We start from the raw sequence: 113932 nt of genomic DNA, 5'->3' as shown, positions 1-113932 counted from the left end.
AACGTAAGGGGCACACATTTCTTTATTTAGCTGTAGTGAATCAACAGAATCCAATTTATTTACACAGTATAGTTTGAAGACGACTTTATTTGCAAATAGTACCATGCAAGGCCCTTCAGATTGCAGTTTTGTTTAACATATTGGATTAGCCTCTGAACTAAATGACCAGGTTTAATTTTCAGTAATAATATGAGTGTTTTCTGGGCACTTAAGCATAAGGAGAAGCAACAGTTGTAAGCAGGACTTTTAATCAAAGAACACTTTGTTCTCTGTCCAGCGCAGAATATTGCTGCTTTGGTCTGGTGCCACAATGATACACAGAACTGGTTCTGTGATTTCATCTAATAGAAAATGATTGGAGTACTGGTGGAGTCAATGCACTATAAATGCAAGAGTTGTTAACTGGCCTAACCAGCCAGTTAATTAGACAAGAACTCAGAGAGGTCTCAAGGAATGATCCGATTTACCAACATTCCTTTCACGTCTTACTTTAATCCTGGCTGCTTATTAGACTTCGGACAAGACTACACCTCCACCAGCAGCATTTGTATTCCCAGCTTGTACAGTGCTCATGTGATTAACAGTGAATGAAACTGTATTAAAGATTTTCTTTAATGGCATGATCGTAGGGGCACATTCTAGGGTTCAGGCAGGAGATGCAACATTCTATAACACAGAGCTTATCTTTTGTTTCCTAACTTGTGCTATTACCATCTCAATTTGGCCCATCATTCCTTATGTCTCTCAAATCTCTTCTGCCTTCCACCCTATCACAGATCTTCCCTTTGTGCTTTCCACTCCACCCCACCCCCCTCCCCCTTTCAGGGCCCCAGCACTTCCTTAAGAATCTGTTACATTTCGAACTATTGCCAGTTCTGACGAAGGGTCATTGACCTGAAACGTTAACTCTGTTTCTCTCTCCACAGATGCTGCCTGACCCGCTGAGATTGCCAGCATTTTCTGCTATTAAGAACTAGTCGGTTTATTAGCAAAAGGTTTAACAATCACACTACACATTACCAGTTCATCCACCAGGCTCACAATCACCTGCCTCATCGTGGATCCCCTGAACCCAACTGGCTGGGGTTTTATTGAGTCTTGTGAACATCACGTAACTGGCTAAACCACTCCCAACTCAACATCTCTACAACTATTTTTGATTGAACATACAAGTGCCCCCTTATTAAAGGGGCACTAAACTAACAAAATTAATCAAATTAAGCTTTTAACATTCAAGAATCAAATTAAAATTTGGTTGCCGGGGGGTACAAACCTGTGATCATACTCACAGGTGCATACATTACACCAGGCTTTACCGAGCAGAGTATCCACAGCAAGCACACCGGTCAGTAGGCTATTGGAATCCTACGTACATCACAGGACATCGATTTGCATAGATTAACGAAGCTCCCGCCTGATTCAGGTGGAGCAGGAATGGGGCGAATAAATCCCGCAGCTCCATTTTAGCTTCCTTTAATGCACAGGTCCCACTGGGCACAGGGAGTTAAAATCAGCCCAGTGGTGTCAACTGCCTCACTCTTTATGGCATCATCCAAGCCCCTTGTGTCTGTTACAGTCCCACAACACAGTGTGCTGACATGGATTGAGAACTGGTTGGCAGACAGGAAGCAAAGAGTAGGAGTAAATGGCCACTTTTCAGAATGGCAGGCAGTGACTAGTGGGGTACCGCAAGGTTCTGTGCTGGGGCCCCAGCTGTTTACATTGTACATTAATGATTTAGACGAGGGGATTAAATGCAGTATCTCCAAATTTGCGGATGACACCAAGTTGGGTGGCAGTGTGAGCTGCGAGGAGGATGCTATGAGGCTGCAGTGACTTGGATAGGTTAGGTGAGTGGGCAAATGCATGGCAGCTGAAGTATAATGTGGATAAATGTGAGGTTATCCACTTTGGTTGTAAAAACAGAGAGACAGACTATTATCTGAATGGTGACAGATTAGGAAAAGGGGAGGGGCAACGAGACCTGGGTGTCATGGTACATCAGTCATTGAAGGTTGGCATGCAGGTACAGCAGGCGGTTAAGAAAGCAAATGGCATGTTGGCCTTCATAGCGAGGGGATTTGAGTACAGAGGCACTCCTTGGATGAAATTATCAGCTTGTAGCTTCTCTTGGTATCCATTATTCTCTATGAAGCTGAATGGTATTTTTTTAATTGACATACACAAATTATTTTCACGTAACATTATCCTCTGATATCCTTTGTGATGTTGCACCATTTACATCAGCACATAGAATCCTAGGGTATTACAACACAGGAAGAGGCCACTTGGCAGATTAATCCCACTGGCCAAGTTTCCATTGAGAAAGAGAAGACTCATAAAACAGTGATAGGTCAGCAAATGAAATGCGCGTCAATACAGGGTTCCTCGTCCGTGACATCGACATAATGATCAAAACCTCTGCATGTGCATTATTGTATATCAATGGCGTGGAGTGCACTGGCCACAGGTGTCTGAAAAAGATTCAAAAGTAAATCAAGCCACACCCATGAACTCCCCAATCATGAACTTCATGGTAAACAATATTTAAAAAGAGACCATTTTAAGGCTGTAATAAATGTACAAGGAGAGGAACTGGATTGGAAAAGGGAGACTTAGAAAAGTATCTGGGAGTAAATGGTTGATTCATCACTTTCAATATCTGGGCAATGTGGTGAAGCAATTGTAAAAGCAAATGGTGTGCTGGTAAATATAGACAGAAGAGTGACGGACATATATAAAATGTTAAATGCCAGCACTGCATGAGGTAGAAAAAGCCATAAGACAGCTTATGAAGAACAAGGCTATGGGAGTGGACGGAATCCCTGCTGAGGCACTGAAGTATGGCGGAGAGGCATTGTTGGTGCGAATACATGACCTCATCTCTCTCATCTGGAGGGAGGAGAGTATGCCGGGAGATGTCAGAGATGCAGTCATCGTGACCATCTTTAAAAAAGGGGGACAAATCCGACTGCGGCAACTACAGAGGAGTCTCCCTGCTATCAGCCGCTGGGAAAGTCGTTGCTAGAGTCCTCCTCAACCATCTTCTCCCCGTGGCCAAGGAGCTGTTCCCGGAGGCACAACGGACATGATTTTTGCAGCGCGACAGCTGCAGGAAAAATGCAGGGAACAGCATCAGCCCTTATACATGGCCTTCTTCGACCTTACAAAGGCCTTTGACACTGTCAACTGCGAGGGTCTATGGAGTGTCCTCCTCTGTTTCGGATGCCCCCAAAAGTTCGTCAACATCCTCCGCCTGCTCCACAACAACATGCAGGCCGGGATCCTTACCAACGGATCCATTACAGACTCAATCGACGTCCGGACAGGGTTCAAACACGGCTGAGTCATCGCCCCAACCCTCTTCTCAATCTTCCTCGCTGCCATGCTCCACCTCACAATCAACAAGCTCCCTGCTGGAGTGGAACTAAACTACAGAACCAGTGGGAACCTGTTCAACCTTTGCCGTCTCCAGGCCAGGTCCAAGACCACCCCAACCTCTGTCGTCGGGCTACAGTACGCGGACAAAGCCTGTGTCTGCACACATACAGAGGCTGAACTCCAGGATATAGTCAACGTATTTACTGAGGCATACGAAAACATGGGCCTTACGCTAAACATCCGTAAGACAAAGGTCTTCCACCAGTCTGTCCTCGCCGCACAGCACTGCCCCCCAGTCATCAAGATCCACGGCGCAGCCCTGGACAACGTGGATCATTTCCCATTCCTCGGGAGCCTCTTATCAACACGAGCAGACATTGACGACGAGATTCAACACCGCTTCCAGTGCGCCAGTGCAGCCTTCGGTCGCCTGAGGAAATGAGTGTTCGCAGACCAGTCCTTCAAATCTGCCACCAAGGTATACAGGGCTGTAGTAATACCCACCCTCCTGTATGGCTCAGAGACATGGACCATGTACAGTAGACACCTCAAGTCACTGGAGAAATACCACCAACGATGTCTCCTCAAGATCCTACAAATCCCCTGGGAGGACAGACGCACCAACATTACCAACATCCCCAGCATTGAAGCACTGACCACACTTGATCAGCTCCACTGGGCAGGCCACATAGTTCGCATGCCAGACACGAGACTCCCAAAGCAAGCGCTCTACTCGGAACTCCTTCACGGCAAATAAGCCAAAGGTGGGCAGTGGAAACGTTACAAGGACACCCTCAAAGCCTCCATGATAAAGTGCAACATCCCCACTGACACCTGGGAGTCCCTGGCCAAAGACCGCCCTAAGTGGAGGAAGTGCATCCAGAAGGGCGTTGAACACCTCGAGTCTCATCACCGAAAGAATGCAGAAACCAAGTGCAGGCAGTGGAAAGAGCATGCGGCAAACCTGTCCCACCCTCCCTTACCTTCAACGACTATCTGTCCCACCTGTGACAGGGACTGTGGCTCTTGTATTGGACTGTTCAGCCACCTAAGGACTCGTTTTAAGAGTGGAAGCAAGTGTTATGTATGTAAACATTGTAACTGTGTAAGACTTGCCACCAGAGGGTGCAATTGTTGGAGGCTCAAGGGTCACTTGCACACCTCGTGCAAGGGAGTATAAAAGATTGTCTGCCATGCTGCTGAGGCACTCTGGAGTTGTATTAAAGAGACTAGGGTCACATCAGTTTTAGCTCACAGTACTCAGTCTTGTGGAGTTCTTCCATACTTAGCAATTGGTGACGAGTAACAGATTATGAACTTTCACACGGTCATGGCTGCCGTTGATATTTTAGAGAGATTTGTAGAGGGTGATGATCGAGAAGCCTTCGTTGAGCGTCTCGACCAGTACTTCGTGGCCAACGAGCTGGATGGGGACGATAAAGCGATCAAGCGCAGGACGATTCTCCTCACCGTGTGTGGGTCCACAATATACGGCCTCATCAAGAATCTGCTAGGGCCGGAGAAACCAGCGGAGAAGACATATACAGAGTTGTGTATGCTGGTTCAGAACCACCACAACCCGAAGGAGAACGTCTTAAAGGCCAGGTATCGCTTCTACACGCACCACCGCTCCAAGGGCCAGAACGTGGCAAGTTATGTTGCCGACCTGAGACGCCTTGTGGGAACTTGCGAATTTGCTGGATTTTTGGGGGAAATGTGGGAATTTTTTTGCTTGGTATTGGCCATGAGGTCATTCTTCGCAAGCTGCTGTCCGCCGAATCCCTAGACCTGAGCAAGGCCATCACGATAGCCCAGGCATTCATATCCATGAGTGATAATACCAGACAGATATCTTCCCAGCATCGAAGCTCACCGGCAAGTACTGTGCATAAAATAAAGTCGCTAGCAGGCAGAACTGCATATGGCAAGGTCTACATGTCTGCAGCTGTAAGACCGAGGATGACTCAGAGTCCACCATCGGGCATGAATGCAAATCCAATAGCACCATGTTGGCGCTGCAGGGGTAATCATCGAGCCCATCAATGTCGATTCAAGCACTACGTGTGCAAAGGCTGCGAAACAATGGGGCACCTCCAGCGAATGTGCAAGAGTGCTGTGACTCACCACGTGGTAGAGTCGGCAGAGGATGATCGATTTGGCGCGAATCACGCAGAACAAACAAGAGAGGCAACTCAACCCGAGGAAGAAGTGTATGGGGTACTCACCTTCACCACCAAGAGCCCGCCTATTATGCTCAAAGTCAAATTGAATGGTATTCCAGTATCAATGAAGTTGGACACGGGCGCGTCAGTCAATTATGAGCCAGAAGACTTTTGAGAAACTGTGGGGCAACAAGGCACAAATGCCCAAACTGAGCCCGATTCAGACAAAGCTGCACACTTACACCAAAGAGCTCCTACCAGTCATTGGCACTGCGGCAGTTAAGTTATCGTATGATGGAGCTGTGCATGATTTATCAGTGTGTATTGTACCAGGCAATGGCCCAATGCTATTCGGCAGAAGCTGACTGGAAAAGATTCAATGGAACTGGGACGACGTCAAAGCACTATCTTCAGTGGATGATGCCTCATGTGCCCAAATGCTGAGCAAGTTTCCGTTGTTATTTGAACCAGGCATCGGCAACTTAACAGGCGCCAAGGTGCAGATCCATCTAGTCCCCGATGCAAGACCCGTTCATCACAAGGCTCGAGCGGTTCCATATATGATGAGGGAGAAAGTCGAGATCGAACTGGACAGACTTCAACGGGAACGAATCATATCACCAGTCGAGTTCAGCGAGTGAGCCAGTCCGATTGTTCCGGTGTTGAAAAGCGATGGCATGGTCAGTATCTGCAGAGACTACAAGGTAACGATCAACCAAGTCTCGTTACAAGACCAGTACCCGCTACCCAAGGCAGATGACCTGTTCGCAATGTTAGCGGGGAGGGAAGTCATTCACCAAGTTGGTGCTAACCTCCGCCTACATGACACAAGAGCTGGCTGAATCTTCGAAAAGACTGCCGTGCATCAACACGCACAAAGGACTATTTATATACCACAGGTGCCATTTTGGGATTCGCTCGGCTGCTGCCATCTTCCAGAAAAACATGGAGAGTCTGCTGAAATCAGTTCCGCGCACCGTTGTGTTTCAAGACAACATCCTGATCACTGGTCGTGACACCACCGAACATCTGCACAATCTGGAAGAGGTTCTAAGTCAAGTAGACAGAGTGGGACTCAGGCTGAAACGCTCCAAGTGTGTTTTCCTGGCTCCAGAGGTCAAATTTTTGGGGAGAAAGATTGCGGCAGATGGCATCAGACCCACGGACTCAAAGACAGAGACCATCAAGAATGCACCCAGACCACAGAATGTGACGGAGCTGCATTCGTTCCTGGGACTCCTCAGCTATTCTGGTAACTTTCTACCCGGGTTAAGCACTTTGCTGGAACCGTTGCACATGTTGCTACGTAAGGGTGATGACTAAGTTTGGGGTAAATCTCAAGAGATAGCCTTTGAGAATGCCAGAAACCTACTTTGTTCTAATAAGTTACTTGTATGACCCGTGTAAACGATTAGTGCTAGCTCATGATGCATCTTCGTACAGGGTCGGCTGTGTGTTATAGCAAACCAATGTATCGGGCAAACCTCAACCGGTGGCATATGCGTCTAGAAGTCTGTCTAAGTCTGAAAGAGCCTACAGTATCGTCGGGAAAGAGGCATCAGCATGTGTATATGGGGTTAAGAAAATGCACCAATACCTATTTGGACTTCAGTTTGAGCTTGAAACCGACCACAAACCGCTCATTTTGCTGTTTTCAGAAAGCAAAGGTATAAACACCAATGCTTCATCCCGCATCCAAAGATGGGCACTAACATTGTCCACCTATAACTATGTTATCCACCACAGACCTGTGCTGATGTCCTCAGTTGGCTACCATTGCCCACTACCGGGGTGGAAATGGCGCAGCCCGCAGACTTGCTTCTGGTCATGGAAGCTTTTGAAAGTGAGAGGTCACCCGTCACTGCTCGCCAGATCAGGACCTGGACCAGCCAGGATCCTGTACTATCACTTGTAAAAAGTTGCCTCTTCAATGGGAACTGGTCGGCGGTTCCCGGGGAAATGCAAGATGAAATTAAGCCATTTCACTGACGCAAAGGTGAAATGTCCATCCAGTTGGATTGTCTCTTATGGGGTAATCGCGTGGTTTTGCCAAAACAAGGCGGGGGAATGTTTATACGCAACCTACACAATATCACCCAGGCATAGTCATGATGAAGGCTATAACCAGGTCACATGTTTGGTGGCCTGGCATTGACTCGGACTTGGAGTCATGCGTACACCAGTGCAACACGTGCTCACAATTGAGCAATGCACCAAGGGAGGTTCCATTGAGTCTGTGGTCATGGCCCTCCAAACCGTGGTCCAGGATCCACGTAGATTTTGCTGGCCCCTTTCTCGGAAAGATGTTTTTAGTTGTAGTGGACACTTACTCCAAATGGATTGAATGCATAATGATGTCATCCAGCACATCCACTGCCACCATTGAAAGCCTCCAGGCTATGTTCGCCACCCATGGCTTGCCCGACGTCCTTGTCAGTGACAATGGACCACGTTTCACCAGCTCAGAATTCAACAAGTTTATGACCCGCAATGGCATCAAGCCTGTTAGGTCTGCCCCGTTTAAGCCCGCATCCAACGGTCAAGCGGAACGGGCAGTCCAAACTATCGAGCAGAGCTTGAAACGTGTGACGGAAGGCTCCTTGCAAACCCACTTATCTTGGGTTCTGCTCAGCTACCAGCCGCGACCCCACTCTCTCACTGGGGTTCCCCTGCAGAATTGTTAATGAAGAGAGCACTCATAACCAGGCTCTTCCTAGTCCACCCGGATCTAAATGATCATGTGGAAACCCGGCGTCACCGGCAAAACATGTACCAGATCGCGCGACTTTATCATGTGACATTGATGTTAATGACCCTGTGATTGTCCTTAATTACAGTCATGGTCCTAAATGGGCCGCTGGCACTATCTTAGCCAAGGCGGGGAACAGAGTGTTTATAGTCAAACTATTGAATGGACAAACGTGCACAAAGCATTTGGATCAGACCAAACTGTGGTTCACCGACAACCAGGAACAACCTGAAGAGGACATCACCATCATCGATCCACCAGCACACACCCAACCAGCAATTGACCTTGCTGTCAATCAAGAGGACGAACCTACCACTCCCAACAGTCCTGTCAGACCAGTCGTGCCGCAGTGCAGCAATGGTCTGACCAACTCACCCATGCCAGAGTTTGAACTCAGACAATCAACCAGGGAGCGTAGGGCCCCGGATCATCTCAACTTGTAAATAATTTGTATCAAAGACTTTTGGGGGCGGGGGGTGGGGGGGAGAGGCAGGAGTGTTGTAATGTATGTAAACATTGTAACTGTGTAAGACTTGCCACCAGAGGGCGCAACTGTTGGAGGCCCAACGGTCACCTGCACACCTAGTGCAAGAGAGTATAAAAGGTTGTCTGCCATGCTGCTTAGGCACTCTGGAGTTGTATTAAACAGATTAAGGTCACATCAGTTTTAGCTCACAGTACACAGTCTTGTGGAGTTCTTCCATAGTTAATAGCAAGTCTTCCTCGATTCCAAGGGACTGTCTATGATGAAGATGATACAAAATGTTAAATGATATAGATAGGGTTTCCACTCCGCTGCTCACCAGTCCCTGGGCAAAACATTGTGGTTGTTCAGTGCAGAAATGGAAAGTCCCAGCCAGGACAAACTGGAATTATTAATCAAGAAAGCAGGACCAAAGCACATGAACTTAAATTAGGGAGAAGCAGTTTGAAACAGATTTTAGGAAGAACTTTACTCAAAGAATGATAAAAGTTTGGAACGCAGTGCCAAGTAAAGAAACTGGAAAAACAATTAGGGATATTGAAATTGAGACTTAATACTATGGTGGGAGAATTAAGGTACTGGAGGGATGAGTTTCAGAAATTTTTCTGGTCCTTGACTTTCTTATGTTTTTATCTCACTTTGAATTTCTGATGAGTCCTTGAACATGAGTCTTCATCCCACCTAAACATCCATAAGACAATGGTCCTCCACCAGCCTATCCTCGCCGCACAGCACTGCCCCCCAGTCATCAAGATCCACGGTGCAGCCCTCAACAATGTAGACCATTTGCCATACCTCTGGAGCCACTTATCAACAAAAGCAGACATTGATGTGGAGATTCAACACCCATCCAGTGCGCCAGTGCAACCTTCGGCCACCTGAGGAAAAGGGTGTTCGAAGACCAGATCCTCAAATCTACCACCAAGTTCATGGTCTACAGGGCTGTAGTAATACCCGCCCTCCTGTATGGATCAGAGGCATGGACCATGTACAGTAGGCACCTCAAGTCGCTGGAGATATATCATCAACGATGTCTCTGCAAGATTCTACAAATCCCCTGGGAGGACAGACGCACCAACATCAGCGTCCTCGTCCACGCTAACATCCCCAGTATTGAAGCACTGACCACACTCGATCAGCTTCGCTGGGCAGGCCACATAGTTCGCATGCCAGACACGAAACTCCCAAAGCAAATGCTCTATATGGAGCTCCTTCATGGCAAATGAGCCAAAGGTGGGCAGCGGGAACATTACAAGGACACCCTCAAAGCCTCCCTGATAAAGTGTGACATCCCCACTGACACCTGGGAGTCCCTGGCCAAAGACTGCCGTAAGTGGAGAAAGTGCATCCGAGAGGGCGCTGAGCACTTCGAGCCTCAACGCCGAGAGCGTGCAGAAATCCAGCGCAGGCAGCGGAAAGAGCGTGCGGCAAACCAGTCCCACCCACCCCTTCCCAAAACGACTATCTGTCCCACCTGTGACAGAGTCTGTGGCTCTCGTATTAGACTGTTCAGCCACCAAAGAACACACTTCAGGAGTGGAAGCAAGTCTTCCTCGATTCCGAGGGACTGCCTTTGATGATCCCACTACACCTCACACTTTCACCATCCTTGTTCCTTCGAGCTTCACTGGCTCCCTGTGCCCCGTGCCAATTTCAAAATTATTGTTCTTGCTTTCAAATCTTGCCATGCCTCCCCCTGCTCCACTTTAGTGATCTTCTCCTGTCGTATATCCCTGCCTGCTCCTTCTGTTTCTCTAACACCAGACATTTTGCATGCATTTTAATGTCGCTCATGTGGAATCAGCTAGCGTAAATAGTTATTTCCACTATGCGCTTATCACTATGTTTGTAGCATTCACTCTCAGATGGTTTTAATCGGCTTCTCAGACCCTTGAGGTGCACATGTTTAGAATTCTTGAACATTAAATAGCAACACCCAGAAGACAATCGGAGGTGATCTTCAACAATTGCAGACCCCTGAAAAACCGTGCCCTCGAACTCTTTGTTCTAACTACTGCTCCACCTCCAACTTTTTTCAAATTCATTTTCAGGATGTGGACGTCACTGGCAAGGCCAACAATTGTTACCCATTTGTAGTTGGCCTGAGAAGATGATGGTGGACCATCTTTTTGAGTTTCTGCAAACAATCTTGACACAACTGTGGCTTTCTAGGCCACTTCAGAGGGCAGTTAGGAGTTAACCACTCCAAGGTCTTTGAACGTGTTGTTGCTTCCCATGCTCATCTCTCCTACAACTCTCTGTGAAATTCCCTCCAATCATGTTTCCATCCCTGCACCAGTACCGACCCAACCCTAACCACAGCCACAAATAACATTGTCTATGATTGATTGTGGTGCATATCCCTCCTCATCCTCCTCAACTTCTCTGCAGTCTTCGACACGATCGATTACATCATCGCCCTCCAACGTCTCTTTTATGCAACTGCATGGGACTGCCCTGCTTGGTTCCAGTCTTACCGATCTAATCATAACCAAAAGCATCTCAAGTAGTCACCTTTCTTCACCATCAACTCAGCAGTCCCCCGAGGATCACTCAGTATCCCCTGAGGATCACTCATTGTCCCCCTCCTCCTTCTCATCTACATGCTGTTCTTTGGTGACGTCGTTTGCAGACAGGGATTCTACATGTACAGATGACACCCAATTCTATCACTTCACCACCTCTCTCGGCCCCTCCACTGCCTCCGTACTGTCATTTTGCTTGTCCGATATCCAGTCCTGGATAAGTCATAACTTCTTCCAGCTAAACATTGGGAAGATTGATCCAGTTGAGTGTATGAAATGATACAATGAATTCTGTACTGTGAGCCAGTGACTAGGTGTAACCTGGTCTTTAATGGCTTCCAGAGGTGAAGATACAAAGGTGAAGTTCAGGATATATACTGGGCCCAGCACGAATGTGCCTATGACGCTAGGACCTCCGACGGTAGTGCCCCCTGATGGTGCGCAGATCTTATGTACATACATGACATCATTCCCCCCACACACAGTTATTGGCACGTCCATATTACAAGTTCAGATGGTCCGGAGCCCTTTGCTCCCTGGTTGACTGTCTCAGTACAAACCCAGTGCTTTCTGAATCTCTCACGACTTGGGGCTGGGCGTTGACCACAGTGGGTTCTTCTGATGGCTGGACGTGAGTTGGTTGGTTGTCTAAGCTCGCAGTGTCTTCTTCTGGCAAGTGATACTTAAAGGGTTGATGGTGGATAGCCAATGGCAAACAGTTAAAGATCACATGGATGAACTTCAACAATTGTACATCCCTGTCTGGAGTAACAACAAAACGGGGAAGGTGGCTCAACCGTGGCTAACAAGGGAAATTAAGGATAGTGTTAAATCCAAGGAAGAGGCATATAAATTGGCCAGAAAAAGCAGCAAACCTGAAGACTGGGAGAAATTTAGAATTCAGCAGAGGAGGACAAAGGGTTTAATTAGGAGGGGGAAAATAGAGTATGAGAAGAAACTTGTTGGGAACATAAAAACTGACTGCAAAAGCTTCTATAGATATGTAAAGAGAAAAAGATTAGTGAAGACAAATGTAGGTCCCTTGCAGTCAAATTCAAGTGAATTTATAATGGGGAACAAAGAAATGGTGGACCAGTTAAACAAATACTTTGGTTCTGTCTTCACAAATAATCTTCCGGAAATACTAAGGGACCGAGGGTCTAGTGAGAAGGAGGAACTGAAGGAAATCCTTATTAGACGGGAAATTGCATTAGGGAAATTGATGGGATTGAAGGCCGATAAATCCCCAGGGCCTGATAGTCTGCATCCAAGAGTACTTAACGAAGTAGCCCTAGAAATAGTGGATGCATTGGTGATCATTTTCCAACAGTCTATCGACTCTGGATCGGTTCCTATGGACTGGAGGGTAGCTAATGTAACACTACTTTTTAAGAGGGAGGGAGAGAAAAAACAGGGAATTATGGACTAGTTAGCCTGACATCGGTGGTGGGGAAAATGTTGGAATCAATTATTAAAGATAATTAAAGCGCATTTGGAAAGCAGTGACAGGATCGGTCCAAGTCAGCTTGGACTTAAAAAAGGGAAATCATGCTTGACAAATCTTTTGAGGATGTAACTAGTAGAGTGGACAAGGGAGAACCAGTGGATGTGGTGTATTTGGACTTTCAAAAGGCTTTTGACAAGGTCCCACACAAGAGATTGGTGTGCACAATTAAAGCACATGGTATTGGGAGCCATGAGCTCATTGAATGGCGGTGCAGGCTAGAAGGGCCGAATGGCCTACTCCTGCACATATTTTCTATGTTTCTATGTTTCTATGTACTGACGTGGATAGAGAACTGGTTAGCAGACAGGAAGCAGAGAGTTGGGATAAATGAGTCTTTTTCAGAATGGCAGGCAGTGACTAGTGGGGTGCCGCAGGGCTCAGTGCTGGGACCCCAGCTATTTACAATATACATTAATGATTTGGATGAGGAAATTGAGTGTAATATCTCCAAGTTTGCACATGACACTAAGCTGGGTGGCGGTGTGAGCTGTGAGGAGGATGCTAAAAGGCTGCAGGGTGACTTGGACAGGTTAGGTGAGTGGCCAAACGAGTGGCAGATGCAATATAATGTGGATAAATGTGAGGTTATCCAATTTGGTGGCAAAAACACGAGGGCAGAATATTATCTGAATGGCAGCAGATTAGGAAAAGGGGAGGTGCGACGAGGCCTGGGTGTCATGGTACATCAGTCATTGAAAGTTGGCATGCAGGTACAGCAGGCGGTGAAGAAGGCAAATGGTATGTTGGCCTTCATAGCTAGAGGATTTAAGTATAGGAGCAGGGAGGTCTTACTGCAGTTGAACAGGGCCTTGGTGAGGCCTCATCTGGAATATTGTGTTCAGTTTTGGTCTCCTAATCTGAGGAAGGACGTTCTTGCTATTGAGGGAGTGCAGCGAAGATTCACCAGACTGATTCCCGGGATAGCAGAACTGACATATGACGAGAGACTGGATCGACTGGGCCTGTATTCACTGGAGTTTAGAAGGATGAGAGGGGATCTCATAGAAACATATAAAATTCTGACGGGACTGGCAGGAAGAATGTTCCCGATGTTGGGGAAGTTCAGAACCAGGGGACATAGTCTAAGGATAAGGGGTAAGCCATTTAGGACTGAGATGAGGAGAAACTTCTTCACTCGGAGAGTTGTTAACCTGTGGAATTCCCTACCGCAGAGAGTTGTTGATGCCAGTTCATTGGATATATTCAAGAGGGAGTTAGATATGGCCCTTACGGCTAAAGGGATCAAGGGGTAGGGAGAGAAAGCAGTAAAGGGGTATTGAGGTGAATTATCAGCAATGATCTTATTGAATGGTGGTGCAGGCACGAAGGGCCGAATGGCCTACTCCTGCACCTATTTTATATGTTTTTCCAACTGTTCCGGTTCGTCAGTGTGTCTTAGCTTGATTTGATCAATGTGTTTGCTGCACATCTGCCCATTCTTGAGCTTAACCATATACACCCGATTACCCTCTTTATCCATAACATTGCCCGGGAGCCACTTGGGCCCTTGACCATGGTTAAGTACATACACAGGGTCATTTACAGATATGTCGCGTGACACTGTGGCGCGGTCATGATATCACTGCTGGCTTTTACATCGGGTTTCGACATGATCGTTAAGGTCAGGATGGACCAGAGAGAGCCTGGTTTTGAGGCCTCTTTTCATCAATAGTTCCGCAGGCGGGACCCCGGTGAGCATGTGTGGCCTTATCCTGTAACTGAGCAGTATGCGTGATAGGCGTGTCTGCAAGGAACCGTGAGTTACGTGTTTCAGTCTCTGCTTGATGGTTTGAACTGCCCACTCTGCTTGACCATTGGACACGGGTTTGAACGGGGCTGACCTCACGTGTTTTATGCTGTTGCGTTTCATGAACTCTTGAAGCTCCAGACACGTGAAACACGGTCCGTTGTCGCTGACAACGATGTCTAGCTGACCATGTGTGGCAAACATGGCTCTCAGGTTCTCAATGGTGGCAGTGCAAGTGCTGGATGACATGATCTCACATTCTATCCATTTGGAGTATGCGTTAGCCACCACAAAAAACATTTTACCGAGGAAGGGGCCCGCAAAGTCGATGTGGATTCTAGATCACGGTTTGGATGGCCATGACCACAGACTGAGCGGAGCTTCCTTTGGGGCATTACTCAACTGCATGCAAATGCTACACTGATGCACGCATGACTCTAAGTCCGGGTCAATGCCAGTTCTCCAAACATGGGACCTGGCGATGGCCTTCATCATGACAATACCAGGCTGCGTACATTATAACTCCTGTACAAATCTCGCCCTGCCTTTCTTGGGCATTACAACACGATTACCCCACAGTAAACAGTCGGACTGGATGGAAAGCTCACCTTTGCAATGGCTGTACGGTTTGGTTTCATCACCCATTTCTTTGGGGATGGTCAACCAGTCCCCGTTAAGAACACAACGTTTTACAATCGATAGGGTCGGATCCTGGCTGGTCCAGGTCTTAACTTGTTGAGCAGTGACAGACGACCCTTCACTCTCAAAGGCATCCATGACCATGAGTAGCTCTGCGGGCATTGACGTTTCCACCACCAGTGTGGGCAAGGGTAACCGGCTCAATGCATCAGCGCAGTTGTCGGTGCCTGGTCTATGGCGAATGACATAATCATAGACAGATAATGTCAGCGCCCACCTCTGGATGCGGGACGATGCATTGGTATTGATACCTTTGTGTTCCGAGAACAACGATATAAGCGGCTTGTGATCGGTTTCCAGCTCGAAGCGAAGCCCAAACAGGTACCGGTGCATTTTTTTTTACCCCATAAACACATGCTAAAGTTTCTTTCTCTACCATGCCATAGGCTCTTTCCGCCTTGGACAGGCTTCGAGACGCGTATGCAACTGGTTGTAGTTTGCCTGACTCATTGGCTTGCTGGAGTACGCAGCCGACCCCATAGGACGACGCATCACAGGTCAAAACTAGACGCTTGCATGGGTCATACCGTAGCAGTAGCTTGTGGGAACACAGCAGATTTCTAGCCTTCTCAAAGGCTCTGTCTTGAAGTTCACCCCACACTCAGTCGTCTCCGTTCCTGAGCAGCTTGTGCAAAGGCTCTAATACTGTGCTCAATTTGGGTAAGAAGTTACCAAAGTAGTTGAGAAGACCCAGGAATGAACGCAGCTCTGTCACATTCAGGAGACTGGGCACATATTTGATGGCCTCTGTTTTCACGTCTGTAGGCCTGATTCTGTCTGCAGCAATCTTTCGTCCAAGGAATTCGTGGTGCCATGAAAACGCACTTCGAGCGTTTCAACTTGAGTCCCACTTTGTCCAGATGATGCAGAACCTCTTCCAGATTGTGCAGGTGCTCGGCGGTGTAGGATGTCGTCTTGGAATGCCACAGTCCTGGGGACGGATTTCAATAGGCTCTCCATGTTTCTCTGAAATATGGCTGCCGCCGAACGAATGCCAAAAGGGCACCTGTTATAAATAAACAGTCCTTTGTGCATGTTGAGGCACATAAGTTTCTTTGACAATTCAACCAGTTCCTGTGTCATGTAGGCCGACATTAGATCCAATTTGGTGAACGATTTTCCCCCGGCTAGCATTGCAAACAGGTCATCAGCTTTCGGTAGCGGGTACTGATCTTGTTTCAAAACTCGGTTGATTGTGACCTTGTAGTCTCCACAAATCCTGGCCGTGCCGTCGCTCTTTAACACCGGAACAATAGGACTGGCCAATTCATTAAATTCGACCGGTGAGATGACCCCCTCGTGTTGTAGCCTGTCCAATTCGAGCTCAATCTTTTCTCTCATCATGTGCGGGACCGCCCTGGCTTTGTGATGGATGGACCTTGTGTCTGGGCCTAGGTGAATCTGCACCTTGGCTCCCTTGAAGCTGCCAATTCCCTATTCAAATAGTGATGGAAATTTGCTCAGCACTTGAGCACACAAATCATCATCCGCTGATGATAAAGCTTTGATATCGTACCATTTCCATTTTATTTTCTCAAGCCAACTCCTGCCGAATAACGATGGGCCGTTGCCCAGGATAATCCATAACAGTAGATCATGAATCGCTCCCTCGTACGACACTCTTACTGCTGCACTACCGATCACTGGTATGAGCTCTTTGGTGTAGGTACGCAACTTCGCATTTATTGGACTCAGCTTGGGTCTCTCTACCTTGGTTTCCCACAGCTTTTCGAAAGTTTGACCGGCGAGCTGCCAACGTGAATCTTGCTGCTCATCGGCAGCTCATAGTTTGGGAGGGTGGCAAATCCAGTGGCACTGCTGTTTCTTAAAGAGAGCCTGCAGCTGGGTGACATTTTAGTGGTGGTTCATGAGAAGCGCATTGGTGTAAACTGAAGGGAGAATGTCGCCAGCCAGGAGGCACCCCATGTTTGCGATGATGCCTTGACAGTGCTGGTGAAACGACAGGAAGGAGGTCCTCTTTCCTTCTGAAGGCAGATGGCTGCAGCTCTGCAGGAAATCCATGTCTAGCCGTGTTGAGCAATGAGATGCAGATCACTATGCAGGAAGGACCTTGAAGTGGTGCATACCTAAGGAATACTCAAACTTGCAAAAAATATCCTGTACTCGTATTGGAACAACCATGCTTAGAATACTAAACTGTTGAAATTGCTAGTGTGCTAACAGAAAGGGAATGATAGCATAGTGGTAATGTTACTGGACTAGTAATTCAGAGGCCTGACCTAATAATGCAATTACAAGCATTCAAATCCCACCATGGTGTCTTAAATTCAGTTAATTATATAAATCTGGAATAAAAGGTTAGTATTAGTAATGAAGACCTTGAAACTACTGTGTTGTTGTAAAAACCCATCTGGTTCACTAATGTTCTTGAGGGAAGGAAATCTATTGTCCTTACCTGGTCTGGCCTATATGTGACTCCAGACCCACAGCAATGTGGTTGACTCTTAACTTTCCTCTGAAATGGCCTAGCAAGTCACTAAAGGGCAATTAGGATGAGCAATAAATGTGACCACATTTTGACAAAGCAGATCCCCCAGTAACAACACACAGATGCCCAACGATCCATGATCTGCAGTTTGAAAACTACTGATCTACATAGTTTGAAACAAAGCTTTGGACAGAAGATTGGGAAGTTTTTAAAAGTCAGCAAAGAATGACTATAAAAATTATTAAGAAAGGGAAGATAGACTATGAAAGTAAACTAGCACGAAATATAAAAACAGATAGTAAGAGTTTCTATAGGTATATAAAAAGGAAAAGAGTGGCTAAAGTAAATGTTGGTCCCTTGGAGGATGAGACTGGGGAATTAGTAATGGAGAACATGGAGATGGCAGAAACTCTGAACAAATATTTTGTATCAGTCTTTACGGTAGAGGACACCAATAATATCCCAACAGTGGATTGTCAAGGGGCTATGGGGGCGGGGGGGGGGGGGAGGACTTAACACAATCACAATCACTAAGGAGGTGGTACTCAGTAAGATAATGGGACTAAAGACAGATAAATCCCCTGGACCCGATGGCTTGCATCCTAGGATCTTAAGAGAAGTAGCAGCAGGGATAGTGGATGCCTTGGTTTTAATTAACCAAAATTCCCTGGATTCTGGGGAGGTCCCAGCAGATTGGAAAACTGCAAATGTAATGCCCCTATTTAAAAAAGGAGGCAGACAAAAAGCAAGAAACTATAGACCAGTTAGCCTAACATCTGTGGTTGGGAAAATGTTGGAGTCCATTATTAAAGAAGCAGTAACAGGACATTTGGAAAAGCATAATTCGTTCAGGTAGAGTCAGCATGGATTTATGAAGGGGAATTCATGTTTGAAAATTTGCTGGAATTCTTTGAGGATGTAACGAACAGGGTGGATAAAGGGGAACCAGTGGATGTGATGTATTTGGACTTCCAGAAGGCATTTGACAAGGTGCCACATAAAAGGTTACTGCACAAGGTAAAAGTTCACGGGGTTGGGGGTAATATATTAGCATGGATAGAGGGTTGATTAACTAACAGAAAACAGAGAGTCGGGATAAATGGTTCATTCTCGGGTTGGCAATCAGTAACTAGTGGGGTGCCGCAGGGATCAGTGCTGGGACCCCAACTATTTACAATCTATATTAATGACTTGGAAGAAAGGACCGAATGTAACATAGCCAAGTTTGCTGACGATACAAAGATGGGAGGAAAAGCAATGTGTGAGGAGGACACAAAAAATCTGCAAAAGGACATAGACAAGCTAAGTGAGTGGGCAAAAATTTGGCAAATGGAGTATAATGTTGGAAAGTGTGAGATCATGCACTTTGGCAGAAAAAAAATCAAAGAGCAAGTTATTATTTAAATGGCAAAAAATTACAAAGTGCTGCAGTACAGCGAGACCTGGGGGTCCTTGTGCATGAAACACAAAGGTTAGTATGCAGGTACAGCAATGTGATCAGGAAGGCCAATGGAATCTTGACCTTTATTGCAAAGGGGATGGAGTATAAAAGCAGGGAAGTCTTGCTACAGTTATACAGGATATTGGTGAGGCCAAACCTGGAATACTGCGTACAGTTTTGCTTTCCATATTTACGAAAGGATATACTTGCTTTGGAGGCAGTTCAGAGAAGGTTCACTAGGTTGAGTCTGGAGATGAAGGGGTTGAATTATGAGGAATGGTTGAGTAGGTTGGGCCTCTACTCATTGGAATTCAGAAGAATGAGAGGTGATCTTATTGAAAAGTATAAGATTATGAGGGGGCTTGACAAGGTGGATGCATAGAGGATGTTTCCACTGATAGGGAAGACTAGAACTATAGGGCATGATCTTAGAATAAGGGGCCGCCCATTTAAAACTGAGGAGGAATTTCTTCTCTCAGAGGGTTGTAAATCTGTGGAATTTGCTGCCTCAGGGAGCTGTGGAAGCTGGGACATTGAATACATCTAAGATAGGGATAAACAGTTTATTAACCGATAAGGGATTAGGAGGTTATGGGAGTGGGCAGGGAAGTGGACCTGAGTCCATGATCGGATCAGCCATGATCGTATTAAATGGCGGAGCAGGCTCGAGGGGCCGTATGGCCTACTCCTGCTCCTATTTCTTATGTTCTTATGTTCTTATGAAACCTTTAAAGTTAATTCAGGCAGGACCCATCAGTTTATCAGAGTACTTTGACCCCATGACATTACCTCGCAGTACAGGTTAATAATAAATAAGGGGATGAACAAAGTCCAAAAACCCAGGACTGAAAAACTCTGAGAAAAGCTTGAAATAACCAACAATTTGTAAATCCAACTTTTCAAGAAGGAAAGTTTTTAAAATTGGAGAAATACTAATTGAGGAAGCGTCAACAGTCAGAAAGGTAAATCATTTAAATCATTTTTGTCCATTCGAGAATGGGATTTTAAAACATCACTTGGTTGTAAGAAGAGTAGCTCACTGTCAACAGAGTCTGCTTTTCAACATTGTGTGATTTGCTATGGGAAAGGTTGCAATGTTTTTCTGTTGTATTTTTAAATGAAATTGTGCAAAAGTCCAATAATTATACGTGTGAAGAATTCCCCTGTGCAATATTGCCTGAAATTTCTGGAGGATTTCTCCACCGAGAGATCAGTAGAACCCACGGAGAAATGGCACAAATGGCTAAAAATTAACACTTACACCATTTCTCCAGGATGTTTTTATCCAACAAGACTGCTACTCCTTTGAATTTGCCTTATTTGAATCGATAGATTAATGGAAGTAATAATGACCCAGATTTTGCAGTAGGGATAACAGTGAGGTTATCAGCACTTACCGTCATTAAGGAGAAAATTGTACAGCAACTTCTGGTGTCTGCACATATGCAGTTAAACGTAGAAATCCAGTAGTTTCTGTCTGAATTATCCTGTTCCTCCACAAGCTTCGCTACACTGGTATCTCACCCAGAGAATCGACATGCAAACACAGGAAGTGCGCGAAGTTGCAATACTTACCTACTAGATACCCACTAGACATAACTGCAGGTGTTCCTCAGGGCAGTGTCCTCGGACCAACCATCTTCAGTTGCTTCATCAATGACTTTCCCTCCATCATAAGGTCAGAAGTGGGTATGTTCGCTGATGATTGCAGAGTGTTCAGTTCCATTCGCAACACCTCAGTGCCCATGTGCAGCAAGACCTGGACGACATTGAGGCTTGGGCTGATAAGTAGCAAGTAACATTCACGTCACACAAGTGCCAGGCAATGACGATCTCCAGCAAGCGAGAATGTAGCCACCACCTCTTGACATTCAATGGGATCACCATCGCCGAATACCCCACCATCAACATCCTGGGGGTCACCCTTGACCAGAAACTTAACTGGATCAGCCAAATAAATACAGTGGCTACAAGAGCAGGTCAGAGGCTAGGTATTCTGCAGAGAGTGACTCACCTCCTGATTCCCCAAAGCCTTTCCACGATCTACAAGGTATAAGTCAGGAGTGATGAGTGCAGCTCCAACAACACTCAAGAACCTTGACACCATCCAGGACAAAGCAGCCCATTTGATTGGCACCCCATCCACCACTTTAAGCATTCACTCCCTCCATCACTGGCACACCATGATTGTAGTGTGCTTCATCTACAAGATGCACTGCAGCAACTCGCCAATGCTTCTTCGACAATACCTCCCAAATCCTAGAGGGACAAGGGCAGCAGGTACATGGGAACATAACCACCTCCCAGTTCCCCTCCAAGTCACACACCATCCTGACGTGGAAATATATTGGTATTCATTCATCGTCACTGGGTCAAAACCCTGGAACTCCCTGGTTCTCACTGTGGGAGAACCCTCACCACACTGAGACCAGAGGTTCAAGAAGGCAGCTCACCACTACCTTCTCAAGGGCAACTTGGAATGGGCAATAAATGCCATCCTTGCCAACAATGCCCACATCCCAGGAATGAATTTTTTAAAAGGCAGAAAAAGCTAGGGTTTGTCCTTTCATGTGTAAGTGAATTTTTTAACAGCATGGTAAGTCTTAATTACTGTCAAACAACCTCACTGGTGCTGAAAATTTACTTTTACAAGTGTGGCGTTTCATGCCTTCAGAATTTACTTATTGTTGGAGATTTTAAAAATTAAGAATTTTAATATTTTTAACATTTTAATTCTGTCTCTTTATTTTTCTCTCATAGTCCCAACTTTCTTTCCCTCTCTTTATTTCACTTTCTGTATGTGATTTATCATTGAATTAAATATTCTAACTTACACTTCCTGCTTCAGGCTCAGTAAGGACACTTCAATCTGATTGGTTGAAGAGACACACATTTGCTTTCCCTGTTCACACAGGTCCCAGATCCCCTGTAGAGGGCGCCACGCTGAAATGGCTCTTTAATTACTAAAATTGCTGTGCTAAAGCAGTTATAAGCTAATGAATGGTGAGCACTGTTAGTGCGTCGCTGACTGCAAAATCCACATCAATGTTTCTACATCAACCTTATTATGAAATTCCATTTGAAAAATAGATCTTTGGAAGTAGTTTCGTATTGTCTGACAAAGGCATATTCAAACAACTCCAGAAAGAAAATCCCGCCCACGCCACCATTTGCGGCAGAAAGACTTTCCATCCACATCCAGGCAATTAAGTCAAATTCTAAAATGTTTCATTTCATGCAGATACGAACAACAGGCAGAAAAAAGTGTCAATTCAAAAACTCACAAAAGGAATGACTCTAACTTATGCTGGGCTGCCTCCAATGCCCTGGGTGTGACAGCATGAGAGTCAAAGCTCTGTGACTGGAGATACCAACACAGCATGCTGACAAAACCAAATCATTCGCATTCCAACACTGAGTGTTTTGCAGATTCCCTAAATCATTCTTGAGGGCTGGATTTGACTGAAATATTATAAGTTGCAAAATAGTTATGGAAAGACTTGAAATGCAGTCTCTGTTGAGCTCGATATTAAGAATCAGTAAACTATTTATTTTTTCAAATCAGTGTATGTTACACTATTATTTTTAACAGTCCTGGCTAGCCTTGAGGCCTATTTCAGGCTTCACGGGTGGAGCTAAACTATTTCTGCAGCTGACCCTAGATTAAGTAACAACTTTTGACACGGTTGTTAATAAAGCAGTCCCAAGGCGCAGGAGTCGAACTAACCAAGTAATAGATTCCATTCATTTTTATCCACGATAGAGGCACTATTTTGCTCGATATCCAGTTTTGGTTTTGCAAGTGATTAATATTAAAGTTACAGAGATAGTTTTCATACAACGGACAAAAAAAGAGGCTATTACGGATTATCTTTTGAAGGGGAAGGAGAGCAGGTTGCAGCACCAGTCGCAACTCCCAACAAAGAGGAGGAGGAGGAAGAGGAGTCAGGTATGTTTGAGCCTACCACAATTATGACAAAATGCAGACATCAAGAATTTAAACCCGTTGACATTAGGGAATGAGCAGAAGATTCAGATTTGTTAATCGTGTGAGCACTCAAAAAACAAATTTACATTTTATTTTTGGCACTCTCAATACTGACTGACTTGCATGTCAGTACAGCTGTGTGGTTCATTCATATTTTGGGTTGTTCCACATGAGGGTAAATTAATTCTGACTGAAAAGAAAGTGACCCGAGAATGTGACAGCACCAATACTATGAAATGACGAATCCTATTTCCTCATGATTTGTCCCCTAAATCTGGATGGCTGCAAAAAGTAAATTGTGCAGATTCAAAGATTACGACGATCAACACTTTGCATGCTGTACCTTATTTGCTGCAGAAATAGACATTGAATTCATACGGATTTTGAATAAATTTTTTACCTTATTTCATTTGGTTCAGAAAACAAACTTGTGTCTAAAACAAACTTTAGACACTATAATTGCAAAGGGGCTATGGCTCAGTAGGTCACACTTTTGCCTCGGAGTCTAAAGTTTGTGGGTTCAAGACCCACGCGAAAGGCTTCACCACAAAAATTCAGCTGACACTCCCGGTGCAGTGCTGGGTAAGTGCTGCACTGTCATTTTTTGGATGGGATGATAAACCGAGGCCCTGTCTGCTTAGGTGTGTGTTAATATTTGCAGGAGACCCCCAGATGGCCAGGGGTTGGCCCGGTTACTGAGAGGGAGCTAATTGCTGGCAGTTGTCCTGGTTACCGAGGGGGAACATTGGGTGAGGTGTGTTATTTCCTGAAGTCTCTCAGTCAGTGAGTGTTGGCCAGTCTTTGCATTTTTCATTTATTTCCTTCCAACAGATTTTGCATTTGTGCCTGTTCCTAAGTGACAGACACAAACAGGAGGCTGTAATTTGCCGAAAGGAGTCTTGCACCACCTGCACCATAGACTCATAGAAATTTACAGCACAGAAAGAGGCCATTCAGCCCATCGTGTCCACACCAGCCAACAAAGAGCTATCTAGCCTAATCCCACTTTCCAACTCATGGTCGGTAGCCTTGTAGGTTACGGCACTTCAATTGCACATCCAGGTATCATTTAAATATGGTGAGGGTTTCTGCCTCTACCACTCTTCAGGCAGTGAGTTCCAGACCCCCACAACCCTCTGTGTGAAGACATTTCCCCTCAAATCCCCTCTAAACCTTCTACAAATTACTTTAAATCTATGCCCCCTGGTTGTTGACCCTTCTGCTAAGGAAAATAGGTCCTTTCTATCCACTCTATCTAGGCCCCTCATCATTTTATACACCTCAATAAGGTCTCCCCTCGGCCTCTTCTGTTCCAAAGAAAACAGCCCCAGCCTATTCAATCTTCCCTTATCGCTAAAATTCTCCAGTCCAGGTAACATCCTCGTAAATCTCCTTTGTATCCTGTCTGGTACAATCACATTATTCCTGTAATATGGAAACCAGAACTGCACACAATACTCTAGCTGTGGCCTAATTAGTGTTTTATACAGTTCAAGCATAACCTCCCTGCTCTTGTATTCTATGCCTCAGCTAATAAAGGCAAGTATTCTGTATGCCTTCTTAACCACCTTATCTACCTGGCCTGCTGCCTTCAGGGATCTGTGGACAGACACTCCAAGATCCCTTTGTTCCTCTACAATTCTCAGTGTCCTATCATTTAATATGTATTCCCTTGCCTTGTTGGCCCTCTCCAAATGCATTACCTCTCACTTCTCTGGATTGAATTCCATTTGCCACTGTTCTGCCCACCTGACCAGTTCATTGATGTCTTCTTGCCGTATACAACTTTCTTCTTCATTATCATCCACACAGCCATTTTTTGTATCATCTGCAAACTTCTTAATCATACCCACTACATTCAAGTCTAAATCATTGATATATACCACAAAAAGCAAGGGACCTCTAGTACTGAGCCTTGAGGAACCCCACGAGAAACAACCTTCCAGTCATAAAAACACCCATCAACCATTACCTTTTGCTTCCTGCCTCTGAGCCAATTTTGGATCCAACTTGCCACTTTGTCTTGTATCCCATGGGCTTTTACTTTTGTGACCAGTCTTGCTAAAATCCATACACACACCATCAAACACACTACCCTCATCGACCCTCCTTGTTATCTCCTCAAAAAATTCAAACAAGTTAGCCAGATACGACCTTCCCTTAACAGATCCATGCTGACTGTCCTTGATTAATCCGTATCTTTCTAAATGAAGATTTATCCTGTCCCTCAGAATTTTTTCCAATAATTTTCCCACCACTGAGATTAGGCTGACTGGCCTGTAATTACTCGGTCTATCCCTTTCTCCCTTTTTAAACAATGGTACAACATTAGCAGTCCTCCAGTCCTCTGGCACCACACCTGTAGCCAGAGAGTATTTGAAAGTGATGGTCAGAACCTCTGCTATTTCTTCTCTTGCCTCTCTTAACAGCCTGGGATACATTTCATCCGGTTCTGGGGATTTATCCACTTTCAAAGTTGCTAAACCCCTTAATACTTCCTCTCTCATTATGTTCATTTCATCGAATATTTCACACTCCTCCTCCATGCTTGCAATGTCACATCGTCCCTCTCTTTTGTGAAAACAGACACAAAGTATTCATTAAGAACCATACCCACGGCTTCCGCCTCCACACACAGATTACCTCCCGCATGGCAGGACTGACATATGAAGAAAGACTGGATCGACTAGGCTTATATTCACTGGAATTTAGAAGAATGAGAGGGGATCTCATAGAAACATATAAAATTCTGATGGGACTGGATGGGTTAGATGCAGGAAGAATGTTCCCGATGTTGGGGAAGTCCAGAACCAGGGGTCACAGTCTAAGGGTAAGGGGTAAACCATTTAGGACCGAGATGAGGAGAAACTTCTTCACTCAGAGTTGTGAACCTGTGGAATTCTCTACCACAGAAAGTTGTTGAGGCCAGTTCGTTAGATATATTCAAAAGGGAGTTAGATGTGGCCCTTACGGCTAAAGGGATCAAGGGGTATGGAGAGAAAGCAGGAATGGGGTACTAAAATTGCAAAAATGATCAGCCATGGTCATATTGAATGGTGGTGCAGACTCAAAGGGCCAAATGGCCTACTCCTGCAATATATTTTTTTATGTTTCTATGTTACCTTTATGGTCTCTAATAGGCCCTACTCTTTCTTTAGTTATCCTTTTGCTCTAATAAAATATCTTTGGGTTTTCCTTGATTTTATTCGCAAACATTTTTTCATGCTCTCTCTTTGCTTTCCTAATTTCCTTTTTAATTTCAACCCTGCACTTTCTATACTCCTCTAGGGTTTCTGCAGTATTGAGCCCTCGGTATCTGTCATAAGCCTCCCTTTTTTTCTTTATCCTACCTTGTATCTAGGGGGTTCTAGATTTGTTAGTCCCACCCTTTTTCTTAAAGGGAACATACTTGCTCTGAACCCTCAAAATCTCCTCCTTGAATGTCTCCTACTGCTCCGACACTGATTTACCTTCAAGTAGCTGTTTCCAATCCACATCTCAGCTTAGTAAAATTGGCTTTTCCCCAATTGTGAACTTTTATTCCTGGTCCATCTTTGTCCTTTTCCATAACTGCCCTAAATCTAACTGAATTATGATCACTAGCACCAAAATGTTCTCCCACTGATACCACTTCCACCTGCCCAGCTTTATTCCCTAAAACTAAGTCCAGAACCACCCCCTCCCTTGTTGGGCTTGCTGCATACAGGCCTAAAAAAGTTCTCCTGAATGCATTATAGGAATTCTGCACCCTCTATACCTTTCACACTACCTTTTTCCCAGTTAATATTAGGGTAGTTGAAATCCTCTACTATTACTGCCTTATAGTTTTTGCACTTCTCAGAAATTTGCCTACATATTTGCCCTTCTATCTCCCTCTGACTGTTTGGGGGTCTATAGTGCACCCTTTTTGTTCTTCAATTCAACTCATATGGCCTCATTTGATGATCCTTCGAACATATCATCCCTCCTCACAGCTGTAATTGTTTCTTTAATCGATACTGCAACCCCCAATCCTTTTTTATCCCCTCTCTATCCTGTAGCCAGGAATGTTGAGCTGCCATACCTGTCTTCTTTCAGCCATGTCTCAGTAATAGCTATAATATCATACTCCCATGTGTTTGTGCTCTCTGCTCTTCTGTCTTATTCCCTAGGCTCCTTACATTGAAGTATATACCATTTTGCACTGCCAAATTCCCTGTTGTTTATTTTCTAGCCTTTGTTTTTTCTGCCTTCCAAACTCGCTTACTCATTTTCTGCCTTCCAATTCCAGCTTTTCTTCCCTCCCTTCTGAAACTGCTCCCAGATTCCCATCCCCCTGCCGAGCTAGTTTCAACCCTCCCTAACAGTGCTAACAAAACCTGCTGCGAGGATCTTAGTCCCGGCTCTGAAGTGAGAGATACAATCACAACCGGTGTGTGATGGGGGAAGGAGCTCGATATCTGCTTTGTACAGCGAGTGTGTTCACAAGTACATGAGGGAGAAAGGAAGAGAAGGTATAGAAGGTGACCTGATAATGGTCTTAAAAATTATGAATGTCTTCGATAGGGTAGACATTAAGGATGTTTCCACTTGTGGGGGAAACCAAAACTAAGGGCCATAAATATAAGATAGTCACCAATAAATCCAATAAAGAATTCAGGAGAAACTTCTTTACCCAGTGGTTAGAATGTGGAACTTGCTATCACAAGGAATAGTTGAGGCGAATAACACATGCATTTAAGGGGAAGCTAGATAAGCACGTGAGGGAGAAAGGAATAGAAGGATATGTTGCTAGGGTTGGATGAAATAAGTTGGGAAGAAGCTCATGTGGAGCATAAACACCAGTTGGGTCGAATGGCCTGTTTCTGTTCTGAAATTTCGATGTTAATTCTATGCATATTGGTTGCTCTTTGACCTTGTTTTATTTTTTCTCTAGCATGGAAGCATTGACGATCCCACCAGAACGTGCAGAAAGATGGTATTTAGCTCTCATGGCACCCAATGTAAAGGGCCCACAGTATGCCTGGCTTGATCCATCCAGACTCTACTGTAACCAACAGGTAAGTAGACTCAACAATATGTCATCTGTTACAACTAAACTAATAAATGCTACTGGCATTGTTCATTATAGCCAGTGCAATACAGTACAGCTGTGAGTATAACTGTCGCTCACCAGACATTTACCCTTTCCGAGTACAGAAAACGAACACTATTTAAATACTCAGGTAAAAGACACGTGCTTCAATTTATGTCCTATTTTGGGGGGGCACTATTACCTCGTTTTTAAAATAGTTACAGTTTAAAGGGGCACTGCTGTCTGGATAAAATAAGTTTAAATCACTCATGTTCAGGCCAGCATGAACTGGACGCAGAGAACGATCCCTGTGCTTGAACGGATAGGCCCGAGGCACACCGGATTTTAACCAGAGGCCTGAGCGGGGGAGCAGCGGTGGCTTCCCAGCCGGGCCGAACCTGCCAGGAGCCGGATCGAGGTTCGGAAGAGGCCCAGCTAAGTAAGTTTTAAATTTTAATAAAAAGGACCAGGAGGAGCAGGAATCGGCCTCCACATGGAAACGTTTGGCCTCCCTTGATGTGGGCTTTCCCCCATCCTCCACTAGGTCCAGAGTCCCCCCTCATTCCCCCCCACCCACCCCCCTTACCACTTACCTGAGTGCTGGGGACCATCCCCAGTGGTGGCCTCTTGCTGCCCAAATTCCCTCGCACTCACACTGCCTTTACCATCTGAATCATCTGAGAAATGATTTCTGTCAGGTTGTGAAATCCTTCTATTTTCTCCCCACTTCCCTCGGGCTCCTCAGACATCAATTGCAGCCAAGGCGGCAGACAGGAAAATTGCAGCCAAGCTTCACCAATTCACTGTGAATTAGTCACTAGAAGGCTCACAATAATAGGTTGGATATTAACATCTTTCTGATTTTCTTTCTCCCCAAGAGAAGACACCTGAGGCTAACTTTTCCAAACAACGTTATTTTAACGCCAGCGATATTTAAAATAAATGATGTACCATTGCCAAATAATGCCATTCCGAATATCGAGGGCTGGATTTTTGGCTCTGCTGATTGTGGGGCAGTAATGGCGACGGGACGTTAAAGTTTGCGCCCGGGAACAGTTTGCGCCTCAGTCAGCAAAATTCGTCAGCTGGGCCCCGAGTGTGGGGCGGAGCGCTAAGGGAGACGTGGCATGCCTCTCTTAGGGTATTAGGCAGGCTGAGCATGCGAACAACCCAAGCTAAACAGCCGGCCTCGGAGCGCTGTGAGAGAGGCCTGGGGAGAAGAAAAAAAACCCGGAGAAACCCACCAAAAACATTCCCAATAAATAACTCACGCCACCACAACATAAATTGCAAAAAAAAAAATAATCGCACTTACCTGAGGGCGTCATTACTGACCTCACTGCAGCCGCTACTGCTCGGACCTCCCACTTTCACAGGCGGTTCCAGCACGGACCTCTGCGGAGCGCTACAGATCGGGCGGGAGACAAAAATCAAGCCAGTGTCGCCACCAGGAGTGTTGCACACCGGCTCGCTTCTTCCGGGCGGTAATGCTCTACGCTCCGCCGAAACCAGCCCCGAAAACCCCGGCGGGGCGCTGGAAGCTGGCCAGCCGCCGGAAGAGCTTACCGCTGCCATTGCCGCCCATTTGGGCGAAAACAGAGGCAGCAACAAGGGGAAAGTCCAGCCCCTAGTAGGTCTGATCTCCAATCAACATTCGAGGGATGAACTTCCACAAGGTTTCTCCCAGTCCTTTGCTGTGACTTCGGCAGAGGAAAAATGGCGTTGATGCCATTTTCCGGGTTTCTAAAGCTCTTCTGTTGAAGTTGGGGCGGATGAGCGGGAGCACCCTGGTGGAAATTCATTCCTTTGAATTGTCAGTTAGATTCTGGTCTCCATCTGGTATCTACATATTAGTCATGATCTGATTGAATGGCAGAACAAGTTTAAGGGCTACATGTCCTACTCCTCTTCCTAATCTATCTACAGCAGAGCTATTGGAATGAAGAATAAGCTAACGTAAGTAAGTAAAATGTTCCATAAAAAGATACATTTTGATGTAATATTTGTTTTATGTCCTATACGGTGGTTTAAGCTTCATCTTTTATTCATTTTTAAGGCCTTAAAGGACTGCATTGAAGACTTGCTCCAGCCATTCTGCAATGACACCATAGACCTCGTAGCTGGGATTGATGCTATGGGCTTCATTCTAGGTATTTGTATAATATAGGGAGCGTAACAATTTGGCCTTTAAATATATTGCCTGGACAGGATTTTTTAAAAGTTATAACATCTTTCTATTGTTAAATTCAGTATTTTGTCTCAACATTAAGCTAGTAGAGCTGACACCAGGTTGGTTGCCATGGTAATTAGTTACTCAGAGCTTACTTATACAAGTTTCTGTTGCTTTGAAACAACGAGAAACCCTAAGATGGCATTGACCGATAAAGATGGTTCAACAAAGATTATTTTCATTCAATGATTGTAATGTATGCGCCTATGATATGCTCACAGGTTTGTGGGGCTGTTGCACTGTGAGTGGATTAGGCAGTCATGTGATGTTCACAAGACTCAATAAAACCCCAGTTAATTGAGTTCAGGTTCTCCATGATGAGGCGTGCAGTTGTGAACCTGGTGGATGAACTGGTAGGGTTCAGTTTGATTATTAAATCTTTGCTAATAAACCAGCTAGTTCTTTAGCAGAGAAGTCCTGCTACAACTGTACAGGGTATTGGTGAGGCCACATCTGGAGTACTGCATAGAATTTTGGTCTCCGAATTTAAGGAAGGATATACCTGCATTGGAGACTGTTCAGAGAAGGTTCACTAGGTTGATTCCGGAGATGAGGGGGTTGACTTATGAAGATAGGTTGAGTAGGTTGGGTCTATACACATTGGAGCTCAGAAGAATGAGAGGTGATTTTTTTGAAACATATAAGAGGGGGCTTGACAAGTTGGATGCAGAGAGGATATTTCCACTGATAGGAGATATTACAACTAGAGGACATAGTCTCAGAATAAGGGGCTGCCCATTTAAAACTGAGATGAGGAGGAATTTCTTCTCTGAGGGTCGGAAATCTATGGAATTTTCTGCCCCAGAGAGCTGTGGAGGCTGGGTCATTGAATATACTTAAGGTGGAAATGGACAGATTTTTGAGTGATAAGAGAGTTAAGGGTTATGGGGAGCGGGCAGGGAAGTGGAGTTGAGCCCAAGATCAGATCAGCCATGACCTTATTGAATGGCAGAGCAGGCTCGAGGGGCCAAATGGCCTACTCCTGCTCCTATTATGTTCTTATGTTTACAGCAAATGTGTGGGGGTGAATTCTTAAGCAAAGAAACCATGAAGCAAATACACTGCAATGATAAATAGCCATACTGAGTTCTCTTGTTTGCTCACATATTTAAGGGTAAACCCAATCTTGAAGCCCTAGAGATTGACAGTTTGGCAGGTCAAGCTCCCGATGTGAGAGACAGTACCAGCAGGCAGTAACAACATCCTTAGACCTACTAGCCTTGGAATAGCGTTGTTTGATAGTAGACCATATACTTAGAGAGACAGTAAGGTTGCATCTTTATCATTTTTCATAGAGAAACATGTGAAAGCTGTATTCGGTTCATTCATGGCCGTACTTATTGCCCTGAGGGCATTAAGGTCAACTGCATAGATTGGGATTGGAGTCACAGATAGGCCAGCCAGACCAGGTAAGGGTGCAGGATACCTATTCTGAAGGACATTAGTGAATCAGATGGGTTTTTGCAACAAACCACTTGCTTTCATCCAGTTCTGAAGAAAGGTCATCGACCTGAAACATTAACATCGTTTCTCCCTCCACCTGCTGTTTCCAACTTTTTCTGTTTATATTTCAGTAGCTTTCAGGGGCATTTGTTCCCACAAATTACCAGATTTATTGAACTGAAAAACACAACTTGTCATGATGGAATTTGAACTCAGGACCACTGGGCTCCAGTATCATAATCACTAGGCTACTATAATCCATATTCTATGATGTACACCCGTTTGTTGGTTTTAAGTCAACAACAACTTGCATTTATAGAGCACTTTCAACATAGTAAAATATCTCAAGGCAGTTCACAGGAGCATTATCAGTCAAAATTAGGAGATAGTTGAACAGGTGGCCAAAGGAGCGTCTTAAGGGAAGAGAGAAATGTAGAGAGGCGGAGAGGTTTGTATGGTTGGAGCCTGCTCTAGCCTAATGAGCCGAATTGAAAACCTTTGCTCAGACTCCTAGCCCACTTTGAGCCTGTTGTCCCCATAGGGGTGCGCTGAACACCTTGGGTGCATTGTAGACCTTAGACTGCCACGCTCAATTATCCAGAGAGTGAATTATATTCAATCACATTATCTAATTATAAGACTTCTATGTTATTTAAGCATCTATTATTGTGCCCAATTCATCAACTGCTGGTTAGAAATGCATTTCCATTAGCAAAACTCCAATTCATCAACGACACCATAACCCATTATGAGGTTAAATTAGTGCCATGGCCTCTTACAGAAAGCATTTCTGAAAGGCTATGTTAAATATTTGTTTGAATAAAGTTTGTCCTTATTCCTGTGGCTTAATCCTGATTTCTTTTTCCTTCTTTGAAAGAAGTTGGATTTAAAGATTTGTACCACGCTGGTATAACAAAGTTGCTGCATTTATTTGATGGAAACATATTAAAATTCTTTGAGGGTTTAGTCTCTTAGCCTAAGCTTAGTTGCTCAAAATTTCTATTTCTTTCAAATTCAATGTTATTATGAAATCAATTTAAATATATAGGAGTCATGTTCCAAATGTGTGCCAAGCATCACCTGATGCCAACACATATTGAAATGTTGTAGGTGCGCTGCCCGTGATTGGCCATCCATTCATTCTAATGGTGCGTAAATCGTGGGCAGTGCTGTGACCGGTGAACTTCGCATCACTATTGCAGGCTCATAGAATTTCCCCAAGAATCTTTGCCTTTTCCTGTTTCCATTAAATAATTCCACTTTCTTCAGCAATTACTTTCAAATTCTTGTCCGTTATTTATTGGCAAGAAGACAATTAAATTTGAAAAGTACGGTTGTCAAAGTTTTATAGGGAGTTGGATCTGAAGTTCATTCTGGGTAAATGATCTGCTTTGAGGAAAATTTGACCCTGACCTTCAAAAAGTTGTTTAAGTAATTATATCCGTCTCATCCTGTAATGTATTTGCTCCATGGGCTCTTTGCTTATGAATTCATAATAACACATTGCTATTAATAACTAGTTGGTTTATTAACAAAGGTTTAGCAATCACACTACACATTACCAGTTCATCCACTAGGCTCCCAACTGCATACCTCATCGTGGATGACCTAGACCCAACTGACTGGGGTTTTATTGAGTTTTGTGAACATCATGTGACTGGCTAAGCCACTCACAATGCAACAGCTCCACAACTCTTTTGGAGTAAACAATATTAAACATTAAATCGTGCCCCCCGATCCAACAGCTCCACAAACCTGTGAGCATACTCACAGGTGCATACATTACATGTCCTAACACTCAAAGGGTCATTTTACAAGGCTCCGTTCCCAGTGTGGAGCTTTGCTACATGGGAATGTGGATGAAAGATAGAGCTTTAGAACTATTGGGCTGATTGTATGACCCATACTCCTGTCAAACAGAGCTCCAATCTGGAGCAGAGTCCTGTAAAATTATCCCTTCAATATCAATGATTGTATCCCTCTGTGTGTTAGGAAAGCTACATGTCTCTGGGTTTCTGGAGTGCCCTAAACCCCTAATATGTTGAATGTGGAAGAATATACTGGCCATTTCTGGCTGATTGCTGGTAATCTCCTTCTTCTGATTGTTCAGCAGTAAATGCTCGACACCTGCTGGGGCTTAACTTGGATTGGAGGAGCCATGCCACACAAATAAAATTGGTATTTGAGGAAACTGTGCAATCACCTGCAACACAAACTGTAGTACTAGCTAGAACACAAACTGCAGTACTAGCTATGATTCAAATGGGAGTACCTAAATTCCAACAGTAATTTCAATTGCAATTTTAAATACTGTACTGTACTGGATTGTTCATAAAAGTACTCGGAACTCCCTGCCTAAACCTCTCCGCCTCGTTACCCCTCTTTCCTCCTTCGATGCTTCTTAAAACATACCTCTTTGACAAAGCTTTTGGTCACCTGCCCTAATTTCTCCTTATGCGGCTTGGTGTCAAATTTGTAAATTTCATAATATGCCGGTGAAGAGCCTTGGGATGTTTCACTAAAATAAAGGCGCTATATAAATACAAGTTGTTGTTGTTTGTTCGTTGAGCAGTGTGTCTCCCTGATGGCCAAAATGCACTATATATTGCAGTACCGAGCCATGAACTTTTACTCTTCACTTTTAGATTATTTTTTTCTGTTTCACCATTTCCCCATGAGATTATTCATCTCATAAACATGTTGATTCTTTTCTGGCAACAGTTCAACCGATAGCTGTTGTGTGACTTGAGGGAGCAAAGATAGGGTCTATGCCAGTGGACTGACAGGAGTGAGGGCAATCATTGTTTTGTTGGGAGCAATAGCTCTAGTCTTGCATATGGAGAATAGCCATTAGGACAGGACTGTGCCTCCGTGGGAGTTCATGCTGAGGAGGAATGAGGGCAGAATATTTGAGTAAAGTTTTTCCCAAACACTGCAGAGACCCAAATCTGCTATTTTGTGATTTTAGGAGCAGCTATAGCCTACCGTCTTGGAAAAGGGTTTCTAACAATCCGGAAAGAGGGACACCTCTGCGTAGAAACCAAGAGCAGGGCCTTCGTTGACTACACAGGTCGACAGAAAGTGTTGGAAATGCGCACTGATGTGGTTAAAACAGGTTGGTATTTAATGATACACAATTATTTTTCATTCTCAGGATGTGGGTGTTGCTGATAAGGCTGGCATTTATTGCCCATCTTTAGTTCCTTTAACTAAATGGCATGCTAGACCACTTCAGTGAGCAGTTTAAACTCAACCATGTTGGTATGGGACAGGAGTGACATATAGGTCAAACCAGTTTTTGACAATAGGTTTCTTTCCCTGAAGGAGATTAGTGAACCAGTTAAGTTTTTATGACAATTCAATAGCTTCAAGCCACCATTTTATTTCCAGAATTTTAAAAATGTTAAACTGAATTAAAATTCTCAAACTGAATTACGGGTCCATTGACATAACCACTGCACTACAGTACACACTACTCACATCATACTTGTTGTGTATGCATGCCTGTTTACTGTGTGATGTCTGTAACACTGTTATGCCACATTGAATATACCCTTATACTGTACACACCTTACCGGTACACCAGAGGGTGCTGCTGCTGGAGACTTAGGGGTTGTCTGCACACGGCAGGTAACCCAATATAAAAGGGAACTCACAGCTTGTTGTCGTCACTCAGGAGCTGCAAATAAAGGGCTACAGGTCTACACAGTTTAAGTATCATACCCTGCCTCATGGAGTCATTACGAAAGGTGCCTACATATGCCACAATACTGATATAATCAAGACACAATTACAACACAGGAAATCGGTCATGTTGTAATGTAGACCTCTCTGTTATATCCTAGATCAATTGGAGCCAAATGAAAGCAATGTCATACAGTTCAAGTGCAATGCTCTTCAGCTATTAAGGATGCAATCTAGAAGATCTCAAAGTGCTGAAGATTAACTATCACCAAATTGTAAATCACAGGTTGAATCATATTAATTTACAGCTCTAGCCAACAACAAAGCTTGGCCTAGAAATTCGCATTCTTTGCGCCTCCCGTTAGCACCTCCGGCAGGGCGCTAATGGGGCGCTACCAGCTTTGCGACCGGGCGCGGTGAGAGTACCGACGCCGGCGGTAACCTCTAGCGCCACGATCTCCTGCGCCCGGAGATCGTGACATCATCGTCCCGGTAGCACCCCAGACCCAAACTTCGGTTCCGTCCCCCGCAGAATCGCCGGGCGACAGCACCGATAGCTGCAGGAGGAGTTGTTTGGGATGCCAGGCGCTTCAGGAGCGCTGTTAAAAGGGGATGATGGTTGCTGTAATGTCTGTAGCTCCACACTGTGGATGCCTGTGTTACTGCAGCTAGTGCTGTTTCATAAAGAGCAGGTCACCTGACCAGCAGGTCAGAAGTTTCCAGAACCTGCGGCCATCTTACAGGTTGTGTGTTGTGTGCTCTCGGAAGATACCACAGTTGCGGAGAGGAAAAAAACGTGTCACCATGCCTAGCGTTCATTTTTCATGATTTTGTTGGGCCACGAGCGACCGGCCCTGCAATCTGCTCGAGCGCTTGGGGCTGATTGTGGTGGTTCGCGGTTGCGGTTGGCGACGAGGGACCTTTTCAATGCAGAGCCTGCAGCGGCGGCCCTTCCCTTTAAGGGAGGGAAGAAGCCTCCGTTCCCGGCAGCACTGCCCTTGACCCTGGGCAGCGCTGCACTGCTACCGTCCCACCTGCCGGCTTTAGTGCGCCAAGGGAAGTGGCTGCGCTTGATTCAACGCTCTGCTTCCTTCTTGGAGCGCTAAACCTGACGTTTAGTACGTACCACAAAAGTTATCGCCCCAGACGCGGCGTTGCGCAATCTCTCCCATTCAAAGCCACATAGCTCAGACTTTCGAGCAGCTGCTGATAAACCGACTGATTTAAGCAAAATCTGAAATACAATAAGAAGTCAGCCTTGGCTCATCTGATTTGCATGTTAAACTAAAACCCTTAAGAGTTAAATGCCTCAAAATAAGATGTGCGAAAGTGCGTTCATGAATTGGAGAGGGTACAGAGAAGAGCAACAAGAATGAAGTCAAGTGTGAAAGGGATGAGCTAACCTGCAAGGAAATGTTCGAGAGGATCAAACTCTCCTGGCTATAGAGAAGAAGGTGAAGGGGAACCTCTTCAGGATGAAATACCACAGAATATTAGAAAAAATTTGCATCTGCATAGCGACTTATTATATCCTCAGAAAAATGAATTACTTTTTCAGTTACACACAGCAAGATCCCACAAATAGGAAATGTGATGATTGACCAACTTGAACAAAATACGGCAGATGCTGGAACTCTGAAACAAGAACAGAAAATGCTGGAAGCACTTGACAGGCCAGGCAGCATCTGAGGAGGTAACAGACACGTTAAAGTTTCAGATATGGGGCGAGATTTTCCACTTTCTTTGCATGCATGACGCCCATTTAACTTCCATTTTAACGCTGAAATGATGTACAATGCCCAGATATCGCCCATTTAGCCACAAAATGGAAACTGACGCCCATTTTTCGGACACTTATCGCCAGCGTTACTTTCCCCATGTGTGTAACGCCGGGAAAAAATAATACCGCTCGGCCACTTTCTTTGGGCGGAATCATCAGAATGGGCGAAACCAAGGCCCATAATATCGCCCAGCGTTACTTTCCGTACGGAGTTAACGCCAAGATTCAATAATACCGACCCCCCCACTTTATTTTGTTGTAAAGTTCACGTTTGCCGAAACTAACACCCAGGAGATCGCTCAGCGTCACTTTCACCACCTTGCACACATCTCGCAATATCACTCGTCCAAAACACCGCTCAGAAAAAGTGGAACTGTTCTGAACGAATCACAGCGGTGTGGACGCTATGTTCTAAATCACATGTCGCATCATTTAAAAGGCTGCTCTGCTTCAACCTCGGGGGAGCTCGGATGTACTCTGGACGTTTTTGGAGGTGATATGAACATCTGAAAAAATATCTTTATCATACTGTGAACGATTGGAATTTAACAGGTGTCTTCGTCGGGATATTCATTCTTTGTGACCAATCGGTGGAAAACAGATAGCTATTGGAATGGGGCCTGTCCTTTCTCACCCTCTCTTGATGACCAATTACATGCTGCAGACTCGAGATGGCCGAAGGTACGCTCCACAGCATTACGTGCCCAGTGTAAGATGTGCCAGACTGATGAGGAGGACCAGACGTTAGACCTCCAGGGAGGAGCAGTCTTACCTCAACTTGCCCGACACCACCTGCCTTCAGAGACTGTGCTTCCATAAAGAGGTTATCACTGAGGTATGCCAGCTGATAAGGGGAGATCTGCAGCCTGCCAGCACCATCAGCACTGCACTGTCTGTCGAGATCAAACTCACCGTGGCACTGTCGTTCTACACGTCGGGTTCTTTTCAGGCCTCAGCTGGCGACATTTGCGGTCTGTCTCAGCATGCCACACATTGCTGCATTAGACAGGTCACTGAAGCCCTGTATGCACTCAGGATGGATTTTATCAGCTTCCCTATGACCAAGGGGGCTCAGACTGAGAGGGTTTTCGGATTCTTCAGAATTGCTAACTTCTCCAAGGTGCAGGGAGCAATAGACTGTATACACATCACGAAACGGGCACCTTTTCAGGATGCAGAGGTTTTCAGGAACGGCAAGGGATTCTACTCCCTGACTGCAACTTGTTGTCGACCACCAGAAAATTATTATGGCAGTGAATGCGAAATTTCCGGGCAGCATCCATGATGGCTCACATCCTGCGTGAGAGCGCTGTATCTGACTTGTTTAACAATCAGCCACAAGGTCAATGCTGGATGCTTGGTGACAAAGGATATGGCCTCGCCACCTGGCTGATGACCCCGCTGCGTGACACCCACACCGAAGCAGAGAGGCAATACAATGAAAGCCACAGAGCCACTCGCAATATCTTGGAGAAAACCATTAGAGCGCTTAAGCAACACTTTAGATGCCTGGACCACGCAGGAAGCGACCTCCAATACCACCCTGAGTAGGTAACTCAATTTGTGGTAGTGTTCTCCATGCTGCACAACTTGGCTATCAGGAGGGGACAAGACTTGCCTGAAGAGTCTGACAGTCCACCTCACCACAGAGAGGAAGAGGAGGACGAGGAGGCAGACGCTAACATTGGCCCAGACAATCAGGCTGATGCTGAAGACATGCCCCTGCCCCCCTGTAGACCGCAAGAAAGGGCACATGGTGGCAAGATAGCTGCAAGAGCCTTACGTCAGGAACTCATCAATGAGCACTTTGCCTGAAAGAACGTTGGTGATATTTATAAGGCTGACACACTGCTAGGTGTGCAGGTCATACATCAATGGTGGGCATCACCTTGGTGACAGTTAAAGTTTAAGTTGATTGAAGTTAGGTGTAATTAAGGAATCACCAGCGTGTAACAGTGCAGCTATCTGAGCCAATGCGCAATAAGGTTTAGTTAAATAAAAAAACATTTAAACTGAATATTTGTCTGACATCATAAGTATTTCTGTAAAAACCAACCCTTCTCCCCTCTCCTACCTCCCCCCCCCCCCCCCCCCGCTTCTCCTCCCCACCTCTACCCCTTCCCCTTCCCCTCCTGACTCCAAGCCACCTGGCCGAGGAGGTCCCCAGGTGATGCTTCATTGGGGGGAGGGGGGAGGTGACGGCTGAGGCACTGCTTGGACAGATATGGGAGAGGACGGTCCCGAGGTGGGAACATGCTCCGAGCCAGAAGCTTGATGTTGCTGCTGGCTCTCATGTGTCACTGGCAATGGGGGTGCGGCACCTTGGGGTGCAGTGCTGCGCTCCAGGACCACCGGGAGCCCTCTGCTACCAGTGTTCCTGGCTACCAGCTCCAGGGCCTCCTCCATCCCTTCCATGTTATATCTTATTTGTTGGACAAAAACTCGGTGCCAACTATATTCTTGGTGCTTAGTAGGTTTTTGCTGCTGGTGAACCTCCCTCATGCCTCCCATAACAGCCAAACAAGCAGACAGCCACACACGCTTTCAGTTCCTCTCACTCTGTCTCCTCTTTTGCGCATGTCATGATGACCCTTGACCTCCTGAATCGCGTGAATCGAGCGTTGTCATGCTGTTGCTAAGGACGGTGACACTTTATAGCAGAAGGTCAAAGAGATTTAACGCTAACGTCCATTTCATATCGCTCGCGGTAACGCCCAATTTAAAAAATGGAGACACGGGGCTTTGAGAATAGGTGACAAGCCGGCAATCTGAAAATCCATTTTTACCGCCCACGCCTGAAATACTGCCCATTTTTTGCGATCTGCACAAAAGTGTAAAATCTAGCCCATGGACCCTTCATCAAAATTAATTTGAACAAAATAAGAACTTGAACAGTTTATCTGAATTCTTTTTGGGTGGGGCTGCTTGACAATGAAATATTGGGCGCTTACTTCTATTCTTCAAATAGCATCGTGGGAGTATGAATTGACAGCCTGGTTGCTGCCACAAATGGTATTTTAACCATAGGTTGATACAAAAGACAAGTTATCATTCAGAGGGAACTGTTGTTAATCAACTTCTCTTAAATAGAGTGGCTTACCCTTATAATTGTCCATTTAAGTGATAACATTGATTAATAGAGTCTGCAACGTATTAGTACCTCCTGTACTGAATAAAGATCAAGCATATTGACCATGACATTTCATTTTAGCAAGGATTGTAAAATGTAAACACGATGTACAATACCTCTTGTGTGCTGGTTGCCTCTGTGGTGCTCTAGCTCACATGTCCATTTTTCCTTCTCTCTTTCTGACACTGATGGATGACTCATGTTGGGAAGAAGTGGTGCCACACTGTTGTGTATACAATAACTGTTAGACTGAGTACTGTTTAACTCCAAGAGCTATAACCTTGGCTCTGCTTTATTAAGGCCCAAAGTGATTAATATACAAAATGGCTGGCCTTTTATACTTGGGCTGCACACATGTACGTGCAGCACAATGGCCTCCAACAGTGATGCCATCTAGTGGCTAGTGATCCCAAAAGTATAAACATGACACACACAAAGGTAGAACCAGCCTATGAGTTACCTGTCCCAGCTGGGACATTGTGGGGGAAACACCAAGCAAAGAATAAGCACTTACTGTAATGTATGCACTTGTGAGTATGCTCACAGGTTTGTAGAGCTGTTGCATTGTGAGTGGCTTAGTCAGTCACATGATGTTTATAAGACTCGATAAAACCCCAGTCAGTTGAGTCTAGGTCATCCACGATGAGGTATGCAGTTGTGAGCCTAGTGGATGAACTGGTAATGTATAGTGTGATTGTTAAACTTTGTTAATAAACCAACTAGCTCTTAATAGCAAAGAACCCATGAAGCAAATACAATTACACTTACCCACAAGGGGAGATGGAAAATGAAAGGAAATGCCACTCTCAACTACTCTTGCACAGTTCCTACCAGCTAATTACAAAGCATCTTTGCAGAATGACTGCTAGTCTCAGTAGGGGATGGTGATTGCTGTGGGTCAGAGGCAAAAATACATACCCTTACCCAAAAAATGATTCGTAAATTATGATTTCAGGTTTACAAATCCTGCTGGTGGACCAGTGGATTGAGACTGGAGGCACGATGGAGGCTGCAATTGCACTCGTTGAACAACAAGGTGGAACTATAGCAGGTATAGAGAGAAATTAATATCACTTGATCATTGCCAGTAGCAAGCACCCATATTACACCATTCAACATTCTGCCAGCGTTATTCTGATGTTTTACTAGAACAACGAACACCACCGTCAGAAATGTAAGGGAGGGCCAGCTGGATCAACCTTGAAAGGCATGCTGAAAGGGATTGTTAAAAATATTCATTAAGCTTCCCCTCCCTGAAGGTCATGTAGATGTCCAATTATGGTCTGACACTGTGGCCAGAATTTTCCCCGAGGAGGCAGATTGGGCGCGGGGGCCTGATTTGAATGTGAGGCCTCGGATTCCCCCCCACAGCCAGCCAGCTTGAGAGGCTGGTGGCTGCGGGCACGTAGGTCTCAAAAGCGAGGGCTGGTCCAGGGGAGGGATCACTTGAAGAGGATTGACAATCAGCAGGGATCATGGATCGGGAGGGGAGATTGCATCGGCAGGGTCCGGGGATCGGGAGGGGAGAGTGCATCGGCAGGGGTCATGGATCGGGACAGGAAGGGGTCAACAATTGGCGGGAATTGGAGATTGGGGGGGAGCGAGAACATCGGCAGGGGTCGGGGATCGGCAGAGGTCGTGCATCGGGGGTGGGGGTGAGAGCAACGGCAGGGATCGGGGGTGGGGGCGAGAGCGACAGCAGAGGTCGGGGATCGGGGGTGGGGGTGAGAGCAACGGCAGAGGTCGTGGATCGGGAGTGGGGGTGAGAGCAACGGCAGGGATCGGGGGTGGGGGCGAGAGCAACGGCAGAGGTCGTGGATCGGGGGTGGGGGTGAGAGCAACGGCAGGGATCGGGGGTGGGGGCGAGAGCGACAGCAGAGGTCGGGGATCGGGGGTGGGGGTGAGAGCAACGGCAGAGGTCGGGGATCGGGGGTGGGGGCGAGAGCAACGGCAGAGATCGGGGGTGGGGGCGAGAGCGACAGCAGAGGTCGGGGATCGGGGGTGGGGGCGAGAGCGACAGCAGAGGTCGGGGATCGGGGGTGGGGGCGAGAGCAACGGTAGAGGTCGGGGATCGGGGGTGGGGGCGAGAGCGACAGCAGAGGTCGGGGATCGGGGGTGGGGGTGAGAGCAACGGCAGAGGTCGGGGATCGGGGGTGGGGGCGAGAGCGACAGCAGAGGTCGGGGATCGGGGGTGGGGGTGAGAGCGACAGCAGAGGTCGGGGATCGGGGGTGGGAGTGAGAGCAACGGTAGAGGTCGGGGATCGGGGGTGGGGGTGAGAGCAACGGCAGAGGTCGGGGATCGGGGGTGGGGGCGAGAGCAACGGTAGAGGTCGGGGTGAGGGCGAGAGCAACGGCAGAGGTCGGGGATCGGGAGGGGGGCGAGAGCAATTGGAATTACAATATTTAAATTGAGGTAATGCCCCCTGGGAGCGCCCCCGTCCCTCCTCTGGTAAAACGAGAAGTGGGTGGTTTGGAGGTGGGATCAGATCGGGAATCCCATTTTTAACACTTTAACTGGTCCCACACTCCAAACCTGTTATGTATGTAACGATGTAATACTTGCCACCAGGGGGCGCGATTGTTGGAGTCCTAATGGTCACCTGCAAACACGTGCAGGGCCAGTATAAAAGGTTGGCTGCCACGTTATTTAGGCACTCTGGAGTAGTAATAAAGAAGACCTAGGTCACAGTACTCAGCCTTGTGGAGTTCTTCTATACATAATAAAACCCACTTGTTTTTGAGGGGGAAATTCTTTCAGCTTCCCCAACTCCCATTTTCTTTCCAGTGCAATATCCAGTCCATCTTATTTTCGGTCTGGCTGTATTGTCATCACAATCTTCAGTTTCAAATCCAGTGCAGTCGTGTTTTTGGAAGATAATACCAATTTTGTACATCATTTAATGCAGAATGTGATATACAAGGCAACATAACACATATTGAATAAACAAAATATGACTTTTGAAATGCTCCCATACTGTTGCAGATTCCAGCATGTTATGGAAACAGTGATGGGAATATGGATATGGACACATAATTCCAAATATGGGACTGCTAGTACTCATGGACTCGATCAAAATGCGCACCACGATTCTTGGAGAATATCAGTAACCATCTTATAGTTGCTCATACTCACTGCTTATCTTAGGGCTTAGGAGTCAGTGAGTGACAATAAAAATGGAGAAGCAAAGGAAACAGCAGAAGAGGAAGAAAGAGAACCCTGAGAAGACAGTCTATATAATCTAAAGTCCTAACTCCTGCACACATCTTTGTGTCATCAGCAAACTTAAAAATTGTTCCTCCAATGCCTTCATCCAAATCTTTTACTAAGAAAGAAAGGCTTGTATTTATATAGCGCCTTTCACGACCGCCGGATGTTTCAAAATGCTTTACAGCCAATGACATACTTTTGGAGTGTAGTCACTGTTGTAATGTGGGAAACGCGGCAGCCAATTTGTGCACAAGCAAGCTCCCACAAACTGCAATGTGATAATGACCAGATAAACTGTTTTCTTTTGTTATGTTGATTGAGAGATAAATATTGGCCAGGACACTGGGGATAGCTCCTCTGCTCTTCTTTGAAATAGTGCCATGGGATCTTTTACGTCCACCTGAAAGAGCAGATGGGGCCTCGGTTTAACGTCTCATCTGAAAGGTGCTGAAGAGCAATAATATGGATCCCTACGAGACTCCACTAGTAACTGTACCTCGTGCAGACTGCTGACCAATTAATGATTATCTTCTTGAAGGGGAAGGCGATAAGTGGGATTTCTTTGAGTTAAATTGGTTCCAAGGTTACATACCTGACTGTGGAACTAGGACAACGCTCTGTGGCAAACGCTCTGAGCCAAGAGCCAGGCAGGTTCACAGTATACCACATCGACTGGTGATTGATGAACTGGTTAGCTTGGCTCATTAATATGACCTAGAGACATAGAACGATCACTGGGAACTGGGATTCATCCCGCTCAGCTTCAAATAACCCCACTAGCTAATGTGCTGCTGGGTAGGGTGCTCCTGACTGGACAAACAGCAGGAAGTTTACCAGCGTTCTGTTCGGGTAGGACACATGGCTTCAGCTGGCAAAACTCCAAAAGTACCCGGGGGGTCCTTATGTCTGGTCTCTTGTCAACTTGCACCTAAGCCTCTTGGACTTGAGGAAATGGAGACCCTATGGGAGAGAGTGTGCATTCCACACTGGGCCAAGAGAAACCCTAACTGTGTGGATTTCCAGGTAGCTTTATTTGGAGATACCGCAGCATGGCGATGGGTTTCTGCATGTCAGACACCTAGCTGTCCAAAACAAAAGAAACCAAGCACCCATGTAGAGATTTGCAAGAATGAGGATTCAGGCAAAAGAAATATAAGCCACATATCTGTTAAGTCCTGTCCCCTCAGTACAGATTCACACGAGGCATGTAGTGAAGTCAAGGTCACTCTGGACCTGCAACTTTATTTCACAGCTCTGGAATGCTGCACTTGCCTGAGACCTGTCCTTATATACCTGTCTCTTGCAAGTGCACCCCTGGTGGTAAGGTATGCTGGTGGTTACAGGTCATATCTTATTACAGTCATGTATAGCATGTTGGGATAGTTATATATAATAATGTAAGATACATGACAATATCCATACAGGCATTTCAACATTCTAGCTTTGCTTGACAGGAATGGAATTCTGGGTAGGGTAGTGTAGCCATTTCAGGAAATATTTGGATGATGTAATGGGGGAGGGGGAGGGAGAACTGCAGCCTCTTTCTGGCAGCGTGGATGGACCATATTGTCATTCTCCTCTGATTCTGGTTTGTGATGTTCGTTGGTTCCCTTTACAGGTATTGCTACAATCTGCATTGAGGACAGTGAAGGAGGAAAGCGAATTAAAGAGAAATACAAATGTTCAACCTGCGTCCCCGATCTCATGCAACCACAGTTTAACAATAAATACCTGGAGACGTTTAAAGCCTTTGAGGAAAAAAGTTCCAGTGGCTCATAATAAATCTGAGTGAAGCATCATTTGGCTCCTGAAGTCCTTTTTTTATTGATCTGCGCATGACAGATGTAATGCTTAGAAACTTAATTTCTAATGAGAGTCTAAATGGGGTCGAGGAACAGAGGAATCTCTGATTACAAATACACAAATCGCTAAAAGTTGCGACACAGGTGAGTAAGGCCATAAAAAGGCAAACCAAGCACTCGGGTTTATTTCTAGAGAGTTAGAATTGAAAAGTAGGGAAGTTGTGCTTAACCTATATCGAACCTTGGTTAGACCACACTTGGAGTACTGCGTACAGTTCTGATCGCCATATTATAAAAAGAATATAGAGGCACTGGCGAGGGTGCAGAGAGGATTTACAAGGATGCTACCATAAATGCGAGGGTATACATATCAGGAAAGGATGAACAGGCTGGGTCTTTTTTCTCTTGACCTAATAGAGGTCTTTAAAATGATGAAAGGTTTTGAAAGAGTGGATACAGAGAGAATGTTTCCACTTGTGGGGAAGAACATAACTAGAGGCCATCAATATAAGATAGTCACCAAGAAATCCAATAGGGAATTCAGAAGAAACCTCTTTACCCAAAGAGTGTTGAGAATGTGGAATTCGCTACCACAGGGAGTGTTTGAAGCGAATAGTATGGAAGCATTTAAGGGGAGACTAGACAAGCATATGAGGGACAAGGGAATAGAGGGTTATGTGGATAGACTTAGATGAGGAAAGACGGGGGGAGGAACTTGGGTGGAGCATAAATGCCGGCATGACCTGGTTAGGCCAAATAGCCTGTGTCTATGCTGTATATCCTACATAATGGAGAGATAGGAGTCAGTTTGAAAGTACAATATGTCAGACATACAAGGTGTACTTGTCTGTCTCCTCAGTGTTTCACTTACTTACACCATTCCTTAACTGAAAAGGCAGCTATCCAACCTGCTCATTGGCATTTGCCTCTGTGGCCCTTATGGTGGCATCACTAAATACCACGAGAGCGATAGAGGCAAATACCTCTGAAAAGAGCAGAATGATATAAGCCCTAGCTCAGGTTTCTGCCCATTTCCACTTAAGTGCAGTATTGTTGGAGATGTTAAACCGAGGCCCCATTTGCTTGCTCAGGTAAAATATCCCATGGCACTTCACGAATAGGGGTTTCTCCCAATATCCTGACCAATATTTCTCCTTCAGCCAAGAACACTAAAATCAGATTATCTGGCCGTTCATCCATTTGCTGTTTACAGAACCTTGATGTGCACAAATTATGCATGCGCAGCTATGCTAGGTCAACATACATCGGGCCACTTCTAACTTTAAATGTTTTCTTCACTTTAATTTATTTTTAAAAAGATGAACCTATGTCCCAGAATGCCACAGTTGCTTATATTTCTGCTGCGGACTGTGTTCTGTGTCATCATGTGAAATACCATTATGATACACGTTTGTGGTTATGGGATTGGCTCCAAGCATAGAAGGCAGCTAATCCAATGATAGCTCAAGAAATCCATGGAAAGGTTGGCCTCTGATAATGTTGATTTCTGAAGCTTGCATCTTTGACCTTTGAAAGGGCGGCTGATGACAGAACTATGCGTCTGTACTTTATGACATTTCCCTGAAGTAAAACCACCTTGAACTCAGCGTCAGAGAAACATTTGAGAACAATCCAGAGCTACTCATCCATCATTTTTTATTTTCTCCCTCCCTCTCTGCGGGGTGAAGCAGCGAGCTTTTGATCATTTTTCATCCCACAAGCCAGGAAAAATTCTTTTTAAGATACTACTTGAGATCCTACAGTGCTGTTTGTGGATTTACATGGTTTGAAGTCTTACCTCTTGCTGCTCCTGTTGCTGATCATGACTGGAAATGGAGCTCGTGTTCTCTCCCAGTTTATGCTGTCTGCTCTAAACCTATAACAGTTCACACTCTGTATAGGTCTCAGGCTTCAAAGTAGTTTCACTCTTGACTAGATGGCTTTTACAATAGTGAAAACAGCTTTATTGCAGGAACATTTATCATTCTACAGTAAAGTGAAAAAACTGGTGGACATAAAGCTGCAGAGTATAAAAAATATGATCACAATAATGAATATACATACACAGAAAATGATTTATCAACCATGATAACCACAAACATGGAGTTTTATCAATAGGTTTGCATTTGATACTGTGCAAGATTGTCATAGAACTAACCAGCGGCCTTTTTACCTCACTTTATCCCAAAGTTTTCATAGCTGGCTTAATGTGTTTTGGTTTTCATATGGATGGCTTGAATTCCCAAATGCTTACTCCTCTCACAACAGACAAACGCATCCAAATCTCAACATTAGTGATCTTCTCTTCTAAATACAAGGCATCTGCATGAAATTTCACTGGCCTTAACTCATTCTGAATGCATTTGTTACAGCTGTCATGCAGCGTGATTTCAACCTTTCTCGATCAGTGACACTTTTAAAACTGGTTGACTGAATTATCAATAATCATTCCTTATTTCTGCATTCTTTATTTCCATTTATTAATCTTCCTAAATGGACGGCAGATTAACAGTTGTATGACTGATGGATTTAAATGTGTAAATCAAAAAATAGGTGTGTGTAGATGTTTAACCCCTAAACTTATTTTAAGCAGGAGGAAGAATTTAGATACAAAATTGTACTGCAAATGTTCATTTTACAAAGAAAGGCTGTTTAGGTCACTCTGATGAAGTGATAACCCCCACTATGGGGGTAGATTTTACCTGTTGACGGGGGAGGGAGGTGGGGGAATGGGTAGAAATGGTTCGGCCGCCCATTCTATACCCCACCCCAATCATCCTTTCTATTGAGGTCAATGATGAGGAAAATCAGGCATGGTATATAAGGAGGGGAGAGCAGTTTTCTGACCCCACCAAAGGTTAAAATTTGCCCCCACGTAATAACAAGGATTTAATACATTTTTTGACATGAGCACAAATGAATAAAGTGAATCCCTTTCGTTAAAAATAATTCTACGCTGCGACAAGCAAGTTTTTTTATGTACAGTAGATTCAATTATAAGAAATGTTCTGTAGGTTTTCTCATAAGTATAGACACATGGGGCGTATTTTCCTCTGAATTTAATGTTAAAGAAGCATTATTTTATTAAACTGATATTATAAACCAAAGACATTTGAGTAACATAATAACTTTCCTCATAAAGTATCCCTTTAGATGGCTTGTTCCACTGTTTATCTAGAGCTAGGCATCAAATGGGATGGTACAGTGCCACTGTAAGAAGACATTCACACATCCTTAGGGCATCCTAAACACTTAACAACCAACACATTGCTTTTTTAAGTGTGCTCACCAATGTTATATCACCAAACATGACAGGCAATTTGGGTAAGTGAGGATTACAGGCCGGAGAACATGGCAGGTTGGGAGCAGGTTATTGCGGCAGCCAGATGAAGGAAGGGGATTGAAATACAACAAAAAATAACAACTAGCATTTATAGAGCACCTTTCATGGCCTGAGAACGTCTCAAAGTACTTCACAGCCAAAAAGGAGAAACGTACCTAAATAATCCCATGAAAAAAAAGTAAAGAAAAAACAACCCTGTTACTGAGTTGTGGTCCTAATTCGATCTGCACATCACTTTTCATTGCAAATGACAGAAATAAGGGTGTGAGATGTACGATGGAACAGAATGTGGAGAGCCATTGAGCAACCTTTGCTCTCCATTAATGCATAGAATGTTGGTGATGCTGACAATGGCGAGGTCCAGGCCACATGCTGTCCTGACTGCGGAGGAATGTATCTTCCTGACCAGCAGTATCAAGGGATGTAAAAGGGGACATTTTTTTGGGGAGGTGGTGGGGGCGGGAAGGGTGTCTGCACCCAGGCACACTGGCTCGCCTGGGCACAGAAAACATCGGAATATGAAACAGGTCAGAGCCTGTAAAGGAACCCGCACGATTTTTTGATATTCACTATGCCCACGGGGTCCAGTGAGCCTGCACACAAAATGACCCCTAATAGACCATGGAAACATTAGCTGTTCTGTATCTTTTATTAGCATAATACTGAACTACTAACTGCACAGATACAATAGATTAGGGTGAAAGAATGTAAGAAGCTGCTGAAGGCAATGGGTTAAACCATAAAGCCAAATAAATCCAGGTTAGATTTGAATGACGTGTACTGAAAGAATAACACTATGTTGGACTGTTTTCAACCAGTTGCTCTTATCCCTTTTACAAGTATGAATTTGTTCTATTTGCCTTCGTCAAACAAACCACAGTCTATACAATCTATGTTTATTTTAAGTTTCCGCTGTCAGACTGTGAAGTTTCATGGACAGTCTCAATTTCTGGAACATTTAGTGACACCAAGCACCTGAAAAGCCACCAAGATATTTACTGAAGAACTATTTTCACTTTAGAAGATTCAGAAGATAGAAGATCTGATTGTTAAATTTTTGTTAGGCAAGTGTATTACAGTTCTAGGACTAAGGCAGGCAGATGGAGTTAAGATACAGATCAGTCATGATCTAATTGAAAAGTGGAACAGGCTCGAGGGGCACAATGGCCTACCCCTGTTCCTATGGTGGCAACTTTCCTGGTCTTTGTTTCAGTATGGCCATAACTTGATGGGACAGAAATCGTCAAATGGGTCAGAGATCCATAACAGTGGATCTCCACCCATATTGTCTGTGCTTCGAGCAAGTGTCCCCTGAGCCAAATTTACCCCTCTGTCTGTTGCAAAAGGTCATCTCATACATATAAAAGAGAAAGGAAATATCTTGCATTTCTAGACCGATAATCATGCAGTTGAATCATCGCAGAATTATTTACACAATGAATTTGGATTGGCTTGGTTATGCTGACTGGCTTGTGGGTCCGATTATGGTGTTGAAAAGCATGTAAAAGATGTCCTAGCATGGTAACAGAGTCCCCTTAACACATGAACACTGCAGCTTCTCACATTTGCGCTGAGTACATACAAACATCACCAGACTTTGGTTCAGTTATAGGACTGGGAATATTATTGATTTGTGATGCTGTGTGCAATCCTCTCGAGTTTCTGCAAGCTGTTAAAAATGGGCCTGACTTTCCAGGTCCTGCACTGAGGGCTCTTGGATTGCCCGGGTGCGGCAAATGCAGGAAAATTAGGTGGGGCACAGCTCGTGCCTACAGGGAAGCCCACCCAATTTTCCATCCATTAATGTAAGTGGACAGAAAATTGAATGTCCTTTAACAGCGTGTGGTACTACTTGCCCGGTCTTCCTGCAGTTGTGCCCCAGGTACAAAACCAGGAAAAATCTACCGAGATGTATTTTGGTGGACACCACACTCGCCTTGTAACTTCGATTTCAGACCGTTGCTCTTTAATTTTTGTTTTGGAGAGGTGATGGCTTCGGTTGAGTATATTATGCGAGATACAAAATCACCGACAATGGTTTCCTTCCTGGTTCTGGCACTGAGTCCAACCTAGTTGGCAGCACAGTGAGTTTCAGCACATCGCAACATTACTTATCCATTCACAATTATAACGTGACATGGGATTGACATATGTGACCAAGGCTTGACAGCAATTTCTTGGAGATATTCTCAAGCAGACAGGGTTCCTTGCATGACACTTGCTTGATTGTCATTTTGTCGTCCTTTAACATTTTTTTTTTGCACTGCGCAGGTGATCAGTAAGTGGCTGGTGACTTTGCTTTGCTGCTGAGAGAAATCTTTGGTTAAAAATTGAATGTAGTGCAACATGTAACCTCTGACGTTGGCAGTGCGGCTCACGGTCACTGACAGCAGTTGGGTTTGGATTTCCTCGCATTGCTAAACGGGTTTTTGTCATTGTTGTTGATGCCTGCAGAGAAAAAACATATTTGTAAAGAATACCGTTGCAAGATTATACACCATTCATGCTTATTATACTTTATTATAATAAATTCAGAGGTATTTTAAGAGCAGAATTAGTACGTACAACTTCTGTAATTTTCCCTCCCCTGTATCCCGATCAGATTTTCTCTACTCTCTCACCGGGTCCCATTTTAAGTGCTCTCCCGCCTAGCTTGGAAATGGTGGGTTTTTTTTAATATCCGCTCATGGAATGTGAGCGTCGCTGGCAAGGCCAGCATTTATTGCCCGTGCCTAATTGGCCATGAGAAAGTGTTGGTGAGCCACATTCTTGAACCGCTGCAGTCCGTGTGGTAAAGGTGCTCCCACAGTGCTGTTAGGGAGGGAGTTCTGGGAATTTTGACCCAGCGATGATGGCCGATATATTTCCAAGTCAGGATGGTGTGTGACTTTTGTGACTTTTGGGAACTTGGAGGTGGCGGTGTTCCCACTTAACACCTTATTTAACTTTGTCTGCCACCATCTTGGGTATGTTCTGGCCTGTTTCAGCTGGGACGTCGCTTGTAATATGTAAATTGGGTTCCTGTGACATACATCAGACCCTGATTACAATTTTGAGGTAGAAATGAGCAAAACATATGTCACCACCTCTGCTGCCCCCTCCCCCATACTACCCCCCCACCCCCACTGCCTACCCCATAACCCCCGCCCCCACCCCAGCCAAGGTCTGATTGTCAGCCGGCCGATTTTCCGCCCTCCCCAGCCAGCGCGCTGCCTCGGAGGTCCAGTTTGACACCCACAGCTCGCTGGATGGAAGTAGATGAAGCCTGTGCCACAAAATGGCTGCGGCCTCACGATGGTAACAACGGGTGAGCACGCCAACTGTCCATTTTATACCTCAAGTAAAGAGCGGCCCCATTGGGTGTAATTTTCACCTTCACCACTTTGACATTAAACTAGCAGAGCCCATCGAACTTGGCAAATTTTTATTTCCATTGAAATAAAAAAAATATATATTTGTAGAATGGGAGTGCGATCCAGGATAACGCCCAGGCTCTGAAGTTTAAAATGCCCCCCACTGACTCACGCTGGGTAATGGTTCCACACCCAGCTTGATTTACGTTTTAATCAGTTATTGTCTCCCTCCCCATGCCCTTCCACTGTCAGCACACTATCTCATTGTGCTCGTCGACAGGGTGACCTGTTCTTATCTCTACGAAGTGTCACTATCTGTTGGGAGGTGTATAGAGCCCCACGTGAAATTGACTGCTCATTTAAATTTTGCTTGCCTAGGTGGCTTGCCTCACCTCTGACGACCCAGCCAAGATCAGGAACTCATGGTGCGGGGATCAATAGCATCTTTTAAAATAGATATTTCAATCAGCTCCTCCCCATCCCCAAATGAATGTCCTGTCATTGACTGCAGCCACCCCGACAACTGCTGTGAGCTGATTGGCTATTACTGAATTAGGAGTGATGTTGTATTTTATTAACAGAATACTTACGAACAACATCCCCAATCTTTCTGGGACCAGTCTTTTCGAGCTCAGCCAGTACATTGGCTTCAAAGGTCAAGGATGCAACCCTGAAGAAGAACTCCTTTACATTCTCTCCTAATGACAAGGAAGAAGAATGTGTTAGCATTCGGTCGAAGGGCCACAACACATTCTACTGTTAGCTTGTTTTATTGAAGTGTAACTTTCTCCAAGGGCGCGGCAACATGTTAATGCCATGGGGGAGCGGGGCATGTACCCAATCGGTGTGGAGAGCTGCCAAGTGGCGAAGGCCAGGCACTTGCCCCTTAGACCAGGAGAGAAACAGAAAGACCAATCACCATTGGCAATCTCACACAGCGCCTAATGCAGAGCTCAGAAGTTCCATATGGATGACGTCTAGAAGCTGGTCACTTGCCTTGTTGGGTCAGGAACGATGTGCTGCCCAGGGACACCCACAAAGAAAACAAAATGAAACGCTCACAAACATGTAACTGCCCACAATACAATGGCATAAGAACACAGGAGCAGGAGTAGGCCATTCGGCCCCTCGAGCCTGCTCCACCTTTCAAAAAGATCATGGCTGACCTTCTACCTCGACTCCACTTTCCTGCACTATCCCCATATGCCTTTACTCCCTTAATATCCAAAAATCTATCGATCTCTGTCTTGAATATACTCAACGACTGAGCCTCCACAGCCCTCTGAATTCCAAAGATTCACCACCCTCTGAGTGAAGAAATTTCTTCTCATCTCAGTCCTAAATTGCCGACCCCTTATTCTGAGACTGTGACCCCTGGTTCTAGACTCCCCAGCCAGGGACAATATCCTCCCTGCATCTACCCTGTCAAGCCATGTAAGAATTCTGTCTAAAGCGCATATCCCAATATTCTCCTGCACAATGGTTACACTCTAAATACCAGCACAACAACAATGAGTAGAGAGGAAAGTACCTAACTTAAACTTGGAAATGCAACTTTTATTTTGTAAAAATCACAAAACCGTAACAGACTCTTTAATGAAAATGCTGGTATTTTGTGAGGAAACCCTTTCACTGACCCTGTATTTCCTTAAGAACCTATTACATCTCAAACTTTTCCAGTTCTGACGAAGGGTCACTGACCTGAAACGTTAACCCTGATTCTCTTCACAGATGTTGCCTGACTTGCTGAGTATTTCCAGCAGTTTCTGTTTGTATTTCAGATTCCAGCATGTGCAGTATTTTGTTTTTGTAATAACGTTGGATTCAACTCATTTCAGTTTTGGTATGCTAATAATATGAACTCTATAAAGTAAACTGTTTACCTCAAGTGTTTAGTAGATCCTACTTGAGATGTTAGGCTGATTGTAAAAAAAATTAAGCTCCAGAATTCCAATGTACTGAAACATGGTTGAAGAGCACCACCTATTGGAATTGTTCAGCAGGTGCAATGGCTCAGCCTTTACAACAACAACTTACATAGTCAGCAGGAAATTCCTCGGGGATTCTTCCGACAGAACTCTGTAACCAGCAGAAACCTCGTTTACACGGTTTATCCCGAGTTTCCACTGAAGTTACAGTGGCCGATTGGGAGGCAGTCCCGAGCAAATTGCCAGCGAACGCCTTTACTGTAGTGTCAGCCGCGGCTCAGTGGGTAGCACACTCGCCTCTGAGTCAGAAGGTTCTGAGTTCAAGTCCCACTCCAGGGACCTGAAAACAAAAATCTAGGCTGAGGGAGTGCTGCACTGTTGGAGGTGCCATCTTTTGGATGAGACGTTAAACCGAGGCCGCGTCTGCCCTCTCGAGTGGGCGTAAGAGGTCCCATGGCACTATTTCGAAGAAGAGCAGGGAGCAAATATTTATCCCTTAATCAACATAACAAAAACAGATTATCTGTTCATTATCACATTGCAGCTTGTGGGTGCTTGCTGTGCGCAAATTGGCTACTGCGTTTTCCACATCACAACAGTGACTACATTCCAAAAGTACTTAATTGGTTGTAAAGTGCTTTGAGAGGTCTGGTGGTCATGAAAGGCATTATATAAATGCAAGTCTTTCTTTTTTTGAGGCATGCAAAGGCATAAAGAACATAAGAAATAAGAGCAGGAGTAGGCCATACAGCCCCTCGAGCCTGCTCCACCATTCAATAAGATCATGGCTGATCATCCACCTCAACTCCACTTTCCCGCCTGATCTCCATATCCCTTGATTCCCCTAGACTCCAAAAATCTATCTATCTAAGTCTTAAATATATTCAGAGATTCAGCATCCACAACCCTCTGGGGCAGAGAATTCCAAAGATTCACAACCCTCTGAGTGAAGAAATTCCATCTCATCTCTGCCTTAAATGGCCTACCCCTTTATCCTGAGACTGTGCCCCCTAGTTCTAGACACTCCAGCCAGGGGAAACAACCTCTCAGCATCTACCTTGTCAATCCCCTTCAGAATCTTGTATGTTGCAATGAGATCACCTCTCATTCTTCTAAACTCCAGAGATTATAGGCCCATTCTACACAATCTCTCCTCATAGGACAGCCCTCTTATCCCAGAAATCAATCTAGTGAAGCCCCATTGCACTGCCTCCAAGGCAAGTACATCCTTCCTTAGACAAGGAGGCCAAAACTGTGCACAGTACTCCAGGTGTGGTCTCACCAAGGCCCTGTACAATTGTAGCAAGTCTTCGTTACCCTCTTACAATAAAGGATAACATGCCATTTGCCTTCCTTATTGCTTGCTGTACCTGCATGCTAGCTTTCTGTGTTTCTTGCACAAGGACACCCAAATCTCTCTGAACACCAACATTTAAACGTTTCTCACCATTTAAAAAAGAATCTGTTTTTTAATTCTTCCTGCCAAATTTCTCTACATTATACTATACTGCCCACTCACTTAGTCTATCTATATCCCTTTGCAGACACTTTGTGTTCTCCTCACAGCTTACTGTCCCACCTAGCTTTGTATCATCAGCAAACTTAGATACATTACACTCGGTCTCTTCATCTGGGTCATAAATATAGATTGTAAATAGCTGAGGCCCCAGCATTGATCCACTAGTTACAGCCTGCCAACCTGAAAAAGACCGGTTTATCCCTACTCTCTGTTTTCTGTCCTTTAACCAATCTTCTATCCATGCTAATACATTATCTCCAAACCCATGAGCCCTTATCTTGTGTAATAACCTTTTATGTGGCACCTTATAGAATGCCTTTTGGAAATCCAAATATACTACATCCACTGGTTCCTCTACTGAGCAGAAATTGGGAGAAAAGTTATGATAGATGATGGAAAATCTGCTCACAGAGATATGTTTTGAGAAGGCGTTGGAAATCTTGGAGAGATGTATCGAGATGGAGGTTTAAGAAGAGAATTCCAAAGTGCTGGGACATTGTGATGAAAGCCATGCTATTGATGGTGGATCAGGGGGAGGGAGGGGAACATATAATACTCGGAGAATGTGAGCTGGGAGCTAGGGCTGGAAGAGATTGGAAAAGGCCATGGTGTGATCTGTAAATGGAGTTCAAATTTGTCACTGTTATATATTGCTTCCGGAAAAATGGGTATTTGTTCAATAAACACACGTGCACACGCCCGCCAGAAGCACGTGTAAGATATTTGGCATGATCGCCCCCACAATTTCATGTCCACTCATTCTCATTTCAATTTCTACTACTAGCCCTATATTGTCCAAATGTTATCATCTAAAACAGGTGGGTCTCAATCCCATCAGGGATTGAACCTTGCACACGATATCTAGTTCCCTCTTCCTCCCAAAGTTTATGAAACTACAAGTAAACTTGAAGAAATGTGGTCAATCCCACAACGTTTACTTTGAAATTAAAAAGGTTGCAATCTCATTTTTTAAATTACATGTAAAAATAAGACTGCAGTCGAAAGGTTAAAGGTGTCACTGGGGGCGGGGTGGGGGGTGATTTTGGGAAATAGTGTAAGCACAGCAACATTTGATCAGCTGCCCATTATACATCTCTCCCGATTGTACTTTTCATTGGAAGTGAAATTTGGGAGAGGCATATAACATGTGGCAGATCCGATATCGCCTCGGTTACACTATGGCCCAAAGCTAAAGTTACCCCCACTGAGTCTAAAACTAGGGAATGGCCCCTTCTCCAGTATTGTAATTAACTAGTTTTACAAAGAAATGGCCAGTATTAGAGAGTGTACATAACAGAACTATTGCTTTTTTTCAGAATGAAACTAAACTAAACTCACTTTATACTCACCTGTTAGAGAAGACAATGCCCAATATTCAGCTTTTATTTCCTTGGCAATTTTGATGGCATCTTTCTCGATCAGGTTGTACTGGGCGGGAGACTGCAAAGAACAATGAATGATCTATTGTGTAAATGGTATGAACAAAACACGGCCTAAATTCTACTGCAGCACTTTCAGCAAGCAGAGTCAGAGGGTCACAGGGGGTCAGTTTTATCCCTGGTGGGAATGCGGCCTAGCGAGTGGTCGGACCCACTGGGAGGCTCGGCCGATTCTAAGTGCAGGGCCTCATTAGCATGCCTCGTCCCGACTTCCTGATCAACAGGGCTGGGAATTCCATGGGAAGCAACTGCCCGGCTGTTAAAGTTGTGTGTCTGGGGACGTGTAGGAACGTTGCTTGACACAAGCTTAGTGTGAATTGGGAGAGAGGTGGGGGTGGGGTGGGACAAAGCCTCGAGGAGGGGAGGCCCAAGGTTTCCTTGTGGGGCCTGAAGGACCACTCCTGCTCCTCCCGGCCCAACACACGCTTAAAGTAATTCTGAATTATTACTTTAAATAAATAAGGCAGGATCACAGGACTAAAAGTTAGAAATGTAAATTTGTGAAAATAAATAAAGATCAAAAACTAGAAGGAACATCTTCACACAAAAGGAGACACACGAGGGGTGGTGGAAATATAGAACTCCAAAGGCTGCAGATGATGGGTTAATTGAAACTTTCAAGACTGGGTATTAGAACTTGCTTTGTGTCAGGTATCCCATCATTTCTCTCGGTCATTGTCCCATTAGGATATGCTAACATTGGAGACTTGTCGGGACAATGGGAGCAGCAACTAGCAGACAGGTCGGCTACATCCCACGTGAGCTGCGAGTATCAGGGATTGGTCAGGGAAGCACCCAAGCAGTATCACATAAACTATCTGGGATTGTCTAGGTCATCCTGTTCCTTTTGTAATGTTAAGGCCGGATGTCAGGTTAAACTGATTAACAGCTTAAACCATCAAGAGGGCCATTATATCAAGTCTGGAGGTTTGGTGAGAAGGAACCTCGCTTCAAAAACATTCTGGGCATCATGTGATTTGACTCACAATTAAAGGGGAGGGTGCTTTGAGGATGCCTGGAAGGGTTTTTGAACATGTGACAGATGGGTAAAAAGAGGGAAACAAAAGAATGGGTAGCAGCCTTCTTGTAGTTAGAGCTCACAGGACGGGCGGAAGTTCAACACCTATAGAAGTCAAGCTTGATCACCTTGGTTCTGCAGGAAACCAGGTTATCTGAGTCTATTGTATAATCGCAATAGTTATTATACTGTTGGTGTCTGAGTAATAAATTTGCATTTGGACAATACACTCGAGCCTGAACCATAAGGAAACATTTAACTGAGTTTAAAGAAATTTCCTTACACTGAGAGGGATAGATTTTTGTTTAGTAAGGATATCAAGGGATATAGAAACATAGAAACATAGAAAATAGGTGCAGGAGTAGGCCATTCGGCCCTTCGAACCTGCACCGCCATTCAATAAGATCATGGCTGATGATGGATATGATCAAAAGGCGGGTAAATGAAGTTGAGGTACAAATCAGTCATGATCCCACTGAATGGCGGAACGGGCTGAAGGAGCTGAATGACCTACTCCTGTTCCTAGAGCATGTGAAATCTTAACTTTCATAATTTATGCTCTGGAGTGCAGGAATTGAATGCAATTAGCTCTCAGTATTCGAATAAATTGTCTGCCGACGAGAGCCATTTGCTACTTACACTAAGGTCCTTCTTTGTCCCAACTAAGAACAACAGTACGGAGGTAGGGTCATTTTCTTTAAGGGCATCTTTTAACCATTGTCTGAGGAAAGAGGAGCACAGAAACAATTATTAAAAGTATGCAGGTGACAATAGTTAGAGCTGCTAATAACTATGCTCCATTGCTGAAGTTGAGCTTTTATTCAGAAGGCTAATTTGATGTGCGTAAGATTTGGATCACAGGTCACACACAATCAGGGTAGACATAGTAGACATACAACCATGACAAAGAGTTGGTATTAGTCCCGATCAGATGGTGGCACGAACAGCTCTTCTCTGCACCATCTGTCCTGAAAAGTTCTTCAGATTTCTCTTTTATTCTCTTTTTAGGGGTGGGCCTGGCATAAATTAATAAACACGACCATTTAACCTATGATGTGTCAAGTTCTTTGTCTCAACTCCTAGTGAAACCCTCCTCTCCACATGTCTTTCCTGTTTATACTTTCTGAAGGCCCATCTCTCCTGTCCTGATCCTCCCAAGGTTGGAGTCAGACATGCCATTCTTGGCCTTCAGACGCTTGTTATCAGTTATTTATGTTCACGCTGATCAAGTAGCTTTAGCTATAGTACCATGGGATGAATCATTAAATGTTGTAACATCCGTAGGTCGTCAAAAACAGAAGCAAATTCTAAACATCAATTCAGTTATTCTAACACCAGTCTGAAGAGACTTTTTTGTCTCAAGTTATTTCTTCCAATCCACGATTTCTTCCATGTGTTAAAATATTTGTTATTATGTTATATCTTTTATTTCTGTGCAAACTATGTGTTATTCTGCATTAAAACAAAATTCTGCCAAAAGGTGTTTGAATATTCCACACATTTTAACAAGAAGTATCAAGGAGCAAGGAAATGAAAAGGTGTGTTAGGTGCGATGCTAGAGGTGCCAGTGAACGATCCATTGACACATGGCCACATAATCCACCTCGAAACCACTAAAGTGCCAAAACTTGGGGTATGAAATCCAACCATCAGATCTGTGGACCCTGCGGCCTACTACTGCTGTGTCCCAGTTGTTCATGGCGTATCTCTGGGGGGTGGGTCATCCATCTCCCATGAAGAAGCACACTGGATGGCAGCCGACCTTACTGCCTCAGAGTCATTTAAATATAAGAGATGGAGTTTAGCTGTCAGGATTGCAAGGCCTGGTGCAGGTGGAGATCCATGTTGCCTCTGTGCTGCCTGCAAAAGCTAAGTTATGCGTTCTGATGAAGGATCATCGACCTGAAACATTAACTCTGTTTCTCTCTCCACAGATGCTGCCTGACCCACTGAAAATTTCCTGCATTTTCTGTTTTTATTTATGCTAAATTATGGGGTCTCCTCTTCCACCTGTGCAAGGCCATGCTCCATTAACACTTGCACAGGCCCAGTTGCAAAACAAAAATTGCCCCCCAGCCCGTTCCATCCCTCTCCCCAACTTTTGTCTGAAGCTGAATCACATTGTTCGCAAACCTTGTGTCATACTTGACCCTGAAATGAGCTTTCGACCACATATCCGCAGTATACTAAGACCACCTATTTCCACCTCTGCAACATCGTCCGTCTCCGCCTGTGCCTCAGCTCATCTACTGCTGAAACCCTCATCCATGCCTTTGTTACCTCTAGACTTGTCATCCTTTAAGACGCTCCTTAAAACCTACCTCTTTGACCAAGCTTTTGGTCACGTGGTTCGGTGTCAAATTTTTTGACTCAAAAGACTCCTGTGAAGCGCCATTGGACATTTTACTATATTAAAGGCGCTATATAAACACAAGTTGTTGTTGTTGTTGTTCCCCCGACTGCTGTAAGAAGAACCCTGGACACCAGAGTCTAATCGGCACCCTGTGTGTCAGGATACAAACGCAAGATGTACTTTGGAGGATGAATGTCCCTGATTTACATGTATTTTCTATACACATCTGTCCACAAAGAGGCAAGTGTAACCTCCACCACCAGAAATAGCTGGCAGAAAATGGAGGGGGGGGGAGGGGCAGTGCAAGGAAGTGGGGACTGTAGCGGACGGAATGCCCCCCAATGTTTTCTGATCTCACCTGATGTCTTTGATGTCTTGTTCAACTCGAGACAAGACTTCAGTGCCACTTATTGGGTTGGAGTGGATCAGGTTTGCAAATCCAGCTCCTGGGGCAGGGTAAAACAAGATTCTTGCCTTGTTGACAACACCACCAACAAACCAACAGGAAATGTACGTGGTAGTTGTGAATTTGGAGACACAATCGACCTTTTGTTTAAACTCCTAATGGCCTCCCTGTTCGCTTCCTGACCCCATCAATGGATAAAAGCGGTAATTAGCAGGACATAAATCAAGCCCCTGGTGGTTTACCTTTGGTGTAACTTTCACCTTTAAAGCACAGCAGAGGACAGGAGAGGACTCAATCGCTGCATGCATAATCCCTTATTAATGAAGTTATGTGAAAATGACATTACAGTTGTTTTTCTTTCTCTATTTCCTTCCTTTTCCTGTTTTAACATTTACTTTTCTTCCCTTTGTTTTGAGGGGAAGGCGCCTACACTATCAAAAAAAGAACCTGTATTGATATTATATCATCATAGGCAGTCCCTCAGAGTCAAGGATAACTTGCTTCCACACTAGAAATGCATTCTCAGGTGACTGAAGAGTCCAATGTGGGTGTAGTGGGAATTTTTAGAAATCCTGCTCTATGCATTCTAGGGATGTTGAAATGATCAAGTAAAGTCTGCCGAGAGATAGTGTAAAATTAGCCAAGATGTCTGCTGACATTGAGCCATGGAGAAAGGAGAAGTAGGACAAAGTACGGGCGCAGTGCAAAACAGATGTATGCATGCTTTTCGCTGACAAGGAAGAACCGAATGCCCTAAACGCTGACCTCAGGATCCCATGTACCTTATTGTGGCCTGTTTTTCTTCTTCCATTGTAACCACAATGATGCACGTGCTTATGGTTTGTGAGCTTAAATATGGAACGGCCAGGACCAGCCGGTGAGTTCGGTGGCACTGATCTCCGACTTGGCCAAGTCTCTGTATACGTATAACAAACTTGTGTGTTTTTCACTTGAGCAGATGGGTGTCTGAGTCATATTCTTTAAATATAGATTGCGCCCCAACAGCAGGAATTACAGTCTCTGTCACAGGTGGGGAGACGGTGGTTGAAGGAACGGGTGGTTGGGGTGCCTGGGTTGCCGTGCGCTCCTTCCGCTTGTCTACACTTGGCTTCAGCTTGCTCGCGGCAAAGAGACTCGAGGTGTTCAACGCCTTCCCGGATGCTTTTCCTCCACTTTGGACGGTCTTGGGCCAGGGACTTCCAGGTGTCGATGGGGATGTTGCACTTTTTCAAGAAGGTTTTGAGGGTGTCCTTGAAGCATTTCTTCTGCCCACCTCGTGCTCTATTGCCACCTCGGAGCTCCGAGTAGAGCGCTTGTTTTGGAAGTCTCGTATTAGGCAAGCGGACAATGTGGCTCATCCAGTGGAGCTGGTCGAGCGTGGTCAGTGCTTCGATACTGGGGATGTTGGCCTGAGCAAGAACATTGACGTTGGTGCGTCTATCCAGTCAATGGATTTGCAGGATCTTGTGGAAGCAGTATTGGTGGTACTTCTCCAGTGTTTTGAGGTGCCTGTTGTACATAGTCCATGTCTCTGAGCCATATAGGAGGGTCGGTATCACCACTGCTCTGTAGACCATGAGCTTGGTGCCGGGTTTGAGGTCCTGGTCTTCAAACATTCTGTTCCTCAGGCGACCGAAGGCTGCACTGGCACACTGAAGGCGGTGTTGGACCTCATTGTCGATATCTGCCCTTGTTGACAGTAGGCTCCCGAGGTATGGAAAATGGTCCACGTTGTCCAAGGCTGCACTGTGGATTTTGATAATCGGGGGGGCAGTGCTGTGTGACGGGGGCAGGTTGGTAGAGGTCACGGGAATGTGGGAAGGGAGGACCGAGAGATAATCACTATCACTAGGGGGGTAGTGCTGGACAGGCTAATGGGACTCAAGGTAGACAAGTCCCCTAGTCCTGATGAAATGTATCCCAGGGTATTAAAAGAGATGGCAGAAGTTATATCAGATGCATTCATTACAATCTACCAAAATTCTCTGGACTCTGGGGAGGTACCAGCAGATTGGAAAGCAGCTAATGTAATGCCTCTGTTTAAAAAAGCGGCAGACAAAAGGCAGGTAACTATAGGCCGGTTAGTTTAACATCTGTAGTGGGGAAAATGCTTGAAGCTATCATTAAGGAAGAAATAGCGGGACATCTAGATAGGAATAGTGCAATCAAGCAGACGCAACATGGATTCATGAAGGGGAAATCATGTTTAACTAATTTACTGGAATTCTTTGAGGATATAACGAGCATGGTGGATAGAGGTGTACCGATGGATGTGGTGTATTTAGATTTCCAAAAGGCATTCGATAAGGTGCCACACAAAAGGTTACTGCAGAAGATAAAGGTACGTGGAGTCAGAGGAAATGTATTAGCATGGATCGAGAATTGGCTGGCTAACAGAAAGCAGAGAGTCGGGATAAATGGGTCCTTTTCGGGTTGGAAATCGGTGGTTAGTGGTGTGCCACAGGGATCGGTGCTGGGACCATAACTGTTTACAATATACATAGATGACCTGGCAGACGGGAAAGAGTGTAGTGTAACAAAATTTGCAGATGACACAAAGATTAGTGGGAAAGCGGGTTGTGTAGAGGACACAGAGAGGCTGCAAAGAGATTTAGATAGGTTAAGCGAATGGGCTAAGGTTTGGCAGATGGAATACAATGTCGGAAAATGTGAGGTCATCCACCTTGGGGAAAAAAACAGTAAAAGGGAATATTATTTGAATGGGGAGAAATTACAACATGCTACGGTGCAGAGGGACCTGGGGGTCCTTGTGCATGAATCCCAAAAAGTTCGTTTGCAGATACAGCAGGTAATCAGGAAGGCGAATGGAATGTTGGCCTTCATTGCGAGAGGGATGGAGTACAAAAGCAGGGAGGTCCTGCTGCAACTGTACAGGGTATTGGTGAGGCCGCACCTGGAGTACTGTGTGCAGTTTTGGTCACCTTACTTAAGGAAGGAAAAACTAGCTTTGGAGGGGGCACAGAGACGATTCACTAGGCTGATACCGGAGATGAGGGGGTTACCTTATGATGATAGACTGAGTAGACTGGGTCTTTACTCGTTGGAGTTCAGAAGGATGAGGGGTGATCTTATAGAAACATTTAAAATAATGAAAGGGATAGTCAAGATAGAGGCAGAGAGGTTGTTTCCACTGGTCAGGGAGACTAGAACTAGGGGGCACAGCCTCAAAATACGGGGGAGCCAATTTAAAACCGAGTTGAGAAGGAATTTCTTCTCCCAGAGGGTTGTGAATCTGTGGAATTCTCTTCCCAAGGAAGCAGTTGAGGCTAGCTCATTGAATGTATTCAAATCACAGATAGATAGATTTTTAACCAATAGGGAATTAAGGGTTACGGGGAGCGGGCAGGTAAGTGGAGCTGAGTTCACGGCCAGATCAGCCATGATCTTGTTGAGTGGCGGAGCAGGCTCGAGGGGCTAGATGGCCTACTCCTGTTCCTAATTCTTATGTTCTTATGTTCTTTGACTTACGGATGTTTAGTATAAGGCCCATGCTCTCGTACGCCTCGGTGAAGGTGTTGACGATGGCTTGGAGTTCGGCCTCCGAGTATGCACAGACGCAAGCATCGTCTGCGTACTGTAATTCGATGACGGAGGATAGGACGACTTTGGATCTGGCCTGGAGGTGGCGGAGATTGAACAGATTCCTGTTTGTCCTGTAATTTAGCTCCACTCCAGCGGGGAGCTTGCTGAGGGTGAGATGTAGCATTGCAGCAAGGAAGATTGAGAAGAGCATTGGTGCGATGACACAGCCTTGCTTAACCCCGGTCCAGATGTGGATTGGGTCTGTGGTGGATCTGTTGGTCAGGATCACAGCTTGCATGTCATCGTGGAGCAGGCGGAGGATGGTGACAAACTTTTGAGGGCAGCCAAATTTGAGGAGGACGCTCCATAATCCCTCATGGTTGACAGTATCAAAGGCTCTTGTGAGGATAAATAAGGCCATGTACAAGGGTTGGTGCTGTTCCCTGCATCTGCCGCGGGGTGAAGATCATGTCCAATGTGCCCCTTAGTGGGCAGAATCTGCATTGGGACTTTGAGAGGAAGGCTCCTACTCTATCAAAAAAAACTTGCGTTGATATAGCGCCTTTCACGACCCCCAGGATGTCACGCGGCGCTTTACAGGCAATGAAGTACTTTTGAAATGTAGTCACTATTGTATTGCTCCATTTCACAGCTAAAAGGGTATGCAGGTGTCATAAAACTAGGCCTCTGACAATGCAACCAATGATTCCCTTCCACTCCATGGAGAAACCCTGAGCTACTGGTGCCAGGCACACCCTGTCAGTCTGGCAGAGATTGGGAACTCACAATGTCTTCCTTATCATCATTCAAGTAGGCACACCAGAGCAAGCAGTAATTAGCACAAATCCAACAATTCAACTACTGACATTTCTCGAAGCAACGGCATGGATGTTTTTTTTTAAATGACAGCATAAAATTATAGGCTCATTTTGTTACTTACTTTGTATGATCCAAAGATGCTATGTCATTGACATCAAATACGATTACTATTGCTGAAAAAAAGATCGCATTTCAATTATTATTTTAAATAACAGGAAGTACGTTCGGCTGAATATCAAAAAAGTCAATATTAGAAGCCCCAGATGGGATCTGAAAAATGATCCAACTGACAAATGTGTTTTAATTTCTGCTTTAAGTGTAAGTCTTCCTCACGTCTCACACTGATTCACTGAGGTGCAAGATTGACTTGTCGTGTGGGTGGATCCTAGTAAAAGGAATCCAAGTATAGTCATTGGTCCTCGCCAGTAGCGCGATGAGGGGATATCTTATAGAAACATTTAAAATAATGAAAGGGATAGACAAGATAGAGACAGAGAGGTTGTTTCCACTGGTCGGGGAGACTAGAACTAAGGGGCACAGCCTCAATATACGGGGGAGCCAATTTAAAACCGAGTTGAGAAGGAATTTCTTCTCCCAGAGGGTTGTGAATCTGTGGAATTCTCTGCCCAAGGAAGCAGTTGAGGCTAGCTCATTGAATGTATTCAAATCGGCAGCCCGTTGTACACCACTCCTCCTGATTTTATTTTCTGTTGACTTCAAGTCAAGTGGAAGATTAGCCTGTGCCCCCGCCAATGTTCCCTCTACTTATTTTGGGGGGGTAGGGCGGAGGGGTGCGCAGCCTCTTTAACTGGCTGTGCGGCTCATTCAAATTTCCGCACCTGCGCGGTTTTTCCCATTGTGAAGCCAGCAAGTTGCCTGCGTGGGACCTCTAGAGCACTGTGCGGCCGTGCAGCTTCACGGGATCATTGCCCCCCCCCCCCCCCCCGCACCACCGGGGAAGTCTGGTTCTGACCCCATTTTCTGTTTCGCCAACTGGAGACCTGTCAGGTTGCAGCCTTGGCCCCAATTGGTATTCTGACTAGAGGCAGCCCTCCATGTGCAATCTTTCTTTCTCATATCTGGCCAATATTGATCTTTCAATCTGCATCACGAAAAAAACAGATTATCTGCTCATTATCACATTGCTGTTTGTGGGAGCTTGCTGTGCCCAAATTGGCTGCTGCGTTCCCTACATTACAACAGTGACCACCAATGCTCCCTTTAATTTTTGGGGGGCTGCGCAGTCCCTTTAAGGGGCTGCGCGGCCCATTCAAAATATCGCGCAAGCGCAGTGTGCCCTATTTAAAAGCCGGTGATTGGCTGCACGGGAGCTGCAGTGCGCTGCGTGGCCACACAACCGCGCAGCTCAAAGGGAACATTGGCGACTGCACTTCGAAAAGTATTTCAGTGGCTGTAAAGCACTTTGGGATGTCCTGAGGTAATGAAAGGTGCTATATAAATGCAAGTCCTTCTTTCTTTATCTGGAGAACCTCAGTAGAGTATTTTTACGAGTTACAGAATACAATAAATGGAAAACTTAAAATTGTGCCAGATACTCGAGTTTACATTCCCGAAGCAATGGGTTGCGTGACGGGACAATCACACATTGTTTCATGGCCGCAGCACATGCACGTATTCTAGTGACAGTGGACACCCATCTTAAGCTCCTCAACCTCAGCCCCAGCCTGAGCCCAGACAGTAATACAGCCCTGCTCTGGCAGAGTGACATCTATTGACCTTACTGTGTAACTGCCCGCCAATGGCTAGGGCAGCAACCCAACATATACATCGTCTCTCTTCTCACAACCATCCTAGATAAGATTGAAAACTTGCCATGTGAGAAACCACGGTTGTCGATTCCTTCCCTACCACATGATGGTGCTGCATGTTTTATTGAAGAAAGAATCCAGGCATATATTTTGTGAAGTCACTACACTTTTATCCTATGATACTTACAGTATGATACACCGGGGTTGCGGATAACAGATACTTTAGACAACAGGCTGTTAGCGGGGACAAGATCATGTGGCAGTTGTCCAGCTGGGTCAGAGAACGTCAAGGGCTCAGTCCACATAGAAAGGAGTCCCATCACCCTTGTGCTCCCGGTCTCTCGATTTTAAGATTCTCATCCGTGTTTGCAAGTACCTCCATGGCCTCGCCCCTCCTTCAGCTCTACAACCCTCCGAGATCTCTGCGCTCCTCCGATTCTGGCCTCTTGCGCATTTCCGATATTAATTGTTCCACCATCTGCAGCCGTGCCTTCAGCTGCCAAGGCCCTAAGCTCTGGAATTCCCTCCCTAAACCTCTCCGCCTCTTTTTCCTCCTTTAAAATGCTCCTTAGAACCTACCTGCCATAATAAATCCTTATGTGGCTCGTTGTCAGATTTTATTTGATAATGGTCCTGTGAAGGGCCTTGGGATGTTTTACTAAAGAAAGAACAAAAGACTCGCATTTATATAGCGCCTTTTGTGATCACTGGACGTCTCAAAGTGTTTTACAGCCAATGAAGTATTTTTGGAGTGTAGTCACTGTTGCAATGTGGGAAATGCAGCCACAAACAGCAATGTGATAATGAGCAGATAATCTCTTTTTGTTATGTCGATTGAGGGATAAATATTGGCCAGGACACCAGGGATAACTCCCCTGCTCTTCACAACAGTGCCATGGGATCTTTTACATCCGCCTGAGAGAGTAGACGGGGCCTCAGTTTAACGTCTCATCTGAAAGATGGCACCTCTGACAGTGCAGCACTCCCTCAGCACTGCACTGGAGTGTCAGCCTAGATTTATGTGTTCAAGTCTCAGGAGTGGGACTCGAATCCACAACTTTCTGACTCAATGGCGAGTGTGCTACCCACTGAGCCACAGCGGACACTACTACATTAAAGATGCTATATAAATGCATGCTGTTGTTGCTGTGAGTCTTCCAGGTTAGGTTGTCACTAGTTGTGAGCCATTAGTGTGGGACTGTTGCTGGCTTGTGAATCCATTCCGAGTTGGCCCATTCTTACCCTTTTGGGAGTGGTATGGGTGTGTAGAGAGATCGATGTCTTGGGTCTTGTAGGGAGACTGCCTCATATGTTTATTGCAAGGGGGATAGAGTATAAAAGCAGAGAAGTCCTGCTACAACTGTACATGGGTATTGGTGAGGCTACACCTGGAGTACTGTGTACAGTTTTGGTCTCCGTATTTAAGGAAGGATATACTTGCATTGGAGGCTGTTCAGGGAAGGTTCACTAGGTTGATTTCGGAGATGAGGGGGTTGACTTATGAAGGTAGGTTGAGTAGGTTGGGCCTATACTCATTGGAGTTCAGAAGAATGAGAGGTGATCTTATCGAAACATATAAGATAATGAGGGGGCTTGACAAGGTGGATGCAGAGAGGATATTTCCACTCAGAGGGGAAACTAAAACTAGGGGACATAGTCTCAGAATAAGGGGCCGCCCATTTAAAACTGAGATGAGGAGGAATTTCTTCTCTCAGAGGGTTGTAAATCTATGGACTTCTCTGCCCCAGAGAGCTGTGGAGGCTGGGTCATTGAACATATTTAAGGCGGAGATAGACAGATTTTTGAGCGATAAGTGAGTAAAGGGTTATGGGGAGTGGGCAGGGAAGTGGAGCTGAGCCCATGATCAGATCAGCCATTATCTTATTGAATGGCGGAGCAGGGTCGAAGGATCAAATGGCCTACTACTGTTCCTATTTCTTATGTTCTTATGTCTCAAGCTCCAGATGTACTTTACCCATTCCAACTGACAGATGGCCCAGAAGATGTTTCATGGATATATTGTTTTGTGGGGAGGATTGCACTTCGCCTGGGCGGGGGCGGAAGGCTAACAGTGAGAACATTTTGTGGGGTGTGCATGGTGGGCTTGTTCTCCATTGGGTAGGCCCAGCAGACACAGGTTAATGTCCGCAGCAATTGTGAAGCTTGTCGCGGTCCCTGGCCTCCTGTCCAAAATGCTTGAATGCAAAGACACAATCAGAATGAGTGTAATAATGAACAAAAATTCTTGCAGTTATGTAGCCTCTCGTCATGTTGAAATGTCTCACGGTGCCTCACATAATGAATTACCTGGAAGTGCAATGACTGATATCACGTCAGCAAATGCTGCAGTAATTCTGCAGCATCCTACAAACAGCAAATGAGATGAGTGACAAGATAATTGGTTTGCTGTGGTAACATTAGAAATTGGCCAGGAGACCAGAAGAACTCACTGCTTCTCTTCAAATAGTGCCATGGGATCTTCTATGTTCACTTGAGCAGGTAGACCAGGCCTCTGCTGAATAGCTCACCTGAAAGACAGCACCACTTGACAAACCAGCACTCCCGCGGTACTGCAATGAAGTTCGATTATGTGCTGGATTACAGTGGGGTTTGAACCTGCAATTTTCTGGCAAGAGTGCGTCCAACCTCAGCAATTTGATAAATGGAGTGACTGCTGCCAACGAACCGGAAACACCGGAAGCGGCGCAGAAAATAACGTTCACCACAACAGACGGAGGGTTTGCGAAATACTGACGCACAATGTTCTCAGGTACCTGATACTGTTGAAAAATAAAACTTTTACCTTGTGCCCCTCTGTAGTATGTTGATGCGATACACTTGAACCTCTCCTGTCCTGCTGTGTCCCATCTATTAGAAATAACATACAGATTTATAGATTTATTTCAGTATTATTATAACGTACACCACACAATTCACCTGCATCTGAATGCACCTCCATACAATCAGAATCCCGTCATTTATAACAAACTGGTTGATCTCCCTTGGTGACGCTCTCACTTTTATAAAACATTTGTCTCTTCATGTAACTGTTTATCTGGCTCTCTCTCAACCTGTAGCCCTCTTTCTCTCTCTGTATGCCTTTTCTCTTTTCTCTTGTTATCTGTATCTAACCATCTCCAGCTCCACAGCTGCTAATGGATAAAAAGTAAAGGGTTCACGGCTCAGTACTTTTTTCCCACAATTCTAGGAACATAGGAACAGGAGGAGGCAATTCAGCCTCTCAAGCCTGTTCCACCATTCAATTAGATCAGGGCTGATATGTATCTTAACTGCATTTCCGTGTCTCGTGAACCAGCTCCCCCTCTCCCCAAAATTAAAATAGAAAAAAACAGGAACCTCGAAGCACTGTGATTTCTTGTCATATCTTGTACCGAAGGATTGGACAAGATATGTGTTATATATAAAGTAATAAAACTCTGAAGAACATTCTAGCGCATGATTGCAATTTACACCTGCCCATTTACTTCACATGATTTTCCAATAGAAGAGCCTTCTTTCTTTTAATTTGCTTTTTTTTCCTTTGCTGGAGTTCAATTCCTTAGTACAGATGCTGGTGCCCTCCAGTCCAGCACCCAAATGGCTTTTATGTGTATGTAGCTTTGGCAGAATGTCCAGCATGCTATTCAACCTCAGGTGCATCACAGTTGAACCTAATCCTGTCTTCATCCTGTCCACACTGGGCACTTCCAGCAGGGTTGCTGGAGACCAATCAGGGGGTCACTGAATATCGATTAGAGGTCACTATATATTGACCAGGGGTCACTGAATACCAATCAGAGATCACTAAATACCATTTAGAGGTCACTATATGTTGATCAGGGGGTCACTGAATACCAATCAGGATAATTAAATACTGATCAAGGGTTGCTAATACTGATCCGTGATCACTGACTACCGATTGAGGTCACTGAATATCGATTAGAGGTCACTATATATTGACCAGGGGTCACTAAGTACTGATTGGGAATGGTAACTTGGGCCAATTTTCCTCCCTCTAATCGAGGCACTCAGACCAATTGTAGCACCTCTGCCACTGCCCTGGCTGAGGGGAATGAACTCAGCACAGACCAGGATCAAACTGGGAATCTTCCTCCAGTGGCTGCAAAAAAAACTAGACGTTCTGACTCAAGATCTTGGTCTGCAGAAAGGTGCAGTGGGTCGTCTTCTGGATCCTCTCACTTCGGCTCCTGTTCAAGTTCTAAACAGGTGCCCACTGAGCCATTGTCAGAGCACAAAAATCCTATTCCAACATGGCGCTGCCCAATCAGCTCAGCCCATGGAGCTGCAGCAGGTTCGAGTAGATAAGGTGCGGTTCATACAAGCAATTGTACAACGCTGATCTAAAAGGCAGACCGGCTTGTTTCTTTACCAACTACCCACTGAACCTTGAGCATGGGCATTGTTTGTTCCTGACAGATTGAGATGGAAATATGACGTTACAAAAAAAATCAAATGAACCTCCTCTGCTTTCCTGATCACAGGCTTCATTCAGCCTGGAAGGCGGAGACAGCCTGCGCTGCAGCCTACTTCTCGTCCTTTATCACTGAGGCCCCGCAGTAGCCTTACCTGCTAATGCCTTCTGTCCGGAGCTGGAGTGCCTTGCCACTGCGCAGCACTCCAATTGCTGCGACTGATGGAATCTACCCAGACATGGCAGCTGCTTCTGCCTGGACTTCAACTCAGGCCCCCTCAATGATCCACAACTGGAGCATACAGACTGCTACAAAAGGACGGCATGTTTCTTCGAATCATACGGCACAGAAGGCGGCCATTCGGCCCATCTTGCCTGTGCCGGCTATTTGAAAGAGCGATCCGATCAGTCCCACTCCCCCGCTCTTTCCCCACAGCCCTGCAATTTTTTTTGCCCTTCAAGTATTTATCCACTTCCATTTTTGAAAGTTACCATTGAATCTGCTTCTGCCGCCCTTTCAGGCAGCGCATTCCAGATCACAACAATCATTTTCCTCATCTCCCCTCTGATTCTTTTTGCCTATTACCTTAACTCTGTTTCCTCTGGTTACTGACCCTCTCGCCTGTGCACTCTATCAAAACCCCTCACAATTTGAACACTTTTATTAAATTTACCCTTAACCTTCTCTGCTCTAAGGGGCACAACTATTTTCCTGTCAGCGGGCGTCACCGATCCCGCCCACTGACACCCCCCCCTCCCCCCCAACCAGCAAATTCCCGCCAATGCCTCTATTAATAAAGCCAAGGAACCCATATACTTTTTTAACAGCATTATCAATTTGTGCTGCCACCTTCAAAGACGTGTGTATATACACCCCCAGGACTCTCTGTTCCAGCAGCCCCTTTAAAATTGTACCCTTTAGTTTATATTGCTTCTCCTCATTCTTCCTTCCAAAATGCATCACTTTGTACTTCTTTGCATTCAATTTTGTCTGCCCTATTTCACCAGTCTGTCTACGTCCTCCTGACACAAGTTACGATTGTAAATGTTATTAACTCTGTGATGGACCAGTCCAAATAATCTGCAATAATCGAACCAGCTATGACTCAATATCCACAGTCGGCTCCACTGTCTCCATACGTACAGCTGCAAACTGAAGGGGACTCCGAGTACTTCAAACCGCTCCATCTCAAAATCCACTCCAATAGTAGCCTTGTAATTCTTGTCAAAGGCGTCCTTACAGAACCTGAAGGGCAAATGAGAGAACCAAAGAGAATGTGAAATGCATGTGACCCGTGTTCCCGCTAAGGCGTGCGCGCAACCGCGCAGTAACCTGAAAGGTCCCGCGCAGGCCGCTCACCGGCTTTTACATTGTGAATGCCGCGCATGCGCAGAAATTTAAAGGGACCGCGCATTACAAGAAGGACGCGACTGCTGCCAATGAACTGGAAGTGGACTGCGCATGCACGCTGCTGGTTCATCAGGGGAGCGGGTTCGTTAAAAAAAAATGTAAATGCCGGGAGAGATCGGAAAAATGCAGGGAACGATCGGAAAAATGCAGGGAGAGATCGGAAAAATGCAGGGAGCGATCGGAAAAATGCAGGGAGAGATCGGAAAAATGCAAGGAAAGATCGGACTGTGAGGAAAATGCCGGGAGAGTTCGTGCTGTGAGGAAAAATGCCAGGAAGCCGGAGCACTTCGCAGATCCGCCGTCCGTTGTGGTGAACGTTATGTTTAAAATTTGGGACCCGACAGTTTTGCGCAGAATGCAGGAGTCAGTCCGTTGTAAGAAACAGGCCGCGCGGAACAAAGCGCAGTTTACAGGGAACATTGCACGTGACCTCAGACATGAGCAAGTCCGATAAAAGCTGTAAGAGGCACACAAAATAGGTGTAGGTCCATATTGAGCCGTACTTACCGGTTGATTAAACATGTTTTCCCCACTGATAGGTCCCCAACCACAATAATTTTGGAAATTTTCAACCTAAAATTAAAATAAATTTATTTTACATATCTCTTAAAAAAATGATGGAAAAGCACATTTATTTATTTCTTTTATATTTGACAAAAGTATTTTTTCTCCTTCTCCTTTGAGGAGACCGCCGATACTTGAAACAAACACGTTACCACATTCATATCTAATTTCTCTACTTGCTGTTTTAACTGGGGGTGCTGATCCATTTAAAATAAAGGGATTAATGTCTTCATTAAACTAGTGGACAAAACAATTTAATGTGAACGCATTAGCATGTTTATTAATAACACATTATTCCAACCCGTCCTGCCTACTCTCGACCAATGCTGCGTATAAGCAGCCCATTGAATGGGGCATGAGGGTGACCCAAGATATATCACTCACTCGCTCCCTCTGAGGAAACACTGGGCCCTCAATGCTTCCATGTGATGGTATGACTTGAGAGCTGGCCTTGAAGAGTCAGTGTGGACCATACACAGTTTAAGAGGGGTAAAATGTGTAATGAGTTACAAATGTCCACTTCCTTTTGCCAGGGTTTATGCGTCAGTCCTCATAAGCACAGTTTATTTATTCCCTTAACATCAGGCAAGAGTAATGGCTGCTTGAGCCTTACCCCTAAACTAATGTTTTTATTTCCTTAACAACAGCTTGCAGTTTCCGTTCCTATATTATTGCACGGATAATATCAATATGCTAAATGAGCAATCTCACAAAGGTGGACAAATTGGGCTACTTTGCACCCCCTGTTTGCCCCCCCTGGGGGGCGCTAAAGGGGCACGAATGTGTTTGCGCCCGGGCGCGGTCCTGTTAATGACTCCCGCCATATTGGGCGAGAGTCTAGTGACGGCGCTACGGCGTTGCGCCCCAATCGCTTGCGCCCAGAGATTCCGACGTCATCGCCGTGTGCATCACCCCCTTAGCGGCCCGGCCCCCTACATTGGGTTCTCCCCCCCCCCCCCCACCCCCACCCACCCTCTGCAGCTGCGTCGGGCGATGACAGCGACAGCGACAGCTTCAGGGACACGTATCAGGCAGTCGGTCGCTACCGGGGCGAGAATTAAAGGGGCGGTGGCCGACTACTGAAAGAAAACCTCACCTTTTCACTGCGGCTCCCGTGCGGTTTGTCCGCGGGGCCGGGGCCGCGATCGCTCAGCCTGGCGCTCCGCTTGAGTGTTGGGCTGATTGCCTGGCATCCCTACTCCCCGGTGATCCGGGTAGGTACCTTCTTCATTGGCAGCATATGCAGCTTGGGCCCTTCCCTTTAATGGAGGGAAGAGCCCCCCCCGGACGCGGCAGCGCTATGCGGCCCAGTGCGTATCGCCGCTGAGTCGTGCGCCCCGCCCCCGCCCCAGGAAGGAAGTGGAGCCCAAGCTAGCATTCCACTTCCTTCCGGGGCCAGTAACCCGAATGTACCGAGCAGCGCGGGACCTCTACGCCTGCCGCAAAGTTTTGCGCCTTGCGGATGTTACCGCCCCAAATAGGGTGATGTGGAATTTCTCGGCCAAAGTCTCTCACCGTAGTAGAATAAGTGTTAACTAAAAGTGAGCAATTGGTTCAATTGTCTCTCTCTGCACTTTCATGAATCTTTGACCAGTTTGCTAGAATTTTCCATAGGGGCGTTTACAGCTCCCTAGTTCCACTGTGAGTTGCATAAATAGATGAAAAATGGTGAATCATTATGAATCATTATTAGAAAATAGATACGCACAGCATCGCAACAATAACATTTGATACCAAATTCCAAAGCACTGACAACCTCACTCAGAGAGGTCACAAGGGTAGCTGGTTCGGGAAATGGAAACATTCACACTGATGTGGTAAGTGGTCCTCTTCTGGGGCTAAGACGGAATCGACTCTGTGTTTGGAATCTGCTGCGCTTGATCTGGGAGTGTTTAATGTTGGTTCCACTTGGGTTGCCAAAAATGAGGAGCCCTTGAATAATAAGCATCGCCTGATGATTTACTAACACAGTACTAATACTCGCCTGGTTGGACAGAATGTTCTTATGTTTTACTACGTTAAAGGCGCTATATAAATACACGTTGTTGTTAAAAATACTCCCTGCCAAAAGCTGGGAAATTGCATTTTGCACAAAGATACAGCAAGTACAAATTCGCAAAGGGTTGCTGGCAATGTTGCCTTTATTGCTAGGTGCACTGCCCCTTTAACGGGCTACGTGGCCCATTCAAATTCCCGTGCACCCGGGGGTTTTCCTAGTGTAAAGCTGGCAAGCGGCCTGCGAGGGAACATTAGTTACTGTTTGCTGGCACTTTCCACCACCATCGGGATAAGGCCTTAGAAAATTTCCAAGACAGCTGAAAAGAGACTTTGGAATAATACTCTGGTGACTATGTGTTAGCAACATCATAAATGCACTTGTAAGGATTTCCTTCCATTTTGTATTTCTAGTATATCATTAAGGCTTTCTGATAGAACGCCTTTTCGATTCGCAATACAGACGAAATCTACAATGTCATTAAGTATAGTGACCATAGGAATCCTCACTGCATTGCTTTTTGATTCAATGCCTAAAGCTGTCTTACTATTGGACGAGAGCTGCGCCATTGGCACTGGTATCTCACGTTCAAGTCTCACACAACTGGTTGTAACCCAAAAATAAACTTCCTGCCAGCCTTAGCAATGCCCAACATATTTACTTTCAGCTTGCAGTCAACCGTACGAGACCGACAGGTCAGGAATCGATACTGCTAGCGGGGGCCTTAACGAAACTTAAGAATCCCACACATGTGTTCCTTTTTTAAAAAACAGCACGCACTTTCCTCCCCCCCCCAGTTTTAACCTTTGCTCAATGTGACAGTAGCTCCTGGGTTTATATTAACAAGGCCCAGTTACCTAGCTACACCTAACTGTAGCACTTTATAGCTTGTCATCAATAGTACTGTACATAAAACTGTCTTAGTAACCAAGCATTAATCAAACTTTGACAACATACTGAAAGGTCCTTAATGTTGACCAAATAGATCCACTCTGTATAATACAAACCAATTCCTCCACAAATAGAGATTGGTAAACACAGTGTTGATAAACCCTTTCTGCATTTAGCATATTACTTTTGTGCTTTACAAAGCACAAGCATTTTTTTCCATTCCCTAATTAGTAATTAGCACTGTACGTATTTCCATAATTACAAGATCAACATGTAGAGAGTCAGCCTCTACTGAGATTCAAATATTATTACTATGTTGTGACTTGCAGGTTGAAGAATGAATTTGTCGATTGATGCAGTTCATTCATTAATCGTCCTATGAATGTGAAATTTCTTTTTTGAATACTCTCAAGGGCAATCCGATAACACTAACATTGGAGCATCACACTCTCATTTTGGAGGAATGGTGTCTGAATTCCTGTCCTGAATTCCATTCAGATTCCACATCCCTATGTGGGTGAACGTTACCACTTCTTGGCAGGGTTGTAATGTGGCGTGCAGTGGGTCACTGCTGTTGAGCAATAGAGAGTCATCATCATCATAGGCGGTCCCTTGAATCGGGGATGACTTGCCTCCACGCCAAAAAGGGATGAGTTCACATGAGTTTCAATGAAGAACCGAATATTCCAGGTCCAGAACTACATCTTGAAGGGTGGAAGATATCTATTTGTTTAACATGTGGTGGCTGTTGCACACCAGCCACCACATGGGCTTGACAGAGCAAGGTCTTGATCCAGTGGCAAGGATTAACCAAGACGACTGGAGACCAGCTCTGCTGCACAGATTTAGTGCACGCAGTGTGGGCTGGCCCGTACTGCCCCTGGGCCCTTGCCTCTTCTGGCCTCAAACTCACGCCTCTCCTGGGCCCCGGTCACGTCGCTCCATGATCACTCACCGCTCTGCGCCCCAATCCCGCCACTCCTGCTGTACCTGCCCGCTCTCCAATCACTGACCTGGACCTTGATGACGTCCAACCCAGTCGCCCTCTTCGCTGCCGTTGCCCTTCTGCACCAGCTCACGCTGTACCTTGCAATGGTGTGCTCCACACTGCTCCAGGGGCTGCCATAATATATGGGTTATATTTACCAATAAGAGAATAAGCGCTGAATGTCACGCCTCCTGACTCCCCAAAGCCTTTCCACCATCAACAAGACACAAGTCAGAAGTGTGATGGAATACTCTCCACTTGCCTGGATGAGTGCAGCTCCAACAACACTCAAGAAGCTCGACACCATCCAGGACAAAGCAGCCCGCTTGATTGGCATTCCATGCACCACCTTAAACATTCACTCCCTCCTCCGGCACACCGTGGCTGCAGTGTGTACCATCTACAAGATGCACTGCAGCAACTTGCCAAGGCTTCTTTGGCAACACCTCCCAAACCTGCGATCTCAACCACCTAGAAGGGCAAAGGCAGCAGGCGCATGTGAACACCATCACCTGCAAGTTCCCCTCCTAGTTATACACCATCTTGGAAATATATCGCCGTTCCTTCATCGTCGCTGGGTCAAAATCCTGGAATTCCCTCCCTAACAGCACTGTGGGAGTATCTTCACCACACGGACTGCAGCGGTTCAAAAAGGCGGCTCACCATCATCTTCTCAACTGCAATTCGGGATGGGCAATAAATGCTGGCCTTGTCAGCGACGCCCACATCCCGGAATGAAAATTTTTTTTAAAGAATAATGCTAGTTGTGCAGAATGTTTTTGGATTCTAAAGAATGCAAAGGGATATGGGGATAAGGCAGGAAAATTGAGTTGAGGTTGATCAGTCATGGCCTTATAGAATGGGGGCTCGAGAGGAGAAAAGGCCTACTCCTGCTCCTATTTCTTGTGTTCTTATGTGGTAAAGTTCATCTGCCATCCGGGCTGAAGAATGAAGATAGTCAGCAAGGGCAAGAGAAAGGAGGTGGAGCACCATATGTGGTGCACCAATGTATTGTGTTCGAGGAGTGGCTGGACATGGGCGTATTCCTGTGAGTTCCTGATCTCGGCCATCCTGTTTAAACAAGACTACTAAATTTCTTGTGACATTTCCCATGGTCAGTTGATAAATTACAATCATTTTTACATAAAAGGCTTTGTGTTGTGTCTAAAAAAATGGACAGAAATATTGGCTTCGATATTAACCCACCCACCCCGCCCCCCCATGATAGGTGAGAGAGGGGTTTAAAAATTAATCATGAGGGAACGCATTCCCAACCTGCCCTGTACACGGCTGATGTCTTTTTTACAGCGGTGGGTTGTCAGGCGCGCATGTGTCCCGTCTTGGAGAAGCTGGACACTTCAATATTATATGTAAATTAGGCTCAAACAGTGCAGTTGAGAGCCTGCTTTAAATTTAGGCTGCGTCTATTTGTACGAACAGAAAGGCAGCCATTTCCCTGATTGGCTCCCCATTTTCACATGACCTATCGCTGATTGGTCCCATTGGAGAATAAGCCACACCCTGAAGTTCCCTTGGAATGTATAACTGGAACCGCCCAGCCCAAGTTCTGAGTGACTTTCCAATTTGTAATTCGATCCATTTTGACTTCAGAAGCCACAGAAGACAGATCTCCCCAAAAGCCACCAAGTTTCAGCCGAAGTCCATTACCCCAGCGCAAGTGCATTCTTCCGCCAGCTAAAGTCCCTTACCCAAGTGCAAGACCTTACTTATCACCACCCACCCCACTCCACCATAAATGGAGCGTTGTGTGGGTCACGGATTGTTAACAGGTTTATTGGGTATGAAGTGAATAGTGACAGTGTCGTGACGTCTGGATTTCATCCACTCCAACGATGTCCCTTGTAATACACGCACCGAGCTTGCATGCACTAGGGGATTGGAAGAACGTGATCTATCTTCTCTGAGTTCCCTCTATTCCCTCAGATCCCCCCCCCCACCTGTGTTTCTCTTCCCCCCCCCACCCAAGCTCTCTCTCTCTCTCTCTCCCCACAAGCTCTCTCTCGCTCTCTCTCCCCCCCAAGCTCTCTCGCTCTCTCTCCCCCCAAGCTCTCTCTCTCTCTCTCTCCCCCCAAGCTCTCTCGCTCTCTCTCCCCCCAAGCTCTCTCTCGCTCTCTCTCCCCAAAAATCTCTCTCTCTCGCTCTCTCTCCCCAAAAATCTCTCTCTCTCTCTCCCCAAGCGCTCTCACTCTCTCTCTCCCCCCCACCGACCCTCCCAAGCTCTCGCCCTCTCTCTCCCCCCCAAGCTCTCTCTCTCTCTCTCTACACCTCCCCCTACCACCCCCCCGCCAAGCTATCCCCCCATATCTCTCCCCCAAGCTCTCTCTCTCACTCACTCCCTCCCCCAGACACCCTCTCTCCCACCCTAAGCTCTCTCTCCTCCCCCCCCCCAGACGCTCTCTCTCCCGCCCAACTCTCACTCTCTCTCTCTCCCCCCCGCCACCCCACCGACGCTGCTGGTGGCTCGGAGGATGCGTTCGGCTGCTGCTGGATGGATCGGAGGCAATGTGGTGTTGGACACATGCGCAGAAAGGGTTTAGTGGGAATTGCACTGGGGGGGAGGGGGCGCGGTGGAATCGGTGATATTTGTCCTAACTCTCGCTTATGCGCATGCGTCGCGAGAATTAGTACAAGTAGTTACTCTGTTAAATTTAACAGCTGCTGGCCGGCTTTCCCAGGGTTCGAGAAAACCGGCAGCGAATGGGAGGCAGGCACAGATGGCTCCAAACACGTAAGTACTTTTTAGAGCATTCTTTGTGGGCCAGGATAACCCCCACCCCCGGCTCCTCAAGTAAGCCTTCGGCCTTCCTTAAGCCAATCGTGTCCTCTCCTCGCTGCCGTAATCGGTGACCCCCTCCACCACCAAGCCCCAATCCCGAGCCTCCTGCCGGGCTCTGCTCCCACACCACACCCCCTCCACCTCACCACCTCCAAGCCTCGATCTCTCCTAATTGCTGAGGACCAGTCCCCGGCTGCTAGTTTTCTCATCCGGCAGCTGGCCAGCCTGTCAATCTGCCTGGCTGCCGGTTGGGAAATGGAATATGAAAATGTTAATGAGGTCGCCTCCCCGGGCCTTCCGTCCCTCAAAATTGGTGTCCCACCCGGCACTGGAACTCTCTCCCTAAACCTCTCCGCCTCTCTTTCCTCCTTTGAGACGCTCCTTAAAACCTACCTCTTTGACCAAGCTTTTGGTCAGCTGCCCTAATTTCTTATGTGGCTGGGTGTTAAATTTATGTGTTTTGTCTTATAACACACCTGTGAAGCACCTTGGGACGTTGTATAAATACAAGTTGTTATTTTAACTGCAATCCCACCCTCCCCACCTCCCTTTAAATATCGTGGCCATAGCCTCTGCTACAGGCCTGAGAAGCCTGCAGGAGGCCGACTGGACGCCAACTGCGAGAACTTCTAACTGCGGTGCAAAAACAGCAACCAGAGGGCCTCAAGGCCCAAGGATCTCTAGGGAAGTGGGAAAAAAAGGCAACGTGGTAATAGCAGAGCTTTTTATTTTATGTTGCTTTGGAGGCAGTTCAGAGAAGGTTCACTAGGTTGACCCCAGAGATGAGGGGGTTGACTTATGAGGAAAGGTTGAGTAGGTTGGGCCTCCACTCATTGGAATTCAGAAAATTGAGAGGTGATCTTATCGAAAGGTATAAGATTATGAGGGGGCTTGACAAGATGGAGGCAGAGAGGATGTTTCCACTGATGGGGGAGACTAGAACTAGAGGGCATAATCTTAGAATAAGGGGCCGCCCATTTAAAACTGAGATGAAGAGGAATTTCTTTTCTCAGAGGTGGAATTCGCTGCCTCAGAGAGCTGTGGTAGCTGGGACATTGAATATCTTTAAGACAGAGATAGACAGTTTCTTAACCGATAAGGGAATAAGAGATTATGGGGAGCGGGTGGGGAAGTGGAGCTGAGTCCATGATCAGATCAACCATGATCGTATTAAATGGCGGAGGGGCCGTATGGCCTACTCCTGTTCCTATTTCTTATGTTCTTATGTTTTTATGTGAAATGGGTTTGCATATCATTCTAGGCCTCCCTTGCCCCAATCCGCGAGGAGCCAGGTGCAACTATTCTTCTGGTGTCCCTCAAAATTGGTGCACCCGTCCGGCTTCATCACCAACTTTGTTTGTGCTGCTGGAGGCTAAACACACTACACCTCTTTCCCCAGCCAGCCTTCATGAGTTGCCTCCACCTTTTCATCTCCCTTGCCCTGGGAACTAAGCGTTTCCCAGGCGTGTTGAATCAGCCCCAAAAATCTGCGTAGACGGTTATTACCCAATTAACCACGGAAACTAAGATCAAAGGCTGTAAAATAGGAAATAAATCACTGATGCTTCCAAAGCACTGCTGTTCCCATGTCTTTACATGCTCCAGGCAGCTTACAAATGTTTACGCTTGCAGAGAAGTAATCTGTCTCCTTCATATTCACCTTCTCCTCCCTTCATTGCCACCTATTCCCCCTCTCGATTGCTAGTCATATCTCCCTTTCCTTCTCCCCTTCATTGCCCTCTATCTGTCTTTCGAATTAGATGTTAAACCGAGGCTCCGTCTGCCCTCTCAGGTGAACGTAAAAAGATCCCATGCACTATTTCGAAGAAGAGCAGGGGAGTTATCCCCGGTGTCCTGGCCAATATTTATCCCTCAATCAACATCACGAAAACAGATCATCTGGTCATTATCACAATGCTGCTTGTGGGAGCTTGCTGTGCGCAAATTGGCTGCCGCGTTTCCCATATTACAACAGTGACTACACTTCAAATGTACTTCATTGGCTGTAAAGCGCTTCGAGACGTCTGGTGGTCGTGAGAGGCGCTATATAAATGCAAGTCTTTCTTTCTCTTATCTTCTCCTTTCCCTTTTCCCTTCATTACTATCTAATTCCCCTTTCTGTCGACCCTCTCCTCTTAGCACCACTCCTACTCAACAACAACAACAACTTGTATTTATATAGCGCCTTTAACGTAATGAAACGTCCCAAGGCGTTTCACAAGAGTATTATGCGATAAAAATTTGACACTGAGCCGCATAAGTAGTAATTAGCGCAGGCGACCAAAAGCTTGGTCAAAGAGTGCGTTTTACGGAACGTCTTGATGGAGGAAAGTGAGATAGAGAGGCGGAAAGGTTTAGGCAGGGCGTTCCAAAGCTTAGGGCCCAGGCAACAGAAGGCACGGCCATCAATGGTTGAGCGATTATAATCAGGGATGTACAAGAGGGCAGAATTAGAGGAGCGCGGATATCTCAGGGGGGTTATGGGGCTGGAAGAGATTACAGAGATAGGGAGGAGTGAGGCCATGGAGGGATTTGAAAATAAGGATGAAAATGTTGAAATCGACGTGTTGCTTAACTGGAAGCCAATGTAGATCAGCGAGCACAGTGGTGATGGGTGAGCAGGACTTGGTGCGAGTTAGGACACGGACAGCCGAGTTTTGCATCACCTCTCGTTTACATAGGGTAGAATGTGGGAGGCCAGCCAGGAGTGCGTTGGAATAGTCAAGTCTAGAGGTAACAAAGGCATGGATGAGGGCTTCTGTAACGGATGAGCTGAGGCAAAGGCGGAAATGTTATGGAGGTGGAAAAGGCGGTCTTAGTTATGCTACAGATATGTGGTCAAAAGCTCATTTCAGGGTCAACCAAACTGGAAACAATACGGTGGAGGAGGATTTCCTGGAGTGCATAAGGGATGATTTTCTAGACCAATATGTCGAGGAACCAACTAGGGGGAGGCCATTTTAGACTGGGTGCTGTGTAATGAGAGAGGATTAATTAGCAATCTCGTTGGGGAAGAGTGACCATAATATGGTGGAATTCTACATTAGGATGGAGAATGAAACAGTTAATTCAGAGACCATGGTCCAGAACTTAAAGAAGGGTAACTTTGAAGGTATGAGGCGTGAATTGGCTAGGATAGATTGGTGAATGATACTGAAGGGGTTGACAGTGGATAGGCAATGGCAGACATTTAGAGACCGCATGGATGAACTACAACAATTGTACATCCCTGTCTGGCGTAAAAATAAAAAAGGGAAGGTGGCTCAACCGTGGCTATCAAGGGAAATCAGGGATAGTATTAAAGCCCAGGAAATGGCATACAAATTGGCCAGAAATAGCAGCAAACCCAGGGACGGAGAAATTTAGAACTCAGCAGAGGAGGACAAAGGGTTTGATTAGGGCAGGGAAAATAGAGTACGAGAGGAAGCTTGCAGGGAACATTAAGACGGACTGCAAAAGTTTCTATAGATATGTAAAGAGAAAAAGGTTAGTAAAGACAAACATAGATCCCCTGCAGTCAGAATCAGGGGGAGTCTTAACTGGGAACAAAGAAATGGCAGACCAATTGAGCAAGTACTTTGGTTCGGTATTCACTAAGGAGGACACAAACAACCTTCCGGATATAAAAGGGGTCAGAGGGTCTAGTAAGAAGGAGGAACTGAGGGAAGTCCTTATTAGTCGGGAAATTGTGTTGGGGAAATTGATGGGATTGAAGGCCGATAAATCCCCAGGGCCTGATGGTCTGCATCCCAGAGTACTCAAGGAGATGGCCTTGGAAATAGCTGATGCATTGACAGTCATTTTCCAACATTTCATAGACTCTGGATCAGTTCCTATGGAGTGGAGGGTAGCCAATGTAACCCCACTTTTTAAAAAAGGAGGGAGAGAGAAAACAGGGAATTATAGACCGGTCAGCCTGACATCGGTAGTGGGTAAAATGATGGAATTAATTATTAAGGATGTCATAGCAGCGCATTTGGAAAGAGGTGACATGATAGATCCAAGTCAGCATGGATTTGTGAAAGGGAAATCATGCTTGACAAATCTTCTGGAATTTTTTGAGGATGTTTCCAGTAGAGTGGACAAGGGAGAACCAGTTGATGTGGTGTATTTGCACTTTCAGAAGGCTTTCGACAAGGTCCCACACAAGAGATTAATGTGCAAAGTTAAAGCACTTGGGATTGGGGGTAGTGTGCTGACGTGGATTGAGAACTGGTTGGCAGACAGGAAGCAAAGAGTAGGAGTAAATGGGTACTTTTCAGAATGGCAGGCAGTGACTAGTGGGATACCGCAAGGTTCTGTGCTGGGGCCCCAGCTGTTTACGTTGTACATTAATGATTTAGACGAGGGGATTAAATGTAGTATCTCCAAATTTGCGGATGACACTAAGTTGTGAGCTGCGAGGAGGATGCTATGATGCTGCAGAGTGATTTGGATAGGTTAGGTGAGTGGGCAAATGCATGGCAGATGAAGCATAATGTGGATAAATGTGAGGTTATCCACTTTGGTTGTAAAAACAGAGAGACAGACTATTATCTGAATGGTGACAGATTAGGAAAAGGGGAGGTGCAACGAGACCTGGGTGTCATGGTACATCAGTCATTGAAGGTTGGCATGCAGGTACAGCAGGCGGTTAAGAAGGCAAATGGCATGTTGGTCTTCATAGCGAGGGGATTTGAGTACAGGGGCAGGGATGTGTTACTACAGCTGTACAGGGCCACACCTGGAGTATTGTGTACAGTTTTGGTCTCCTAACTTGAGGAAGGATATTCTTGCTATTGAGGGAGTGCAGCGAAGGTTCACCAGACTGATTCCCAGGATGGCGGGACTGACATATCAAGAAAGACTGGATCAACTGGGCTTGTATTCACTGGAGTTCAGAAGAATGAGATGGGATCTCATAGAAACGTTTAAAATTCTGACGGGTTTAGACAAGTTAGATGCAGGAAGAATGTTCCCAATGTTGGGGAAGTCCAGAACCAGGGGTCACAGTCTAAGGATAAGGGGTAAGCCATTTAGGACCGAGATGAGGAGAAACTTCTTCACCCAGAGAGTGGTGAACCTGTGGAATTCTCTACCACAGAAAATTGTTGAGGCCAATTCACTAAATATATTCAAAAAGGAGTTAGATGTAGTCCTTACTACTAGGGGGATCAAGGGGTATGGCGAGAAAGCAGGAATGGGGTACTGATGTTGCATGTTCAGCCATGAGCTCATTGAATGGCGGTGCAGGCTCGAAGGGCCGAATGGCCTACTCCTGCACCTATTTTCTATGTTTCTATGTTTCTAAATATGACACCAAGGTTGCGAACAGTCTGGTTCAGCCTCAGACAGATGTTGGGGAGAGGGGTGGAGTCAGTGGCTAGGGAACGGAGTTTGTGGCGGGGACCGAAAACAGTGGCTTCAGTCTTCCCAATATTCAATTGGAGAAAATTTCTGCTCATCCAGAACTGGATGTCGGACAAGCATTCTTACAATTTAGAGACCGTAAAATTAATTCCAGCTGTTATATATGAGAGAATTCCTGTGTTAGTGAAACTCCTTTCCTGCAATAAGCAGTGGTTGAGATCCTTTCCAACAGTGACAGGGCTCTGGTAGGAGCAGCACTGGGGGTAGTGGGGCCCAGTTCAGGGTGACTTTTGTCAGCAAACACTGACCCATGGGCTGGGCCCCCAAAATATTCTCACAGTGAGATTGATGGTTGGCAAATTTACAGCCAGCAGTCGGCTTAAAAGTTCAACTTAGCTTTTCTTGGTCAGAAGAAGCAGAATGGACAGCGCTCGACACTTAAATGTGCAAATTCCTGAATTGTCGTTGGAACATTAGCACCCATCCCCCATCAATGGTGTGCAGGCACGTGTTAACATGAAGGCAGAGCAAACGGTCATTTGGTTTCTGTTTCATCAAAGCATCTCAACGTCTGAGTCGAAGATCAGCTGGTCAAGTGTGAACAGCTGCTTGTGTTTGCGAGAGTTATTCTGAAGTTGTTTTTTCCAACAAATTATCATGTATGACATGATGCTGAAAGGCTGCTACAGGCCTCGCGTGTACAGTGCTTTTAATGCAGTCAACATTTCACAGCAGGGTTTGGCAGGAGTTGAGAGACCAGCTAAAGGAGGTGAGCAAAGAATGGATTAAAGGCTGTGAACCCACTCCCCTCCCCAAATAAAATGCAGAAATAACAGGGTCCTGGCAAAGATTCTCTTTTCAAGAGGTTAATCGGTCTGTTCTAAGAACAAAAGAAATAGGAGCAGGTGTAGGCCATTTGGCACCTCGAGCCTGCTCCGCCATTTAATAAGCAAAGTGACTATTTGTACTGTGCCTTTTAGCACAGGCCCCGCCCCTGCTGCCTCCCGCCCGAACCCGGAAATCCAGCCCTAAAACGGAAATAGGGACCTGCATCAGTCCGACCACGTTCCATATGGGGAGAGAGCGACTGGGGGAGAGAGAGATATCCTGTGGGGAAGAGAAGCTGCTGGCTGGGGAGAGAGAGAGGGAGTTTGAGAGGCAGGTGGGGGGGTGGGAGAGGAGAGAGAAAGAGAGAGTGAGAGCTTGGGGGGAGACAGAGAGAGCTTGGGGGGGGTGGGGGGAGAGCCTTGGGGGAGAGAGAGAGAGAGAGAGAGAGAGTTTGGGGATGGGGAGAGAGAAAGACTTCGGGGAGAGAGAGAGAGAGAGAGAGCTTGGGGATGGGGAGAGAGAAAAACTTGGGGGAGAGAAAGAGAGAGAGCTCGGGGGGAGGGGGAGAGAGAGCCTTGGGGGAGAGAGAGAGAGTGAGAGCTTGAGGGTGGGGAGAGAGAAAGCCTTGGGGGAGGGAGAGAGAGAGAGAGAGAGAGAGCTTGGGGGTGGGGAGAGAGAGAGCCTTGGGGGAGGGAGAGAGAGAGAGAGAGCTTGGGGGTGGGGAGAGAGAAAGCCTTGGGGGAGAGAGAGAGAGAGCTCGGGGGGTGGGGGGGTCGGGGGGGGAGAGTGAGAGAGCCTGGGGGGAGAGAGAGAGAGAGCTCGGGGGGGGGAAGAGAGAGAGAGAGAGAGAGAGCTCGGGGGGGCGGCAGGAGGAGGGCAGGGGGGAGAGTGAGAGAGCCTGGGGGGAGGGAGAGAGAGAGAGAGAGAGAGCTTGGGGGCGGGGAGAGAGAGGGAGAGCTGGGCAGGGGGGAGGGGAGGGGGCTGGAGAGAGAGAGAGAGAGAGAGAGCCCGGGGGAGGGAGAGAGAGGGAGAGCTCGGCGGGGGGGGGGGGCAGGAGGGAGAGTGTGAGAGCCTGGGGGGAGGGAGAGAGAGAGAGAGAGAGAGAGAGAGAGAGAGAGAGAGAGTTCGGGGGGGGGGGAGGCGGGAGAGTGAGCCTGGGGCCTGGGGGGGAGAGAGAGAGAGAGGGACGGGGGGGGGAATGAGAGAGCCTGGAGCCTGGGGGGAGGGAGAGAGAGAGAGCTCGGGGGGGGGGGCAGGGGGGGAGAGTGAGTAAGCCTGGAGGGAGGGAGAGAGAGGAGAGAGAGGAGAGAGAGAGAGAGTTCAGGGGGGGAGGGGGGGAGAGTGAGTAAGCCTGGGGGGAGGGAGAGAGAGGAGAGAGAGAGAGAGTTCAGGGGGGAGAGTGAGAGAGCCTGGGGCCTGGGGGGGAGAGAGAGAGAGAGGGGGTGGGGAGGAATGAGAGAGCCTGGGGGGAGGGAGAGAGAGAGAGAGAGAGAGAGCTCGGGGGGCGGGCGGGGCAGGGGGGAGAGTGAGTAAGCCTGGGGGGAAGGAGAGAGAGAGAGAGAGGGAGAGCTCCGGGGGGGGGGGGGGGGGGCAGAGCGAGAGAGCCTGGGGAGAGGGAGGGAGAGAGAGAGAGAGAGCTCAGGGTGGAGGGGGGTGGGTGGGGGTAGGAGGGAGAGTGAGAGAGCCTGGGGGGAGGGAGAGGGAGAGAGAGAGAGAGAGAGAGCTCGGGGTGGGGGGCTGGGTGGGGGCAGGAGGGAGAGTGAGAGAGCCTGGGGGGAGGGAGAGGGAGAGAGAGAGAGAGAGAGAGCTCGGGGGGTGGGGGGAGGGGGGGAGAGTGAGAGAGCCTGGGGGGAGGGAGAAAGAGAGAGAGGGAGAGCTCGGAGGGGTGCAATGGAGAGTAAGAGAGCCTGGGGGGGAGGGGGAGAGAGAGAGAGAGAGAGAGCTTGGGGGGCGGGCGGGGGGGGGGGGGGGGTGGGTGGAGAGTGAGAGAGCCTCGGGGGAGAAAGAGAAGGAGAGAGCTCGAAGGGGTGGGCGGGGCGGTTAGAGAGAGACGGGATGGGGGGGGAGAAGAGAGAGACGGGGTGGGGAAGAGAGAGACGGGGTGGGGGATCAGAGGTAGAGAGGTTCTTCCAATCCAGGTCGCGACACTGCCACTATTCACCGTACCCAATAAACCTGTTAACAATCCACACACAATGCCCATCTATGGCGGGGGGAGGGAGAGTCATGCACTTGTGCTGGGTTAAGGGACTTCAGCTGGCACTTGGTGGCTTCTAGGGAGATCTATCCTCTGTGGCTTCTGGAAGTCAAAGTGGATCGAGTTGCAATTTGTGAAGTCAATGAGAACTTGGGCTGGGCGGTTCCAGTTACACATTCTAGAGAAACTTCAGGGTGTGGCTTATCCTCCAAGGGGACCAATCAGAGAAGAGAGGCAGCCATTTTTACAGTACAAATAAACGCATCCTTCAATAAGATCTGGGCTAATCTGATCTTGGCCTCAACTCCACTTCCCTGCCCGCTCCCCATAACCCTTGACTTGTTCTCTTTCCACATACTGAGGGCCTATTATGATCATCCAGCAATTTTTGGTTTCTATTTCACATTTTCTGAATTTGTTGTTTATCTTTGTAAAACTGATTTTACTTTATCTTAAAAGAACTGTCCCTGTCTTGGTAAGACTGTTCCTCACACCCGCCCCCTCCACACCCCCTTTTAACATTTCTGTCAGGTGTTGGTCTCTATTGTAAGATATGGACCCAAATGCTATACAGAGTGCAGATATGCAAGACCATCCCCTGCCTTTACTTTGCAGAACAGGAGGCCCGAAACCGATGACAGATTCGTAGACCCACATTATCAAGGATCCACAGTGCCAAGAGTTCCCTGCAGGTCTAGCTATTCATACATAACAGTGTAACCCACAGCAGAGGAACTGAATATCTGTTGTCAGCTGCACTCTTCTAAAAGAAGCTCGACAACATTCAGGACAAAGCAGTCCGCTTGATTGGCACCCCATCCACCACCTTAAACATTCACTCCCTCCACCACCGGTGCAGTGTGTACCATCTATAAGATGCACTGCAGCAACTCGCCATGGCTTTTTCGGTCGCACCTCTCAAACCCGCGACCTCCACCAGCTAGAAGGACAAGGGCAGCAGGCGTATGGCAACACCACCACCTGCAAGTTCCCCTCCAAGTTATACTTGGAAGTATATCACCATTCCTTCATCGTCGCTGGGTCAAAATCCTGGAACTCCCTCCCTAACAGCACTGCGGGAGAACCTTCACCACACGGGACTGCAGCGGTTCAAGACGGCGGCTCACCACCACCTTCTCAATGGGCAATTTGGATTTGAGCAATAAATGCTGGCCTTATCAGCGACGCTCACATCTATTGAATGAATTTTTCAAAATGTCTTGGCTTTGAAATTGGGTTGCGTAACCTCTTCCCACTGGCCGTACCAGCCTCTGAAGATGTGCCAACCATCTCCTCGGCCAAGGTTGTGGAGATTCCCTGCCCCCTCTGCAGCACTGGCCTCACAAAAGCCTGGCAGGAACTCCCAGTGCCGGCTTGGACCCAGATTATCCAGTTCCTGGTCTAATTTCTGTCCCTTCCAGTCTTGCCGGAGTTGGAGGGGAGTGCGCCAGAAGGGCTGATACATCTCGACCCCAAAACATTGTCTGTTGGGAGTTACTGCCACCAGGGTTAAGATGCCTTGCAGAGCCACTGGCCTCTCACAATCATATCTAATTGATTCTATTCTTGCTGGGACACACACACTCAAGTGTTATAAAACCCTCGAGCAATGATGTGCAAGTAATTCATAATAAAAGGCCTGTCCACACACTCCCCGCCCCTCGGCTCTCACGGGCCATTGCCAGGACCTCCAACATTGCCACATTCCTCTTCTGTGAGCTCACTTCAACAGACATGTGACCACTTAGGTTAGAAGGTAATGGCCAGAGCTGATGGGAAAAAATAATGATACAGTTGTCTCGTGGAAAACACTGTCATTTCAGTCATTAGTCAGAACTCTTTCTGCATTTTGCTGCTGCTTTTCATGCTTCAGTCACTTGCAAGTGAATGGCATTCAGGCGGAAGATGTGGAATGCAGCCAAGATTTCTGTCAGAGGGTGTTCTTGGGATACAAACACAGCACTTCTCAGAATAAACATTTCCTCTTTCAGAAAAAAAATAATTCAACACCGTGATTTACTCTTAACTTCACCAACAGGAGGCCCAGTGATTGAAGCCGGTTATAGTCACTGTCCACTACTGACTTGGCCTTACCCACCTTCAGCTTCTCGACCTGTGGCCATTCTATTCCCCAGTAGAGAACTGCGCATACAATTGACAGTGTCACTGCCTTCAAGCCACCTACTGGCCCAACTCGGCCATTACCAATTGCCACGGGCTATTTTTTTTGGCTCATGTTCAAAACCTTGGCAATGGATAACACACAATATGTGACTGATGAGGCTAAAAGTGCATCGTCACCAGGAATGTCTATTAGGGAGATCTAGACTGCAGGTTTGAAACTGTTCAAAACATGCTGTCAGGAAACTGTGGCAAACTTTATTTTTGCAACCATTTGGCTACTTCTCTGCTCTGGAGTTCGCTCCCACAACTGAAATCCTGGCAGCAAATGAACCTTTAAAAAAATATATAGTTTTATGCAGCATTTACCGAGCAGCGCTGTTGCTGATGGCAACGGCCCCAACCACTGCAACAGCATTTTAAATTACCTCAGCTGGATCTGCACGGCACGGAGAGGCACCTCAAAGGGTGCTTTTCCTCCATGCACAGCTAGATCAGCAACTTAAACAGCTCCAGCAGCAGTCTTAACATTTTCTGGCCACAAGTAAACTCGGCCACAGGGAAAGGTCCATAACCAGGAATGAGAGTTGTGATTCTCGACTTCAAAGCAACAGCACACGCATATGATTGGGGTGTGTTTGGTTGTTTTTCTGTTGCTGCAGTGGTTGTTATCAGAACATAAGAACATAAGAACATAAGAAATAGTAACAGGAGTAGGCCATATGGCCCCTCGAGCCTGCTCTGCCATTCAATAAGATCATGGCTGATCTGATCATGGACTCAGCTCCACTTCCTGCTCGCTCCCCATAACTCCTTATCCCCTTATCATTTAAGAAACTGTTTATTTCTGTCTTAAATTTATTCAATGTCCCAGCTTCCACAGCTCACTGAGGCAGTGAATTCCACAGATTTACAACCCTCTGAGAGAAGAAATTTCTCCTCATCTCAGTTTTAAATGGGAGGCCCCTTATTCTAAGATCATGCCCTCCAATTCTAGTCTCCCCCATCAGTGGAAACATCCTCTCTGCATCCACCTTGTCAAGCCCCCTCATAATCTTATACGTTTCGATAAGATCACCTCTCATTCTTCTGAACTCCAATGAGTAGAGGCCCAACCTGCTCAACCTTTCCTCATAAGTCAACCTCCTCATCCCTGGAATCAACCTTGTGAACCTTCTTTGAACTGCCTCCAAAGCAAGTATATCCTTTAGTAAATATGGAAACCAAAACTGCACGCAGTATTCCAGGTGTGGCCTCACCAAAACTTTGTATAGCTGTAGCAAGACTTCCCTTGCTTTTATACTCCATCCCCTTTGCAATAAAGGCCAAGATACCATTGGCCTTCCTGATCACTTGCTGTATCTGCATACTATCCATTTGTGATTCATGCACAAGTACCCCCAGGTCCCGCTCTACTGCGCCACTTTGCAATCTTTCTTCATTTAAATAATAACTAGCTCTTTGATTTTTTTCTGTCAAAGTGCATGACCTCACACTTTCCAACATTATACTCCATCTGCCAAATTTTTCACTTAGCCTGTCTATGTCCTTTTGCAATTTGTTTGTGTCCTCCTCACACATTGCTTTTCCTCCCATCTTTGTATCATCAGCAAACTTGGCTACGTTACACTCTGTCCCTTCTTCCAAGTCGTTAATATAGATTGTAAATAGTTGGGGTCCCAGCACTGATCCCTGCGGCACCCCACTAGTTACTAGTTGCCAACCAGAGAATGAACCATTTATCCCGACTCTCTGTTCTCTGTTAGTTAGCCAATCATCTATCCATGCTAATATATATAATTACATATAATTATGGAATCCTCCCCGCAGTATCAACAGGAGTGATGGGATTCCAGAGCAATGGAGGCCAGGACAAGCCGTTTTTATATTGGTGTCAGTGGGATGTTTGCGCCTTGAGATTCCCAAAGTGTGGGCCTCACTTAGCCAGCAGCTGCTGGATGCACTAACTCCACCCACCAGAAAGATACGCCTTTGGCCAGGTCTTCCCAGTGGCCGGATTTAATTAAATCCACAGGTCCACGTGGGGATTGGCGATGACTGAGCAAGACCAGCACTGCAGGAACCAGCAATTCAAATAACCACTAACACCAATGTAAAAGGGCCTGCAGTTCTGTATAAAGGTGAACATTAAAATGCCACTGCATTCTCAATCCTGATTCACTATGTAGAAAGAACTTCACCTCTCCTGAGGGGAGTTTGACTCTGGCAGTGAGTCGGGCCTTTTGAAGTAGGCCAAGCAGATTCCAATTTGCAGTGCTGCATGTTTGCTGACCTTATTGCAGTCTTTTGTGAGGCTCTAAGAGCTCAAACTTTACAATTATTTCCTGTGCTTTGTAGCAGGACACAGGCCCAAAGTTAAGGGTGTACCTCCTATTGGCCGTTCATATCGGTGCCATTTTTAGTTTGGATTCAAGGGAGAACAGCATCTGTCAGCCAGACAGAATCATAGAATGGTTACAGCACGGAAGATGGCCATTCGGCCTGTTGAGCCCGTGCTGGCTCTCAGCCAGTCCCTCTCCCCTGCCCTTTCCCCATAGCCCTGCAAATCTTTTTCCTTCAGATACTTATCCAACTACCTTTTGAAAGATAAGATTGAGTCTGCCTCCACCACCCTTTCAAGAACCTAACCACTCGCTGTGAAAAAAAGTTTTTTCTTACATCGCCTTTGGTTCTTCTGCCTTAAATCTGTGACCTCTGGTTCTTGACCCTTCTGGCAATGGGAACAGTTTCTCTCCATCTACTTCAGACCCTTCATGATTGTGAACACCTCTATCAAATTGTCTCTCAATCTTCTCTGCTCCAAGGAGAACAACCCCAGCTTCTCCAGTCTATCAATGTAACTGAAGTCCTTCATTCCTGGAATCATTCTCGTAAATCTTTTCTGCACTTTCTCTAAGGACTTCACATCAAGTTAGTTAAACACAATTTGCCCTGAACAAATCTGTGTTGGCTTTCCTTAGTTAATCCACACCTATCCAAGTGATTGTTAATTTTGTCCTTGATCACTGTTTCTAAAAGCTTCCCCTCTGAGAGGTGCACTTCCAGTTGTAATTGTGCACACACTTCCTACCCGCCATTTTGGGGTCTTAGGAGGCCGCGTAGCACCTGAAAAATAATCACAATGTGGCCCAATTGAACCCCGCCATGATTTCAAATCCCACCATGGCAGTTTGAGAATTTGTATTCAGTCAGAAAGAAATCTGGTATTAGCAAAAAAGTGACCATGAAACTATCGGATTATTGTAAATCCCAACTGGTTCACTGATATCCTTTAGGGAAGGAAGGACCTGCCATCCTTACTCTGTCTGGCCTAGATGTGCCTTCCGTCCCACACCAGTGTGATTGATTTTTAACTGCCCTCCAAAGCGGCCATTCAGACAATGGGCAATAAATGCTAGCCTTGCCAGAGATGCCCACACCCTGCGAATACATGTTTTGAGTTTGGTTTGAGCCTTCTTTCATTGACGTACGGGAAGGAAAACCAAATTGAGAATTCCAGACTACCTTTATCCTGAGACTGTGACACATGGATTTTACTTGGTTCATGATTGGCGTGAGTTAAAAGGAGTGCACTGTAATCGCAACAGTCCCGGACTGGATGAGACGTGCCGGCAATAAGTAATTATATATGTCACATTAATGGGTGATGGCTTGGTGCAGCTTTCATTGGCATTGTGCATAAATAAATATTTGCTTTTTGAATCAGCCTACATCATTTAATGAGAAAAAGCATTCATGGCAAAGGACCAGTTTATGGAAACAATGAACTTTCACTGCTAATTTCACAAAAAAGTAAAAACAAAAATGTTCTAATGGAACCATGGATCATTAACCAAAGTGGTGAGAAATCCCTCCGTGTTCATTCCATTTTAGTTCTAGAACCACCATTTCTTTCTTCAAATAATGATTCTTACCTCATATACACTCTGCGAGTGGTTCTGTACAATCATGGTGCCACTTTCCTTAAACTGCAAGTCATTCAAACTGCCCGACCCCACATTCCCACCCACATTTAGGTCTGCATTTCCACCATCCCTACTTGCCTTGCATCCCTTACTTTCCGATTCCCAGAAAAACAACTTCAAATCCCTCCACAGCAACACCCTCCCTATCTCTGTGATCTCCGCTCCTCGAAAACCAACCTACTTCTCATTCTCTGCTTCCTCAACCACTCTGCTCCGACTCTCTGGAACTCCCCTCCCTCAGCATCTCCCCTTTGTCACCTCATGTCCTTCCTTTAAAAGCCTCCTTCGCCCCTTCTTTTTTGGCTTCTTCCTCACCCTCTTCCCTCTCTCCCCGCCACCGCTTGGTGTCCAGTCACCACCCACTGCTCTGGAAAGCACTCCGAGAAGTCTCTCTATTTACGTGGTGAGCACGACAAAAGTTTCTCCGTCATACTTCAAATGTCAAGATTCAAATTTCTGTGTTACATTTTTTTTTAAATGATTACGAACCAAAGGTATGCAGAACCTCTCCAGGAATTGAACATACTAGACTCATGGGCCTTAACTTCTGACTGGGGCTATTTTAGCTCCGGAGGCATTAAAATAACAACAATTGGAAAATCCTGACGAGAATGCCTGCAGCCTCTGAATGAACTTTACTGATCACACTTAAAAAGAAAAAGCTAGGATTCTGACCTTCAGCCCGAGGAGTAATTAAACTCTGAATTAACTCACCTAATGTTTACTTAACAGAATTGGACAGTTTGGGGAAGAAGTTCGCTGAGTTTGCACCTCCTGCTAGCGCCACGGTAATGGGGCGCTAGGGGGTTACCGATTGGGCGGGCTGATTTCACCGACGCCCGCCAAGTCCCTGCCGGTTTTGCGCTGGCGCTAACACTTAGCGTCCCGCTCTCTTGCGCCCCGGATGTGATATTCGCTCCCGCCCTCTACAGCATCGCCGGGTGTCAACAACGGCAGCTGCAGGAGGCGTTGTCACCTCGACTGGCCGCTTGGGGAGTGATATTTAACGGCAGTGGTGGTCAGGAAGGGCAAGGTTTATTACTCTCCCCTGTCTGGTGCCTCCTGATTGATTTTGACCCTGCGACTCCTCAGCCCTCCACTCCCTTAGAGAATTTGGGATTGTTATGAGCATAGCGCAGGTACCGTGGCTCCACAGAGAGACCAGAAAGATTGATTCAACCCATCATTGGCCCTTCCCTTTAAACGAAGGAAGGAACCTCTATAGACAGCAGCACTGCACTGAACATTGTGCAGCACTCTGCCATCACCGCCCCTCTCACACACTTTAGTGATCTAAGGGAAGTGATACATTAAAGGTGCTATATAAATACAAGCTGTTGTTGTTGAATTAGGTGAAAACAAATCCGGTTGACACCAAGCCTTTAACTGTGAACCTTTTAGAAACTAGCAGCCCTCCTGTGGCGTTGCCCGTAGTAAGTCAGGTACTAGGCTTTTATAAGGTCAAGAGCAGTACGCCATTGAAAGTCCAATGCAGAATTCTGCTGTTATGGTGATGATTTAACGCTCCGCTTCCCTCTGGGAACGCGAAAGCTGAAGTTCCTGGGAGCAGCAAATTGTTTTCGCCTGCCGATATTTTTTCACTTCTTCAAAAGTTATATCCCTAAGCGGAGCGCTACGCAATTTCTAGCCCTTTGGGTTTAACGGGACACAACATCACCATAACAGCAGAATTCTGCATTGGGCTTTCAATGGCGTACTGCTCTTGACCTTATAAAAGCCTAGTATCTGACTTACTACGGGCAACGCCACAGGACGGCTGCTAGTTTCTAAAAGGGTCACAGTTAAGGGCTTGGTGTCAACCGGATTAGTTTTCACCTAATTCAACAACAACAACTTGTATTTATATAGCACCTTTAACGTAGTAAAACGTCCCAAAGCGCTTCACAGGAGTATTATAAGACACTTGACACCGAGCCAAATAAGGAGAAATTAGGGCAGGTGACCAAAAGCTTCGTCAAAGAGGTATGTTTTAAGGAGCGTCTTAAAGGTGGAAAAGGAGGTGGAGAGGCGGAGAGGTTTAGGCAGGGAATTCCAGAGCTTGGGGCCTAGGCAACAGAAGGCAAGGCCACCAATGGTTGAGCGATTTATAATCAGAGATGCTCAAGAGGGCAGAATTAGAGGAGTGCAGACATCTTGGGGGGGTTGTGGGGCTGGAGGAGATTACAGAGATAGGGAGGGGCGAGGCCATGGAGAGATTTGATAACAATGATGAGAATTTTGACTTCGAGCAGTTGCTTAAGCGGGAGCCAATGTAGGTCAGCGAACACAAGGATGATGGGTAAGCGGAACTTGGTGCGAGTTAGGTCAGTTAGGAGTTAATGCGATTCGGGGCTGTAAATATTTTCTATTCCAATGTTTACAGGCCATATCCTTTAAGGATGCGTGATGCTTAACCAAACTTAATCTCCTTGAGGAAATTCCCAGAAGAGGCTTACCCAACTGTTCCTGTCCGGTCATCGTGGCAGGCTCGCTTCACTTTGGGATTGAATATGTCCTTTGTATGGAGAGCAGCTTCTTTCGTGAAACACTGAAAAAGCAAGTGACAGATCAGATTAAAATAATATTCTTATTTAAAAATAGACATTAGTCTTTAACTAAGCTCAATGCGCAGTTACCTCAGCTGTAGTCTAATTCTAAAGCCTAATCTTATTTACAGTTTACAACAAAACATACTTTTTCCCAATACTTCTAGTTAAAAATGCATTTGGCCCGACCGGGCAACTTCAAGGTACAGTGCATGCTGGAGAGCGATGGCTGTGAAGAGGGCGATTGGATTGGATGTCACCAAGATCCAGGTCGCTGATTGGAGCGTGGCCAGGTACAGCAGGAGTGGCGAGGTCAGGGCGAAGGAGCGGCGAGAAATTGCAGAGCGGAGTGATCGGGGCCTATGAGAGGCGTGAGTTCGGAGCCCAGAAGAGGCGAGTGCCCAGGGGCAGCATGGGCCAGCCCACACTGCGATATGTGCGCGCACTAGGCCCGTGCAGCAGAGCTGTTCTCCAGTCGTCTTGGTTAATCCTTGCCACTGGACCATGACCTAGCTCTGTCAAGCCCGTGTCGTGGCTGGTGTGCAACGGCCACCACACGTTAAAAAAATCCACGCACAGGCATCTTCCACCCTTCAATATGCAGTTCGGGACCTGGAATATTAGCTTCTTTATTGAAACACCTGTGAACTCATCCCTTTTTGGCGTGGAAGCAAGTCATCCTTGATACGAGGGACCGCCTATGATGATGATGAGGGTGCAGCACTTCAATGCCCCCTATGGCTAGAAAGGGAACAAAAACAGTCGAGGGGTTTCTGCTCTTGATCACTACCCAGTGGCCTCTGCTGCACAGTGCATGTGTGTGGACATTGAGTGAAGGCAGGATTCGGCTTGGTTGTGACGCCCTCCCCAGTTGAACAAACAGCTGCCACGCACCATCTACGATCACACAGGAAGAGTGGCCACATGTACAAGACACTAAAGGTTAACCTGCAACAGAGGCAGTTCCTTCAGGAAAGAAGGGACAACATTGGAAAAAAAGATCGAGAAGAGTCCAAATAAATGAATGCCTGAGTGACCAGATTGAGAGAACTTTGAACCATTTTCCTCCCACCCCCATTTTGTAATTTGTTTTCTGTTCCCCCTCCATGTCTCTCTCGCTTACACACACACACGCGCGCACACACACACACACTCACTCACTCATCCATCATTCCCTAAGAAGGCAGCCAATATATAAACAGACTTCTCCTGATGTAAATGCAACAACAACAACTTGTATTTATATAGTGCCTTTAATGTAGTGAAATGTCCCAAGGCGCTTCACAGGAGTATTATGAGATTAAAAAATTGACACTGAGCCGCATAAGTAGAATGCAGCAAAGAAACAGTGAAAGTGAGGATTTAGCTCCTGAAACATCTCTTAAAGACTGGTACAATAGTAGGCTTTATTGCAAGTTCCATTTAGCTAAGCGATTAGTTGCCTTTTTCAGGAATCGTCCTGTCCAAATGGAAACAATAACGTGGTCCAAAGCCCCAGTCTAACACACAACCCTCTGCATTTCCTCAATTATCACTAAATCCTATCCTTTGTTGTGTTGCTACTTTAATCTACATAAACCGAAATAAAGTCGCTGACCAAAATTCAAATACAGTGAAACCAATTTATTTCCCTACTTTGCGGCATGTGTGAGCGGTGTCAGTGGGTTTTACGTCAGTGCCTCTGCTCAGTGCATTATATACTGTCTTGCTGTCCTGCCCCTAACATTGCATTGTTAAAGAAGTGTGTTGGCTGCATGATTTCTGTGGAAACTGGAGCTTCAGGGGGCGTTGTGACTTCATTCTTCTGGTTCAGCCATGTTCACATCTGCTGCCTGCTGTTAGGCACATCTTCTTGACTTGCTCAGGGATGCTGGATGTAACGTCATCATCCTGAGAGACCACAGTCTTATCCATACCCAGTCCCTCAATATGCCCACTGATTTGTGTTGGAGCAGACCTCAGGGCAGCAATGAAGTCTATGAATCTTTGACTCAAAGTTCTCTCAATCCAATCACCCCAGTAGGTTGAAGTCAGACAAGAGGTCCTTTTATAGAATGGAGCCCAAGTTGCGAGCAATGTAGATTGCTGTCAGGTACTTCATATCATTCTGCTAGGCCCACAAAAACAGAGGAGGAACATGTTGAAAATCTCGTCTGAAAGAAGTATCTTCCAAACGGCCCTTGCATTTGCAAAATACTGTGTGTGGTGTTTTTGTGGCTGACCATATGGCTGTGTCAGTGATTGAGTGAGGGACAAAACCTAACAAGACCAGGTTGGTATTAGCCCTGAGTTTGGGGTAAGCCTGTGCTTTCACTCTCCCCTTCAATGCTGTCCTACTCAATAATGCCCAGGGTTTTTTCCTCCAATAGAATAAATGGTGTCAAACTCCTAAGACCCTCTCTCCCCCCCCCCCCCCCCCCCCACCTCCCACCTCAGTCTTGCTCTGTTCTAATTTGCTAGGTGCTATCCAGTTCTTCCTTAGGTCCAATGCAGTCAAATAATCTTCACATTTTGCTAGTTTAGGGAGTACATGCAACTGCCCTCCCACAGCATATTCTGCTTGATTATAAATCAATGTGCATCATTCAGCTTGGTTGTCGGACAAGGATTACAAGCCCCAAGATTTATATCTAATTAAAATTTGAGTTATATAAATTGTCATCTGTATTTATTGCATTTGCAGTATGGCCATGTATGGTGAGCATTCAAGAATCTGTTGCTGTCATTGCGGCACTGCATAGGATGAGCCAGTACAAAATAAATGACTGAGTATGAGGGTACGCTTTGTGGCATACACCCCAGGGACAGGTAAGCGGCATAAAAAGTTATACTGCTGCTCTACCTTGGCAGCTTTCTTCAGGTCCACCAATCATCCTGGCCCATATCCATCTCCGTTGCATCCTGCAAATAGCACTGACTCTGACTGGAATCAGCTCCCTTGTTTGCTGAACTTGTCCTTTTTTAACGATGGTGCCCTCTGTCCCACACAGGACAGCACTCCTTTCCCGCATTTCATGAATGAGAACCTCCAGCGTTTTGGCATCAAATCTAATGGCTTTTTTTCTGATCGCCTCCATTTTACATGGATCTTTTAGCACTAACCCCTGGCCTGCTCTCTCCTGTGCACATGCAGGGGTTTAAATATCTTCTTAATCCATTTAAATGCTGCTCAACAATCCCAGTGCTCTGTCAAACAATAGGTGGAGGATCACACAGTTTTACACACGCAGTTCAAAATTATATTAAAGATTCACAGGCAGGCAAGAGCCCTCTCAAAAACTTTAGTAACCATTAAATAGGACACCAACAATAATTTCTTGGCTTATAAATTCATTTCCTATTAGGTACACATTTGTTTAAAAAAGGGATAGTAAAATGTTATATTTAATTTGACAGTTTAAACATTCAGGTACCCTGTATTACTTTGCTATTTTTGGCCTGTCGATTTTAGGAAATGAATAAGTGACTGGAATACCACACAATAAGAAATAACCTTGGCTGTAACTAGACAGCTAAAGTTGTGCATACCAATAGAGTGAAAGAAGCCCTCTTGTAAGTGAGAAAAGCTTTCTTGTTGAAAGACAAGTTTAGACTCGAACCACAGTAGCAGAAAAAGGCTCTTTGATAGAACATTCCAAAACTTTCTGAACGAGAATAAAAGCTCGGGGTAATTTAGGAAAAGCAATTTACTAATACTGAGACTGAAGCAAAAATGATGTTGGAGATCATTTGAAGCAATTCATGTTCAGACACGTGGGGCCCTATTTTAGTTGGAGTCAAAATCCTGCCACCCACTTTGCGGAGACCTGTAGCATTTTAATTTTCCTGGTTTCTTTTTTACATTGCCATTTTTCTGTGTGATTAAAAATAAGGGTCTTGAAATTATAGTGAGGGCTGTGGTTGTACGAATGCTTGGCACATTTATCTGAAACTCCTTTCTCCGCTGTTTTGGCAGAGATGGCAACCAATTGTTTTAAACAGGTTAATACCTAAAAGAGCAGAGAGGAAATTCAGACAAACTCATTAAGTGTTCATACTGACAGCATAATTTCAAGACCATCGTGTAAATTTAGTTACTGTAAAGTCACCCTTGCAGCAGTTTAAAAATATACATTAGTGGGGACAAGGAAGGAGGGAAACACAAGCTGAGTGTGCTCTAATAAACTTGAGCTTTCTATCCATTCTCCAGACTTTGAGAGACCTTTCTTCATGTTCATTTACCTCCATCGCTTTTCAATTTCTCTTCTTTTTTTCTCCCTTCCTCTCCTGAAAGTGCAGACTCATGCTGGAGCACAGTTTTACAGCCCTCCAGTTCTTTCCCCAAATATATCCATCAGCAGAGATAGCAAGCATCTCTGCAGGCTATCAACCTGCGCTTCTTCAAAATAGTGTCATGGGATCTTTTACGTCCACCTGAGAGAGCAGACGGAGCCTCGGTTTAATGTCACATCCGAAAGACGGCACCTCTGACAGTGCAGCACTCCCTCAGCACTGCACTGGATTGTCAGTTTAGCTTTATTGTGATCAAGTCTCTAGAATGTGACATAAACCCACAACCTTCTAAACTAGAGGCGAGTGTGCAACCCACTGAGCCACGGCTGACACAAGGCCAATCCGATCCTTGCATTCATTACACACTCACTTTCTCGCGTGGTCTGTTAGATATACTTAAATGTGCTTCTTACTTTCATTAAGGTGAAGATGGTGACTGCTATTCAAGAGATAAGGTTAAGGGCCTAGGTTTTCTGTCATAACACCAACAGTAACCCATTCATTTTCAATGGTTTACAACTTGGCCCTGGTTTTCTGATTGTAACACTAACAGTAATCCATTGAAAATGAATGGGTTAGCGTTATGACAGGAAAGCTAGGCCCTTATTTATATCTCTTGAATAAAGTCTATTCAATTCTTGTAATCAGCAGATCTTGTCACCTTTAATCCACAAGCAGTATGTTTATTGACAATCTGCCCTTGGCAGAGAGGGACACTGTGCTCCACCCACTTTTTGAGAGAACAATTGTGTAAATAGCCAATTTGAGAATTGACTGTATCAATATTGTAAATAGCCAGATAGTTTGCTAATGGTGTCATACAAACACAAGGTGGATTCCTGTCTGAACTAATCGATCGTCACTCATCTGGTCATGACATCATCAGAACCCAGCTTTTATTTATATATCCACTGTGGCATTGCTCACAGATAGTCCCTACAACATTGTTTCTATAGTTTGCTGTCAAATGCTCAGATCCCGGTCAGGCACTATTACCCTGTTGCTTCACCTCATCGAGCTCCCGCCCTTACTGCTCGAATTGTGAGCCTGACAATCAACTCCCACCACTGCTATTTGAATCTGACATGCATTGTGTTATCTGTCCTGCAAAAAGTTACATTTCAGGAATCTCTGTCTCATTTTACAATCTGACTGGTTGCATTTTAGCCAATCAGAAGGCTAACTATAATCCTAATATCACTAATTCCTACAATCCTGCATGTGTACCAAGGGGAAAATGTTACTATTGAGATATAAGTTATGTTGCGTTCTATTATATATAGTTCTATAAACGGTTCTGGAAAAGTGCGGGAGCAAGAAGTCTACTTTACCGAAGGTAGATCTGGTATGATTCGGTCTCTTCTGACTGGTGGAAGTACACTCATCGTTGGCAGCTACTCTGTGTAGAGGAAATAAGGTATTAGATATTTTTGTGTATTGAAAAGAGATTTCATTTGCAAAGCTGCTTTATATATCTTGTGATAAACATTTATTGTTTCATTTGGTATCTATAACTAATCTTCCTTCATATAAATAATATAAACTCACAAAATAAAATAGACTAATAATCATGTTTTGATCACATTGCATCAGATTATTGCAAAGAAGTGAGTAATCAATGATGTGTTCTAAACACTTGCATTACAAGGATAGGTATAGCACTATAGATAAGGATATGGTAGCTGAGTGGTTATTGTACTGGACTAGAGGTTGTGAATTCAAATCCCCTCCCCGTCGCCCTTAGAAAGTTACAACATTTAATTGAGAAGTCTGACTGGATAGGATGGCCTTCATCTAAACCAGAGAAACACTTTGGGAAGAAGAGTGCAGTGGGAGCCAATTTAAACTAGTTTGGTGGGAGGGGAAATGTCACAAAGTGTCAGAGAAATGCTCCCAGGATGATACTGTGGTTTAAAGAATTAAATTATGAGGACAGATTGCATAAACTTTCTTTGTATTTCCTTAAATTTGGACAGTTGAGGGGTGATCTATTCAAGGTGCTTAAAAGAGTTCATTTGGATAGATACAGATGAAACAAAATGGTATAATCTTAAAATTAGAACTAGACCATTTAGGAGTGAAATCAGGAAGCACGAGTGAAAATCTGGAACTCATTCCCCCAAAAGGCTTTGGATGCTGGGTCAATTGGAGATTTCAAGACTGAGATTGATGGGCAGAGTATAAGGGGATATGGAGCAAAGGGCGGGTAAGTAGAATTGAGGTGCGGAACAGGCTCGAGGGGCTGAATGGCCTACTCCTGTTTCTACGTTCCTTTGACACACTGCGATAAATTTTCGTCTTAATGCTTGGGTCACAGCTAGTGAGGCAAGTCACCAGGTCTTGTTCAGAAAACACCTGATTTTAATTCTGTTGATCGCAGTGGAATGAAGATCAGGCAGGTTCTACAAAGCAGTGGTCAGCGCCACCAGATCAGTGCCTGGGTGGCGGAGGCGAAAATCAACCCCAGTTCTGCGTAAGTAGAAAAACCATTGCAATTGGTTCATATTTGCTTTTAGAACAGAAGGATTTTTAGGAATACAAAAATAGGCCAATAGCGTATTACCTTTTGATAGATCAACCCTACCTACCTACCTGCCTTCTCAGTGTCTTCAACCTCTACAACAAATTCCATACCCCTCCCCTGTCACTGTCTCAGTTGAACCAAACTGTTCGCAAGCTGGGCACCCTGTTCAACCCCAAACTGAGAGTCTGATGTCATATCCTCTCCATCATTTCTACTACCATAATACTTCCCACCTCTGCCTCTACCCCTCAGCCTATCCACTGTCAAAACCCTTATTCATTCCCTTGTCCCCTCCAAATTCAACGGGGTAGATTTTGACTTGGTGTGATACTGCAAAAAGGGTATTAGCAAATCGGCAGCCCATTGTAGGTAAGCAGGTGGCTCCTTACAGATGGTGTAATCTGTATCAAGAAAACAAAAATTTCACAGGCTACATTCCTCAGTCACTTGGTTTGAAGACTCTCAGGGGGTGAAATTGCCCCTTTTTATAGCCCTGTTAGCACCTCAGGGGGGCGCTAATGGGGCGCAATGGCGTTTTTTGCCTGGGGGAAGGGGCGCTACCACCTCGTGGGAAATTGCGCCGGAGGTTTTGGGGGGGGGGGGACTGTCCCGGCTGTGCCACGCCCTGCGGTTAGCACCCTGGGCCGACGTGCAACCGGCGATGACATCATCACCGTGCGCGCCGACCCCTCACTGCCCCATGCCGACTCCTTTCCGTCGCGCGGGGAAAAACTGTCCCGCAGGTCACGAAGCTGGGAGATAGCCGCTGCCAGGCATTCTTTAAAGGGGAGGCTTTTACCGCCTCAGGCTATTTGTTGGCTGACTCTTGGGTCGGCCCGATAATGGTGGCCCTAGCGTCGACGGTGCCACCATCGTGCAGCCTGGCTCTCCGTCTTGGGTGCCAGGCTGCTGGCCCAGTCTCACGTGTCCCTGGTGGCCCAGTGGTGGCCACTAAAGGGCCATGCAGAGTGCGCAGCAGCCCTCCCCTTTAATGGAAGGGGATGGGGCGTTGCAGAGCGTCAGCACTAGGCGAATGCTGGCCCGCTGCGCGTAGCACTCCGGGAGTCCCCCTCAAAGGAAGCGGAGCGCCGGAGACACGCTCTGCTTCCTTTGAGCGGCGCAAGGCCCAATTCCGCGTCGGGGGCGGGACTTCCAGGCTGGGCGTGGGGCAATTTCACCCCCTTAAACTCTACACGTGTCACATACCTAGCTGACCAGAATAAAACCTCCAGGTCAGGAAAATTCAAACAGGACAAAGCAGTAAATAAGAAATACGAGTAAAACAGGACTGAGTTGCTGGACTTTAATAGCCGGATTGCCAGGGCTTGGGGGCCACATCTGCATTCCTCTGCAGTTTGGACACCTCGTGTTTTCCAGCCCTACGACATAGTTGTCAATCCGAGGTTGCCACTCAATCCTGATATTTAATTCACAAGGTGCAACTTAATACAAACCGCACGCCTACTGGTTCTGGTTTAGCTGGATTTGGGGGAACTGGTGTCTCTGAGCTCACTCCTGGCGTGTACACACTCCTAAATCTGGCTCCTTTAGACTCGCTGGCAGAGCCCTAGATACAGAAAAACCGCAGTCAACAATAGCCAGAAAATACGGGGAAAATCTGCTATTCAAGATCAAAAGGGGGCACCTGGTTATTTTGAGATTTAAAATGTTGTTTGCTTTCTCTTGATTTCCTCAGCTACCCCCGCCCCCAATAAAGATCTTTCCCCGCCGCCTTTGTCTCGTTCTCCCAACTTATTCCCAGTCAAACGTTCCCAGATCTCTGGCCGGAGCCCAATCTCAAACCGTCATCCCTATTCCTCTCCGGAAACTACAAAACATGACTTCCTCAGGATTGGAAAGGAGCCAAAATAAATGTTACAATGAGCGATTATTATAAAGTTTGTATGAGTAGGTCTGCTGGGTTATTCAACTGACTCCATGGGAACAGCTAGCCACCGTTTCTTGCAATATCTACCGAAATGGTTTACGATTCCATCAATCTTGATACAAAGTACCTAAGGCCAGTATTTTTTTAAAACAAAATAACAAATCTGGGTTACAGACGAAAGTTTATTTTCAAACCTACTTTTACTCAGTAAGTCTGGGTACAATTACATGGGTAGAATCGTCACTCTCGCTACAAGTGGCGCCTTGTCTTCAGTAAAGGTTAAATAAATAAATAAAACCGCTAGAGCCGAAAGGTTGGTTTCTTAAGGGGAAAAAAAATCACAGTTAAATGCGACAGATCCTAGATTAAAGTACTGAGGATCAGCTCGAATTCCTTGCAAAAGGAGTTAGGAAAAGAGGCGGGGGCTGATCGTGGAATAACCTTACTCTCCGCAGATCAAACGGGCAGTTTGGGCGAAAGTTTACTTCTTGTTTGTTACCTTGTGAAACTCTGTGAAACTGACACTCAATCCCGCGGCGTTTGATTAGTTTCCGAGCAGGTCGGCGAGCTCGGGATAGATGCACTTCACCCTCGGCGATCGCTGCCTTTTCGCTTTTCTTTCGCTCAGAAGAAGCAGCGATCGTCCCAACGTGGCCGGATTTTTTGTTGTTGTTGAAGGAATGACTTGCCCCCAAATTCCCAAATCCCCGCAAGCCGCACAGCTAGAGTCGGCAGCTGTTTTCCATTGCCCGTTCCAGGACTGTCTGCTGCTTGATCGCAGGAATCATAGCAATGACTGAATGCTTCAGCTAGGGGAAAGAGAGAGAAAGAGCAGAGAGCGATCACAGCTTTTTACACACGTATTGGGAGGAATATCGTTGTCATTTCTTAAGAGAATAGGACATGCAAAATTATTTAAATATACTTACTTGTGCAGGACGTGTTTCTGCTATCCGGCGTTAAGATTTAAGGGGAGGCTAGACGAGCATATGAGGGAGAAGGGATAGAGGGTTATGCTGATAGATTTAGATGAGGAAAGACGGGAGGAGGCTGGAGTGGAGCATAAACGCGGGCATGGACTTGTTAGGCCGAATGGCCTGTTTCTGTGCCGTATATCCGATGTAAAACGACAACTTGCATTTATATAGCGCCTTTAACTTAGTAAAACATCCCAAGGTGCTTCACAGGAGCATTATCAAACAAAATTTGTCACTGAACCACATAAGGAGACGTTGGGACAGGTGACCAAAAGCTAGTCTTCATCTAGCACTTTAATGTAGTAAGCATAGCATCATAGAATGGTTACATCACAGAAGAAGGCCATTCAGCCCTTCGAGCCCGTCTCAGCCAGTCCCACTCCCCCGCCCTTTCCCCGTAGCCCTGCAATTTTTTTCTCCTTCAGATACTTATTCAACTCCCCTTTGAAAGATAAAATTGAGTCTGCCTCCACCACCCTTTCCGACAGTGCATTCAGGATCTTAACTGCTCGCTGCATAATAACGTTTTTTCTTACATCGCCTTTGGTTCTTTTGCCAATCACTTTAAATCTATGTCCTCTGGTTCTCGACCCTTCTGCCAATGGGAACAGTTTCTCTCTATCTGCTCTGTCCAGACCCCTCAGAATTTTGAACACCTCTATCAAATCTCCTCTTAATCTTCTCTGCCTAGAAATTACTGTTGGCGATAGACGGTGAAGAAGGGTTTATGCAGGCAGGTACCATTCCGACTTGCTATTTCTACAGAAGTGTTAACCCATTTAAAATAAATGAGTCAATGCCTCCCATAAACATGACAGACGGACAGATGCAGTATGAAGGGCCAACTCTGGTTCTGCTAATACAGCCAGCAGTAATTTCTAGCCCTGTATATCCTTCGGGAAAGGGAGGTTTCCAAATGACAAGAAATACTTGTGTTACACAGAAAATGTGTGATTTAAAGTGCTTATTGCATGATAGCTTTTTTATAGGGAGACAACAGTCGTGAAGTGGGGTGAGGCCAGAGAGGAGAGGGGCTACAGGGTGATGGGGCAGGAGGAGATGAGCAGAAGGGAAAGAATGGGGGAGAGGAGAGGAGAGGGAATCTTGTAGAAGCTCTTGGCAGCCTTTTTCCATCTTTATGATCCACCAAGGCCTGAAGGCATTAAGAAAACAAGAACATAAGAATTAGGAGCAGGAGTAGGCCATACGACCCCTCTAGCCTGCTCTGCAATTCAGTAAGATAATGGCTGATCTTCCACCTCAACTCCACTTTCCTGCCCTAACCGCATATCCCGAGAGTCCAACATTCTATCTATCTCAGCCTTGAATATACTCAACAACTGATCATCCACAGCCCTTTGGGACAGAGAATTCCAAAGATTCACAACCCACTGAGGGAAGAAATTCCTTCAATGATTCCCATATCTCCACATAACAGAGAGGATGCAGTCCAGCCACCCAGGAGATGCTGTAAGAGATACATTTTAATGGCATGGCCTTATAAACATAGATGTGGTGAACTGCCTGCCTGAGACGGATGTCCAGAGGCAACTTGTCGGGTTCTGTCTGGCGAATATCAGGCGGCCCATAAGCCACCCAACCGGCACTCGGGTAATTCGTCGCGGCAGGAGAGATTAGAAAGCTTTCGTTAACACAGAAAGAGGTGAGCCTGGGATGGCAGTGGTCCAAATGTTCTTTGTGAGGTCCCCTCCTGCTGCTCCTGGACCCACAAAGATATGTTTTATATCTGCCTATTGGGCCTTTGCTGCTTCTCCATCTGCTTCTACTGAGCAGAGTGTCCGCGATGGGCACTGTGCTCAGTAGGCCATTATAATCGCCAATTTGTGTATATTGATGAGCAATGTTCCCTGTAAGCCACCCTTTGTTCTGCATGGCCGGTTTCTTTTAATGCATGTTCCCTTTAAATTTCTGCACGTGCGCAGTATTCGCAATGTAAAAGCCAGTGAACGGCCTGCACGGGATCTTTCAGATTACTGTGCGGCCCTGCGCGCACCATAGTGGGAACATTATTGATGAAGCTCTTGCCTGAATCAGGCGTGTACCTTAATCTCCCAAGAGAACGGCGGTGTTAAGCTAGCCGTGAGGCAGTAACAGAGTTGTAAGTGTACCGTCTGAATTTTAACTCTTGTTCTTCCAGGTTTCTGTTGGGTGGAAGAAGCTAAAATTCACCCTTCATAGAATCATAGAATAGTACAGCACAGAAGGAGGCCATTCGGCCCATCATGTCTGCGCCGGCTCTTTCAAAGAACAATCCAGTTAGTCCCTCTCCCACTCTTTCCCCATATCCCTGCAATTTTTGCTCCTTCAAGTATTTATCTAATTCCCTTCTGAAGGGTACTATTGAGTCTGTATCCACCACCGCACCAGGCAGAGCATTCCAAATCCTAACCACTTTTATCTGTCACAAACTTTGGTTCACAATATATTCTTGCTCTCCAACTGGTTTACTAACATCGATTTTACAATTCACTTGAAACATCTCCTGGGGAAATATGGAACTAAGGTATAGAATATAGTCTTCCCTCTCAATGCAAATGCATGTTGCCAAAATCTCAATAGGCACCAACACTGCCTATAGCCAAAGAACTGTGCCTGGGTGTTCGACAATGACAAGTTATTACTTGTATCGAACCTCAGTTAGACCACATTTGGAGTACTGTGTACAATTGTGATCTCCATATTATAAAAAGGATATAGAGGCATTGGCGAGGGTGGAAATTAGATTTACAATTATGATACTCGAAATGCGAGGTTATGTCTATTAGGAAAGGATGAACAGGCTGGGTCTCTTCCTCTTGAAAAGAGAAGGTAACTTTTTTTTTATTCGTTCATGGGATATGGGCGTCGCTGGCAAGGCCAGCATTTATTACCCATCTCTTATTGTCCTTGAAAAGATGGTCGTGAGCCACCTTCTTGAACCGCTGCAGTCCGTGTGGTGGAGCGGCGAGGTCGGGGGCGAAGGAGTGGCGAGAGATTGTAGAGGGACATGACCAGGGCCCAGAAGAGGCGAGGGCCCAGGGGCAGCATGGGCCGCCCACACTGCGACATACGTGTGCACTAGGTCCGTGCAGCAGAGCTGGTCTCCAGTCATCTTGGTTAATCCTTGCCACTGGACCAGGACCTAGCTCTGTCAAGCCCGTGTGGTGGCTGGTGTGCAATGGTCATCACACGTTAAAAAGATCCACGCACAGGCATCTTCCACCCTTCAACATGTAGTTCGGGACCTGGAATATTAGGTTCTTCATTGAAATACCTGTGAGCTTTTTGACATGGAAGCAAATCATCCTCGATTCGAGGCACTGCCTATGATGATGATTATTTTTAAGTGATACCTTTTATTATGTAATTTTTTAAATCCTTTTGATTTCCTGGCTATCAGCAATTTTAAAATATAATGAATACAGGGGCATATAAGCTACATTGTCGCTTGCTTAAATGTTCATTATTATCTATTACTTATGACTTTGGTTTTACATGTAAATGACTTCATTGATAAAATTACTATCATATTTTACTACATGAGTGCCACCTACTGGATTTTCAGGGTCTGGAATGGGCTTTGTAAATTTAGTGATAGTCTGAGGTAATTAACCTTGGAGTTGCCATACGGTTTCATTATATTCCACAAACCACGTATAACATGTCCTTTTTTGGGCTGTATGTCACAGCGAAACATTTGAAATTGGTTTCTCAACCTGGTTGGTTTGCATTTGCCTTCATCTTATCTTTCAGTCAACAAATACAATAGTGTTATTCCAATTCCAGATTTCCCCAAATCTCAAGTTCACGGATAGATTGCAGTTTGCATAAACAGGGTCTAATCTTTATTATATATCATATAAAAACAGAAAATGCTGGAAACACTCAGCAGGTCAGGCAGCATCTATGGAGAGGGAAACAGAGTTAACGTTTCAGGCCGATGATCCTTCGTTAGAACTGGGAAAAGTTAGAGGTATAACAGGTTTTTAAGCAATCTTTATTCCCTTCATTTATCAGTTAACCTGGCCCAGCCTTAAAAATGAACCCTAATCACGGTAAATCGTTTATTAGAAAATACATAGCATGCCCATCACATTCTCATACCACTCCTGAAAGTGGAAAAATTACACCGTTAGACCTCTCCATACAGGCTAAAAGCTACTCATAAAGATTTATGTAGAGGTAAAGTAGCACAGAAAAAAGACTAAAGACTTGGATTTATATACCACCTTTCACGACCACCAGACATCTCAAAGCACTTTACAGCAAATGAAGTACTTTTGGAGTGTAGTCACTGTTACAATGTGGGAAACGCGGCAGCCAATTTGCACACAAACAAGCTGCCACAAACAGCAATGTGATAATGACCAGATAATCTTTTTTTTTGTTATGTTGATTGAGGGATAAATATTGGCCAGGACATCGGGGATAACTCCCCTGCTCTTCTTCGAAATAGTGCCAAGGGATTTTTAACTTCCACTTGAGAGAGCAGACGGGACCTCGGTTTAAGGACGTGCTCATTTGTACTGCCAAAATGGCCACCATGCTCCACCCTTTGACTATGATTGGTCCCCTTGGAGGATAAGCCACACCCTGAAGTTTGACAGGAATGTGTAACTGGAACCGCCCATCCCAAGGTCTTACTGACTTTGCAAATTGTAACTCGATCCATTTTGACTTCCTGAAGCAACAGAGGACAGAGCTCCCCAGAAGACAGCAAGGGCCAGTCAAAGTGCCTTACCCCAGGCCAAGTGCATGCCTCCCCCAGCCAAAGTGCCTTAACCCAGTCCAAGTACTTCCTTTCCCCCAGACAAAGTGCCTTATCCCAGTCCAAGTGCAAGCCTCCCCAACCAAAGTATCTTACCCCAGCGCAAGTGCATCCTTTGGCACCCCCCCCACTCCTCACCATAGATTGGGGCAGGCATTGTGTACGGATTGTTAACAGGTTTATCGGGTATGAAGTGAATAGTGACAGTGTCGCGACTTCTGGATATCATCCACTCCAATGATGTCCCTTGTAGGGGGTTGGAAGAATGTGATCTGTCTTCCCTGAGTTCCCTCTCTCCTCTCCGAATCCACCCCCACCCCCCTCCCAACCCGTCTCTCTCTCTCTCTCTCCCCCTGTGCTCTCTCTCTCCCCCAGCCTCTTTCTCTCTCTCTCTCCCCACCTTGCTCTCTCTCTCTCCCGCTGCTCTCGCCCCCACGCCAGCCATAGGGGGGGTGGGGGGGTGGGGGGCAGAGTCGGAGCCTCAGGTCCTGCTTCTCGGCACCACATGGAGAGAATGATTCGGGCTGACGGGGGGGTGGGGGGGGAGAGGGGGCTTGCGGAGCTCGACAGGGGCAGGGCTTGTCGCATGTCTGCCAAAAAAAGAGCAGTACAGGCATGGGGGGCTCGGGGCTTGACAGAAGCCTGTCTGCCAAAAAAAGTGCCGTACAAATAGTTACATCATTGGTTTAAGGTTTCATCCGAACAGTGCAATGCTCCCTCAGCACTGCACTGGAGTGTCAGCCTAGATTTTTTTGTACTCAAGTCACAGAGGCAATAATATAGACAAGACACCAACAACAGTGCAATAATCTAATTTGTATACAAGTGGATTGAATATTTCAAACAAAGGGAACAAATCTTATGTTTATTCCAGCAAGTTCTTAGGAACACCAGTCTGGATTTTCCTCCACAGTACCACCCTGCCCACTGCATGTAACTTGCAGCAGAGTGGGGGAAGAGGGCAGTTCCTGGGTCCTTGATGGATTTCTCTGCTATCCACCCCAGTTACTGCCATTTTCTGGGACTGCCAGGGAATGACCCTGAATCACAATATAAATGGAGACGGCTTAATATTTCCAAAAGGCTTTCAATAAGGTGCTGACGATACAACGATGGGAGGAAAAGCAATGGATGAGGAGGACAGAAAAAATCTGCAAAAGGACATAGACAGGCTAAGTGAGTGGGCAACAATTTGGCAGATGGAGTATAATGTTGGAAAGTGTGAGGTCATGCACTTTGGCAGAAAAAAATCAAAAAGCAAGTTATTATTTAAATGGAGAAAGATTGCAAAGTGCTGCAGTACAGCGGGACCTGGGGGTACTTGTGCATGAAACACAAAAGGATAGTATGCAGGTACAGCAAGTGATCAGGAAGGCCAATGGTATCTTGACCTTTATTGCAAAGGGGATGGAGTATAAAAGCAGGGAAGTCTTGCTACAGCTATACAGGGTATTGGTGAGACCACACCTGGAATACTGCATGCAGTTTTGGTTTCCATATTTACGAAAGGATATACTTGCTTTGGAGGCAGTTGAGAGAAGGTTCACTAGGTTGATTCCAGGGATGAGGAGGTTGACTCATGAGGAAAGATTGAGTAGGTTGGGCCTCTACTCACTGGAATTCAGAAGAATGAGAGGTAATCTTATCGAAACGTATAAGATTATGAGGGGGCTTGACAAGGTGGATGCAGAGAGGATGTTTCCACTGATGGGGGAGACTAGAACTAGAGGGCATGATCTTAGAATAAGGGGCCGCCCATTTAAAACAGAGATGAGGAGAAATGTCTTCTCTCAGAGGGTTGTTGTAAATCTGTGGAATTTGCTACCTCAGAGGGCTATGGAAGCTGGGACATTGAATAAATTTAAGACAGAAATAGACAGTTTCTTAAACGATAAGGGGATAAGGGGTTATGGGGAACGGGTGGAGTAGTGGAGCTGAGTCCATGATCAGATCAGCCATGATCTTATTGAATGGCGGAGCAGGCATGAAGGGCCGTATGTCTACTTCTGCTCTTAATTCTTATGTTCTTATGTGACCTCCTCTCCCTCCACTCCAGCATCTACTTACCTCCCTTTGTCGGACTTGGTCCATGTGCTGAGGCCTATTAGACTGCCAATCTTCTGATATTTGGAACACTTCTGCCCCTTTAGTTGCCCAGCCACGTTTTATGGATCTGCACAAGTGCTGCAGCGTCATTGGGATTTTGAAGCTGGGTAATAGCAGACTTAGTCTTGACAGTACGAATGCAATTGGGAGTTCACCAAGCATCCATAGTGAACACTGGCCCAGGAAACTGGGTTGGAGTTGCAGTAATGCCAGAGGAGCGAGTAGAAGTCATGCCTCACACCACTAGGACACTTGCACTGGGCGGAGAATGCTGGTCACAGTCTCCGATGGTAAATCATGTGAGATAAGATCTCAGAATCTCTAATATCTCCACCACAA

The 113932-nt window shown here is 45.9% G+C and overlaps 2 protein-coding genes across 3 annotated transcripts; one reads left to right on the top strand and one right to left on the bottom strand.

Annotated features, from left to right (window-relative positions):
* The first annotated feature begins 22854 nt into the window (after positions 1-22854).
* On the top strand, positions 22855-45453 carry LOC139226999 (adenine phosphoribosyltransferase). Its single transcript, XM_070858090.1, has 7 exons — positions 22855-22874; positions 23025-23093; positions 28048-28171; positions 30242-30335; positions 34827-34973; positions 41408-41503; positions 45279-45453. Exons 3-7 carry the CDS (start codon positions 28049-28051, stop codon positions 45437-45439), a joined length of 621 nt encoding a protein of 206 aa, XP_070714191.1. The 5' UTR covers positions 22855-22874; positions 23025-23093; position 28048; the 3' UTR covers positions 45440-45453.
* A 1949-nt stretch (positions 45454-47402) lies between these two features.
* Positions 47403-107008, bottom strand: rab34b (RAB34, member RAS oncogene family b). 2 transcript variants are annotated; one of them, XM_070857147.1, is made up of 13 exons: positions 106672-107008; positions 106242-106551; positions 105320-105421; positions 102662-102729; positions 96969-97060; positions 73303-73368; positions 72529-72630; positions 69756-69820; positions 65305-65356; positions 58702-58783; positions 56955-57045; positions 52749-52856; positions 47403-51253 (listed from the first exon to the last, which is right to left on the bottom strand). In XM_070857147.1, the coding sequence occupies exons 4-13, from the start codon at positions 102713-102715 to the stop codon at positions 51186-51188; spliced, it is 780 nt and encodes a 259-aa protein (XP_070713248.1). In that variant the 5' UTR covers positions 102716-102729; positions 105320-105421; positions 106242-106551; positions 106672-107008; the 3' UTR covers positions 47403-51185. The 2 variants fall into 2 exon arrangements, with proteins under 2 accessions (XP_070713248.1, XP_070713247.1); XM_070857146.1 differs by lacking the exon at positions 105320-105421 and having other exon boundaries at positions 106672-107007.
* Between the last annotated feature and the right edge of the window lie 6924 nt (positions 107009-113932).

The sequence above is a fragment of the Pristiophorus japonicus genome, chromosome 16 (assembly GCF_044704955.1).
Source record: "Pristiophorus japonicus isolate sPriJap1 chromosome 16, sPriJap1.hap1, whole genome shotgun sequence".
NCBI lineage: Eukaryota > Metazoa > Chordata > Chondrichthyes > Pristiophoridae > Pristiophorus > Pristiophorus japonicus.
Note: the sequence above shows the minus strand (reverse complement) of the source record. Positions and strands in the feature narration are given on the sequence as shown.

Bases quoted from the DNA above. Each gene is read 5' to 3' on its own strand.
- LOC139226999 (XM_070858090.1), top strand. From the start codon at position 28,049: ATGGAAGCATTGACGATCCCACCAGAACGTGCAGAAAGATGGTATTTA. The intron at 28,172-30,241 runs GTAAGTAGACTC...TTCATTTTTAAG, and splicing joins GACTCTACTGTAACCAACAG to GCCTTAAAGGACTGCATTGA. The intron at 34,974-41,407 runs GTTGGTATTTAA...TTATGATTTCAG, and splicing joins CACTGATGTGGTTAAAACAG to GTTTACAAATCCTGCTGGTG.
- rab34b (XM_070857147.1), bottom strand. From the start codon at position 102,715: ATGAGTGTACTTCCACCAGTCAGAAGAGACCGAATCATACCAGATCTA. The intron at 58,784-65,304 runs GTAAGTAACAAA...CTCTTTCCTCAG, and splicing joins GCATCTTTGGATCATACAAA to ACAATGGTTAAAAGATGCCC. The intron at 57,046-58,701 runs GTAAGTAGCAAA...TGTTCTTTGCAG, and splicing joins GGACAAAGAAGGACCTTAGT to TCTCCCGCCCAGTACAACCT.